At 44.5% G+C, this 144,179-nt stretch overlaps 3 protein-coding genes across 6 annotated transcripts in view; 1 reads left to right on the top strand and 2 right to left on the bottom strand.

Annotated features, from left to right (window-relative positions):
* Positions 1–541, bottom strand: part of commd4 (COMM domain containing 4) — a 4,504-nt gene extending 3,963 nt beyond the window's left edge. The window contains exons 1-2 of one of the 4 annotated variants that reach the window (XR_004204861.1): positions 315–395; positions 1–48 (exon numbers count right to left, since the gene is read on the bottom strand). The exon at positions 1–48 is cut by the window's left edge and continues 24 nt beyond it. Coding sequence is in view for 1 of the 4 variants with exons in the window: in XM_020456507.2 (XP_020312096.1) it covers positions 1–48; positions 315–317 (51 nt within the window). In the remaining 3 variants the exon portion in view is untranslated. Of the gene's footprint in view, positions 49–126 lie in introns of all 4 variants that reach the window. The other 3 variants (XR_004204862.1, XM_020456507.2, XM_020456508.2) reach the window with 3 other exon arrangements.
* A 20,405-nt stretch (positions 542–20,946) lies between these two features.
* On the top strand, positions 20,947–25,971 carry LOC109867069 (immunoglobulin superfamily containing leucine-rich repeat protein 2-like). Its single transcript, XM_031801053.1, has 2 exons — positions 20,947–21,186; positions 21,963–25,971. The coding sequence occupies exons 1-2, from the start codon at positions 20,950–20,952 to the stop codon at positions 23,856–23,858; spliced, it is 2,133 nt and encodes a 710-aa protein (XP_031656913.1). The 5' UTR covers positions 20,947–20,949; the 3' UTR covers positions 23,859–25,971.
* Positions 25,972–94,829: 68,858 nt separating this feature from the next.
* LOC109867358 (cholesterol side-chain cleavage enzyme, mitochondrial) lies at positions 94,830–142,931 on the bottom strand. The gene is made up of 9 exons (XM_020456479.2): positions 142,576–142,931; positions 108,258–108,413; positions 104,567–104,766; positions 102,288–102,491; positions 101,314–101,474; positions 100,862–101,028; positions 97,824–97,902; positions 97,517–97,708; positions 94,830–95,351 (listed from the first exon to the last, which is right to left on the bottom strand). Exons 1-9 carry the CDS (start codon positions 142,836–142,838, stop codon positions 95,229–95,231), a joined length of 1,545 nt encoding a protein of 514 aa, XP_020312068.1. The 5' UTR covers positions 142,839–142,931; the 3' UTR covers positions 94,830–95,228.
* Between the last annotated feature and the right edge of the window lie 1,248 nt (positions 142,932–144,179).

Genomic DNA, 144,179 nt, shown 5'->3' with positions numbered 1-144,179 from the left:
GGCAAGAACCCAGTCTGGGCAGTCCAAATCCCCACAAAACCGGAATCTCTAGGAACAGTAAGAAACATATGCACAATATTATGGTTGCTGTATGTGCATGTAATGAACACTGACACATTTATTTACCTGGCAGCTGGATAGCTAATTTAGCTAATAAGCATCCGAGTGATTGTTTTTAGCCAGCTAGCATTTCTTGTCTTGACTCTTCTTGTCCAGACGGATCAACATGCTATCTATCAAATGCTCAGCTAAGTAGTAATGATAGGAAACACAATATTCACACTTTATCGAAATAAACAGCTAGCAGCATTTACCATTTCAGCAGTTGACCAAGTGTCATGTGATAACGCTCAAGTCCCGGGACAAAAGCATTGTTCCCAGAGTTTAGGGGACGGGGCAGGGCAAACCATTTATATATTTTTTCCCACATCCAGTAGAGACTAAACGAACTTTCATTTTTTTTTTCAGCTTTCAAAATGTTGTTTATTTTATTTTCTAAAGCATTTCATGTCTGTATTTCATTGTTGTTGTCCTGTCTCACACCAAGGCTTTGTGGTCCAAACACTTAAAAGACACAGCCCTCAAATGAAGTCGACACTTCTGATGACGTTTCATGAGATCTGATGAGCATACACTATATTTATTTAACCTTTATTTAACCAGGTAGTCTAGTTGAGAACAAGTTCTCATTTACAACTGCGACCTGGCCAAGATAAAGCAAAGCAACAAACATACAGTCAATAATACAATAGAACGTCTATATACAGCGTATGCAAATGGGGTAGGATAAGGGAGGTAAAGCAATAAATAGACCATAGTGGTGAAATAATTACAATATAGCAATTAAACACTGGAGTTATAGATGTGCAGAAGATGAGTGCAAGTATAGATACTGGGGTGCAAATGTAGAAAATAAATCAAATTAATAACAGTATGGGGATGAGGTAGTTGGATGGGCTGTTTACAGATGGGCTATGTACAGGTGCAGTGATCTGTGAGCTGCTCTGACAGCTGGTGCTTAAAGTTAGTGAGGGAGATATGAGTCTCCAGCTTCAGTGATTTTTGCCATTCGTTCCAGTCATTGGCAGCAGAGAACTGGAAGGAAAGGCGGCCAAAAAGGAATTGGCTTTGGGGGTGACCAGTGAGATATACCTGCTGGAGCGCATGCTACGTATGGGTGGGTGTTAATATGGTGACCAGTGAGCTGAGATAAGGCAGGGCTTTACCTAGCAAAGACTTATAGATGACCTAGAGCCAGTGGGTTTGGTGACGAATATGAAGCGAGGGCCAGCCAACGAGAGCATACAGGTCGCAGTGGTGGGTAGTATATGGGGCTTTGGTGACAAAACGGATGGCACTGTGATAGACTACATCCAATTTGCTGAGTAGAGTGTTGGAGGCTATTTTGTAAATGACATCGCCGAAGACAAGGATCGGTAGGATGGTCAGTTTTAACGAGGGTATGTTTGACAGCATGGGTGAAGGATGCTTTGTTGCGAAATAGGAAGCCAATTCTAGATTTAATTTTGGATTGGAAATGCTTAATGTGAGTCTGGAAGGAGAGTTTACAGTCTAACCAGACACCTAGGTATTTGTAGTTGTCCACACATTCTAAGTCAGAACCGTCCAGAGTAGTGATGACGGACAGGCGGGCAGGTGTGGGCAGTGATTGGTTGAAGAGCATGCATTTAGTTTTTCTTGCATTTAAAAGCAGTTGGAGGCCACGGAAGGAGTGTATGGCATTGAAGCTCGTCTGGAGGTTAGTTAACACAGTGTCCAAAGAAGGGCCAGAAGTATACAGAATGGTGTCGTCTGCGTAGAGGTGGATCGGAGAATCACCAGCAGCAAGAGCGACATCATTGATGTATACAGAGAAAAGAGTTGGCCCGAGAACTGAACCCTGTGGCACGCTCATAGAGACTGCTAGAGGTCCGGACAACAGACCCTCTGATTTGACACACTGAACTCTGTTTGAGAAGTAGTTGGTGAACCAGGCGAGGCAGTCATTTGAGAAACCAAGGCTGTTGAGTCTGCCGAGCGAGGGAGGATTTATCATTTTTTTAGTTAGTTTCTTTTAGGAACTTTAACTTTTGAAAGTCAAGCCTTCTGATTTTTTTTTTTTAACTCTTAATGCTATTTATATTTATTCAGAAAAACTACACATGTAGTGATGCCTTATCTTTGTATTCTATTGTCATTTGAAATGTTATATTTCTTAATTTAATAAAAATGGGGCCCGAGGTCCGTGAATAGTTTTGATGCTGGATTGCCAGATCGTGAACAAGGAAACAACTACTTCTCAAACAGAGTTCAGTGTGTCAAATCAGAGGGTCTGTTGTCCGGACCTCTAGCAGTCTCTATGAGCCGCCTTTCCTTCCAGTTAACCCACTGTTCCTAGGCTGTCATTGTAAATAAGAATGTATTCTTAACTGACTTGCCTAGTTAAATAAAGGTAAAAAATATATATATTTTTAAATACACTATATATTAAAAAGTACAGTATGTGAACACCCCTTCAAATGACTGAATTTGTCTATTTCAGCCACACTCATTGCTGAAAGGTGTATACAATCAAGCACACAGCCATGCTATCTCCGTAGACAGACATTGGCAGTAGGATGGCCTTACTGAAGAGCTCAGTGACTTTCAACTGGCACCGTCATAGGATGCCACCTTTCCAACAAGTCAGTTCATAAAATGTCTGCCCTGCTAGAGCTTCCCCAGTCAACTGTAAGTGCTGTTATTATATGGAAAGTGTAAACGTCTAGGAGCAACAACACAAGCTCACAGAACGGGGCCACCACTGAAGCGCGTATCACATACAAATTGTATGTCTTTGGTTGCAACACTCACTACCGTGTTTCAAACCGACTCTGGAAGCAACATCAGCACAATAACTGTTCATTGGGAACTTTGTGAAATGGGATTCCATGGCCAAGCAGCCATACACAAGCATATGATCACCATGAGCAATACCAAGCATCTACTGGAGTAGTGTAAAGCTAGCTGCCACTGGACTCTGGAGCAGTGGAAACACGTTTTCTGAAGTGATGAATCGCGTGACATCATCTGCCCATGATTTTTGGAATGAGATGTTCGGCGAGCGGGAGTCCACATACTTTTGGTCATGTAGTGTATATAAACAAATCAAACACGATCCCATAAGATACCAGGAGTATCCTAAGAACCTAAAACAAAGACACCTCAAGAGAAAAGAAAGTGGTGAACTGAAACCCATCTCACAACTTTCCCAACGAGAAAAAAAGGAGGCCATGGAAAATGAACCAAAGAAACAGCAGATCAACTATCCAGAACAGAGTGGTTATGGAGTCATACCTGTCAAGGAACACACCGCCACTCTCACCTGAAGTCTTACCTGAATCATTACCTACCAGAACAGAGTGGTTATGGAGTCATACCTGTCAAGGAACACACCGCCACTCTCACCTGAAGTCTTACCTGAATCATTACCTACCAGAACAGAGTGGTTATGGAGTCATACCTGTCAAGGAACACACCGCCACTCTCACCTGAAGTCTTACCTGAATCATTACCTACCAGAACAGAGTGGTTATGGAGTCATACCTGTCAAGGAACACACCGCCACTCTCACCTGAAGTCTTACCTGAATCATTACCTACCAGAACAGAGTGGTTATGGAGTCATACCTGTCAAGGAACACACCGCCACTCTCACCTGAAGTCTTACCTGAATCATTACCTACCAGAACAGAGTGGTTATGGAGTCATACCTGTCAAGGAACACACCGCCACTCTCACCTGAAGTCTTACCTGAATCATTACCTACCAGAACAGAGTGGTTATGGAGTCATACCTGTCAAGGAACACACCGCCACTCTCACCTGAAGTCTTACCTGAATCATTACCTACCAGAACAGAGTGGTTATGGAGTCATACCTGTCAAGGAACACACCGCCACTCTCACCTGAAGTCTTACCTGAATCATTACCTACCAGAATAGAGTGGTTATGGAGTCATACCTGTCAAGGAACACACCGCCACTCTCACCTGAAGTCTTACCTGAATCATTACCTACCAGAACAGAGTGGTTATGGAGTCATACCTGTCAAGGAACACACCGCCACTCTCACCTGAAGTCTTACCTGAATCATTACCTACCAGAACAGAGTGGTTATGGAGTCATACCTGTCAAGGAACACACCGCCACTCTCACCTGAAGTCTTACCTGAATGATGCCCTGCTTGCCCCTCAAATGACTCACATCTATGTGATTGTTTTGGGCCACAGACTGTGATAATTCAACAAACAGAGGCAGACAAAGCACAACCTTCCACTTTCACAGCACCACAACCATCTCCTAGCACAATACAGCCCATTGCAGACATGCATGAGGGACTGATTGGAAAGTGGTGTGTTGGGAAATATGATGAAGACCCTTACCCTGGTATTATACAAGATGTTGATGAGTCGTGTGGGAGCCAACCGATTATGTTGGCCAATGAGAGAGGACATTGTATGGTACCAACCAGATAATGTGCTTGGGCTTGTCCCTGAGCCTCATGCAGTGACAAAACAGCATATGATGCTTGATGGCTCAGTCTGAGATGAAATTTGCTCTGTTGTTAAGCAACAGAGAGCATTATGGGCAAACCTTGAGCGAGCACACACCTGTCTCATGAGTCTGAATCAATAGACTGCAGCCAGTGAACAATCATTTGTTTGTCAACCAGTGTTTCTTCCTACTGCATTGAATCCCCAAATGGTTCTAAAAGACGCTGTAAGTTATTGAGGCATTTTTTTGAGAGAGATTTTGAATGGTGTGATATTAACATTTTTAATGGTGTTTTTCATCAATGGTTTTGTATGAAATGTAATTTCCACCAGACGCTAAGTCATTACCATCACGGTACATATTTTTGAGGAAAAGGTGTATTAAAATACAATTGATTTTCTATTCTACTCCACTCTATCTTAGTCTATGCCACTCTGACATTGCTCGTCCAAATATTTATTTATTCTTAATTCCACTCCTTTACTTTAGATTTGTGTGTATTGGGTATATGTTATGACATTGTTAGATATTACTGCACTGTTGGAGTTAGAAACACAAGCATTTCGCTACACCCACAATAACATCTGCTAAACACGTGTATGTGACCAATAAAATTGGATTTGATTTAGGTGATTTTTCCCATATGTGAACCTTATATGCTTGTTCTTAAGATAATTCCTAAAAGAATGATATTTTGATGTGGTAATACATGTTTCTGAGTATCATCAAGGATGATAGAATGGACATTTCGACATTACAATGATAAGTATATATATATACAGTGGGGCAAAAAATGTATACTTATTTTCCACCATAATTTGCAAATAAATTCATAAAAAAATCCTACAATGTGATATTCTGGATTTTCTTTCTCATTTTGTCTGTCATAGTTGAAGTGTACCTATGATGAAAATTACAGGCCTCTCTCATCTTTTTAAGTGGGAGAACTTGCACAATTGGTGGCTGACTAAATACTTTTTTGCCCCACTGTACATAAACATACATATATCATTAATGTGATAACTGCTATTCAGCGAATCATTGCCTACTACGTTTAATTATTACTCAATTAAATTAATCATGTAACAATTAAATCATTAGGAATTTGGGGCACCATGTGAAAAGTTTGTTTAAATAGTTATCATTTCCAGAGTTAACTCAAGAATATATTGATATCATACCAGTCATTAATGAATCATTTCCTCATAACAGCCTCATTCTGAATGTCGTTGACTTCGTAAATCTGCATGAACCCTAACCTAAGTGATGAATCAGCGATACACAAATTGGCTTAATTATTTATTTACTAACTAACTAAATAATCACACAGAAATACATCAACACACACACAGGGTATAGGATATTGATTACTAACATAATGAAAACAGTCCCTAGTGGACTAACCCAACATGGCGGCTTGTTACAAAATTGAAAAGGGGTGGGGAAAGATAAAGAGCGGAAGAGACAAAGAGAGTGGACTTATTGTACATACATTTGGAAACTACACCCACCGTAAATATGAATATTTAACACCCTAACAACCACTCATTCGGATTAGAAATGCAACATATATTTACACGTAGATGTCTTTGTCGTTCGTCTCTCTGTTAAAACCACTCGATCTGTCTATGGCGAGTAGTTCGATGTAAGTCTTTGGTTGTCCACCAGAGGTCACAATGTCCTTCTTAGTTGTAGGCTTCTTTTGTTCTGGAGCGTTCTTAGAATGGATACAGCAGAGTACCACACGTTGGTGAGAGGGGTCTGTTCTTCCTTCTCGTCTTGGGCCAATTGTCCTAGACTACTTTACATGCAGAGCTGCAGACGGTGCATGATTTGGTCTAGTCTTCAACTTCTTCACTCGTCGAAAGTTTCAGAGGGTCTTACCATTTTCTGGTCTAGTAGTTTTAACAATTTCAATGAGTGGACCACGTCCTCACATTCTCTGGTCTCACCATTTTCATCATGTAGCCACGGCTCCACACTGTCTGGTCTGTATTTAAAATCTCACCGAGTCACTTTAAACACTCTGGCCTGAAAAGCAGTTCCATCATGTTGAGCTGACTTGGGCGTGGCTACTGACTGGCTTTGTTTTGCAAGAAAAACAACTCTCATTTAGAAGGCTAAAGTCACGTTGATACCTTTTCACAAATATTTTCATCTTTAATCATATACATTTTACAACATTTAGATGTGAATCTGATATACAGTGTGAAAGCTCTTAAAAATAAGTTTGTTATAACGGCTTTCTGATCATTTTAATGACATCACAAAATAGACAATTTCCCATATTCCATTTCTCATCATTACCAACATTTGGGGGATGAAATATATTGTCCCGGTGTCCATTATTTGATGTTGAAGTTCTTGGGCGGTACACTCTTCATAAGGCACACAGACATTCCGATCACCCAAACTAGGCCACAAAGGGAATCGTCTGCTGCCTATGGTTTATGATGAGTGAGGTGTCATAAAACCCCCACATCCATCCATTCTACAACGTGATTGGAGTCCACCTGTGGTAAATTCAATTGATTGGGCATGATTTTGAAAGGCACACACTATATCAGGTCCGACAGCTGACAGTGCATGTCAGAGCAAAAACCAAGCCATGAGGTCGAAGGAATTGTCAGTAGAGCTCTGAGACAGGATTGTGTCTAGGCACAGATCTGGGGAAGGGTACCAACAAATGTCTGCAGCATTGAAGGTCCCCAAGAACACAGTGGCCTCCCATCATTCTTAAATGGAAGAAGTTTGGAACCACCAAGACTCTTGCTAGAGCTGGCCGCCTGGCCAAACTGAGCAATCGGGGGAGAAGGGCCTTGTTCAGGAATGTGACCAAGAACCCAATGGTCACTCTGACAGAGTTCCAGAGTTCCTCTGTGGAGATGGGAGAAGCTTCCAGAAGGGAAGGGAGATACCTAGTCAGTTGAATGCGTTCCACTGAATTCCACATTAAACCCAGCCCCTCTGAATCAGAGAGGTGTGGGGGGCTGCCTTAATCAACATCCACATCCTTGGCCCCTGCAGACCAGACAACCATCTATTCAGCTCTCCACCAATCAGGCCATTACGGTAGAGTGGCCAGACGTAAGCCACTCCTCAGTGAAAAGGCACATGATAGCCCTCTTGGAGTTTGCCAAAAGGCACCTAAAAGACTCTCAGACCATGATAAAAAAAAAATCTCTGGTTTGATGAAACCAAAATTGAACTCTTTGGCCTGGATGCCAAGTGTAAGGTCTGGAGGAAACCAGGTAACAATCATCACCTGGCCAATACCATCCCTACGGTGAAGCATAATGTTGGCAGCATCATCATGTTGGGAGGTCTTTCAGCAGCAGGGACGGGGAGACCAGTCATGATCGAGGGAAAGATGAACGGAGCAAAGTTCAGATATATCCTTGATGAAAGCATGCTCCAGAGCCCTCAGGACCTTCCAACGGGAAAACAACCCTAAGCACACAGCCAACACAACGCAGGAGTGGCTTCGGGAGAAATCTCTGAATGTCCTTGAGTGGGACATGAACCCGATCTATTTCTGGAGAGACCTGAAATAAGCTGTGCAGCGACACTCCCCATCCAAACTGACTGAGCTTGAGAGGATCTGCAGAGAAGAATGGGAGATACTCCAGAAAACTGGTGTTCCAAGCTTGTAGCGTCATACCCAAGAAGACTCAAGGCTGTAATCACTGTCAAAGGTGCTTCAACAAAGTACTGAGTAAAGGGTCTGAATACTTATGTATAAATGATATATAAATACCACTCCTCAGACTATACAGCTGGTAGGATGTTAATACCACTCCTCAGAGTATACAGCTGGTAGGATGTTAATACCACTCCTCAAAGTATACAGCTGGTAGGATGTTAATACCACTCCTCAGACTATACAGCTGGTAGGTTGTTAATACCACTCCTCAGACTATACAGCTGGTAGGATGTTAATACCACTCCTCAGAGTATACAGCTGGTAGGATGTTAATACCACACCTCAGACTATATAGCTCTTATGTATAACCTTGGTGATGTTGTTGACTGACTGAGGTGGAATAGTGATGTAATGGATGTTAAGCTAAGGAGGACTAAGTCTCTAATGTGCAGGTTTGAATACTGGGTGGGGTGTTTGTTACTTTGGGCTGTGTCAGGTCTTGGACCCCTCTAGGAAGGTGTCAGAGTGGGGTGTTTGTTACTTTGGGCTGTGTCAGGGACCCCTCTAGGAAGGTGTCAGAGTGGGGTGTTTGTTACTTTGGGCTGTGTCAGGGACCCCTCTAGGAAGGTGTCAGAGTGGGGTGTTTGTTACTTTGGGCTGTGTCAGGAACCCCTCTAGGAAGGTGTCAGAGTGGGGTGTTTGTTACTTTGGGCTGTGTCAGGGACCCCTCTAGGAAGGTGTCAGAGTGGGGTGTTTGTTACTTTGGGCTGTGTCAGGGACCCCTCTAGGAAGGTGTCAGAGTGGGGTGTTTGTTACTTTGGGCTGTGTCAGGGACCCCTCTAGGAAGGTGTCAGAGTGGGGTGTTTGTTACTTTGGGCTGTGTCAGGGACCCCTCTTGGAAGGTGTCAGAGTGGGGTGTTTGTTACTTTGAGCTGTGTCAGGTCTTGGACCCCTCTAGGAAGGTGTCAGAGTGGGGTGTTTGTTACTTTGGGCTGTGTCAGGGACCCCTCTAGGAAGGTGTCAGAGTGGGGTGTTTGTTACTTTGGGCTGTGTCAGGGACCCCTCTAGGAAGGTGTCAGTGTGGGGTGTTTGTTACTTTGGGCTGTGTCAGGGACCCCTCTAGGAAGGTGTCAGAGTGGGGTGTTTGTTACTTTGGGCTGTGTCAGGGACCCCTCTAGGAAGGTGTCAGTGTGGGGTGTTTGTTACTTTGGGCTGTGTCCGGGTCCCCTCTAGGAAGGTGTCAGAGTGGGGTGTTTGTTACTTTGGGCTGTGTCAGGTCTTGGACCCCTCTAGGAAGGTGTCAGAGTGGGGTGTTTGTTACTTTGGGCTGTGTCAGGGACCCCTCTAGGAATGTGTCAGAGTGGGGTGTTTGTTACTTTGGGCTGTGTCAGGGACCCCTCTAGGAAGGTGTCAGAGTGGGGTGTTTGTTACTTTGGGCTGTGTCAGGTCTTGGACACCTCTATGATAATCATATGAATTATTTCCACCATTAGGCCTTTGGACTGGTGTAAGACATATGACACATCCACACAGGGAGGACCTCACACACATTCCAATCATTTCTGATCCGGGAAGACAGCAATTCTATCATATCAACTGTATACATGAGTTGCGACAAAGTTAGTTGGGGTTTGTCATGTCTTTGGTAACATTTGCGTGGGTCAAACAAAAACACCCTAATGATTGGTTGACAATAAATCCTCCCACAATGCAAGCGATGGCTGCAGGATGAAATTGGTGAAAAAACAACTGCAGAAACTTGCGGTAGACTGCAGTCAAACTTCATGACCCTTGATCACTTGTAGTCACAAGTCTGACAATTCTTCTCCCCATAATGCAACACACCTTTGAAGGCACACAGTGACCAACAAAAGTGATCCCCTTGGACGCGCACAGTGACACAGCCTGAATACGTGTGCACGGGTGTACAATGGCCGTGTTTGATAGGATCTAAACCGCAATGTATCATGGTTAAATTGTGACTGACTGACAAATAATAATGAGTCGTTATTTATGATGCAATGTGATTTGTATTCAGTCGTTTTGATACTGTCGAACAAGGCCAATGATAGCCTGTACATTGGTGGTCATCTGTTGGCTCAGGTAATAAGCCTTTGTATTGAGTTTGGTATTTATTAGGATCCCCAACAGGATCCCCCCTGTTGCACAAGCAGCAGCTACTCTTCCTGGGGTCCACACAAATCATGAAACATGGCATAATACAGAACATTAATAGACAAGAACAGCTCAAAGACAAAACTACATACATTGTTTTAAAGGAACACGTAGCCTACATATCAATACATACACACAGACTATCTAGGTCCAATAGTGGAGAGGCGCTGTGCCGTGAGGTGTTGCTTTATCTGTTTTTTAAAAACAGGTTTGCTGTTTATTTGAGCAATATGAGATGGAAGGAAGTTCTATGCAACAAGGGCTCTATACAGTGCCTTGCGAAAGTATTCGGCCCCCTTGAACTTTGCGACCTTTTGCCACATTTCAGGCTTCAAACATAATGATATAAAACTGTATTTTTTGTGAAGAATCAACAACAAGTGGGACACAATCATGAAGTGGAATGACATTTATTGGATATTTCAAACTTTTTTAACAAATCAAAAACGGAAAAATTGGGCGTGCAAAATTATTCAGCCCCTTTACTTTCAGTGCAGCAAACTCTCTCCAGAAGTTCAGTGAGGATCTCTGAATGATCCAATGTTGACCTAAATGACTAATGATGATAAATACAATCCACCTGTGTGTAATCAAGTCTCCGTATAAATGCACCTGCACTGTGATAGTCTCAGAGGTCCGTTAAAAGCGCAGAGAGCATCATGAAGAACAAGGAACACACCAGGCAGGTCCGAGATACTGTTGTGAAGAAGTTTAAAGCCGGATTTGGATACAAAAAGATTTCCCAAGCTTTAAACATCCCAAGGAGCACTGTGCAAGCGATAATATTGAAATGGAAGGAGTATCAGACCACTGCAAATCTACCAAGACCTGGCCGTCCCTCTAAACTTTCAGCTCATACAAGGAGAAGACTGATCAGAGATGCAGCCAAGAGGCCCGTGATCACTCTGGATAAACTGCAGAGATCTACAGCTGAGGTGGGAGACTCTGTCCATAGGACAACAATCAGTTGTATATTGCACAAATCTGGCCTTTATGGAAGAGTGGCAAGAAGAAAGCCATTTCTTAAAGATATCCATAAAAAGTGTTGTTTAAAGTTTGCCACAAGCCACCTGGGAGACACACCAAACATGTGGAAGAAGGTGCTCTGGTCAGATGAAACCAAAATTGAACTTTTTGGCAACAATGCAAAACGTTATGTTTGGCGTAAAAGCAACACAGCCTATCACCCTGAACACACCATCCCCACTGTCAAACATGGTGGTGGCAGCATCATGGTTTGGGCCTGCTTTTCTTCAGCAGGGACAGGGAAGATGGTTAAAATTGATGGGAAGATGGATGGAGCCAAATACAGGACCATTCTGGAAGAAAACCTGATGGAGTCTGCAAAAGACCTGAGACTGGGACGGAGATTTGTCTTCCAACAAGACAATGATCCAAAACATAAAGCAAAATCTACAATGGAATGGTTCAAAAATAAACATATCCAGGTGTTAGAATGGCCAAGTCAAAGTCCAGACCTGAATCCAATCGAGAATCTGTGGAAAGAACTGAAAACTGCTGTTCACAAATGCTCTCCATCCAACCTCACTGAGCTCGAGCTGTTTTGCAAGGAGGAATTGGAAAAAATGTCAGTCTCTCGATGTGCAAAACTGATAGAGACATACCCCAAGCGACTTACAGCTGTAATCGCAGCAAAAGGTGGCGCTACAAAGTATTAACTTAAGGGGGCTGAATAATTTTGCACGCCCAATTTTTCAGTTTTTGATTTGTTAAAAAAGTTTGAAATACCCAATAAATGTCGTTCCACTTCATGATTGTGTCCCACTTGTTGTTAATTCTTCACAAAAAAATACAGTTTTATATCTTTATGTTTGAAGCCTGAAATGTGGCAAAAGGTCGCAAAGTTCAAGGGGGCCGAATACTTTCGCAAGGCACTGTATAATACTGTACATCTTCTTGAATTTGATCTGGATTTAGGGACTGTGAAAAGACCCCTGGTGGCATGTCTGGTGGGGTAACTGTGTGTGTCAAAGCTGTGAGTAAGTTGACTATGCAAACCATTTAGAATTTGGAACACATGAATGTTTCTTTAAAAAAAATAAGTGATGCAGTCAGTCTCTCTTCAATTCTTAGCCAAGAGAGACTGGCATGCATAGTATTTAAATTAGCCCTCTGATTACAATGAAGAGCAAGACGTGACGCTCGGGCCAGCTGCAGATTTTTTAGCTTCTTCTTTGCAACACTTGACCATTATAACTGGGCAATAACCGGAGCCATCTGGGAAATTATGACTGGGCAATAACCGGAGCCATCTGGGAAATTATGACTGGGCAATAACCGGAGCCATCTGGGAAATTTTGACTGGGCAATAACCGGAGCCATCTGGGAAATTTTGACTGGGCAATAACCGGAGCCATCTGGGAAATTTTGACTGGGCAATAACCGGAGCAATCTGGGAAATTTTGACTGGGCAATAACCGGAGCCATCTGGGAAATTATGACTGGGCAATAACCGGAGCCATCTGGGAAATTATAACTGGCCAATAACCGGAGCAAACCGGGAAATTATGACTGGGCAATAACCGGAGCCATCTGGGAAATTATAACTGGCCAATAACCGGAGCCATCTGGGAAATTATAACTGGGCAATAACCGGAGCCATCTGGGAAATTATAACTGGGCAATAACCGGAGCCATCTGTGATGGGTTTCTCCAATCTCACAGCAGACATCTGTGATGGGTTTCCCCAATCTCACATCAGACATCTGTGATGGGTTTGCCCAATCTCACATCAGACATCTGTGATGGGTTTGCCCAATCTCACATTAGACCTTTGTGATGGGTTTGCCCAATCTCACATCAGACATCTGTGATGGGTTTGCCCAATCTCACATCAGACATCTGTGATGGGTTTCTCCAATCTCACATCCGACATCTGTGATGGGTTTGCCCAACCTCACATTAGACCTTTGTGATGGGTTTGCCCAATCTCACATCAGACATCTGTGATGGGTTTGCCCAATCTCACATCAGGCATCTGTGATGGGTTTGCCCAATCTCACATCAGACATCTGTGATGGGTTTGCCCAATCTCACATCAGACATCTGTGATGGGTTTGCCCAATCTCACATCAGACATCTGTGATGGGTTTGCCCAATCTCACATCAGACATCTGTGATGGGTTTGCCCAATCTCACATCAGACATCTGTGATGGGTTTGCCCAATCTCACATCAGACCTCTGTGAGAGGAGAAGGAAGATAATGATCTGAAGGGAACATGACAGGTGATCTGAAGGGAACATGACAGGTGATCTGAAGGGAACATGACAGGTGACCTGAAGGGAACATGACAGGTGACCTGAAGGGAACATGACAGGTGATCTGAAGGGAACATGACAGGTGATCTGAAGGGAACATGACAGGTGACCTGAAGGGAACATGACAGGTGACCTGAAGGGAACATGACAGGTGATCTGAAGGGAACATGACAGGTGATCTGAAGGGAACATGACAGGTGATCTGAAGGGAACATGACAGGTGACCTGAAGGGAACATGACAGGTGACCTGAAGGGAACATGACAGGTGATCTGAAGGGAACATGACAGGTGACCTGAAGGGAACATGACAGGTGATCTGAAGGGAACATGACAGGTGACCTGAAGGGAACATGACAGGTGACCTGAAGGGAACATGACAGGTGATCTGAAGGGAACATGACAGGTGACCTGAAGGGAACATGACAGGTGATCTGAAGGGAACATGACAGGTGACCTGAAGGGAACATGACAGGTGACCTGAAGGGAACATGACAGGTGACCGTTACAGTTTTCTGACTTCCCCCCTAAGACACTAAGACATGACCCCACTATCCTGCTGTCTGTGACCCCACTAGCCTGCTGTCTGTGACCCCACTAGCCTGCTGTCTGTGACCCCACTAGCCTGCTGTCTGTGACCCCACTAGCCTGCTGTCTGTGACCCCGCTAGCCTTCTGTCTGTGACCCCACTAGCCTGCTGTCTGTGACCCCACTATCCTGATGTCTGTGATCCCACTAGCCTGCTGACTGTGACCCCACTATCCTGATGTCTGTGACCCCACTAGCCTGCTGTCTGTGACCCCACTAGCCTGCTGTCTGTGACCCCACTAGCCTGCTGTCTGTGACCCCACTAGCCTGCTGTCTGTGACCCCACTAGCCTGATGTATTTGACCCCACTAGCCTGCTGTCTGTGACCCCACTAGCCTGCTGTCTGTGACCCCACTATCCTGATATCTGTGACCCCACTAGCCTGCTGGCAGTGACCCCACTAGCCTGATGTCTGTGACCCCACTAGCCTGCTGTCTGTGACCCCACTAGCCTGATGTCTGTGACCCCACTAGCCTGATGTCTGTGACCCCACTATCCTGATGTATGTGACCCTACTAGCCTGCTGTCTGTGACCCCACTAGCCTGCTGTCTGTGACCCCACTAGCCTGCTGTCTGTGACCCCACTAGCCTGCTGTCTCTGACCCAACTAGCCTGCTGTCTGTGGGGTGAAGAGTGTGGTGCAGTACTCCAAAGAGACATTAGATGGGGTACATGGATAGTAAGTGCAGCTGGGCATTAGATGGGGTACATGGATAGTAAGTGCAGCTGGGCATTAGATGGAGTACATGGATAGTAAGTGCAGCTGGGCATTAGATGGAGTACATGGATAGTAAGTGCAGCTGGCCATTAGATGGGGTACATGGATAGTAATTGCAGCTGGGCATTAGATGGGGTACATGGATAGTAAGTGCAGCTGGGCATTAGATGGGGTACATGGACAGTAAGTGCAGCTGGGCATTAGATGTGGTACATGGATAGTAAGTGCAGCTGGGCATTAGATGGGGTACATGGATAGTAAGTGCAGCTGGGCATTAGATGGGGTACATGGATAGTAAGTGCAGCTGGGCATTAGATGGGGTACATGGATAGTAAGTGCAGCTGGGCATTAGATGTGGTACATGGATAGTAAGTGCAGCTGGGCATTAGATGGAGTACATGGATAGTAAGTGCAGCTGGGCATTAGATGGGGTACATGGATAGTAAGTGCAGCTGGGCATTAGATGGGGTACATGGATAGTACGTGCAGCTGGGCATTAGATGGGGTACATGGATAGTAAGTGCAGCTGGGCATTAGATGGGGTACATGGATAGTAAGTGCAGCTGGGCTTTAGATGGGGTACATGGATAGTAAGTGCAGCTGGGCATTAGATGGGGTACATGGATAGTAAGTGCAGCTGGGCATTAGATGGGGTACATGGATAGTAAGTGCAGCTGGGCATTAGATGGAGTACATGGATAGTAAGTGCAGCTGGGCATTAGATGGAGTACATGGATAGTAAGTGCAGCTGGGCATTAGATGGGGTACATGGATAGTAAGTGCAGCTGGGCATTAGATGGGGTACATGGATAGTACGTGCAGCTGGGCATTAGATGGGGTACATGGATAGTAAGTGCAGCTGGGCATTAGATGGGGTACATGGATAGTAAGTGCAGCTGGGCATTAGATGGGGTACATGGATAGTACGTGCAGCTGGGCATTAGATGGGGTACATGGATAGTACGTGCAGCTGGGCATTAGATGGGGTACATGGATAGTAAGTGCAGCTGGGCATTAGATGGGGTACATGGATAGTAAGTGCAGCTGGGCATTAGATGGGGTACATGGATAGTAAGTGCAGCTGGGCATTAGATGGAGTACATGGACAGATTTCATTTCTTGTGTCAATAGGCCTATATCTTTCTGTCTTCCTTTATTCCATCAAAACAAATACTGTTGTTTTTTCTTCTGATTGCTGATTGCTTCCTTTGTACTGTTGTTTTATTTCTGATTGCTGATTGCTTCCTTTGTACTGTTGTTTTATTTCTGATTGCTGATTGCTTCCTTTGTACTGTTGTTTTATTTCTGATTGCTGATTGCTTCCTTTGTACTGTTGTTTTTCTTCTGATTGCTGATTGCTTCCTTTGTACTGTTGTTTTATTTCTGATTGCTGATTGCTTCCTTTGTACTGTTGTTTTATTTCTGATTGCTGATTGCTTCCTTTGTACATTTAGGATTCATGGGTTTGTTATCTGTTTGAACAAACCTGTATTTACTTATTGTATATAGTTTTGTTGTGGTTGTTCTATCAACCCCTGGGTTAGGGTTAACCCTATAACCCAATCACATGCAGGCTTTTATTATTCATCTGTTTTTATCTGTATGGCTGGTTATCAGTTCTTTTCTTTGGTGCAAATAAATTCACACTGTAGTGCAATATACATATTTTCCAATTAGCCCAATGCCTCATTATTATAATCATAATGATCAAATGTATCGTCACGTAGCCCTATAATTTCGCCAGCAATTGAGGGACCTCACATTTTCCTGTTCTGTCAATGTGATTTTTTTATTTTTTTAGCTTTCATCCATATATGACAACATGTTTCGTTACAACCATCCAGACCTATTTAAGTCCCCAACTCAACAGAGCACAACTCATAATGTTTACAAATAACTCCTCATCTTTTATGTTTAGGTTGGTCAAATCTCTCAAGCCTGTAACTGGAAAAACCAAACTCTGGGGAGAATGGTGTCAAAAATGAGTTTAGGTCGAAATAACAATGAATTAAACATTAGTGTCTAAATTATCAATATTTTTCGTGGACGGAACCCTTGAAGGCCTATCTTTACTCCAGAACTGATGATGGTGAAGGAATGGGAGAGGCTGCCTGCGCGATCACAAACTCTACCATCGCTGTGACTAACGGCAGGAGCGCGCAGTGGACCGTTCGTCCTCTGTCAGTCGCGAGAGGGAACTGGCTCGGATCGCACCGTATCATCCCACCGGAAAAAAATATGTTTCCTCCACGGTCTACGTTATCAGCGTGGAGAAAAGACACGTAAAAGGATCTACTACAGAGGACGTTACTTGTTTTGACCACTAATTTATGTTATAAAGAAGATATAATCCAGATAGTGCCCTGTTAGGAAAACTGCAAGGATTGGGAATTGTAATTTCAGAGAGGTAAGTTGAATGAAATCAGAAAGTAAACTGGAGATAATGATGTATATATATATATATATACACACATGCATTATGACCCAAATATGATGTTTATTCGGTAGTAATGTGGACAAATAGGATTAGATTGATGCGTTATCAGACTTTAACCATAGATCCATTCCATGTTTAATTCATGTTGCATTTCTCAGCATGAAAAAACAACAACCTCAAACTACTGTATTCTTTATTTGAACACTAGTGTTCTTTGTTCAGAAATAAGTGCAGTTTGTGAGGTTATACTTCGGATATCAAAATGACAACGAAAATATTCACAAAATGTACAAAACATTTGGAACACCTTCCTAATATTGAATTGCACGCCCTTTTGCACTCGGAACAGCCTCAATTCTTCGGGCATAGACTCTACAAGGTTTAGAAAGCATTCCACAGGGATGCTGGCCCATGTTGACTCCAATGCTTCACAATGTTGTGTCAAGTTGGCTGGGTGTCCTTTGGGTGGCGGACCATTCCTGCAATTAATACACACGGGAAACAGTTGAGTGTGAAAAACCCATCAGTGTTGCAGTTCTTGACACACCTCTGCACCTGGCACCTACTACCATACCCCGTTCAAAGGCACTTATATATTTGTCTTGCCCAGTTACTTTGGAAGCTTTGTGAAATTGTAGCTGTAAGAATTTGCCTGAACACAGGAAGTTGGTTGCCCTAAACCAATAAGATAACATTACGATAAAACAGATTGAACACGTTGAACCTTTTCAGTACAGGTTAAAACAGATTGAACATGTTAAACCTTTTCTTAAAGTCCTTAGTTGAAGTGTATTTGTATGAGATCTGCACAGCCTAGCCCTGGTCTACTGCAGTAATCCCTATGCCCTCTCTGAGACACAGCCTAGACCTGGTCTACTGCAGTAATCCCTATGCCCTCTCTGAGACACAGCCCTGGTCTACTGCAGTAATCCCTATAACCTCTCCTAGAGACAGCCAAACCCTGGTCTACTGCAGTAATCCCTATAACCTCTCTGAGACACAGCCCTGGTCTACTGCAGTAATCCCTATAACCTCTCCTAGAGACAGCCAAACCCTGGTCTACTGCAGTAATCCCTATAACCTCTCCTAGAGACAGCCAAGCCCTGGTCTACTGCAGTAATCCCTAGGCCCTCTCTGAGACACAGCCTAGACCTGGTCTACTGCAGTAATCCCTATGCCCTCTCTGAGACACAGCCCTGGTCTACTGCAGTAATCCCTATAACCTCTCTGAGACACAGCCCTGGTCTACTGCAGTAATCCCTATAACCTCTCTGAGACACAGCCCTGGTCTACTGCAGTAATCCCTATAACCTCTCTGAGACACAGCCCTGGTCTACTGCAGTAATCCCTATAACCTCTCTGAGACACAGCCCTGGTCTACTGCAGTAATCCCTATAACCTCTCCTAGAGACAGCCAAACCCTGGTCTACTGCAGTAATCCCTATAACCTCTCTGAGACACAGCCTAGCCCTGGTCTACTGCAGTAATCCCTATAACCTCTCTGAGACACAGCCTAGCCCTGGTATAGTGCAGTAATCCCTATAACCTCTCTGAGACACAGCCCTGGTCTACTGCAGTAATCCCTATAACCTCTCTGAGACACAGCCCTGGTCTACTGCAGTAATCCCTATAACCTCTAGGAGACACAGCCCTGGTCTACTGCAGTGTAGTGATGTTTGGCGATGTGGTGTAGTGTTGTAGTGATGTGATGTAGTGTAGTGATGTAATGTAGTGATATAGTGTAGTGATATAGTGTAGTGATGTAATGTAGTGATGTAGTGATATAGTGTAGTGATGTAATGTAGTGATGTAGTGATGTGATGCAGTAATGTAATGTATTGATGTAGTGTAGTGACGTAGTGATGTAATGTTGTGATATTGTGTGGTGATGTAGTGATATAGTGTAGTGATGTAATGTACTGATATAGTGTGGTGATGTAATGTAGTGATATAGTGTGGTGATGTAATTTAGTGATGTAGTGTAGTGATATAGTGTAGTGTGGTGGTGTAGTGTAGTTATGTAATGTAATGATATAGTGTAGTGATGTAATGTAGTGATATAGTGTAGTGATGTAATGTAGTAATATAGTGTGGTGATGTAATTTAGTGATGTAGTGTAGTGATGTAATGTAGTGATATAGTGTAGTGTCGTAGTGCAGTGATGTAGTGATGTAGTGTTGTGATGTAATGATATAGTGCAGGGGTCTAGTGTAGTAATGTAGTGTAGTGATGTAAGGAAGTGATGTTGTGTAGTAATGCTGTGATATAGTATAGTGTTATTGTGATATAGTGTAGGGATGTAGTGTTGTGATGTAGTGTAGTGATGTACTGTAATGATATAGTGCAGGGGTCTAGTGTAGTAATGTAGTGATACAGTGTAGTGTTGTAGTGCAGTGATGTAGTGATGTAATGTTGTGATATAGTGTAGTGTTATCATGATATAGTGTAGGGATGTAGTGTTGTGATGTAATGATATTGTGCAGGGGTCTAGTGTAGTAATGTAGTGTAGTGATGTAAGGAAGTGATGTTGTGTAGTAATGTGGTGATGTTTTGTTATGTAGTGTAGTTATGTAAGGATATACTGTAGTAATGTAGGGATGTAGTGTAGTGATGTACTGTAGGGATGTAGTGTAGTGTAGTGATGTAGTGATGATGCAGTGATGTAGTGTAGTGATGAAGTGATGTAGTGCTGTACTGTAATGATGTACTGTTGTGGTGTAGTGATGTAATGTAGTGATGTAGTAGTGTAGTGTAGTGATGTAATGTGATGATGCAGTGATGTAGTGTAGTGATGAAGCGATATAGTGTAGTGCTGTACTGTAATGATGTACTGTTGTGGTGTAGTGATGTAATGTGATGTAGTGATGTAATGTGATGTACTGATGTGGTGTCGTGATGTAGTGATTTAGTGTAGTGATTTAGTGTTGTGATGTAGTGTAGTGATGTAGTGTAGTGATGTAGTGTAGTGATGTATTGATGTGTCATGATGTAGTGAAGTAGTGATGTAGATTATTGATGTAATGTAGTGATGTCATGATTTAGTGTAGTGATGTAGTGTAGTGATGTATTGATGTGTCATGATGTAGTGAAGTAGGGATGTAGTTTATTGATGTAGTGATGTAATGTAGTGATGTCCTGATTTAGTGTAGTGATTTAGTGTTGTGATGTAGTGTAGTGATGTAGTGTAGTGATGTAGTGTAGTGATGTATTGACGTGTCATGATGTAGTGAAGTAGTGATGTAGATTATTGATGTAATGTAGTGATGTCATGATTTAGTGTAGTGATGTAGTGTAGTGATGTATTGATGTGTCATGATGTAGTGAAGTAGGGATGTAGTTTATTGATGTAGTGATGTAATGTAGTGATGTCCTGATTTAGTGTAGTGATGTAGTGATGTATTGATGTAGTGTCGTGATGTGATGCACAGGATGTCTCAGTGCATTATCATAAGGATTATTTCTGTGTAGAACATCATGATGTATGGATTTTGTATTTTAAAGATCTGTATAGATTAGCAGAAAATAATCTCATGAATTGTTAATTAACATCTTATCTGTGTGTTCTCAGGTGGTGAACATGGCGTCGTGGCGGCTGGTCTGTGTCCTGGCTGTATGGACCTCTGTGTTGGGTCTGGCCCAGTGTTGTCCAGATACCTGTAGCTGTCTGGATAAATACGCCCACCATTTCGCTGACTGTGCCTACAAAGACCTGCTATTAGTTCCCGTAGGCCTCCCCTTCAACGTCACCACTCTCTCTCTCTCTGCCAACAAGATCAAACTCCTGAAGGCCAAGAGCTTTATTAACGTCACCCAGGTGTGTGTGTGAATATGGTCCTAACGTCACCCAGGTGTGTGTGTGAATATGGTCCTAACGTCACCCAGGTGTGTGTGTGAATATGGTCCTAACGTCACCCAGGTGTGTTTGTGAATATGGTCCTAACGTCACCCAGGTGTTTGTGAATATGGTCCTAACGTCACCCAAGTGTGTTTTTTGAATATGGTCCTAACGTCACCCAGGTGTTTGTGAATATGGTCCTAACGTCACCCAAGTGTGTTTGTGAATATGGTCCTAACATCACCCAGGTGTTTGTGAATATGGTCCTAACGTCACCCAGGTGTGTGTGTGAATATGGTCCTAACGTCACCCAGGTGTGTGTGAATATGGTCCCAACGTCACCCAGGTGTGTGTGTGAATATGGTCCTAATGTCACCCAGGTGTGTGTGAATATGGTCCTAATGTCACCCAGGTGTTTGTGAATATGGTCCTAACGTCACCCAGGTGTGTGTGTGAATATGGTCCTAACGTCACCCAGGTGTGTGTGTGAATATGGTCCTAATGTCACCCAGGTGTGTTTGTGAATATGGTCCTAACGTCACCCAGGTGTGTGTGTGAATATGGTCCTGTGGGGTTCAGTTTGCAGATCATGGTTCTTGCAAAACCATGATTGTGGGTTTGATTCATACTGGAGCCAGCCATATGAAAACTGTCTGAAAGCATGACTGCAAGTCACTGGCATATATTATATGATTATATTACATGGGCTGGGCTGGGTACAGGAAAAGAGATATTAATAAAGTATTCTTCTTCAGGTGACCTCCCTATGGCTGGCCCACAATGAGATCGTGACCATAGAGAGGGACACCTTGGCACTGCTGATCCAGCTGAGAAACCTGGACGTCAGCTACAATAAGATCATCAGCTTCCCCTGGGAAGACCTGGCCAACCTCACCTCCCTTCAGCTACTCAAGATGAACAACAACGAGATGATCAACCTCCCTAAATATTCCTTCTCGACTCTCAAAGACCTGAGGTCCCTGAGGATCAACAACAACAGGTTCACTACTATAGTTCAGGGGACCTTCAGCTCTCTGAGCTCCATGTCTCACCTTCAGATCTACAACAACCCCTTCACCTGCTCCTGCAGTCTGGAGTGGCTGAGAGACTGGATTGCGGAGTCTAAGATCTCTGTCCCGGAGCAGGACTCTATCGTCTGCGAGGCCCCAGAGCATCTGCAAGGGGCCCTGGTGACCAAAATGCCCAAGCTGGACTGCAAGGCCCCGTCAGTGTCCATCACCTACCAGCCAAACCTGGACAACACTGAGCTATACGAGGGCTTTATGGTGATTCTCAACTGTGAGACCAAGGGCAACCCCAAACCAGAGGTCAGCTGGGAGGTGGTGAATGCAGGGAACCAGAAGTTCACATTCAGTTTGCCCTCTGTGGTCAGCATGAATAGTGACTCGCCCATCAATGATAAAAGAACCAACGGCCGGTTCTTGGTCTTCCAGAATGGCACTATGATCATCCCCCGTATGAGCAAGAAGGAGGATGGGAACTACAGCTGCTCAGCTGTCAACGACCTCGGTAAAGCAGACAGCACAGTGAAGGTAGTGGTGGCAGGCACCAAGAAACAAGCCATTAACTCCATGCTGGACACCACAGCAGATAAGATCCTCCGTCCGTCTGGTGGAAACAAGCCGGGGCCTAAGATGACCAACAACATCATCAACTGGCCCAAGTCCGACTCTGAGAAGACCAAGAACGATCCAACTGGGTCGTCTGTTAAACACGCTGATGGCTCAGTGCAGGCTGGCGAGGGCTCAGAGGAGCTTCCGTTTACCAGGAAGTGTGGCATCAGCGATGGCACTCAGTACATCTCCAATCACGCATTCAACCTCAGTCTGGACCAGCTGAAACAATATACATTTGATTTAGGTGTCATCGCGTTGGAGGTATCCGAGACGGAGGCCAAAGTGCAGCTCAACCCTCTCCAGCTCCCCAACAGTAAGAACAACCTTCACCTCAGCCACAATGAGAACCTAGAGACCGTCGACAAAGAGCCTTTCAGCCTCTATCAAGGCTCAACCAAAACCCCTCTGGACATGCTCTATCTGTGTTTTAACACTGGTAACGGACACTCTGTGGTGCAGTGGTCCCGGATAGAGGAAGGGATCAACACCTATAAGTTCCAGGGCCTACAACCAGGCACTAACTACACCCTGTGTCTGACCTACGGAGGGCAGGACTGTCAGGTCCAGGTTGTCTTCACAACCAGGATGAGAATTCCTTCTCTGTTGATCATAGTGATGGTTAGTACCTTCCTGTTGGTCCTGGCTACAGTCCCTCTGCTGGGAGCAACCTGCTGTCATCTCTTAAACAAGTACCAGGGAAAGACTTACAAACTGATCATGAAGGCAGCGCAGAAGAACCCAGATCAAATGGACAAACATATGGTTGGAGGTGATTTCGACCCCCAGGTGTCGTTTGTGGAGTCAGAGAAGAATTCTAACCCAAGTGAGATAGGAGAGGGGGAGGACGGACAGGACGGGGAGGAGGTGGAGGGGAGTGTGGTTACCGAGTCTATCCCGGGTTCTACATTAAAATTTGAGGTGGGTTCGGAGTACAGCGATAGATTACCATTGGGCGCCGAGGCGGTGAATATCTCTGAGGATGGAAACGGTAACTACAAAGAGCTGAGTCGCTGAGCAGAGCCGTGTGATGCTATCAGAGGAGAGAGAGATTGTAAAATAGTTACTTTCAACTACATTTTAAAGCAGGTAACTCACAGATCATTATTTCACGTAGAAATGATAGCCCTGATGAAGGTGGATAGTTCATTTTACCTCAGAAAGTAAGTGGTAACCCGTTATACCCCAAAGAAGAGACTTGTCCCAAAGCCACTAATGTGCTGAGGGTCATTGTCCTTTTGGAAGGTGAACCTTCACCCCAGTCTGAGGTCCTGAGCACTCTGGAGCCTCAGTTTTTCATCAGGACTTCTCTTTACTTTGCTCTGTTCATCTTTCCTTCGATCCTGACTAGTCTCCCAGTCCCTGTCGCTGAAAAAAATCCCCATAGCACGATGCTGCCACCACCATGCTTCATTGTAGGTATGGTGCCAGGTATCCTCCGGACGGAACATTGGCATTCAGGCTAAAGAGTTAAATCTGGGTTTCATCAGACCAGAGTATCTTGTTTCTGATGGTCTGACCATTCTTTAGGTGCCTTTTGACAAACTGGATGGTTCTCCCATCTCCACAGAGGACCTCTGGAGCTCTGTCAGAGTGACCATTGGGTTCCTGGTCACCTCCCTGCTCAAGGCCCTTCTCCCCCCGATAGATCAGTAACACTGCATTCTTGGGGACCTTCAATACTGCAGAAATGTTTTGTTACCCTTCCCTAGATATGTGCCTTGACACAATCCTGTCTCTGAGCTCTATGGACAATTCCTTCAACCTCATGGTTTGTTTTTTTCTCTGACATGCGCTGTCAACTGTGGGACCTTATATAGACCTTTCCAAATCATGTTCAATCAATTGCATTTACCACAGATGGACTCCAATCAAGTTGTAGAAACATCTCAAGGATGTACAATGGAAACAGGATGCACCTGAGCTGAATTTCGAGTCTCATAGCAAAGGGTCTGAATACTTATGTTAATATGTGACTGACCGGCTCGATTCGGTTTTATGTAGCAAAATTTGAAATTGTGTTTTTCATATTGGATAAAAGTAGAGACTCGGAGCTAGAAAATGGTATATCGTACACTACAGTTGAGGAACAATGGGAAATCACTTTTGAGAAAATAGCCCTTGAACATTTTGGTACACCTACTGGAGAGCTCTTCTTTGTCTACACCCATTCAACATCGTTCACACCCTCTTAAGCTTTAGCCCCACCCATCTCTTTAAGGATTCACATGTGAGGCAATGTTCTAAACAACCAAAGATTTCAAGACTAAAGGCTGGTAAATACTACGGGTGTGTTCGTAAATTTAATCTGGAGTGCCAGAGTGTTTTCTAGGCATTTGTAATCTCAGCGTTGTCAGATTGTCCGTTCGTAAATTCAGAGTGTTTCACTGTCGGAGCGTTCAGAGCTGGACGCTCTGGCCGAGGAGTAGGGTTGATCTGAGTGTTCTGACGTAACAACAGCAGTCAAGCACTCAAGCTAACGGGCTAATGTTGGCTATCTTGCTAGCTACTTTCAGACACAAATGAGAAAACAGCTCACTCTGACCATTTTACTCACCCTAGGAGAGCTGGGTAGGCTGTTTTATCCAGAGTGTTGGTGACTGCAACTGTGCTGCTGGCAACAATTTAATTAATCTCTTTTGCCAAAGGCCATATTCAATAGGTGTTGAGTGTTCATAAATCTGTCAGTTATCCACACTCAGACGAGAGGCTCTGAAATCGGAGTAGATAGCCAGAGCAAATTACCAGCTACGTCTATCGACAGTTGGCGCAGTGACATCATGAACAGTCTATGAAATGGTTACTTGCATAGAGGAGTCTTTTGTTTGGACATGTAGCTAGCTAGCTAGCTAAACAATGAACCATAATCCCAACTCATAACGTTACTACCCTGCATGAATCTGCGGGTAGCTAACCAACCAGGTTCAATGTTACCTTGCTAACATTAGGCTATAATGGCCCTGAGATACAGGTAATATTATTACACAGATCATACACATAACATTAGCTAGCGACCCAAATCAAATCAGACTTAATTTGTCACATGCACCGAATACAACATGTGTAGACTTTACTGTAAAATGCTTACTTACAAGCCCTTAACCAACAGTGCAGTTCAAGAAGAAGAAAATATTTACCAAGTAGTCTAAAATAAAAAGTAATAATAAAAAGTAACAGAATAACAATAACAATAACGAGGCTATATACAGGGGGCACCGGTACCGAGTCAGTGTGCGGGGGTACAGGCTATTTGCGGTAATCTGTACATGTAGTTGGGGGCGAAGTGATTATGCAATGGCAACAAACAAACAAACAGCAAATAGCAGCAGTGTAGAAAAGGGAGAGGGGGTCAATGTAAATAGTCCGGTGGCAATTTTATGAATTGTTCAGCAGTCTTATGACTTGGGGGTACAAGCTGTTGTGGAGCCTTTTGGTCCTAGACTTGGTGCTCCCGTACCATTTGCCGTGCGATAACAGAGAAAACAGTCTCTGACAATTTTATGGGCTTCCCTCTGACACCGCCTATTATATAGGTCCTAGATTGCAGTTAACTTGGCCCCAGTGATGTACTGGGACATTCGCATTACCCTCTGTAGCGCCTTACGGTCAGATGCCGAGCAGTTACCATACCAGGCGGTGATGCAACCGGTCAGGATGCTCTCAATGGTGCAGCTGTAGAATCTTTTGAGGATCTGGGGACCCATGCCAAATCTTTTCGGTCTCCTGATGGGGAAAGGTTTTGTCGTGCCCTCTTCATGACTGTCTTGGTATGTTAGGACCATGATAGTTCGTTGGTGATGTGGACACCAAGTAACTGGAAACTCTCGACCCGCTCCACTACAGCCCCGTCGATGTTAATGGTGGCCTGTTCGGCCCTCCTTTTCCTGTAGTCCACGATCAGTTCCTTAGTCTTGCTCACATTGAGGGAGAGGTTGTTCTCCTGGCACCACACTGCCAGTTCTCTGACCTCCTCCCTATAGGCTGTCTCATCGTTGTCGGTGATCAGGCCTACCACTGTTGTGTCGTCAGAAAACTTAATGATGGTGTTGGAGTCATGTTTGGCTACGCAGTCGTGGGTGAACAGGGAATATAGGAGTGGACTAAGTACACACCTCTGAGGGGCCCCAATGTTAAGGATCAGCGGACGTGTTGTTGCCTACTCTTACCACCTGGGGGCGGCCCGTCAGGAAGTCCAGGATCCAGTTGCAGAGGGAGGTGTTTAGTCCCACAGTCCTTAGCTTAGTGATGAGCTTTGTGGGCACTATGGTGTTGAACGCTGAGCTGAAGTCAATGAACAGCATTCTCACATAGGTGTTCCTTTTGTCCAGGTGTGAAAGGGCAGTGTGGAGTGTGATTGAGATTGTGTCATCTGTGGATCAGTTGGGGAGGTATGCAAATTGGAGTGGGTCTAGGGTGTCCGGAAGGATGCTGTTGATGTGAGCCATGACCAGCCTTTCAAAGCACTTCATGGCTACCGACGTGAGTGCCACGGGGCGGGAATCATGTAGGCAGGTTACCTTCACTTCCTTGGGCACAGGGACTATGGTGGTCTGCTTGAAACATGTAGGTATTACAGACTCGGTCAGGGAGAGGTTGAAAATATCAGTGAAGACACTTGACAGTTGGTCCGTACATGCTTTGAGTAAACGTCCTGGTAATCAGTCTGGCCCAGCGGCTTTGTGAATATTGACCTGTTTAAAGGTTTTGTTCACATCGGCTACCGAGAGGTTGTCACACAGTCATCCAGAACAGCTGGTGCTCTCGTGCATGCTTCAATGTTGCTTGCCTCGGAGCGAGCATGAAAGGCATTTAGCTCGTCTGGTAGGCTGGGAAGCTCGTGTCTGGGTTTCCCTTTGTAGTCCGTAATAGTTTTCAAGACCTGCCCCATCTGACGAGCATCAGGACCGGTGTAATAGGATTCAATCTTAATCCTGCATTGACACTTTGCTTGTTTGATGGTTTGTCTGAGGGCATAGCGGGATTTCTTATAAGCATCCGGATTACTCTCCCGCTCCTTGAAAGCGGCAGCTTTAGCCTTTATCTCGATGCGGATGTTGCCTGTAATCCATGGCTTCTGGTTGTGATATGTATGTAAGATCAATGTGGTGACAACGTCATCGATGCACTTATTGATGAAACCGGTGACTGATGTGGTATACTCCTCAATGCCATTGGATGAATCCCGGAACATATTCCTGTCTGTGCTAACCAAACAGTCCTCTAGTGTAGCATCAGCGTCATCTGACCACTTCTGCATTGAGTAAGTCACTGGTACTTCCTGCTTTAGTTTTTGCTTGTAAGCAGGAATCAGGAGGATATAATTATGGTCAGATTTGCAAAATGGGGGGCAGGGAGAGCTTTGTATGCATCTCTGTGTGTGGAGCAAAGGTGGTCTAGGATTTATTTTTTCTGGTTGCACATGTGACATGCTGGTAAAAATGTGTTAAAACTGATTTAAGTTTGCCTGCATTAAAGTCCCCGGCCACTAGGAGCGCCGCTATTGTTAGCTAGCTAGCTAACAGTACACTTTAACTTGAAATGAAAATGACTTTCTGACAAAATTAGAAACGTGTAACATCTGAAAATGTAGCTAGCTAGGCTATTTTGCCCGTATACATGGATGGACTCCTCACCCTCTCTGTCACGGATTCCATGGCTGCCCTTAGTTTGAAGAGGTTATCCGGAGACAGGTGTTTTCTCCATCTCTTTAGCTATCATAGTCTAATTCCACTGATTTCAAAACTCGGTCCTCAAGAAAGTGGAGAGCAACAGTTCTATCGACAGTTGGCGCAGTGACATCATGAACCTGATATCTTTCACAAAGCTCCGTTAGAAAGGATTACATACACATACTGACCAGTTCAAATTATAGACAGAAGCGCGCTACATGGTAGACCAATCCGAACTCATCTCGGCATGTCCAGCCACTCATTATCTCAGCCAATCATAGCTACTGGAAAGGTTACTCACTTTTTCATGGCTAAACCAACTAGGCTCATAATTAAACAATGTTATTCAAATTTAAATGCAAGTTTGTTATTAAGGCATATGCAAGTTCACATGTTCCAGAAGGCATTTCTGCCCAAAAACACATTGTGATTAACATTCAAATAGCTCTCCTGTGAAGTAAAAAAATAAATATATATATATATATACAGATATATGTTTTCACTTTGTCATTATGGGGTATTATGTGTAGATGAATGAGGAAAAAGTCGGCAGCGTAGCCTAGTGGTTAGAGCGTTGGACTAGTAACCAGAAGGTTGCAAGTTCAAACCCCCGAGCTGACAAGGTACAAATCTGTCGTTCTGCCCCTGAACAGGCAGTTAACCCACTGTCATTGAAAATAAGAATTTGTTCTTAACTGACTTGCCTAGTTAAATAAAATAAAATATTTTTTTTTTAAAGCATTCAGACCCTTTGCTATGAGACTCTTAATTGAGCTCAGATGCATCCTGTTTCCATTGATCATCCTTGAGATGTTTCTACAACTTGATTGGAGTCCACCTGTGGTAAATGAAATGGATTGGACATGATTTGGAAAGGCACCACCTGTCTATATAAGGTCCCACAGTTCACAGTGCATGTCAGAGCAAAAGCTAAGCCATGAGGTCGAAAGAATTGTCTGTAGAACTCAGAGACAGGATTGTGTTGAGGCAAAAATCTGGGGAAGGGTACCAAAACATTGCTGCAGCATTGAAGGTCCCCAAGAACACAGTGGCCTCCATCATTCTTAAATGGAAGAAGTTTCGAACCACCATGACTCTTCCTAGAGCTGGCCGCCCGGCCAAACTGAGCAATCGGTGGAGAAAGGCCTTGGTGAGGGAGGTGGCCAAGAACCTGATGGTCACTCTGACAGACCTCTAGAGTTCCTCTGTGGAGATAGGAGAACATTCCAGAAAGACAACCACCTCTGCAGTACTCCACCAATCAGGCCTTTATGGCAGAGTGGCCAGACGGAAGCCATTCCTCAATAAAAGGCACCTGACAGCCCTCTAGGAGTTTGCCAAAAGGCACCTAAAGACTCTCAGACCATGAGAAACAAGATTCTGTGGTTTGATGAAAACAAGATTCAACTCTTTGACCTGAATGCCAAGCATCACATCTGGAGGAAATCTGGCACCATCCCTACAGTGAAGCATGGTGGTGGCAGCAGGGACTAGGAGACTAGTCAGGATTGAGGCAAAGATTAATGGAGCAAAGTCAGAGAGACCCTTGCTGAGAACCTGCTCCAGAGCGCTCACAACCTCAAACTGGGGCAAAGATTCACCTTCCAACAGGACGATGACCCTAAGCACAGAGTCAAGACTACTCAGGAGTGGCATCAGGACAAGTCTCTGAAGGTCCTTGATTGGCCCAGTCAGAGCCCAGACTTGAACACGATCGACATCTCTGGAGAGACCTGAAAAAGGCTGTGCAGCAACGCTCCCCATTCAACGTGACAGATTTTGAGAGGATCTGCAGAGAGGAATGACAGAAACTCCCCAAATACAGGTGTGCCAAGCTTGCAGCGTCATACCCAAGAAGAATCGAGGCTGTAATCACTGCCAAAGGGGCTTCAACAAAGTACTGAGTAAAGGGTCTGAATACTTATATAAATGTGATATTTCAGTTTTACATTTTTAATAGATTTTCAAAAATGTAAAAAAACCTGTTTGTGTTTTGTCATTATGGGGTATTGTGTGTAGATTGATTATGGTAAAAAAAAAAAAAAGTTTACTCAATTTTAGAATAATGTTGTAATGTAACAAAATGTGGAAAAATTCAAGGGGTCTGAATACTTTCTGAATGCATTGTATATAAAACGTACAACATTCAAGGGGTCTGAATACTTTCTGAATGCATTGTATATAAAACGTACAACATTCAAGGGGTCTGAATACTTTCTGAATGCATTGTATATAAAACGTACAACATTCAAGGGGTCTGAATACTTTCTGAATGCATTGTATATAAAACGTACAACATTCCTCTTCCAGTAACAATAGACTACTGGAAGCTGTTCGACAGTTCAAATAGACCTCATAACTTGTAACAAGCAGAAGACATTGAATTGTCCCCTTTATGCAACATGTATTCTAGCCTTTAAATGTAAGCTTCACCTCAACAGGACACGGTGCTCGCCAGAACAGTGCTTATCAACTGTTATTTCCATTGTGCTGTGATGACCAAAGAGGGAACATCACGTTATGTAGTCAAGGCATGTTCCCGGTTCACTGTCAACTGATGTTGTTTAATGTAATGTGAGGGCTTTGACATGTGACTTATTTAACATCTAATGAATCTGAACATGTCCATGGCACGTCACACAGATGACTTATTATACTTACTTATTTCCCTCGTGTGGTTTTTTAGCGTAGGCCTATTCTATAGGAATTTAGATATTGTTCTTAATGTCGAAATGTGATGTAAAGACCCAGTGAAATTGAAAGGAATTTTATTTTTGGGGTGAAAGCATAAATGATCAGTTTCTACAGTATCATCAACTGACACTTTAAAGAGCATCAGGTGGATTTGAGTGTCCTGTATTTTTATGCATCGTGAGTTTATTTTATGAGCTACTGTCCCAACGATGTTGTACAAATATCTCCTGACCTTTCAAGATTTTGTATATGATCTTATGTACGTGAAATGAATAAATTATCTAACAACATGTTTGCATCCTCAGATTTCCTGTCATTGGTTCAGCACAATGTTTTTCAACTTTTTGATCCTGGGATCAAATAAGGTCTGTAGTGACGCCTAAAGCACTGCGATGCAGTCCCAGCTCCGCCACACCGGAGGCATTCAACTTGGCGGTTGTATATCTTTAAACTGCTGTGCATTAAATGAGAAAACAGGGTTTTATATAAGGTTAATGATTTTGGGCATTGGCCTGTATGTGATCAAGCGCACCTGAAGCTTGTTTTGTATTCTAGGCAAATAACAAAATGTTTTTCTTTCCTTCACATTTGTAGACATTTTTCTTACTGATATGAAAGAGCTATATCGAGAACAAATGCATTGTGGGATAAGAGTTATTTAGACTGGGTTCTAAATTGTAAATACATGCTATGATATTGCATTTAGCAGACAAAGTGATTTTAACAATTTATTTATAGACATAATAATATACCTTTTGTACATCATCATAATATAGAGCTGCTTTTAACCAAACTCAACACTCACTGCCACAGCCTGGGCTTCAGGAGCACTACATTCCCCTTATCCACTCACTGCTGCAGCCTGGGCTTCAGGAGCCCTACATTCCCCTTATCCACTCACTGCCGCAGCCTGGGCTTCAGGAGCACTACATTCCCCTTATCCACTCACTGCCGCAGCCTGGGAAATGGGCTTCAGGAGCACTACATTCCCCTTATCCACTCACTGCCGCAGCCTGGGAAATGGGCTTCAGGAGCACTACATTCCCCTTATCCACTCACTGCCACAGCCTGGGCTTCAGGAGCACTACATTCCCCTTATCCACTCACTGCCACAGCCTGGGCTTCAGGAGCACTACATTCCCCTTATCCACTCACTGCCACAGCCTGGGCTTCAGGAGCACTACATTCCCCTTATCCACTCACTGCCGCAGCCTGGGCTTCAGGAGCACTACCTTATCCACTCACTGCCGCAGCCTGGGCTTCAGGAGCACTACATTCCCCTTATCCACTCACTGCCGCAGCCTGGGCTTCAGGAGCACTACATTCCCCTTATCCACTCACTGCCGCAGCCTGGGAAATGGGCTTCAGGAGCACTACATTCCCCTTATCCACTCACTGCCGCAGCCTGGGCTTCAGGAGCACTACATTCCCCTTATCCACTCACTGCCGCAGCCTGGGAAATGGGCTTCAGGAGCACTACATTCCCCTTATCCACTCACTGCCACAGCCTGGGCTTCAGGAGCACTACATTCCCCTTATCCATATGGTAGACTATGAAGCGCTGCTGCGACTCAGTCGTTTTCAAATTCACAGAGATCATATTAGTTTTATTCCAACTATTCATTCATGTCTATCAGCAGAGAGATTTATTTTACAACTATATCCATTTATAAATTTTTTGTGAATTATTCGTTAAATAGCCTACATTCCAATGTTATAAGATACCTTGTTCAAATAAGCATCTCCATTTTGGAAAACATATTTGAAACAGTATATGGTGCAAATAAGCATCAGCTGTCAGAGCAGCTTACCGATCACTGTACCTGTACACAGCCAATCTGTAAATAGCCCACCCGACTACCTCATCCCCATATTATTACTTACCCTCTTGCTCTTTTGCACCCCAGTATCTCTACTTGCACATCATCAAGTAGGCCCAGACGGCATCACCAGCCGCATCCTCAGAGCATGCGCAGACCAGCTGGTCGGTGTGTTTACGGACATATTCAATCAATCCTTATCTCTGTCTGCTGTTCCCACATGCTTCAAGAGGTCCACCATTGTTCCTGTTCCCAAGAAAGCTAAGGTAACTGAGCTAAACGACTACCCCTCTGTAGCACTCAATTCCGTCATCATGAAGTGCTTTGAGAGACTAGTCAAATACTATATCAACTCCACCCTACCTGACTCCAATTTGCTTACCGCCCCAATAGGTCCACAGACGACGCAATCGCAACCACACTGCACACTGCCCTATCCCATCTGGACAAGAGGAATACCTATGTGAGAATGCTGTTCATCGACTACAGCTCTACATTTAACACCATTGTACCCTCCAAACTCATCATCAAGCTCGAGAGCCTGGATCTCGAATCTGTCCTGTGCAACTGGGTCCTGGACTTCCTGACGGGCCGCCCCCAGGTGGTGAGGATAGGTAACAACATCTCCACCCCGCTGATCCTCAACACTGGGGCCCTACAAGGGTACGTTCTGAGCCCTCTCCTGTACTCCCTGTTCACCCACGACTGCGTGGCCATGCATGCCACCAACTTAATCAGCAAGTTTGCAGACGACACTACAGTGGTAGGCTTCATTACCAACAACGACGAGACAGCCTACAAGGAGGAGGTGAGGGCCCTCGGAGTGTGGTGTCAGGAAAATAACAAAACAAAGGAGATGATCGTGGACTTCAGGAAACAGCAGAGGGAGCACCCTCCCTATCCACATCGACGGGACAGGAGTGGAGTGGGTAGTAAGTTTTAAGTTCCTCGGCAAACACATCACGGACAAATCTGAATTGGTCCACCCACACAGGCAGTGTGGTGAAGAAGGCGCAGCAGTGCCTCTTCAACCTCAGGAGGCTGAAGAAATTCGGCTTTTCACCAAAAGCACTCACAAACCTCAACAGGTGTACAATCGAGAGCATCCTGTCGGGCTGTATCACCGCCTGGTACGGCAACTGCTCCGCCCATAACCGTAAGGCTCTCCAGAGGGTAGTGAGGTCTGCACAACGCATCATCGGGAGCAAACTACCTGCCCTCCAGGACACCTACACCACCTGAGGTCACAGGAAGGCCATAAAGATCATCAAGGACAACAACCACCCGAGCCACTGCCTGTTCACCCTGCTATCATCCAGAAGGCGAGTTCAGTACAGGTGCATCAAAGCAGGGACCGAGAGACTGAAAAACAGCTTCTATCTCAAGGCCATCAGACTGTTAAACAGCCATCACTAACATTGAGTGGCTGCTGCCAACATGCTGACTCATCTCTAGCCACTTTAATAATGAAAAATTGATGTAATAAATGTATCACTAGGCACTTTAAACAATGCCACTTTATATAATGTTTACATATCCTACATTATTCATTTCATATGTATATACTGTACTCTATACCATCTACTGCATCTTGCCATCTTTATGTAATACAAGTATCACTAGCCACTTTAAACAATGCCACTTTTATATGTTTACATACCCTACATTACTCATCTCATATGTATATACTGTACTCTATACCATCTACTGCATCTTGCCTATGCCTTTCGGCCATCACTCATCCATATATTTTTTTATGTACATATTCTTAATCAGTCCTTTACACTTGTGTGTATAAGGTATTTGTTGTGGAATTGTTAGGTTAGATTACTCGTTGGTTATTACTGCATGGTCGGAACTAAAAGCACAAGCATTTCGCTACACTCGCACTAACATCTGCTAACCGTGTGAATATGACCAATAACATTTGATTTAATTTGATCATCTGCACATCTATCACTCCAGTGTTAATGCTAAATTATAATTATTTTCGCCTCTAGGGCCTATTTATTTCCTTACCTCCCTACTCTTCTACATTTGCACAAATTGTACATAGATCTTTATATGTTTCAAATCAAATCAAATCAAATTTATTTATATAGCCCTTCGTACATCAGCTGATATCTCAAAGTGCTGTACAGAAACACAGCCTAAAACCCCAAACAGCAAGCAATGCAGGTGTAGAAGCACGGTGGCTAGGAAAAACTCCCTAGAAAGGCCAAAACCTAGGAAGAAACCTAGAGAGGAACCAGGCTATGTGGGGTGGCCAGTCCTCTTCTGGCTGTGCCGGGTGGAGATTATAACAGAACATGGCCAAGATGTTCAAATGTTCATAAATGACCAGCATGGTCGAATAATAATAAGGCAGAACAGTTGAAACTGGAGCAGCAGCACAGTCAGGTGGAAGTTGAAACTGGAGCAGCAGCATGGCCAGGTGGACTGGGGACAGCAAGGAGTCATCATGTCAGGTAGTCCTGGGGCATGGTCCTAGGGCTCAGGTCAGTTGAAACTGGAACAGCAGCATGGCCAGGAGGACTGGGGACAGCAAGGAGTCATCATGTCAGGTAGTCCTGGGGCATGGTCCTAGGGCTCAGGTCCTCCGAGAGAGAGAAAGAAAGAGAGAAGGAGAGAATTAGAGAACACACACTTAGATTCACACAGGACACCGAATAGGACAGGAGAAGTACTCCAGATATAACAAACTGACCCCAGCCCCCCGACACATAACCTACTGCAGCATAAATACTGGAGGCTGAGACAGGAGGGGTCAGGAGACACTGTGGCCCCATCCGAGGACACCCCCGGACAGGGCCAAACAGGAAGGATATAACCCCACCCACTTTGCCAAAGCACAGCCCCCACACCACTAGAGGGATATCTTCAACCACCAACTTACCATCCTGAGACAAGGCTGAGTATAGCCCACAAAGATCTCCGCCATGGCACAACCCAACCCCAGACAGGATGACCACATCAGTGAATCAACCCACTCAGGTGACGCACCCCTACCAGGGACGGCATGAGAGAGCCCCAGTAAGCCAGTGACTCAGCCCCTGTAATAGGGTTAGAGGCAGAGAATCCCAGTGGGAAGAGGGGAACCGGCCAGGCAGAGACAGCAAGGGCGGTTCGTTGCTCCAGAGCCTTTCCGTTCACCTTCCCACTCCTGGGCCAGACTACACTCAATCATATGACCCACTGAAGAGATGAGTCTTCAGTAAAGACTTAAAGGTTGAGACCGAGTTTGCGTCTCTGACATGGGTAGGCAGACCGTTCCATAAAAATGGAGCTCTATAGGAGAAAGCCCTGCCTCCAGCTGTTTGCTTAGAAATTCTAGGGACAATTAGGAGGCCTGCGTCTTGTGACCGTAGCGTACGTGTAGGTATGTACGGCAGGACCAAATCAGAGAGATAGGTAGGAGCAAGCCCATGTAATGCTTTGTAGGTTAGCAGTAAAACCTTGAAATCAGCTCTTGCTTTGACAGGAAGCCAGTGTAGAGAGGCTAGCACTGGAGTAATATGATCAAATTTGTTGGTTCTAGTCAGGATTCTAGCAGCCGTATTTAGCACTAACTGAAGTTTATTTAGTGCTTTATCCGGGTAGCCGGAAAATAGAGCATGGCAGTAGTCTAACCTAGAAGTGACAAAAGCATGGATTAATTTTTCTGCATCATTTTTGGACAGAAATTTTCTGATTTTTGCAATGTTACGTGTATTGTGTTATTGACTGTACATTTGTTTATGTGTAACTCTGTGTTGTTGTGTGTGTCAAACTGCTTTGCTTTATCTTGGCCAGGTCACAGTTGTAAATGAGAACTTGTTCTCAACTGGCCTACCTGGTTATATAAAGGTGTTCTCAACTAGCCTACCAGGTTAAATAAAGGTGTTCTCAACTGGCCTACCAGGTTATATAAAGGTGTTCTCAACTAGCCTACCAGGTTAAATAAAGGTGTTCTCAACTAGCCTACCAGGTTAAATAAAGGTGTTCTCAACTGGCCTACCAGGTTATATAAAGGTGTTCTCAACTAGCCTACCAGGTTAAATAAAGGTGTTCTCAACTAGCCTACCAGGTTAAATAAAGGTGTTCTCAACTGGCCTACCTGGTTATATAAAGGTGTTCTCAACTAGCCTACCTGGTTAAATAAAGGTGTTCTCAACTAGCCTACCTGGTTAAATAAAGGTGTTCTCAACTAGCCTACCTGGTTAAATAAAGGTGTTCTCAACTAGCCTACCTGGTTAAATAAAGGTGTTCTCAACTAGCCTACCTGGTTAAATAAAGGTGTTCTCAACTAGCCTACCTGGTTAAATAAAGGTGTTCTCAACTAGCCTACCTGGTTAAATAAAGGTGTTCTCAACTGGCCTACCTGGTTAAATAAAGGTGTTCTCAACTAGCCTACCTGGTTAAATAAAGGTGTTCTCAACTAGCCTACCTGGTTAAATAAAGGTGTTCTCAACTAGCCTACCTGGTTAAATGAAGGTGTTCTCAACTGGCCTACCTGGTTAAATAAAGGTGTTCTCAACTAGCCTACCTGGTTAAATAAAGGTGTTCTCAACTGGCCTACCTGGTTAAATAAAGGTGTTCTCAACTAGCCTACCTGGTTAAATAAAGGTGTTCTCAACTAGCCTACCTGGTTAAATAAAGGTGTTCTCAACTAGCCTACCTGGTTAAATAAAGGTGTTCTCAACTAGCCTACCTGGTTAAATAAAGGTGTTCTCAACTAGCCTACCTGGTTAAATAAAGGTGTTCTCAACTAGCCTACCTGGTTAAATAAAGGTGTTCTCAACTAGCCTACCTGGTTAAATAAAGGTGTTCTCAACTAGCCTACCTGGTTAAATAAAGGTGTTCTCAACTGGCCTACCTGGTTAAATAAAGGTGTTCTCAACTAGCCTACCTGGTTAAATAAAGGTGTTCTCAACTAGCCTACCTGGTTAAATAAAGGTGTTCTCAACTAGCCTACCTGGTTAAATAAAGGTGTTCTCAACTAGCCTACCTGGTTAAATAAAGGTGTTCTCAACTGGCCTACCTGGTTAAATAAAGGTGTTCTCAACTAGCCTACCTGGTTAAATAAAGGTGTTCTCAACTGGCCTACCTGGTTAAATAAAGGTGTTCTCAACTAGCCTACCTGGTTAAATAAAGGTGTTCTCAACTAGCCTACCTGGTTAAATAAAGGTGTTCTCAACTAGGCTACCTGGTTAAATAAAGGTGTTCTCAACTAGCCTACCTGGTTAAATAAAGGTGAAATAAACAATAAATACAATAAATAATAACGTGCAAAAATGTTATTTACTATGAAATGTTATTTACTATGAAATGTTATTTACTATGAAATGTTATTTACTATGAAATGTTATTTACTATGAAATGTTATTTACTATGAAATGTTATTTACTATGAAATGTTATTTACTATGAAATGTTATTTACTATGAAATGTTATTTACTATGAAATGTTATTTACTATGAAATTTATTTACTATGAAATGTTATTTACTATGAAATGTTATTTACTATGAAATGTTATTTACTATGAAATGTTATTTACTATGAAATGTTATTTACTATGAAATGTTATTTACTATGAAATGTTATTTACTATGAAATGTTATTTACTATGAAATGTTATTTACTATGAAATGTTATTTACTATGAAATGTTATTTACTATGAAATGTTATTTACTATGAAATGTATTTACTATGAAATGTTATTTACTATGAAATGTTATTTACTATGAAATGTTATTTACTATGAAATGTTATTTACTATGAAATGAAATGTTATTTACTATGAAATGTTATTTACTATGAAATGTTATTTACTATGAAATGTTATTTACTATGAAATGTTATTTACTATGAAATGTTATTTACTATGAAATGTTATTACTATGAAATGTTATTTACTATGAAATGTTATTTACTATGAAATGTTATTTACTATGAAATGTTATTTACTATGAAATGTTATTTACTATGAAATGTTATTTACTATGAAATGTTATTTACTATGAAATGTTATTTACTATGAAATGTTATTTACTATGAAATGTTATTTACTATGAAATGTTATTTACTATGAAATGTTATTTACTATGAAATGTTATTTACTATGAAATGTTATTTACTATGAAATGTTATTTACTATGAAATGTTATTTACTATGAAATGTTATTTACTATGAAATGTATTACTATGAAATGTTATTTACTATGAAATGTTATTTACTATGAAATGTTATTTACTATGAAATGTTATTTACTATGAATGTTATTTACTATGAAATGTTATTTACTATGAAATGTTATTTACTATGAAATGAATGTTATTACTATGAAATGTTATTTACTATGAAATGTTATTTACTATGAAATGTTATTTACTATGAAATGTTATTTACTATGAAATGTTATTTACTATGAAATGTTATTTACTATGAAATGTTATTTACTATGAAATGTTATTTACTATGAAATGTTATTTACTATGAAATGTTATTTACTATGAAATGTTATTTACTATGAAATGTTATTTACTATGAAATGTTATTTACTATGAAATGTTATTTACTATGAAATGTTATTTACTATGAAATGTTATTTACTATGAAATGTTATTTACTATGAAATGTTATTTACTATGAAATGTTATTTACTATGAAATGTTATTTACTATGAAATGTTATTTACTATGAAATGTTATTTACTATGAAATGTTATTTACTATGAAATGTTATTTACTATGAATGTTATTTACTATGAAATGTTATTTACTATGAAATGTTATTACTATGAAATGTTATTTACTATGAAATGTTATTTACTATGAAATGTTATTTACTATGAAATGTTATTTACTATGAAATGTTATTTACTATGAAATGTTATTTACTATGAAATGTTATTTACTATGAAAATGTTATTTACTATGAAATGTTATTTACTATGAAATGTTATTTACTATGAAATGTTATTTACTATGAAATGTTATTTACTATGAAATGTTATTTACTATGAAATGTTATTTACTATGAAATGTTATTTAACTATGAAATGTTATTTACTATGAAATGTATTACTATGAAATGTTATTTACTATGAAATGTTATTACTATGAAATGTTATTTACTATGAAATGTTATTTACTATGAAATGTTATTTACTATGAAATGTTATTTACTATGAAATGTTATTTACTATGAAATGTTATTTACTATGAAATGTTATTTACTATGAAATGTTATTTACTATGAAATGTTATTTACTATGAAATGTTATTACTATGAAATGTTATTTACTATGAAATGTATTTACTATGAAATGTTATTTACTATGAAATGTTATTTACTATGAAATGTTATTTACTATGAAATGTTATTTACTATGAAATGTTATTTACTATGAAATGTTATTTACTATGAAATGTTATTTACTATGAAATGTTATTTACTATGAAATGTTATTTACTATGAAATGTTATTTACTATGAAATGTTATTTACTATGAAATGTTATTTACTATGAAATGTTATTTACTATGAAATGTTATTTACTATGAAATGTTATTTACTATGAAATGTTATTTAATATGAAATGTTATTTACTATGAAATGTTATTTACTATGAAATGTTATTTACTATGAAATGTTATTTACTATGAAATGTTATTTACTATGAAATGTTATTTACTATGAAATGTTATTTACTATGAAATGTTATTTACTATGAAATGTTATTTACTATGAAATGTTATTTACTATGAAATGTTATTTACTATGAAATGTTATTTACTATGAAATGTTATTTACTATGAAATGTTATTTACTATGAAATGTTATTTACTATCTGATGTTATTTACTATCAAACGTTATTTACTATCAAACATTATCTGATAAGCATCATGACGGAGATGGATTTATTTCCTCAAGGCATGAAACGAAACAGTATATTTTATTTGACTTAACACCTAATTCAACAAGGAAATCTTTCGTTGTAGATTCATGTTAATCATACAAATTGATTTATGTCAGAAGCAGCATGAGGCACTTCTGAAATACAATGCAATATACAATATAACGTGGATATAATGGTGGATATTGAAATTAAGAATCCAAAGCAAAAAAGATCCTGAATATCTTCACAGCAACAAACAGCCAAACTTCCAAAATATCCCGAAACATTTGCAGCAAGATGACGGTATAGAAATGTCTAAGAGGTACCAGGTGATCTACAATAAAGACGAGTCTGGTTCAAGACGTCATCATTTTTCAATACTGAACAAAAATATAAACTCCAACATGCAACAATGTCCTTGACTTTACTGAGTTACAGTTCATATAAGGAAATCAGTGAATTTAAATAAATGAGGTCCTAATCTATGGATTTCACATGACTGGGAATACAGATATGCATCTGTTGGTCACAGATACTGTAAAAAAAAATGGGCCTCAAGAAGGACCTCAGGATCTCTTTACAGTATTTTTGTGCATTCAAATTGGCAATGAAGGTCTATTCTAAAATGTGCAGTTTTGTCACACAACACAATGTCACAGATGTCTCAAGTTTTGAGGGAGCGTGCAATTGGCCTGCTGACTGCAGGAATGTCCAGGCTGAAATTGTAGGATTTTACACAAAAAGGGCTCTTACACAAAAAGGGCCTTATCATATTTCTATTGACCTCATAGTGGGGAAATATCATTTAAAAAACTGACTGTACTGGGTCTTAAAACTCTGTCAGTTCCAATGTAAACTACTTAGCAGATATGAAACAAACCAACAGTCATAATATTAGACACAAATATCAAATTCACAGTTCTACAATACCAACTTCATAAGAGGTTTTAAAAATAGGTTCTATTTGACTCAACGTTCCATGACATACACGAAGGCAATGTTGGCAGAATAGATGGATGCAGTTGAATGCATGATTCATATAATTCACCAATACATTTCTTGGTATTTCTTGGTAGTCCAAAAACTATTGGTTGTAAATGGCCTGGTACGTTGTTTGCTGTCTCCATTCGGGATGCACAAGTTTCAGTTTCAAGGACTCAGGATAAATTACTATTTTGGACAAAAACAGTATTCAGACCTCTTGACCTGTTCCACATGTTGTTATGTTACAACCTTATTCTAAAATTGATTAAATTACATTTATTTTTATTTTTATCTACACACAATACCCTATAATCAGAATGTGGAAACCGATTTTTAGAATTTTTTGCGTGTTTATTAAAAATAAAAAACAGGAATACTTATGTAAATAAGTATTCAGACACTTTGCTATGAAACTCTTAATTGAGCTCAATTAAAAGTTTCTTGTTTCTACAACTTGATTGGAGTCCATCTGTGGTAAATTCAATTGATTGGACATGATTTGGAAAGGCACACACCTGTCTACGTAAGGTCACACAGTTGACAGTGCATGTCAGACCAAAAACCAAGCCATGAGGTGGAAGGAATTGTCCGTAGAGCTCCGAGACAGGATTGTGTTGAGGCACAGATCTGGAGAAGGGTACAAACAAATGTCTGCAGCATTGAAGGTCCCCAAGAACACAGTGTCCTCCATCATTCTTAAATGGAAGAAGTTTGGAACCACCAAGACTCTTCCTAGAGCTGGCCATCCAGCCAAACTGAGCAATCGGTGGAGAAGGGTCTTGGTGAGGGAGGCGACCAAGAACCTGATGGTCACTCTAACAGAGCTCTAGAGTTCCTCTGTGGAGATAGGTGAACCAGAAGGACAACCATCTCTGCAGGACTACACCAATCAGGCTTTTATGGAAGAGTGACCAGACGGAAGCCACTGCTCAGTAAAAGGCACATGACAGGCCACTTGGAGTTTGCCAAAAGGCATCTAAAGGACTGTCAGACCATGATAGTCTGATGAAAACCAAGATTGGGAGTGGGAGACTGGGAGACTAGTCAGGATCTAGGGAAATATGAACGGGGCAAAGCACAGAGAGATACTTGATGAAAACCTGTTCCAGGGGGAAGGTTCACCTTCCAAAAGGACATTGACCCTAAGCACACAGCCAAGACAACGCAGGAGTGGCATCGGGACAAGTCTCTGAAGGTCCTTGAGTGACCCAGCCAGAGCCCGGACTTGAACTCAATCGAACATCTCTGGAGAGACCTGAAAATAGCTGTGCCGTCTAACCTGACAGAGGTTGAGAGGATCTGCAGAGATGGCAGGCCCAACTGCCTGTAAACACACAGTCCAGTTCAAAGTGAATGATGGCAGGCCCTACTGTCTGTAAACACACAGTCCAGTTCAAAGTGAATGATGGCAGGTCCTACTGTCTGGAAACAGTCCAGTTCAAAGTGAATGATGACAGGCCCTACTGCCTGTGAACACACAGTCCAGTTCATAGTGAATGATGACAGGCCCTACTGCCTGTGAACACACAGTCCAGTTCAAAGTGGATGATGACAGGCCCTACTGCCTGTGAACACACAGTCCAGTTCAAAGTGGATGATGACAGGCCCTACTGCCTGTGAACACACAGTCCAGTTCAAAGTGGATGATGACAGGCCCTACTGCCTGTGAACACACAGTCCAGTTCAGAGTGAATGATGGCAGGCCCTACTGCCTGTAAACACACAGTCCAGTTCAAAGTGAATGATGGCAGGCCAATACCTAATTCCCCAACTTTCTAAGAATTTATGAAAATGTGTAAATGAGAATATCTAAGTGATCGCTTATTCGAAAATTTAAAAAACTGTAATATTCTCCCTGGGGGTGTATATGAACAGATTGTCATAATATTTCATGTTGCTAAAATCCTGTAATTTGCATTTGAACATCAATGCCACCAGACTCAGACTTTCAAAAAATCATTAAATCGTTCGAGTTTTCAACAATTCGTAAATGGTTCATTGAGTCAACAGACATGCAGTCAGATCTTTGCATAGACATACAGTATATTACTATAGAGACTATCGGCATATATTCAGTTTCAGTTAGCTGCTGCCTCTGTCTTCTTCCCTGCCTCCTTCTTGCTTCCCTCCTTGGCGGGTCTGTTTAGGCTTCTACTCTGAAGCTGGAAGTGCTTCCTAGAGCCAATCAGTGACCAGGGTATAGAAGAGCAGCCAGTTGTCCCGTGCCCGTTTAGAGATAGATACCTTACGCTGCTGCTTCTCCTCCTGATTGACATGGATGCCTGGGGGAGAGAGACACACACACACACACACACACACACACACACACACACACACACACACACACACACACACACACACACACACACACACACACACACACACACACACACACACACACACACACACACACACACACACACACATATGACTACACTCAATTATATGACCCACTGAAGAGATGAGTCTTCAGTAAAGACTTAAAGGTTGAGACCGAGTTTGCGTCTCTGACATGGGTTGTGTGTGGAAAAACAGTATTTGTATTTTATTCTGTTATATTCAGTTTTATTCTTATCATAGAATATATGTGTGTTGACTGTCATCAGTTAGGTGGGTCTTGTCTGTTTAATAAACAAAATGACCAACTATTGATTTCATTTGGATGGCGTAGCCATGGCTGTACAGATCCGTAGCATCGGCCTAATTAAACTCATAATATGCAATTCTCTTCTTTTGAAAATACATTTAGACTCATAATGTTTCTGAGGACCTGCCTAAACTAATTAATAATGGATTTATTTTTGATGGAGTATATTCTCAATGGGTTTATTTACATAGACCCCACCCACATCTGCACACCACCACTACCACCACTCGTCCCCGTCATGCAGACAGGAGGAATTAAAAGTGTATGCAGGCAGGAATGTTTTAAACGGGCCTGTTTGTAAGGGGGTCATTTAAACATTGACCAGCTTGTTTTACAGAGAAAATAGTGAATATACTTAGTGAAAGCAGCAGATATAAGACCATAGATGATTACTGGTGATGATGCTGCAGGACAACATCTAGCACACAATAGATGATTACTGGTGATGATGCTGCAGGACAACAGCTAGCACACAATAGATGATTACTGGTGATGATGCTGCAGACCAGCATAATACCCAGAGTCCGACTGAATGAAACAGCTCCATGGTGGAGTCCTACTGAATGAAACAGCTCCATGGTGGAGTCCTACTGAATGAAACAGCTCCATGGTGGAGACTACTGAATGAAACAGCTCTATGGTGGAGACTACTGAATGAAACAGCTCCATGGTGGAGTCCTACTGAATGAAACAGCTCCATGGTGGAGACTACAGAATGAAACAGCTCTATGGTGGAGACTACTGAATGAAACAGCTCCATGGTGGAGTCCGACTGAATGAAACAGCTCCATGGTGGAGACTACTGAATGAAACAGCTCTATGGTGGAGACTACTGAATGAAACAGCTCTATGGTCGGGACTACTGAATGAAACAGCTCCATGGTGGAGTCCTACTGAATGATACAGCTCCATGGTGGAGTCCTACTGAATGAAACAGCTCCATGGTGGAGACTACTGAATGAAACAGCTCCATGGTGGAGTCCTACTGAATGAAACAGCTCCATGGTGGAGTCCTACTGAATGAAACAGCTCCATGGTGGAGTCCGACTGAATGAAACAGCTCTGTGGTGGAGACTACTGAATGAAACAGCTCCATGGTGGAGTCCTACTGAATGAAACAGCTCCATGGTGGAGACTCCTGAATGAAACAGCTCTATGGTGGAGACTACTGAATGAAACAGCGCTATGGTGGAGACTACTGAATGAAACAGCTCCATGGAGGAGTCCGACTGAATGAAACAGCTCTATGGTGGAGACTACTGAATGAAACAGCTCTATGGTGGAGACTACTGAATGAAACAGCTCCATGGTGGAGTCCTACTGAATGAAACAGCTCCATGGTGGAGTCCTACTGAATGAAACAGCTCCATGGTGGAGACTACTGAATGAAACAGCTCCATGGTGGAGTCCGACTGAATGAAACAGCTCCATGGTGGAGACTACTGAATGAAACCGCTCTATGGTGGAGACTACTGAATGAAACAGCTCCATGGTGGAGTCCGACTGAATGAAACAGCTCCATGGTGGAGGCCTACTGAATGAAACAGCTCCATGGTGGAGTCCAACTGAATGAAACAGCTCCATGGTGGAAACTACTGAATGAAACAGCTCCATGGTGGAGTCCGACTGAATGAAACAGCTCCGTGGTGGAGACTACTGAATGAAACAGCTCCATGGTGGAGACTACTGAATGAAACAGCGCTATGGTGGAGACTACTGAATGAAACAGCTCAATGGTGGAGACTACTGACTGAAGCAGCTCCATGGTGGAGACTACTGAATGAAACAGCTCCATGGTGGAGACTACTGAATGAAACAGCTCTATGGTGGAGACTACTGAATGAAACAGCTCCATGGTGGAGCCTACTGAATGAAACAGCCCGTGGTGGAGACTACTGAATGAAACAGCTCCATGGTGGAGACTACTGAATGAAACAGCTACATGGTGGAGACTACTGAATGAAACAGCTCCATGGTGGAGACTACTGAATGAAGCAGCTCAATGGTGGAGACTACTGAATGAAGCAGCTCCATGGTGGAGACTACTGAATGAAGCAGCTCAATGGTGGAGACTACTGAATGAAACAGCTCCATGGTAGAGTCCGACTGAATGAAACCGCTCCATGGTGGAGACTACTGAATGAAGCAGCTCCGTGGTGGAGACTACTGAATGAAGCAGCTCCATGGTGGAGACTACTGAATGAAGCAGCTCCATGATGGAGACTACTGAATGAAACAGCTCAATGGTGGAGACCACTGAATGAAACAGCTCCATGGTGGAGTCCTACTGAATGAAGCAGCTCCATGGTGGAGACTACTGAATGAAACAGCTCCATGGTGGAGACTACTGAATGAAACAGCTCCATGGTGGAGTCCTACTGAATGAAACAGCTCCATGTTGGAGACTACTGAATGAAACAGCTGTTGTGAAGTGACTATGCATAGGTAAGAAACAAACAGCAAGAAGCAGCAGTGTACAAGAGGGGGGTTTCAATGTAAATTGACCCGGTGGCGATTGTTATGAATTGTTCAGCAGTCTTATGGCTTGGGGGTAGAAGCTGTTGAGGAACCTTTTGGTCCTAGACTTGTCGCTCCGGTACCACTTGCCGTGCGGTAGCAACTTTTCCTGTAGTCCATGATCAGGTCATTTGTTTTGCCCCTTCGGGCCCCCAGTGTTAAGAATCAGCGTGGCAGACGTGTTGTTGCCTACTCTTACCACCTGGGGGCGGCCCGTCAGGAAGTCCAGGATCCAGATGCAGAGGGAGGGGTTTAGTCCCAGGGTCCTTAGCTTAGTGAAGAATTTGTGGGGACTATTGTGTTGAACGCTGAGCTGTAGTCAATGAATAGCATTCTCACATAGGTTGTTCTTTTGTCTAGGTGGGAAAGGGCAGTGTGGAATGCAATAGAGATTGCATCATCTGTGGATCTGTTTGGACGGTATTCAAATTGGAGTGGATCTAGGATTTTTGGGAAAATGGTGTTAATGTGAGCCATTACCAGCCTGGCTATGTACGTGAGTGCTACGAGTCTGTAGTCATTTAGGCAAGTTGCCTTTGTGATCTTGTGCACAGGGACTATGGTGGTCTGCTTGAAACATGTTAGTAGTACAGACTCAATCAGGGACATGTTGAAAATGTCAGTGAAGACACCTGCCAGTTGGTCAGCACACGTTCTGGTAATCTGCTTGGCCTCGCAGTCTTGTGTATGTTGACCTGTTTAAAGGTCTTACTCCGTCGGCTAAGGAGAGCGTGATCACACAGTCGTCCGGAAAAGCTGATGCTCTCATGCATGCCTCAGTGTTCCTTGCCTCGAAGCGAGCATAGAAGTGATTTAGCTCATCTGGTAGGCTCGTGTCACTGGGCAGCTCGCGACTGTGCTTCCCTTCGTGGTCTCTAACAGTTTGCAGGCCCTGCCAAATAAGACGAGCGACGGAGCCAGTGTAGTACAATTCATACCATTTAATCTTGTCCTGTAAATCAAATCAAATCAAATCAAATTGTATTTGTCACATACACATGGTTAGCAGATGTTAATGCGAGTGTAGCGAAATGCTTGTGCTTCTAGTTCCGACAATGCAGTAATAACCAACAAGTAATCTAACTAACAATTCCAAAACTACTGTCTTATACACAGTGTAAGGGGATAAAGAATATGTACATAAAGATATATGAATGAGTGATGGTACAGAGCGGCATAGGCAAGATACAGTAGATGGTATCGAGTACAGTATATACATATGAGATGAGTATGTAAACAAAGTGGCATAGTTAAAGTGGCTAGTGATACATGTATTACATAAGGATGCAGTCGATGATATAGAGTACAGTATATACGTATGCATATGAGATGAATAATGTAGGGTAAGTAACATTATATAAGGTAGCATTGTTTAAAGTGGCTAGTGATATATTTACATAATTTCCCATCAATTCCCATTATTAAAGTGGCTGGAGTTGAGTCAGTGTCAGTGTCAGTGTGTTGGCAGCAGCCACTCAATGTTAGTGGTGGCTGTTTAACAGTCTGATGGCCTTGAGATAGAAGCTGTTTTTCAGTCTCTCGGTCCCAGCTTTGATGCACCTGTACTGACCTCGCCTTCTGGATGATAGCGGGGTGAACAGGCAGTGGCAGCTCTTCCCTTTAACTCAGGTCGAATGTTGCCTGTAATCCATGGCTTCTGGTTGGGGTTTGTACGTACAGTCACTGTGGGGACGACGTCCTCGATGCACTTATTGATAAAGCCAGTGACCGATGTGGTGTACTCCTCAATGCCATCGGAAGAATCCCAGAACATATTCCAGTCTGTGCTAGCAAAACAGTCTGTAGTTTAGCATCTGCTTCATCTGACCACTTTTTTATAGGCCGAGTCACTGGTGCTTCCTGCTTAAATTTTTGCTTGTAAGCAGTAATCAGGGGGTAGAATTGTGGTCAGAGTTGCCAAATGGAGGGCGAGGGAGAAATTTGTATGCATCTCTGTATGTGGAGTACAGGTGATCTAGACTTTTTTTCCCATCTGGATGCACATTTAACATACTGATAGAAATTAGGTAAAACTGATTTAAGTTTCCCTACATTAAAGTCCCTGGCCACTAGGGGCGCCGCCTCTCGGTGAGCGGTTTCCTGTTTGCTTATTTCCTTAAACAGCTGACTGAGTGCGGTCTTAGTGCCAGCATCTGTCTCTGGTGGTAAATAAACAGCCAAGAAAAATGTAGGTGAAAACTCTTGGCAAATAGTGGGTTTTATCATGAGATTCTCTACTTCAGGCGAGCAAAATCTAGAGACTTCTTTAAATTTCGTGCACCTGTTGTTTTTTACAAATATGCACAGACCCCCCCGAGTGTGTTGTTCTATCTGCTGGTGCAGCGTATATCCCGCAAGCTGAAAATCCATGTCATTCAGCCACCATTTGGTAAAACAGAAGATTCAAATATATATATATATATATATATATTTTACCGCTTTTCTACTGTTCAAAAGTTTGGGGTCACTTAGAAATGTCCTTGTTTTTTAAATAAAAGCCATTTTGTCCATTAAAATAACATCAAATTGATCAGAAATACAGTGTAGACATTGTTAATGTTGTAAATGACTATTGTAGCTGGAAACGGCTGATTTTGAATGGAATATCTACATAGGAGTACAGAGGCCATTTATCAGCAACCATCACTCCTATGTTCCAATGACACGTTGTGTTGGCTAATCCAAGTTTATCATTTTAAAAGGCTAATTGATCATTAGAAAACCCTTTTGCAATTATGATAGCACAGCTGAAAACTGTTGCTCTGATTATTAAGGCTCACAGGTCTGTTCCGTCTACAACTACTGTCCTCTGTAGGTAGGTAGGAACAACACCACTACTATTACAGTCTAGGTATGAGTACCACTACTTCTACTGCTGCTGCTACTATTGCTACAGTCTAGTTATGAGTACTGCTACTACTACTGCTACTATTACTACAGTCTAGGTATGAGTACTACTACTGCTGCTACTACTATTACTACTACAGTCTAGGTATGAGTACTAGTACTACTTCTGCTGATACTAATATTACTACAGTCTGAGTACTGTTGTCTCTCCCTCTCCATCTCTCTCTGAGTGCTCTGTTGTCTCTCCATCTCCCTCTCCATCTCTCTTTGTATGCTCTGCTGTCTCTCCATCTCCCTCTCCATCTCTCTCTCTGAGTGCTCTGCTGTCTCTCCATCTCCATCTCTCTCTCTGAGTGCTCTGTTGTCTCTCCATCTCCCTCTCCATCTCCCTCTCTGAGTGTTCTGCTGTCTCTCCATCTCACTCTCCATCTCTCTCTCTGAGTGCTCTGTTGTCTCTCCATCTCCCTCTCCATCTCCCTCTCTGAGTGTTCTGCTGTCTCTCCATCTCCCTCTCCATCTCCCTCTCCATCTCTCTCTCTGAGTGCTCTGCTGTCTCTCCATCTCCCTCTCCATCTCTCACTCTGAGTGCTCTGTTGTCTCTCCATCTCCCTCTCCATCTCCCTCTCTGAGTGTTCTGCTGTCTCTCCATCTCACTCTCCATCTCTCTCTCTGAGTGCTCTGTTGTCTCTCCCTCTCCATCTCTCTCTCTGTGTACTCTGTTGTCTCTCCCTCTCCATCTCTCTCTCTGAGTACTCTGTCTCTCCCTCTCCATCTCTCTCTCTGAGTGCTCTGTTGTCTCTCCCTCTCCATCTCTCTCTCTGTGTACTCTGTTGTCTCTCCCTCTCCATCTCTCTCTCTGAGTGCTCTGTTGTCTCTCCCTCTCCATCTCTCTCTCTGAGTACTCTGTTGTCTCTCCATCTCCCTCTCCATCTCTCTCTCTGATTGCTCTGCTGTCTCTCCACCTCCCTTTCCATCTCCCTCTCTGAGTGTTCTGCTGTCTCTCCATCTCCCTCTCCATCTCTCTCTCTGAGTGCTCTGTTGTCTCTCCATCTCCCTCTCCATCTCCCTCTCTGAGTGCTCTGCTGTCTCTCCATCTCCCTCTCCATCTCTCTCTCTGAGTGCTCTGTTGTCTCTCCATCTCCCTCTCCATCTCTCTCTCTGAGTGCTCTGTTGTCTCTCCCTCTCTGTCGCTCTCTGAGTGCTCTGCTGTCTCTCCATCTCTATCTCTCTCTCTGAGTGCTCTGTTGTCTCTCCCTCTCCATCTCTCTCTCTGAGTGCTCTGCTGTCTCTCCCTCTCCCTCTCCATCTCTCTCTGAGTGCTCTGCTGTCTCTCCATCTCCCTCTCCATCTCTCTCTCTCTGAGTGCTCTGCTGTCTCTCCATCTCCATCTCTCTCTCTGAGTGCTCTGTTGTCTCCCCCTCTCCATCTCTCTCTGAGTGCTCTGTTGTCTCTCCCTCTCCATCTCTCTCTCTGAGTGCTCTGTTGTCTCTCCCTCTCCATCTCTCTCTCTGTGTACTCTGTTGTCTCTCCCTCTCCATCTCTCTCTCTGAGTACTCTGTCTCTCCCTCTCCATCTCTCTCTCTCTGAGTGCTCTGTTGTCTCTCCCTCTCCATCTCTCTCTCTGAGTACTCTGTTGTCTCTCCATCTCCCTCTCCATCTCTCTCTCTGAGTGCTCTGCTGTCTCTCCACCTCCCTCTCCATCTCTCTGAGTGCTCTGCTGTCTCTCCATCTCCATCTCTCTCTCTCTCTGAGTGCTCTGTTGTCTCTCCCTCTCCATCTCTCTCTCTGAGTACTCTGTTGTCTCTCCATCTCCCTCTCCATCTCTCTCTGAGTGCTCTGTTGTCTCTCCATCTCCCTCTCCATCCCTCTCTCTGAGTGCTCTGTTGTCTCTCCATCTCCCTCTGAGTGCTCTGCTGTCTCTCCATCTCCCTCTCAATCTCTCTCTGAGTGCTCTGTTGTCTCTCCATCTCCCTCTCCATCCCTCTCTCTGAGTGCTCTGTTGTCTCTCCATCTCCCTCTCCACTTCTCTCTCTGAGTGCTCTGTTGTCTCTCCCTCCCCATCTCTCTCTCTGTGTGCTCTGCTGTCTCTCTCCATCGTCTGCAGCATTACACGCACACACAACCACACATTCTCGCATGATCATGCATGCATGCTCCCCCGTATGACTCTAACAGGAAATGTATCATCCTCATCTCTATCTGTCTATTGTATATGTCCTCTGATAGAAATCAAGTTGTTATTTACCATAGTGATGTGTTACTGACATACTCAGAGTATTAATCATGGATATTACTGTGTCATCATTGACACAATGTGTTCTAGGATAGCTACAGAAATCCTCTAGCAACCAGACTTCATCTAGCTACAGACTCGGCAGTATGTGATTGTTCCATCAAGATAGCCGGAACACACCACTATCCACTGATGGATATCTCACATCTCTGTAGCTTAGTAACTCACTCTACCTCCTCTCAGCCGTCTGCATTCTGCTTGCCGTGCAGTTCTGTCCTTGACCCTGCCCATCTCCTCAGATTGCTTTTCCCTATTCAACCCCCACATACATTCAGCCCCCTCACTGCCTTCAACCCCCCACACTCCCACCAAGGCATAATGATCTGGTCCACTGCACTAATTATCCAGCCTGGCTTGCACATCTCCGCATGTCTCTCTGAGCCTCAATCAACACTTTGATATACTTTACTGCCTGGTACTTTCAAGCAAACGTTACAATTTGAACAAACTTTTGAGGACTGGATCTCACTCTACTGAGTTTCACAACGTCCCAATTACAGAATGATAGGATCTCAATTGTCACAATACACTGTTATTGATAAAAATACCATGTTACTGATCACAATACCATGTTTTCAGCAACAGGGTATTATTATCAGTAAAATTGTCTTATTATCAGTAAAATTGTATTATTATCAGTAACAGGGTATTGTTATCAGTAACAGGGTATTGTTATCAGTAACAGGGTATTGTTATCAGTAACAGGGTATTGTTATCAGTAACAGGGTATTGTTATCAGTAACAGGGTATTGTTATCAGTAACAGGGTATTGTTATCAGTAACAGGGTATTGTTATCAGTAACAGGGTATTGTTATCAGTAACAGGGTATTGTTATCAGTAACAGGGTATTGTTATCAGTAACAGGGTATTGTTATCAGTAACAGGGTATTGTTATCAGTAACAGGGTACTGTTATCAGTAACAGGGTATTGTTATCAGTAACAGGGTATTGTTATCAGTAACAGGGTATTGTGGTCAGTAGTTCCAGTGAAACAAAATCTTAACGCTACAGCATCCAATGACATTCTAGATGATTCTGTGCTTCCACTTTGTGGCAACAGTTTGGGAACGCCCCTGTGCACAAAGCGAGGTCTATACAGAAATGGTTTGTCAAGATTGGAACGAAGACTGCGAGCCAGACCTAATTTCCCAACATCAGTGCCAAACCTCACTAATACTCTTGTGGCTGAATGGAAGCAATTCCCCGCAGCAATCTTACCAGTCTTCCCAGAAGACTGGAGGCTGTTTTAGCAGCAAAGGAGGGACCAACTCCATATTAAGGCCGAGGATCCTGGGAATCTATCACCCCTCATGTTATTGTTATATGAGCCCACTCCCTTCTCCCGGCCTGTACTGGCCTGAAGTCACCATAAAAAAATATGCTTGTTCCCTCATTTGAATAGACGTCTCTGCCTTTCTGCCTTTCTACATTTCCCAGCTCAGTAGTAGAAAACACAAAGCCCTGAGGCATCAGAAGGTCTCCAAGCAGAGCGGAGCAGTATAATAAAGGCTGATTGCTATGGAGAGAGTAGAGAATGTAACAAGCTACTGGCCTTGGAGAGGTGAAGCAGGGTTTTCATTGGCTGGTAATAGCAGGCTTTTGTCTGATAAAAAAAATTAAAAAGCCAATAAATAAAATTGGAGCCAGTTGTCCTGGAGAAGAAAAATAAATCCCAAAGCGAAAATAATGCTTGTTCATTGATGGAAATACCAGTCGACGGAAATACGGTCTATGGATTAATTTGCATTATTTAGTGGAATTAAATTGGTACTTGTGTGCAGTATTTTTTCCATTATGTATCTTATCACAAGCACACAGCATTCAGATTCAGAGCATTTTGGTGGAAAATCTGTCAGACAGTAAAGAGCTGCAGCATCTTGTGCTGCTTTCAAGACAACTGGGAAATGGAAACAACATGAGGTCAAATCATGTTGTCTGTGATCTTTAGGTCAGAAAGTCAGACCGTGGGTGGACCGTGGGACATCCTAATCAGGTAACTCTGAGCACCGTGGGTGGACATCCTAAACAGGTTACTCTGAGCACCGTGGGTGGACACCCTAATCAGGTTACTCTGAGCACCGTGGGTGGACATCCTAATCAGGTTACTCTGAGCACCGTAGGTGGATGCCTTAATCAGGTTACTCTGAGCACTGTGGGTGGACACCCTAATCAGGTTACTCTGAGCACCGTGGGTGGACATCCTAATCAGGTTACTCTGAGCACCGTAGGTGGATGCCTTAATCAGGTTACTCTGAGCACCGTAGGTGGATGCCTTAATCAGGTTACTCTGAGCACCGTGGGTGGACATCCTAATCAGGTTACTCTGAGCACCGTGGGTGGACATCCTTAACAGGTTACTCTGAGCACCGTGGGTGGACACCCTAATCAGGTTACTCTGAGCACCGTGGGTGGACATCCTCATCAGGTTACTCTGAGCACCGTAGGTGGATGCCTTAATCAGGTTACTCTGAGCACCTTGGGTGGACATCCTAATCAGGTTACTCTGAGCACTGTGGGTGGACACCCTAATCAGGTTACTCTGAGCACCGTGGGTGGACATCCTAATCAGGTTACTCTGAGCACTGTGGGTGGACATCCTAATCAGGTTACTCACCCAATGCACATGGGTCCAGTAAAGTTCTCAAATGTCCAGCGGCACATATTGCTAATGGAAACCCTGAGACAAAGACAGGAAGAGAGAGAGGTGTGTGTGTTGTGGGTGTGTGTGGACTAGAGGTTTGTGGGTGGGCCACGGACAGGGCAGGCAGTTTACTCTCTACCTCATGCCCAAGCTAAACATAAAAGGTGTTCTTCACCACACATACAGGGGTGTTGCTGTCATGTGGGAGGGCTTCAGGCACGTGTCCACCAGTCTGTCCGGGTTCTGAAGGCTCTGACGGCTGTCATGCGGGAGGGCTTCAGGCACGTGTCCACCAGTCTGTCCGGGTTCTGAAGGCTCTGACGGCTGTCATGCGGGAGGGCTTCAGGCACGTGTCCACCAGTCTGTCCGGGTTCTGAAGGCTCTGACGGCTGTCATGCGGGAGGGCTTCAGGCACGTGTCCACCAGTCTGTCCGGGTTCTGAAGGCTCTGACGGCTGTCATGCGGGAGGGCTTCAGGCACGTGTCCACCAGTCTGTCCGGGTTCTGAAGGCTCTGACGGCTGTCATGCGGGAGGGCTTCAGGCACGTGTCCACCAGTCTGTCCGGGTTCTGAAGGCTCTGACGGCTGTCATGCGGGAGGGCTTCAGGCACGTGTCCACCAGTCTGTCCGGGTTCTGAAGGCTCTGACGGCTGTCATGCGGGAGGGCTTCAGGCACGTGTCCACCAGTCTGTCCGGGTTCTGAAGGCTCTGACGGCTGTCATGTGGGAGGGCTTCAGGCACGTGTTATTGGCACTCACTGAATCCATTTAGAGCTTGTTGTTTCAGTCAATGAGTTAAGTTTCTGCTGTGCATTTTGGCACTACATTCCTAGGCAACATTTTTACAATTTGCATACCGCCCCAACAGATCCACAGAAGACGCAATCTCTATTGCACTCCACACTGCCCTTTCCCACAAGGACAAAAGGAACACCTATGTGAGAATGCTATTCATTGACTACAGCTCAGCATTCAACACCATAGTTCCCTTAAAGCTCATCACTAAGCTAAGGACTCAGAGACTTAACACCTCCCTAAACACCCCCCTCTGCAACTGGATCCTGAACATATAACATTTTTGACATGCGTTTTTCTGGATTTTATTGTTGTTATTCTGTCTCTCACTGTTCAAATAAACCTACCATTAAAATTATAGACTGATCATTTCTTTGTCAGTGGGCAAATGTACAAAATCAGCAGGGGATCAAATACTTTTTTCCCCTCACTGTAAAAGCCAGACTACGGTTGGGAACTGCACATGGAGACAAAGATGGTACTTTTTGGAGAAATGTCCTCTGGTCTGATGAAACAAAAATAGAATTGTTTGGCCATAATGACCCTAGTAAAACCTAGTTTTACCCTAGTAAAACTGACTATCCTACCGATCCTCGACTTCGGCGATGTCATCTACAAAATGGCTTCCAACACTCTACTCAGCAAACTGGATGCAGTCTATCACAGTGCCATCCCTTTTGTCACTAAAGCACCTTATACCACCCACCACTGCGACTTGTATGCTCTAGTCGGCTGGCCCTCGCTACATATTCGTCGCCAGACCCACTGGCTCCAGGTCATCTACAAGTCCATGCTAGGTAAAGCTCCGCCTTATCTCAGCTCACTGGTCACGATGGCAACACCCATCCGTAGCACGCGCTCCAGCAGGTGTATCTCACTGATCATCCCTAAAGCCAACACCTCATTTGGCCGCCTTTCGTTCCAGTACTCTGCTGCCTGTGACTGGAACGAATTGCAAAAATCGCTGAAGTTGGAGACTCTTATCTCCCTCACCAACTTCAAACATCAGCTATCTGAGCAGCTAACCGATCGCTGCAGCTGTACATAGTCTATTGGTAAATAGCCCACCCTTTTTCACCTACCTCATCCCCATACTGTTTTTATTTATTTACTTTTCTGCTCTTTTGCACACCAATATCTCTACCTGTACATGACCATCTGATCATTCATCACTCCAGTGCTAATCTGCAAAATTGTAATTATTTGCCTACCTCCTCATGCCTTTTGCACACATTGTATATAGACTCCCCCTTTGTTTTCTACTGTGTTATTGACTTGTTAATTGTTTACTCCATGTGTAACTCTTTGTTGTCTGCTCACACTGCTATGCTTTATCTTGGCCAGGTCACAGTTGCAAATGAGAACTTGTTCTCAACTAGCCTACCTGGTTAAATAAAGGTGAAAAAAAAAAAATGACCATCATTATGTTTGGAGGAAAAAGGGGGAGGCTTGCAAGCAGAAAAACACCATCCCAACCGTGAAGCATGGGGGTGGCAGCATCATGTTGTGGGGGTGCTTTGCTGCAGGAAGGACTGGTGCACTTCAGAAAAGAGATGGCATCATGAGGGAGGAAAATGATGTGAATGTATTGAAGCAACATCTCAAGACATCAGTCAGGAAGTTAACGCTTGGTTGCAAATGGGTCTTCCAAATGGACAATGACCCCAAGCATAATTCCAAAGTTGTGACAAAATGGGGACAACAAAGTCAAGGTATTGGAGTGGCCATCACAAAGACCTGAACTCAATTCTATAGAACATTTGTGGGCAGAACTGAAAAAGCGTGTGCGAGCAAGGAGGCCTACAAACCTGACTGAGTTACACCAGCTCTGTCAGGAGGAATGGGCCATAATTCACCCAATTTTTTTGTGGGAAGCTTGTGGAAGGCTACCTGAAACGTTTGACCCAAGTTAAACAATTTAAAGGCAATGCTACCAAATACTAATTGAGTGTATGTAAACTTCTAACCCACTGGAAATATGATGAAAGAAATAAAAGCTGAAATAAATCATTCTGTCTACTATTATTCTGACATTTCACATTCTTAAAATAAAGTGATGATCCTAACTGACCTAAAACAGGGAATATTTACTAGGATTAAACGTTTTTAATTGTGAAGAACTGAGTTTAAATGTATTTGGCTAAGGTGTATGTAAACTTCCCACTTCAACTGTAAGTAAGCATTTCACGGTATTCGGAGCATGTTAACAATATCATTTGATTTGATTATTTGATTTGATGTACACAAATCAGCAGCATACTGTGAGCTGGGACGTTCAGCAGCATACTGTGAGCTGGGACGTTCAGCAGCATACTGTGAGCTGGGACGTTCAGCAGCATACTGTGAGCTGGGCTGTTCAGCAGCATACTGTGAGCTGGGACGTTCAGCAGCATACTGTGAGCTGGGACGTTCAGCAGCATACTGTGAGCTGGGACGTTCAGCAGCATACTGTGAGCTGGGCTGTTCAGCAGCATACTGTGAGCTGGGCTGTTCAGCAGCATACTGTGAGCTGGGCTGTTCAGCAGCATACTGTGAGCTGGGCTGTTCAGCAGCATACTGTGAGCTGGGCTGTTCAGCAGCATACTGTGAGCTGGGACATTCAGCAGCATACTGTGAGCTGGGCTGTTCAGCAGCATACTGTGAGCTGGGCTGTTCAGCAGCATACTGTGAGCTGGGACGTTCAGCAGCATACTGTGAGCTGGGCTGTTCAGCAGCATACTGTGAGCTGGGCTGTTCAGCAGCATACTGTGAGCTGGGCTGTTCAGCAGCATACTGTGAGCTGGGACGTTCAGCAGCATACTGTGAGCTGGGCTGTTCAGCAGCATACTGTGAGCTGGGACGTTCAGCAGCATACTGTGAGCTGGGCTGTTCAGCAGCATACTGTGAGCTGGGACGTTCAGCAGCATACTGTGAGCTGGGCTGTTCAGCAGCATACTGTGAGCTGGGCTGTTCAGCAGCATACTGTGAGCTGGGCTGTTCAGCAGCATACTGTGAGCTGGGACGTTCAGCAGCATACTGTGAGCTGGGCTGTTCAGCAGCATACTGTGAGCTGGGCTGTTCAGCAGCATACTGTGAGCTGGGACGTTCAGCAGCATACTGTGAGCTGGGCTGTTCAGCAGCATACTGTGAGCTGGGACGTTCAGCAGCATACTGTGAGCTGGGACGTTCAGCAGCATACTGTGAGCTGGGACGTTCAGCAGCATACTGTGAGCTGGGACGTTCAGCAGCATACTGTGAGCTGGGACGTTCAGCAGCATACTGTGAGCTGGGCCGTTCAGCAGCATACTGTGAGCTGGGACGTTCAGCAGCATACTGTGAGCTGGGCTGTTCAGCAGCATACTGTGAGCTGGGCTGTTCAGCAGCATACTGTGAGCTGGGACGTTCAGCAGCATACTGTGAGCTGGGACGTTCAGCAGCATACTGTGAGCTGGGACGTTCAGCAGCATACTGTGAGCTGGGACGTTCAGCAGCATACTGTGAGCTGGGCTGTTCAGCAGCATACGGTGAGCTGGGCTGTTCAGCAGCATACTGTGAGCTGGGACGTTCAGCAGCATACTGTGAGCTGGGACGTTCAGCAGCATACTGTGAGCTGGGCTGTTCAGCAGCATACTGTGAGCTGGGCTGTTCAGCAGCATACTGTGAGCTGGGCTGTTCAGCAGCATACTGTGAGCTGGGCTGTTCAGCAGCATACTGTGAGCTGGGACGTTCAGCAGCATACTGTGAGCTGGGCTGTTCAGCAGCATACTGTGAGCTGGGACGTTCAGCAGCATACTGTGAGCTGGGCTGTTCAGCAGCATACTGTGAGCTGGGCTGTTCAGCAGCATACTGTGAGCTGGGCTGTTCAGCAGCATACTGTGAGCTGGGCTGTTCAGCAGCATACTGTGAGCTGGGCTGTTCAGCAGCATACTGTGAGCTGGGACGTTCAGCAGCATACTGTGAGCTGGGCTGTTCAGCAGCATACTGTGAGCTGGGACGTTCAGCAGCATACTGTGAGCTGGGCTGTTCAGCAGCATACTGTGAGCTGGGACGTTCAGCAGCATACTGTGAGCTGGGCTGTTCAGCAGCATACTGTGAGCTGGGCTGTTCAGCAGCATACTGTGAGCTGGGACGTTCAGCAGCATACTGTGAGCTGGGCTGTTCAGCAGCATACTGTGAGCTGGGACGTTCAGCAGCATACTGTGAGCTGGGCTGTTCAGCAGCATACTGTGAGCTGGGACGTTCAGCAGCATACTGTGAGCTGGGACGTTCAGCAGCATACTGTGAGCTGGGCTGTTCAGCAGCATACTGTGAGCTGGGACGTTCAGCAGCATACTGTGAGCTGGGCTGTTCAGCAGCATACTGTGAGCTGGGCTGTTCAGCAGCATACTGTGAGCTGGGACGTTCAGCAGCATACTGTGAGCTGGGCTGTTCAGCAGCATACTGTGAGCTGGGCTGTTCAGCAGCATACTGTGAGCTGGGACGTTCAGCAGCATACTGTGAGCTGGGCTGTTCAGCAGCATACTGTGAGCTGGGCTGTTCAGCAGCATACTGTGAGCTGGGCTGTTCAGCAGCATATATTATATTATATTCCACCCATGATTCCTGCTTGGTTTGACTTCCTGTGTCAACAGAAGGGGTCTGTTTGTTATGTTAACTCATGTACTCCAGCTACACTAAATATACAAAGGTATGTGGACACCCCTTCAAATGAGTGGATTCAGCTATTTCAGCCACACCCGTTGCTGACAGGTGTATAAAATCAAGCACACCTCCATGCAATCTCCATACACAAACATTGGTAGTGGAATGGACTTACTGAAGAGCTCAGTGACTTTCAACGTGGCACCGTCACAGGATGCCACCTTTCCAACCCCTGCCCCAGTCAACTGTAAGTGAAGTGGAAAACGTCTACACACACGCATGGAATTTGTTATGGGCTTTCTGTATTGTTTGGAAATGAGATTGGGGAATAGGTCGAGTTTGAGGAGAGTATAGGGGGTTATTGACAGAGCTGTGGTGACACAGCAGAGATAACTATCTGAGGGGTTATTGACAGATCTGTGATGACACAGCAGAGATAACTGTCTGAGGGGTTATTGACAGATCTGTGGTGACACAGCAGAGATAACTGTCTGAGGGGTTATTGACAGATCTGTGGTGACACAGCAGAGATAACTGTCTGAGGGGTTATTGACAGATCTGCGGTGACACAGCAGAGATAACTGTCTGAGGGGTTATTGACAGATCTGTGGTGACACAGCAGAGATAACTGTTATGGCTACTTTGAAGAATCTAAAATCTTAAATATATTTTGATTGGTTTAACACTTTTTTGGTTACTACATCAATTCCGTGTGTTATTTTATAGTTTTGATGTCTTCACTATTATTCTACAATGTAGAAAATATTAAAAATAAAGAAAAACCCATGAATGAGTAGAGGTGTCCAATCTTTTGGCTGCTACTGTATACACCAAACATCAGGAACACCTTCCTAATATTGAGTTGCGACCCCTTTCGCACTCAGAACCAATGTTATAAAAAGTACCCAATTGTCTTACTTGACTAAAACTAAAGATACCTTAATAGTAAGTGACCCAGTAAAGTCACCCAGTAAAATCCTACTTCAGTAAAGTCTAAAAGTATTTATTTTAAAATATATAAATGTAATTGATAAAATATACATAAGTATTAAAAGTTTAAGTTAAGTATAAGTAATTTAAAATTCCATTTGGCAAACCAGACAGAACAATTGTTATTTTGTTTTTTTGACGGATAGCCAGGCCAAACTCCAGCACTCAGACATAATTTACAAACTAAGCATATAGATGAAGTGAGTCCTTCAGATCAGAGGCAGCAGGGATGACCAGGGATGTTCTCTGTTTAGTGAGTCCTCCAGATCAGAGGCAGTAGGGATGACCAGGGATGTTCTCTGTTTAGTGAGTCCTCCAGATCAGAGGCAGTAGGAATGACCAGGGATGTTTTCTGTTTAGTGAGTCCACCAGATCAGAGGCAGTAGGGATGACCAGGGATGTTCTCTGTTTAGTGAGTCCTCCAGATCAGAGGCAGTAGGGATGACCAGGGATGTTCTCTGTTTAGTGAGTCAGTGAGTCCTCTAGATCAGAGGCAGTAGGGATGACCAGGGATGTTCTCTGTTTAGTGAGTCAGTGAGTCCTCCAGATCAGAGGCAGTAGGGATGACCAGGGATGTTCTCTGTTTAGTGAGTCCTCCAGATCAGAGGCAGAAGAGATGACCAGGGATGTTCTCTGTTTAGTGAGTCCTCTAGATCAGAGGCAGTAGGGATGACCAGGGATGTTCTCTGTTTAGTGAGTCCTCCAGATCAGAGGCAGTAGGGATGACCAGGGATGTTCTCTGTTTAGTGAGTCCTCCATATCAGAGGCAGTAGGGATGACCAAGGATGTTCTCTGTTTAGTGAGTCCTCCAGATCAGAGGGAGTAGGGATGACCAGGGATGTTCTCTGTTTAGTGAGTCCTCCAGATCAGAAGCAGTAGTGATGACCAGGGATGTTCTCTGTCTAGTGAGTCCTCCATATCAGAGGCAGTAGGGATTACCAGGGATGTTCTCTGTCTAGTGAGTCCTCCATATCAGAGGCAGTAGGGATTACCAGGGATGTTCTTTTGATAAGTGTGTAAATTGACCATTTTCCCTTCCTGCTGTTAGCAATTTATGTTACTCTTCAATAGCACAAACCCCAAAGCAAATCAGAGGAAGGAAAATAGGTTTATTCAAAGAGGGTAAATCATAAGGGGAGGAAGATGATCATTCTCCCCTGTCCTCAGTGGTTCTCTCCTGTGGTTCTCTCCTGTGGTTCTCTCCAGTGGTTCTCTCCAGTGGTTCTCTCCAGTGGTTCTCTCCTGTGGTTCTCTCCTGTGGTTCTCTCCAGTGGTTCTCTCCTGTGGTTCTCTCCTGTGGTTCTCTCCTGTGGTTCTCTCCAGTGGTTCTCTACTGTGGTTCTCTCCAGTGGTTCTCTCCTGTGGTTCTCTCCTGTGGTTCTCTCCAGTGGTTCTCTCCTGTGGTTCTCTCCTGTGGTTCTCTCCTGTGGTTCTCTCCAGTGGTTCTCTACTGTGGTTCTCTCCTGTGGTTCTCTCCTGTGGTTCTCTCCAGTGATTCTCCAGAACAAAGGAACAGCATGTAGTTTTATAACCCAGCCCTAGCCTGAGGTTGACCAATTAGAATTCCTTGAAATAAAACTAGCCAATAGTCAAATTTCAAGTATCCTATATCAGAAGACATATTCCTCCCATGTCTCTGACACTATTTACATTGATCGTTAGTACTCTATTGAATCTCATTCTTTTGACCTCTCGTACTCTGTCTCTGCGTTGTATGTATCTTAGACATATTCTTACACTGCTATGATTTCAAAGTGCATTTGGGTCTCAGGAAAAATGTATAGAGTAGAAAGTACATTATTTTCTTTAGGAATGTAATGAAGTAAAAGTAGTCAAAAATATAAATAGTATAGTAAAGTACAGCTACCCCAAAAAACAACTTAAGTTGTACTTTAAAGTATTTTTACTTCAGTACTTTACACCACTGCTCAGAACAGCCTCAAATCGTCTGGGGATGGACTCGACAAGGTGTTGACAGCGTTCCAACATCTATTTAGTATTAAGGTGCAGCACAGCACATTTCAGTCAGAGAATTTGGTAAAAAGTCATTCCAGCTGATTATATGTTGTAGCGGGTTATTAAATTTAGATGGAGATCAATCAATTATTGAGTTGACACATCTATGTCACAAATTGAATGAGTCATATTGTTTGTAATGGATTAAGTTGGATGTTTGGTTAAATTAAAATGTGATTCAGAGAAACAAACATATTTTATTTCAGTAATGCAAAGCAACAAACACCAGTTGAAACAGGACCATAAAATAACATTTAATCATACATTTCTCTAGAGAAAAAAATATATAAATATATGTAAACTCTCATCTTGAAAATGGAAACCGAATCAGAATGTCAATACAGGGCCTGATGGCTGAAACCCATTTCCAATGTGGACACATTCAATATTTATATCGGAGCATGTCTGAAGGTTATGCAGTGTTTTGAGTCTCTAGATTACACATTAACATTGATGAGATCGACTTCTGACTTTTCTATGGATAGCAGCTGTCGTCCCTGTCAGTGGACATTTTTCCAGGTAAATCTTGGTGGGTCAAAAAAGATAAGGATGTGGGATGTATGCCAGCAAAGCCACAACACAATGCTAAACAATACATGAATTGCACTATACCACTGCTACACCTGGCTTTCAACAGAGCCTTGTCTGGCAGCGAAACAGTTCATTCAGCTTAATTTACTGTCTTTATAAAAAACATAGCTGATATGGCTGACTTGCTTAAACAATTGTGGTTTCTACTGACAACTGAGATGTACAAACTACGGGATGACAAGCGGATAAGAGGCAATCTGTAACAGATTAAGACATTAATGAGAGAGCTAGGACGGACGTAGTCAATATAACTAATTGTTCAGGACTTTTGAAATGTACAGCGACAGAATTCAGAACATGGGCAGTTCTTACTGTATTCTCCCTGTACACCAATTCAGAACCGTAGGATAAATAAAGGGGGCATATAAACAGACAATGACAGCTCTTACAATATTCAATGATTACATTTATCAAAAACAGGTTATAGGCTATTTGTGCACCACCAAGTCAGAACAGTCGGTGAAATTAAGAGGTGAAAATAGACCAAATTATTAGGGTGAGGCACATGGGCTACTAACAGCTTACTACACAACATACACTTAGTATTACTTTCTTAGCTACAGTATACATATCTACCTGGCATATTATATAATTTATGCAGCAGCATACAAGACAATTTTGCACTCACCACTCATTGTTGAATTTGCGATTACCAACTTGTTGTGTCATGTTTATGTCCAATGACCAATGAGCACTGATACATTTTATCTATAATTTCTCTTCATTATTTCTATTCATATGACAAGAATTAAAAAATATTTTTTCAGTAGATTGTCGACTTGATTCATGATGATGACTGCTAGCTAATATTCTGTAAGTATGATGTTGACATGATCAGTACCATCAAAGCTACTGTATATATAACGTGATTTGACATAATTTTATCTGTTGTAAATTACCTTAAACCTTCTTGGATTGGCTATTCTAATGTAACTCTACGACAGCACCCAAGGGGCTTGAATTTTAGATGCAAAACAGGCAATCATCTCTGTTTCCTCCCTCCTACCCTCCCTTTATCCCCTCTGTTTCCTCCCTCCTATCCTCCCTTTATCCCTCTGTTTCCTCACTCCTACCCTCCCTTTATCCCATCTGTTTCCTCCCTCCTACCCTCCCTTTATCCCCTCTGTTTCCTCCCTCCTACACTCCCTTTATCCCCCTTTATCCCCTCTGTTTCCTCCCACCTATCCTCCCTTTATCCCCTCTGTTTCCTCCCTCCTATCCTCCCTTTATCCCCTCTGTTTCCTCCCTCCTATCATCCCTTTATCCCCACTGTTTCCCCCCTCCTAACCTCCCTTTATCCCCTCTGTGTCCTCCCCCATCTCTGTCTTCATCCCCTGTTCTCCATCTCTCACATCATCCCATGTCTCCTCATCTCTGTCTTCATCTCTCCCATCATCCCCTGTTTCTCCATCTAACCCTCTGCCTCCCACCTCCATCTCTCCCATCATCCCCTGTCTCCTCATCTCTGTCTTAATCCCCTGTCTCTCCATCTGTCTTCATCCCCTGTTCTCCATCTCTCCCATCATCCCCTGTCTATCTCTCCCATCATCCGCTGTTCTCCATCTCTCCCATAATCCCCTGTTTCTCTCTCTCTCTCTCTCTCCTACCTGCATCTCTAATTAGCAGTTTACGCCTGGCTTTGTCAGGAGAGGAGCACAGGTAAGGGGCAGAGAGGAAGAAGTGGGAGGGAGGGAACGGGACAACACTTGAAGAGAGTGGGGGGACTGGGGAAGGAGAATGGAGGGACTGGGGGGGGAGGTAGAGAGAGGGGGGGAGTGGAGGGACTGGGGGTAGAGCTAGAGAGGGGGGGGAGTGGAGGGACTGGGGGTAGAGAGAGGGGGGAGTGGAGGGACTGGGGGTAGAGAGAGGGGGCAGTGGAGTGACTGGGGGTAGAGGTAGAGAGGGGGGGAGTGGGGGAGTGGAGGGACTGGGGGTAGAGAGAGGGGGGAGTGGAGGGACTGGGGGTAGAGGTAGAGAGGGGGGGAGTGGAGGGACTGGGGGTAGAGAGAGGGGGGAGTGGAGGGACTTGGGAGGGAGAGTATGGATGAAGAAGGGGGGATAGAGAGGTAGAAAGAATGATGGTGGGAGGAGGGATGAAGAGAGAATAGATTTTTTAAAAGGATAGAAAGATGTCCTCCTGGGACCAGCATGGTTCTGGCAGGCTAATTGAAGCTGCATGGAGGATAATCAGAGCTGTCACTCTACTGAGCAACAGACACAACACAGTCACACCACGTCCCTGTCCATTCTAATGTGGTGTTACGATCACCAGTTAGCTGTGTTTGTGTAATATGGGAGTTTCTTTCATTGTTGGAAAAAAGGATTATAAACTCTCTTCAAGACTGCAAGTCTCTCTCTCTCTCTCTCTCTCTCTCTCTCTCTCTCTCTCTCTCACTCATCACTCCCTCCTCTTCCCTGTCTCACTCCTCTCTCTCTCACTCCCTCCTCTTCCCTGTCTCACTCCTCTCTCTCTCTCTAATATGACAAAACTGTTTTTTTAGATTTTTTTGTAAATTCAATTGATTGGACATGATTTGGAAAGGCACACACCTGTCTATATAAGGTCCCACAGTTGACAGTGCATGTCAGAGCAAAAACCAAGCCATGAGGTTGAAGGAATTGTCCATACAGTTCAGAGACAGTATTCTATTGAGGCACAGATCTCGGGAAGGGTACCAACAAATGTCTGTAACATTGAAGGTCCCCAAGAACACAGTGGCCGCCATCATTCTTAAATGGAAGAGGTTTGGAACCACCTAGACTCTTCCGAGAGCTGGTGGACTAGAACAATGGTGGACTAGAACTTGATCTATAATGGACTAGAACTATGGTGGGCTAGAACTATGGTGACTGGAACTTGATCTATAATGGACTAGAACTATGGTGGGCTAGAACTATGGTGACTGGAACTTGATCTATAATGGACTAGAACTATGGTGGGCTAGAACTATGGTGACTGGAACTTGATCTATAATGGACTAGAACTATGGTGGGCTAGAACTATGGTGACTGGAACTTGATCTATAATGGACTAGAACTATGGTGGGCTAGAACTATGGTGACTGGAACTTGATCTATAATGGACTAGAACTATGGTGGGCTAGAACTATGGTGACTGGAACTTGATATATAATGGACTAGAACTATGGTGGACTAGAACTATGGTGACTGGAACTTGATCTATAATGGACTAGAACTATGGTGGGCTAGAACTATGGTGACTGGAACTTGATCTATAATGGACTAGAACTATGGTGGGCTAGAACTATGGTGACTGGAACTTGATCTATAATGGACTAGAACTATGGTGGGCTAGAACTATGGTGACTGGAACTTGATCTATAATGGACTAGAACTATGGTGGGCTAGAACTATGGTGACTGGAACTTGATCTATAATGGACTAGAACTATGGTGGGCTAGAACTATGGTGACTGGAACTTGATCTATAATGGACTAGAACTATGGTGGGCTAGAACTATGGTGACTGGAACTTGATCTATAATGGACTAGAACTGTGGTGGGCTAGAACTATGGTGACTGGAACTTGATCTATAATGGACTAGAACTATGGTGGGCTAGAACTATGGTGGGCTAGAACTATGGTGACTGGAACTTGAACTATACTGGACTATAAATATAACTATAGTGAACTAGAACTATAGTGGACAAGAAATATAGTGGACTAGACTGTAACTATAGTGGACCATAACTGTAGTGGGCAATAACTATAGTGGACTAGAACTGTGGTGGACTAGAACTAGAACTGTGGTGGGCTAGAACTAGAACTGTGGTGGACTAGAACTAGAACTGTGGTGGACTAGAACTAGAACTGTGGTGGACTAGAACTAGAACTGTGGTGGACTAGAACTAGAACTGTGGTGGACTAGAACTATGGTGGACTATAACTATAACTATGGTGGATGAGAACTATGGTGGACTAGAACTGTGGTGGACTAGAACTAGAACTGTGGTGGACTAGAACTAGAACTATGGTGGACTAGAACTAGAACTGTGGTGGACTAGAACTATGGTGGACTATAACTATAACTATGGTGGATGAGAACTATGGTGGACTAGAACTGTGGTGGACTAGAACTATGGTGGACTAGAACTAGAACTATGGTGGATGAGAACTATGGTGGACTAGAACTATGGTGGACTAGAACTATGGTGGACTAGAACTATGCTGGACTGGAACTATGATGAACTATAACTGTGGTGGACTGGAACTGTGGTGGACTAGAACTATGATGAACTATAACTGTGGTGGACTGGAACTGTGGTGGACTAGAACTATGGTGGACTAGATCTGTGGTGGACTAGAACTATGCTGGACTAGAACTGTGTTGGACTATAACTATAGTGGACTATAACTGTGATGGACTAGAACTAGAACTATGGTGGACTAGAACTAGAACTATGGTGGACTAGAACTGTGGTGGACTAGAACTATGGTGGACTAGAACTAGAACTATGGTGGACTAGAACTAGAACTATGGTGGGCAAGAACTTGATCTATGGTGGACTAGAACTAGAACTGTGACGGACTAGAACTGTGGTGGACTGGAACTATGGTGGACTAGAACTGTGGTGGACTATAACTATGGTGGACTAGAACTGTGGTGGACTAGAACTGTGGTGGACTAGAACTGTGATGGACTAGAACTAGAACTATGGTGGACTAGAACTGTGGTGGACTATAACTGTGATGGACTATAACTGTGATGGACTATAACTATAACTATGGTATACTAGAACTGTGGTGGACTAGAACTAGAACTATGGTGGACTAGAACTATGGTGGACTAGAACTAGAACTATGGTGGACTAGAACTGTGGTGGACGAGAACTACGGTGGACTAGAACTATGGTGGACTATATCTGTGGTAGACTAGAACTATGGTGGACTTGAACTATGATGAACTATAACTGTGGTGGACTGGAACTGTGGTGGACTAGAACTGTGGTGGACTAGATCTGTGGTGGACTAGAACTGTGGTGGACTAGATCTGTGGTGGACTAGATCTGTGGTGGACTAGAACTGTGGTGGACTAGATCTGTGGTGGACTAGAACTATGGTGGACTAGAACTATGGTCGACTAGAACTGTGGTGGACTGGAACTACGGTGGACTGGAACTATGGTGAACTAGAACTGTGGTTGCCTTACTGATTAATATTCTCACATTCATTGTGTTTCTTACTTGCATGTCCAGTTCAGTTGAAAAAAGCGTGTAAAAAATGTAGGCTATGTACTGTAGGTGCTTCGGTCAGTTGAAACTTCAGGGAGACTCCTCTTAAGGCCCTGGCATAATGTTACAATAGACTGGTGCTCCACACAGCTGTCCTGTTGAAACTTCAGGGAGACACCTCTTAAGGCCCTGGCATAATGTTACAATAGACTGGTGCTCCAGACAGCTGTCCTGTTGAAACTTCAGGGAGACTCCTCTCAAGCCCCTGGCATAACGTAAAATATGCCACTGGGTTTCCTACAGACCCTGTGTTTGCTCTGTAGGGACAGTGAAGAGGTTAACACGACAACACATGGTGAGCCAACTCTCTCTCTGCCTCTGGCTCCGTCTGAGGCTGGTATGAGAAGTCTCTAATGCTCCGTCTGAGAAGTCTCTAATGCTCCGTCTAAGGCTGGTATGAGAGGTCTCTAATGCTCCGTCTGAGGCTGGTATGAGAAGTCTCTAATGCTCCGTCTGAGGTTGGTATGAGAAGTCTCTAATGCTCTGTCTGAGGCTGGTATGAGAAGTCTCTAATGCACCGTCTGAGGCTGGTATGAGAAGTCTCTAATGCTCCGTCTGAGGCTGGTATGAGAAGTCTCTAATGCTCCGTCTGAGGCTAGTATGAGAAGTCTCTAATGCTCCGTCTGAGGCTGGTATGAGAAGTCTCTAATGCTCCGTCTGAGGCTGGTATGAGAAGTCTCTAATGCACCGTCTGAGGCTGGTATGAGAAGTCTCTAATGCTTCGTCTGAGGCTGGTATGAGAAGTCTCTAATGCTCCATCTGAGGCTGGTATGAGAAGTCTCTAATGCTCCGTCTGAGGCTGGTGTGACAGGGAAGACATATTGAGATAGAGGTCTCTTTAACAGGGAAGACATATTGAGACCCAGATCTCTTTAACAGGGAAGACATATTGAGACCCAGGTCTCTTTAACAGGGAAGACATATTGAGATAGAGGTCTCTTTAACAGGGAAGACATATTGAGATAGAGGTCTCTTTAACAGGGAAGACATATTGAGATAGAGGTCTCTTTAACAGGGAAGACATATTGAGATAGAGGTCTCTTTAACAGGGAAGACATATTGAGATAGAGGTCTCTTTAACAGGGAAGACATATTGAGATAGAGGTCTCTTTAACAGGGAAAACATATTGAGATAGAGGTCTCTTTAACAGGGAAGACATATTGAGATACAGGTCTCTTTAACAGGGAAGACATATTGAGACCCAGGTCTCTTTAACAGGGAAGACATATTGAGACACAGGTCTCTTTAACAGGGAAGACATATTGAGATAGAGGTCTCTTTAACAGGGAAGACATATTGAGATAGAGGTCTCTTTAACAGGGAAGACATATTGAGACCCAGATCTCTTTAACAGGGAAGACATATTGAGACCCAGGTCTCTTTAACAGGGAAGACATATTGAGACCCAGATCTCTTTAACAGGGAAGACATATTGAGACCCAGATCTCTTTAACAGGGAAGACATATTGAGACCCAGATTTCTTTAACAGGGAAGACATATTGAGACCCAGATCTCTTTAACAGGGAAGACATATTGAGACCCAGGTCTCTTTAACAGGGAAGACATATTGAGATAGAGGTCTCTTTAACAGGGAAGACATATTGAGACCCAGGTCTCTTTAACAGGGAAGACATATTGAGACCCAGGTCTCTTTAACAGGGAAGACATATTGAGACCCAGATTTCTTTAACAGGGAAGACATATTGAGACACAGGTCTCTTTAACAGGGAAGACATATTGAGACCCAGGTCTCTTTAACAGGGAAGACATATTGAGACCCAGATTTCTTTAACAGGGAAGACATATTGAGATAGAGGTCTCTTTAACAGGGAAGACATATTGAGACCCAGGTCTCTAAAGCCTCTCTGGGATAGGCGGGACACTTGCGTCCCACTTGGCCAATAGCCAGGGGAAATGCAGAGCACCAAAGTCAAATAAAATACTATACAAATCAAACCTTCATTAAATCACGTAATGTAAGGTACCAAATTAAACTACACTCGTTATGAATCCAGCCAACGTGTCCGATTTCAAAAAGGCTTTTCGGCGAAAGCATAAGATGCTATTATCTGATCATAGCACAACAGTAAACAAAGAGGGTAGCATATTTCAACCCTGCAGGCGCAACACAAAACGCAGAAATAAAATATAAAACATGCATTACCTTTGATGAGCTTCTTTTGTTGGCACTTCAATATGTCCCATAAACATCACAAATGGTCCTTTTGTTCGATTAATTCCGTCGATATACAGTGGGGCAAAATAGTATTTAGTCAGCCAGCAATTGTGCAAGTTCTCCCACTTAAAAAGATGAGAGAGGCCTGTAATTTTCATCATAGGTACACTTCAACTATGACAGACAAAATGAGAAAACAAATCCAGAAAATCACATTGTAGGATTTTAAATTAATTGATTTGCAAATGATGGTGGAAAATAAGTAAATGTCCATTTATTAGGGGCGTTTGATCCAGAAAAATACAGCTTCCAATTTGCGCAACGTCACTACAAAATATCTCAAAAGTTACCTGTAAACATTTCAAACTACATTTGTAATACAGCTTACAAAACGATGTATTTTTAAACGTTAATCATTGATCAAATTGAAATTGTGTTCAATACAGGAAGACAACAATCTGACGCTGCTTTTCGATTCAGGCGCCTCTCTCAAAAAGTATACTTCAAATGACACTCATTCAAGATGGCCGTACTTCTTCATTACACAAAGGAATAACATCAACCAATTTCTAAAGACTGGTGACATCCAGTGGAAGCGGTAGGAACTGCAAACAAGTCTCTTAGAAATCTAGTTTCCCAATGACCGCAACAACAACAACAAATCTGAATGGTTTGTCATCTGGGTTTTGCCAACTACATAAGTTCTGTTATACTCACAGACATGATTCAAACAGTTTTAGAAACTTCAGTGTTGTCTATCCAAATCTACTAATAATATGCATATCTTATATTCTGGGGATGAGTAGCAGGAAGTTGAATTTGGGCACGCTATTTATCCAAAAGTGAAAATGCTGCCGCCTATCCCGAATAAGTTTTTAACAGGGAAGACATAGGGAGACACAGGTCTCTTTAACTTCTTAGTAATCCCTTCGCACGCCGTTAACGGGATTGATTTGACAACACCCAATGAAATAGAGGTGCGCCAAATTCAAAAACAGAAATACTCATAATAATAATTCATATACAAGTGTTATACATCAGTTTAATGATTAACTTCTTGTTAATCCAGCCACAGATTCAGATTTCCCAAAGGAAAAACAACAACCAATTTCTAAAGACTGTTGACATCTAGTGGAAGCGATAGGAACTGCAAGCAAGTGCCTTAGAAATCTAGTTCCCCATAGAAAACCCATTGAAATATTTTTTCCTGTTTGGTTTGTCCTTGGGGTTTCGCCTGCCAAATAGGTTCTGTTATACTCACAGACATTTTAACTGTTTTAGAAACTTTAGAGTGTTTTCTATCTAAATCTACCAATTATATGCATATCCTAGCTTCTAGGCCTGAGTAGCAGGCAGTTGACTTTGGGCACACTTTTCATCCAGATGTGAAAATAGTGGCCCCTAGCCTTAAGAAGTTTAAACAGGGAAGACATATTGAGACACAGGTCTCTTTTTAAAATGCGCCCTGTATAATGCAACATAAACATACACATTATACATAATATATATATATATATATATATATATACACACTGAACCAGGTGTGGCAGACTGTAAAGGACAGTGGCGGCTCAGGTGAGACATTATCAAGGGCCGTCCACTTTGAAACGCAAGGAAAGGAGGAACGTGTGCCGGGAGGGAGGGTGGTGGTCAACCGTGTCCGTAATTGATTTAGGCTTATCCAAGTTTATTTGGGGTATCAGGTGGATTGTGGAGGTCTGCACACTGCAAAATGTATAGTAATTTAGACTAAGAATGCATTGAGATACCGATCTGTCATTACCGCAAGTGATGTGAAAAGTTGCTAGAAATGCTAGAAATGATGAGATGATACTGTAAGTCAATGTAAATATACATTCTGCCAGTATCGGCGTGTGCTAAGTTGAGGGTCTTAAATTAAAGTGATAGAACCAATGTGAAGCACTAAGGACTGTCATTCTAAATTCACACTCACTAACACTCTACTCATACCATCACACACACTCACTAACACCCTACTCATACCATCACACACACTCACTAACACCCTACTCATACCATCACACACACTCACTAACACCCTACTCATACCATCACACACACTCACTAACACCCTACTCATACCATCACATACACTCACTAACACCCTACTCATACCATCACACACACTGACTAAAACCCTACTTACACCATCACATACACTCACTAACACCCTACTCATACCATCACACACACTCACTAACACCCTACTTACACCATCACATACATACACACACTCACACCCTACTCATACCATCACACACACTCACTAACACCCTACTTACACCATCACACACACTCACTAACACCCTACTCACACATTTCACACACACGATAACATACGCACTATACACACACATAGTACTGTAGATATGTGGTAGTGGTGGAGTAGGGGCCTGAGGGCACACAGTGTGTTGTAGATATGTGGTAGTGGTGGAGTAGGGGCCTGAGGGCACACAGTGTGTTGTAGATATGTGGTAGTGGTGGAGTAGGGGCCTGAGGGCACACAGTGTGTTGTAGATATGTGGTAGTGGTGGAGTAGGGGCCTGAGGGCACACAGTGTGTTGTAGATATGTGGTAGTGGTGGAGTAGGGGCCTGAGGGCACACAGTGTGTTGTAGGTATGTGGTAGTGGTGGAGTAGGGGCCTGAGGGCACACAGTGTGTTGTAGATATGTGGTAGTGGTGGAGTAGGGGCCTGAGGGCACACAGTGTGTTGTAGATATGTGGTAGTGGTGGAGTAGGGGCCTGAGGGCACACAGTGTGTTGTGAAATCTGTTCATGTATTGTAATGTTTTTAAAATTGTATAAACTGCCTCAATTTTGCTGGACCCCAGGAAGATGGGATCCATAATATATACAGAGACAAATACCCTTCTTACACCCACACACCCTTTCATCATAAAGCCTCCCAAGGCACAGGGTGACAGCCATCTGTTTGTGATGTGATTGTCCTGGAGCTACAGAGAGGTGTGTCGCAAACAGGCCCCATCATGTCTTCAAAGATGGAGGGAGAAGAGAAGATCCCCAATAGGGGGAGGGAGAAGAGAATATCCCCAATAGGGTGAGGGAGAAGAGAAGATCCCCAATAGGGGGAGGGAGAAGAGAAGATCGCCAGTAGGGTGAGGGAGAAGAGAAGATCCCCAATAGGGGGAGGGAGAAGAGAATATCCCCAATAGGGGGAGGGAGAAGAGAAGATCCCCAATAGGGTGAGGGAGAAGAGAAGATCCCCAATAGGGTGAGGGAGAAGAGAAGATCCCCAATAGGGGGAGGGAGAAGAGAAGATCCCCAATAGGGTGAGGGAGAAGAGAAGATCCCCAATAGGGGGAGGGAGAAGAGAAGATCCCCAATAGGGTGAGGGAGAAGAGAAGATCCCCAATAGGGTGAGGGAGAAGAGAACATCCCCAATAGGGGGAGGGAGAAGAGAAGATCCCCAATAGGGTGAGGGAGAAGAGAAGATCCCCAATAGGGTGAGGGAGAAGAGAAGATCCCCAATAGGGGGAGGGAGAAGAGAAGATCCCCAATAGGGGGAGGGAGAAATATAGGGGGTGATGGGAGAGATATGGGGGGAGATGGGAGCGAGAGAAAGGGTCAAAAAGACCCTTCCCCCTGCCTCCCTCCCTCTACACCCCACTCCCTCTACACCCCTCACTATCTCTCTTCCCCCTGCCTCCCTCCCTCTACACCCCCTCCCTATCTCCCTTCCCCTTGCCTCCCTCCCTCTACACCCCCTCCCTATCTCCCTTCCCCCTGCCTCCCTGCCTCTACACCCCCTCACTATCTCCCTTCCCCCTGCCTCCATCCTTCTACACCCCCCTCACTATCTCCCTTCCCCCTGCCTCCCTCCTTCTACACCCCCTCCCTATCTCCCTTCCCCCTGCCTCCCTGCCTCTACACCCCCTCCCTATCTCCCTTCCCCCTACCTCTACACCCCCTCCCTATCTCCCTTCCCATGCCTCCCCACCCCCTCCCTATCTCCCTTCCTCCTGCCTCCCTGCCTCTACACCCCTTCCCAATCTCCCTTCCCCCTGCCTCCCTGCCTCCCCACCCCCTCCCTATCTCCCTTCCCCTGCCTCCCTGCCTCTACACCCCCTCACTATCTCCCTTCCCCCTACCTCCCTGCCTCCTCACCCATCCTCCCATTGTCCCCTGACTCATCTACAATATGATTGTCACCTTGTGCGTCTTCTTTCAATTAGATGCTCAATTTCATCCCCAGGTCCCAGGAGGCCACTACCTCCTCACATCTCCCCTCCCCCATATCCCACCTCCTTCTGCCTTCTCCTCGTTACTCATTGTGTATTTTTTCCTGGTATAATTACACAAGGGATCCTCCCTTTGCTGCTATAAGATTTCCCTTAACTGGAACTAAGGGGCCTAGCCCACACATGAAAAACAGCCCCAGACCATTATTCACCCTCCACCAAACTTTACAGTTGGCACTATCCATTCGGGCAGGTAGCGTTCTACTGGCATCCGCCAAACCCAGATTCGTCAGTCGGACTGACAGATGGTGAAGCGTCATTCATCACTCCAGAGAAGGCATTTCCACTGATCCAGAGTCCAATGGCGGTGAGCTTTACACCACTCCAGCCGATGCTTGCGCATTGTGATCTTAGGGTTGTGTGCGGCTGCTTGGCCATGGAAACCCATTTCATGAAGCTCCTGACGAACACTTATTGTGCTGACGTTGCTTCCAGAGGCAGTTTGGAACTCGGTAGTCAGTCTTGCAACGAGGACAGATGATTTTTACGCGCTGCATGCCTCAGTACTCGGTGGTCCCTCTCTGTGAGCCTCTGTGGCCTACCACTTAGTGGCTGATCCGTTGTTGGTCCTAGACATTTCATTTCATTTTTAAGATGCTGCATTCACACTATCAGAAGAAAGATGCTGCATTCACATTAACAGAGGAAGATGCTGCATTCACACTATCAGAGGAAAGATGCTGCATTCACATTAACAGAGGAAGATGCTGCATTCACACTATCAGAGGAAAGATGCTGCATTCACATTAACAGAGGAAGATGCTGCATTCACACTATCAGAAGAAAGATGCTGCATTCACATTAACAGAGGAAGATGCTGCATTCACACTATCAGAGGAAAGATGCTGCATTCACACTAACAGAGGAAAGATGCCGCATTCACACTAACAGAGAAAAGATGCTGCATTCACACTAACAGAGGAAAGATGCTGCATTCACACTAACAGAGGAAAGATGCTGCATTCACACAAACAGAGGAAGGATGCTGCATTCACACTAACAGAGGAAAGATGCTGCATTCACACTAACAGAAGAAAGACTGAATAATATAATAATATTAGAAACGGTGAAGATAATCTGGTACAGTCAATCTGTTTTTATTGTATTCATACCTAGATTGGAGAAATGTAGCTCTGACAGAAAAGGAAGGAGCCTTACATTTAATGACATCTTCATTTTCTTTTCAGCTCTTTGACATGCTCAGACTAAATGACCTTTACAGTGTTCTGAATGAGGCTCGTTGAGGAAAGACGTGTGTGTGTGACTTTGAACTGAGGTGGAGAAGGGGGATTATTTTGTGTCTGCCATGTGAGCCGTGTCTCTCTCTCTGGTTTTGAGAGGCTCCATGCATGATGCAACATGAGGGTTTATCGCAATGCCCAAAAGGTACAGGATGGGGTTTAACAATCCCCCTACACCAGAGGTGTAACGGGGAGGGTTACGTTGTACCTCAGCCAGCCTGGCATTTAACACAATTCTCCATGTGTAAAGACATCAAGGACCCTGAGAAAACTAATATTAATTATGCAGAATTTAAGCCTTGTGACAAATTGTTTTTCTGTCTGTAGCTGGTCTGGTTGGTTTGTTTGGTGCAGTGAGACCAGAGAACACAGAGAGACTTGCTGTGACTTCATACTGTAGGCTGTTGCAGTCTGACAGCAGAAACCGGTACTCTGGTGACATCTACTTGTGGTGAATGACATTACACATAGCAACATGGTACTCTACTCTAGTGGTGGTGAATGGCATTACACATAGTAACATGGTACTCTACTCTAGTGGTGGTGAATGGCATTACACATAGTAACATGGTACTCTGAAGACATCTAGTGGTGGTGATTTGCATTACACATAGCAACATGGTACTCTACTCTCATTACACATAGCAACATGATACTCTGAATACATCTAGTGGGAATGAATGGCATAACACATTGCAACATGGTACTCTGAAGTCATCTAGGGGTGGTGAATGGGATTACACACAGCAACATGGCATACTCAAATCAAATCAAATTTTATTTGTCACATACACATGGTTAGCAGATGTTAATGCGAGTGTAGCGAAATGCTTGTGCTTCTAGTTCCGACAATGCAGTAATAACCAACAAGTAATCTAACTAACAATTCCAAAACTACTGTCTTATACACAGTGTAAGGGGATAAAGAATATGTACATAAGGATATATGAATGAGTGATGGTACAGAGCAGCATAGGCAAGATACAGTAGATGGTATCGAGTACAGTATAACATATGAGATGAGTATGTAAACAAAGTGGCATAGTTAAAGTGGCTAGTGATACATGTATTACATAAGGATGCAGTCGATGATATAGAGTCCCGTATATACGTATGCATATGAGATGAATAATGTAGGGTAAGTAACATTATATAAGGTAGCATTGTTTAAAGTGGCTAGTGATATATTTACATCATTTCCCATCAATTCCCATTATTAAAGTGGCTGGAGTTGAGTCAGTGTCATTGACAGTGTGTTGGCAGCAGCCACTCAATGTTAGTGGTGGCTGTTTAACAGTCTGATGGCCTTGAGATAGAAGCTGTTTTTCAGTCTCTCGGTCCCAGCTTTGATGCACCTGTACTGACCTCGCCTTCTGGATGACAGCGGGGTGAACAGGCAGTGGCTCGGGTGGTTGATGTCCTTGATGATCTTTATGGCCTTCCTGTAGCATCGGGTGGTGTAGGTGTCCTGGAGGGCAGGTAGTTTGCCCCCGGTCATGCGTTGTGCAGACCTCACTACCCTCTGGAGAGCCTTACGGTTGACGGCGGTGCAGTTGCCATACCAGGCGGTGATACAGCCCGCCAGGATGCTCTCGATTGTGCATCTGTAGAAGTTTGTGAGTGCTTTTGGTGACAAGCCAAATTTCTTCAGCCTCCTGAGGTTGAAGAGGCGCTGCTGCGCCTTCTTCACGATGCTGTCTGTGTGAGTGGACCAATTCAGTTTGTCTGTGATGTGTATGCCAAGGAACTTAAAACTTGCTACCCTCTCCACTACTGTTCCATCGATGTGGATAGGGGGGTGTTCCCTCTGCTGTTTCCTGAAGTCCACAATCATCTCCTTAGTTTTGTTGACGTTGAGTGTGAGGTTATTTTCCTGACACCACACTCCGAGGGCCCTCACCTCCTCCCTGTAGGCCGTCTCGTCGTTGTTGGTAATCAAGCCTACCACTGTTGTGTCGTCCGCAAACTTGATGATTGAGTTGGAGGCGTGCGTGGCCACGCAGTCGTGGGTAAACAGGGAGTACAGGAGAGGGCTCAGAACACACCCTTGTGGGGCCCCAGTGTTGAGGATCAGCGGGGAGGAGATGTTGTTGCCTACCCTCACCACCTGGGGGCGGCCCGTCAGGAAGTCCAGTAACCAGTTGCACAGGGCATACTACTCTAGTGGTGGTGAATGGTATTGCACATAGCAACATGATACTCTGAAGACATCTAGTGGTGGTGAATGGCATTACACATATAAATTATGATGACATTCAGAGCATGTGTAGACAGCTGGCTGAAAACCAGAACATAACAAAATGACCTGAGGAACAGAACAGAACCTGAAACAAAAGTGATCTATGCTATTCCGGGAAAAGAACCATGGGAACTGGTTAATAACATCAGCCAGCAGCATACCACCCTGCATCCCACTGCTGGCTTGCTTCTGAAGCAAAGCAGGGTTGGTCCTGGATGAGGGACCAGATGCTGCTGGAAGTGGTGTTGGAGGGCCAATAGGAGGCACTCTTTCCTCTGGTCTAAAACAATATCCCAATACCCCAGGGAAGTGTTTGGGGACATTGTCCTGTGTAGGGTGCTGTCTTTCAGATGGGACGTTAAACAGGTGTCCTGACTCTCTGTGGTCACTGAAGATCCCATGGCACTTATTGTAAGAGTAGGGGTGTTAAACCCGGTGTCCTGGCTAAATTCCCAAGCTGTCCCTCATACCATCATGGTCACCTATAATCATCCCTGCATTACAACTGGCTCATTCATCCCCTGTAACTATTCCACAAGTGGTTGCTGTAAATGAGAATATGTTCTCAGTCAACGTACTTATATAACCTGTGTTTTCTGTCTCTCTGTGCCAATTCGTCATGTTTCCCAAGTCAACCAGCGGTTTTCCATGCTCCTATTTTTTCCCCAGTCTCTTTTGGTTCTAGTCTTCCTGTTTTCGACCCTTGCCTGTCCTGACTCCGAACCCGCCTGCATGACCACTCTGCCTGTCCTGACCTCGAGCCTGCCTATCGTCTGGTACTGTTTGGACTGTGACCCGATTTATGAACTCTCGCCTGGCCCCGACCTGCATTTTGCCTACCCCTTGGATTAATAAATATCGGAGCTCAACCATCTGCTTCCTGTGTCTGCATTTGGGTCTCACCTTGTGCCCATATACATATTTGCTTTAGGGAGCGCATACTCTTAGGTGCACATGTGCAGTAACTCAATTCACCTCTGCAGTAGCTCACCAAACCATTCTGAAAGGACATGCAAATGTTCCACCTCAAAATCTCTAACAAATCTCACAAGTATCAGAAACCTCAAGCTCCCAGCTACTATCTAAACAACACAACACTGACATTATCCCACACCTGGTTAGACACTTTTGGCTTCAAAAGCCAAACCTAAGACAATATCTGACAATTCATTTCCAGCAATATTGCCCCCCGTCTGTCTGTGTGGTGCATGAGTTTGTCTATCACTCTGTGTGTAGACAGTTGATGTGATAACAGTCTTGTGGGTTGACAGAAATACTTTTCCGAAATACTTCTCAATTAAATGTTAACACCAAAGTATGCTTACTTGGCAGAAGTATATAATGAGGAAGTATAGAATTTGTATTTATTATTTGCAAACTTTGCCATGAAATGAGCATCAGCAGTAGAGAACCATTAACATTAGACAGGACATTAACATTAGACAGGACATTAACATTAGACAGGACATTAACATTAGACAGCACATTAACATTAGACAGGACATTAACATTAGACAGGACATTAACATTAGACAGGACATTAACATTAGACAGCACATTAACATTAGACAGGACATTAACATTAGACAGGACATTAACATTAGACAGCACATTAACATTAGACAGCACATTAACATTAGACAGGACATTAACATTAGACAGGACATTAACATTAGACAGGACATTAATATTAGACAGGACATTAACATTAGAGAGCACATTAACATTAGACAGCACATTAACATTAGACAGGACATTAACATTAGACAGCACATTAACATTAGACCGGACATTAACATTAGACCGGACATTAACATTAGACAGCACATTAACATTAGACAGGACATTAACATTAGACAGCACATTAACATTAGACAGCACATTAACATTAGACAGGACATTAACATTAGACAGGACATTAACATTAGACAGGACATTAATATTAGACAGGACATTAACATTAGAGAGCACATTAACATTAGACAGCACATTAACATTAGACAGGACATTAACATTAGACAGCACATTAACATTAGACCGGACATTAACATTAGACCGGACATTAACATTAGACAGCACATTAACATTAGACAGGACATTAACATTAGACAGCACATTAACATTAGACAGGACATTAACATTAGACAGGACATTAACATTAGACAGGACATTAACATTAGACAGCACATTAACATTAGACAGGACATTAACATTAGACAGGACATTAACATTAGACAGCACATTAACATTAGACAGGACATTAACATTAGACAGCACATTAACATTAGACAGCACATTAACATTAGACAGGACATTAACATTAGACAGGACATTAACATTAGACAGCACATTAACATTAGACAGGACATTAACATTAGACAGGACATTAACATTAGACGGGACATTAACATTAGACAGGACATCAACATTAGACAGGACATTAACATTAGACAGCACATTAACATTAGACAGGACATTAACATTAGACAGGACATTAACATTAGACAGCACATTAACATTAGACAGGACATTAACATTAGACGGGACATTAACATTAGACAGGACATTAACATTAGACAGGACATTAACATTAGACAGGACATTAACATTAGACAGCACATTAACATTAGACAGGACATTAACATTAGACAGGACATTAACATTAGACAGCACATTAACATTAGACGGGACATTAACATTAGACGGGACATTAACATTAGACAGGACATTAACATTAGACAGGACATTAACATTAGACAGCACATTAACATTAGACAGGAACATTAACATTAGACGGGACATTAACATTAGACAGGACATTAACATTAGACAGCACATTAACATTAGACAGGACATTAACATTAGACGGGACATTAACATTAGACAGGACATTAACATTAGACAGGACATTAACATTAGACAGCACATTAACATTAGACAGGACATTAACATTAGACGGGACATTAACATTAGACGGGACATTAACATTAGACAGGACATTAACATTAGACAGGACATTAACATTAGACAGCACATTAACATTAGACAGGACATTAACATTAGACGGGACATTAACATTAGACAGGACATTAACATTAGACAGCACATTAACATTAGACAGGACATTAACATTAGACAGGACATTAACATTAGACAGGACATTAACATTAGACAGGACATTAACATTAGACAGGACATTAACATTAGACAGGACATTAACATTAGACAGCACATTAACATTAGACGGGACATTAACATTAGACAGGACATTAACATTAGACAGCACATTAACATTAGACAGGACATTAACATTAGACGGGACATTAACATTAGACAGGACATTAACATTAGACCGGACATTAACATTAGACAGCACATTAACATTAGACAGGACATTAACATTAGACAGCACATTAACATTAGACAGGACATTAACATTAGACAGGACATTAACATTAGACAGGACATTAACATTAGACAGCACATTAACATTAGACAGGACATTAACATTAGACAGGACATTAACATTAGACAGCACATTAACATTAGACAGGACATTAACATTAGACAGCACATTAACATTAGACAGCACATTAACATTAGACAGGACATTAACATTAGACAGGACATTAACATTAGACAGCACATTAACATTAGACAGGACATTAACATTAGACAGGACATTAACATTAGACGGGACATTAACATTAGACAGGACATTAACATTAGACAGGACATCAACATTAGACAGGACATTAACATTAGACAGCACATTAACATTAGACAGGACATTAACATTAGACAGGACATTAACATTAGACAGCACATTAACATTAGACAGGACATTAACATTAGACGGGACATTAACATTAGACAGGACATTAACATTAGACAGGACATTAACATTAGACAGGACATTAACATTAGACAGCACATTAACATTAGACAGGACATTAACATTAGACAGGACATTAACATTAGACAGCACATTAACATTAGACGGGACATTAACATTAGACGGGACATTAACATTAGACAGGACATTAACATTAGACAGGACATTAACATTAGACAGCACATTAACATTAGACAGGACATTAACATTAGACGGGACATTAACATTAGACAGGACATTAACATTAGACAGCACATTAACATTAGACAGGACATTAACATTAGACGGGACATTAACATTAGACAGGACATTAACATTAGACAGGACATTAACATTAGACAGCACATTAACATTAGACAGGACATTAACATTAGACGGGACATTAACATTAGACGGGACATTAACATTAGACAGGACATTAACATTAGACAGGACATTAACATTAGACAGCACATTAACATTAGACAGGACATTAACATTAGACGGGACATTAACATTAGACAGGACATTAACATTAGACAGCACATTAACATTAGACAGGACATTAACATTAGACAGGACATTAACATTAGACAGGACATTAACATTAGACAGGACATTAACATTAGACAGGACATTAACATTAGACAGGACATTAACATTAGACAGCACATTAACATTAGACGGGACATTAACATTAGACAGGACATTAACATTAGACAGCACATTAACATTAGACAGGACATTAACATTAGACGGGACATTAACATTAGACAGGACATTAACATTAGACAGGACATTAACATTAGACAGCACATTAACATTAGACAGGACATTAACATTAGACAGCACATTAACATTAGACAGGACATTAACATTAGACAGCACATTAACATTAGACAGGACATTAACATTAGACAGGACATTAACATTAGACAGGACATTAACATTAGACAGGACATTAACATTAGACAGGACATTAACATTAGACAGGACATTAACATTAGACAGGACATTAACATTAGACAGGACATTAACATTAGACAGGACATTAACATTAGACAGGACATTAACATTAGACAGGACATTCCTCACTTGCAATTAAAGGGTAGATGCAGAAATTACACTCAAAATATATATTGTTTTATTTGATCAGAAGCATGTAAGAATGTGCACGATCTAGGCATGCGTATGTTCATCTAGTGCTCCTGCTTCAGGTGTTAGGAATCTGAACGTACTACCAGCGCTTTCAACATGTGATGTAATTATACTTCCTGTGGTTAACCGATATCATGTAAGTGGCTCACTTTTTAGCTAGGACATTTCCATGGCAATGAATCCTCCAGAACTAAATTCAAAAATAACTACAACATTACACATTTAGTAAAGGCAGCATTTACTTCCCAAACTGTATATTGTTTTGCATTGGTTGTATTTCGAAATTTGCATAAGGCAAACTGACAGCCGCAACCAACCATAGAAATATAACCCATAGATGGTAGTTCCCATTCAAGTCAGGACTGGCAGCCATAGAAATATAACCCATAGATGGTAGTTCCCATTCAAGTCAGGACTGGCAGCCATAGAAATATAACCCATAGATGGCAGTTCCCATTCAAGTCAAGACTGGCAGCCATAGACATGTAATCCATAGATGGTAGTTCCTATTCAAGTCAGGACTGGCAGCCATAGAAATATAACCCATAGATGGTAGTTCCTATTCAAGTCAGGACTGGCAGCCATAGAAATATAACCCATAGATGGTAGTTCCCATTCAAGTCAGGACTGGCAGCCATAGAAATATAACCCATAGATGGCAGTTCCCATTCAAGTCAAGACTGGCAGCCATAGACATGTAATCCATAGATGGTAGTTCCTATTCAAGTCAGGACTGGCAGCCATAGAAATATAACCCATAGATGGTAGTTCCTATTCAAGTCAGGACTGGCAGCCATAGAAATATAACCCATAGATGGTAGTTCCTATTCAAGTCAGGACTGGCAGCCATAGAAATATAACCCATAGATGGCAGTTCCCATTCAAATTAAGACTGGCAGCCATAGAAATATAACCCATAGATGGTTGTTCCCATTGAAGTCAAGACTGGCAGCAATTGCTAGTGTACCCATGAGTGTAGCCCTTTCCTGCAGTCTATAACCAAAAGCGCCCTCTTTGGCCTCATGGGTGGAATGTTATTAATATTTGTCGTCATCTGAGCGCAACTTATGTTTATTGTTGAATGCTGAGGAACGGAGAACTGCACTTGTTTTGATTGATGTGTAATTTTATCTGTGGCTTTTCAATTTGATTTGTTGAAATGTGTCATTGTATAGTGTTGTATTGAGATTGATTATGTTGATTTATTGTTCCTTGTAAATGAAACCCTGGGTTCAATAAAAGTTTAATAAAAAACACACACCCTAGGCCTTGGACCTGATAAGGGACGGTCAGCCACTGTGCTTATCATCTGAAGGACAGTCTGTAACCCTCACTAGAGGACGACTGACTGGAAGGACACTTCAAACGCCCGTTTGAGGCCATCTAAAAGCAAACACCACATTTGTGTCCTTCTTAATAAGAAGGTCTGAGTCCCAAATGGCACCGTACTGTTGAGGAGCGACAGAAAGTAGATAGATAATTAGATAATACACATGTATTAAGCATTATTGTAAAGTGTTTCTCAGTCTAGAAATGTATTGAAATCTCACTGAGTTTCTGAAGCCTTTACTTTAGATCAAACCGCAGCTTTGTATATGTCATGTGGCTCTGATGTGGCCATGACAGGGACTCAGCAGAAACTTGTTTTTAATGTTAACATGACATAGTTATGGATGTTTTGCTGTAGCGCAGTGTGTGTGTTGACAGTTTGTGTTGTGTATCTCCAGCCCCTGGCCAGTCATTTGCTCCAGGGGCAGCATACTATTATGGCTGACCCTGTGAAACAACACATTTTACTGCACCTATCCGGTGTGGGACAAAACATTATAAAACAGTTTTTGCATGTGTATGCGACTGTGGAACACTAGTCACATTAATAATGTTTACATATCTTGCATTACTCATCTCATATGTATATACTGTATTCTATACTATTCTACGCTATGCCGCTCAGACATTGCTCATCCATATATTTATTTATTCTTAATTCCACACCTTTACTTTAGATTTGTGTGTATTGTGTATGTTGTGTAATTTGTTAGATACTAGTGCACTGTTGGCGCTAGAAACACAAGCATTTAGTTAGATATTACTTCACTGTCGGAGCTAGGAACACAAGCATTTAGTTAGATATTACTGCACTGTTGGAACTAGAAACACAAGCATTTAGTTAGATATTACTGCACTGTCGGAGCTAGGAACACAAGCATTTAGTTAGATACTAGTGCACTGTTGGAGCTAGAAACACAAGCATTTAGTTAGATATTACTGCACTGTTGGAGCTAGAAACACAAGCATTTAGTTAGATACTAGTGCACTGTTGGAGCTAGAAACACAAGCATTTAGTTAGATACTACTACACTGTTGGAGCTAGAAACACAAGCATTTAGTTAGATATTACTGCACTGTTGGAGCTAGAAACACAAGCATTTAGTTAGATACTAGTGCACTGTTGGAGCTAGAAACACAAGCATTTAGTTAGATATTACTGCACTGTTGGAGATAGGAACACAAGCATTTAGTTAGATACTACTGCACTGTTGGAGCTAGAAACACAAGCATTTAGTTAGATACTACTACACTGTTGGAGCTAGGAACACAAGCATTTAGTTAGATACTACTACACTGTTGGAGCTAGAAACACAAGCATTTAGTTAGATATTACTGCACTGTTGGAGCTAGAAACACAAGCATTTAGTTAGATACTAGTGCACTGTTGGAGCTAGAAACACAAGCATTTAGTTAGATACTACTACACTGTTGGAGCTAGGAACACAAGCATTTAGTTAGATATTACTGCACTGTTGGAGATAGAAACACAAGCGTTTCATTTAAATGAAATGTAACCTTTTCTTCAGTGAAGAACAAATTCTTATTTACAATGACGGCCTACCCTGGCCAAACCCGGATGACGCTGGGCCAATTGTGCGCCGCCCAATGGGACTCCCAATCACGGCTGGATGTGATACAGCCTGGATTCAAACCAATGACTGCCTCTTGCACTGAGACACAGTGCCTTAGACCGATGCGCCACTCGTGAGCATCTGCTAAACAGGTGTATGTGACCAATATAATTAGATTTGATGTGAAACATAGGCTAACAGATATTTAGTCATCAGTTGTTGATGTGGAATGTAAGATAACAGACATCCTTCAGAAAGTATTCACACCTCCTGACTTTTGTCACCATTTGTGTTATGGCTGGTTTACAGTTGGCCTATCAACATGTCTGTAGAGTTGTCTCAGTGACATCATGAACATTCTATTGTCGTCCGACCGCAAACTAGTCATTTTCATTATAAAAAAGGTATCATAAAACGTCAACCTCTGCGTGACATTAGCAGCCCGGTGGTCCAAACAGCATTTTCTCAATTTTAACACCAGTAAACCCATCAGTTTAAAATTGTATTTAGTGCATGTTAACCTAGCATGCCAGGCAACTAAAAGCAACTTTTCTAAACAAAGTTTTGGTTTGTTGCTACCTTGCTAGCGAGCCATTTCAAATAATGAGAATAGCTGACAAAGTCTGAACTTGAATGAAGAAAAAGTAGCTAAAAGGGAAATAAGCCCACAACATAATTTGAGGTAATGATGGTGAGCTTACAGAAAATAGCTTACAGTTGTGTAACAAAATAAAAGTCAGTCATTCAGATTTTTTTTATTTTTACTCTTGTCACAGATTTGGTCAAGTTGCTGTAGCATTCCAATAACCATGGAAATGGACATTGCAGATACATTCACTTTTTTCACGAGTTTAAGGACCAGACATGAAATGGATGTGAGGGAGGATTCAGTGGAGAAATGAGATGGAACTGGATGAAGTCATAGGTTGCAGATGAGGGGTTGACTCTGCTTGGTAGTTAGGCTGTTGTAGTTATGCTCCTGTGGTGAAAGCAATCCCCCCCAGAAGACCCTTGAAAAAATCTAAGTAAAAGAAAGGTGGAGGAGGGGAGGAGGAAGGTGCAATGGCTGATAGGATGGAGTGGGAAGGGAAGGCAGGGAGGATGCTGGGAGAGAAGGTGGGACAAGCAGCCTGAGGGATGAAGTTTGTTGAGGCAGGGAGGATGCCTGGGAGAGAAGGTGGGACAAGCAGCCTGAGGGATGAAGTTTGTTGAGGCAGGGAGACCTGAATAGAGACTGTCCAGTATGAGGCAGGGAGGGGGACTCCTGTCTTCTCAGAGGTACGCCAAGGCAGCTGAAGGTATAGAGGCCTCCTGTCTTCTCAGAGGTACGCCAAGGCAGCTGAAGGTATAGAGGACTCCTGTCTTCTCAGAGGTACGCCAAGGCAGCTGAAGGTATAGAGGACTCCTGTCTTCTCAGAGGTACGCCAAGGCAGCTGAAGGTATAGAGGACTCCTGTCTTCTCAGAGGTACGCCAAGGCAGCTGAAGGTATAGAGGACTCCTGTCTTCTCAGAGGTACGCCAAGGCAGCTGAAGATATAGAGGCCTCCTGTCTTCTCAGAGGTACGCCAAGGCAGCTGAAGGTGGAGAGGCCCAGGGCGGGAGGGGATGAAGGGATGCCAATAGTGAGGAAATTGGCAAGGAGATGGACAACATAAAGAAGCCTGTTGACATTCAGCTAGACCCAACAGAAGTGTTGAATATTCCAGGGCTCCTCTTACAGCAGGCAGACAGAGGTAGTACCGTCCCTCCCAGCAGACTCCGAAGAGATGCCAGGTGTCAGGATGGAGGAGCAGCACCTTGAAGGCGAAGATGATGTCGGCTTTGGCAGGCCAAGCTACATGGCCAGCAAGTTTAATGACAGTGATGGCATGGTTGACTGTGGCATATTGCAAGGGGAAGACAAGACTGGGTATGAGGCTGTTGATGCTGGAGACTGAAGATTCGTGGGGGGTGGAGAGATTGATTATACGATTCTTGACATAATACTTTCGGGTAGCAATTCCTAGGGGACTGATGTGGAGAATGGAAGGGAGGAGAAGGGACAAATCAGAAACCCCTGCTTCACCTCTTTGGCCAGGAGGCAGGAGACAACTTCTGGCTCGTCAAGTGCAGAAGTGAGGAGTGCAAGGACTATAGATGAGACGGAGAAAACCCAATTCAGGCCGTCCAGCAAATCGGACAAAGGAGGGGTCAGGATGAAGGTCCAAGTCCACAGCCACAGCGGTGACATTGTTGGGGGGGCAAGGATTGCTAGCAGTCATTGATCAGCAGAAGAAGGGTTTGAGGGCAGGAGATGTGGGCGGCAGGACATAGTGCAATGGAAGGCCCTCTGCAGAGGCGGAGCCATGGCATCCAATATGTTTATGCTACTGGGTGGAAGCTCTGAGGAAGATGGTCCTAACATACCAAGACAGTTGTGAAGAGGGCACAACAAAACCTTTCCCCCCCCCACGAGGCTGACCGGTTGCATCATCGCCTGATATGGCAAATGCTTGGCATCTGGTCATAAGCCACTACAGAGGTAGTGCAAACGGCCCAGTACATCACTGGGGCCAAGCTTCCTGCCATCCAGGAACTTTATAATAGGAGGAAAGCCTTTCCTCTGACATTATGTTACTTTATATTATTACTTTTTGACTTAAGTGGTAAATATTTTCATAACTCTTCTTGAACTGCAATATTGTTTAATGGCTTGTAAGTAAGCATTTCACGGTAAGGTCTACACTTCTTGTATTCGGCACATGTGACAAATACAGTTTGATTTGATTTAGCAGCTGGTGCTTGTTGAATTGCTAGGGAGCTGCGTTCAAGGCAACTAGTTAAGTGTTACATTCAAGTCGGGTCCTGTGCAACAAGGAAACTGACAGTCGCAGCAACAGTCTACAGACATTCCACCAGAGTATAAATTGAATGACGTGGTTTTGACCAGCGACACTTGTTTAAATAAATATTTTTGGGTCATTGGCCTACACACACACTATCCCATAATGTCTACAAATGTTAACAAATGAATAGAAAAATGAAAAACTGAAATGTCTTGAGTAAATAAGTATTCAACCCCTTTGTTATGGCAAGCATAAATAAGTTCAGTAGTAAAAATGTGCTTAGCAAGTCACATAATAAGTTGCATGGACTCACTTTGTGTGCAATAATAGTGTTTAATATGATTTTCTAATGACTACCTCATCTCTGTACCCCACACATACAATTATCTGTAAATTCCCTCAAACGAATTTCATGCACAGATTTAACCCCAAAGACCAGGGAGGTTTTGAAAGGGTTGAAAACAAGGTAGATGGGTAAACAAAAAAAAGCAGACATTAAATATCTTTTTGAGCATAGTGAAGTTAGTAATTACACTGTGGATGGTGTATCAATACACCCAATCACTACAAAGATACAGGCGTCCTTCCTAACTCAGTTACCGGAGAAGAAGGAAACAGCTCAGGGATTTCACCATGAGGCCAATGATGATTTAACTGAGGATGGATCAACAACATTGTAGTTACTCCACAACATAACCTAAATGACAGAGTGAAAAGAAGGAAGACTGTACAGAATAAAAATATTCCAGATTTTTTGGGGGGCAAAGAAATGAACTTTTTGTCCTGAATGTTAAGCATTATGTTTGGGGCAAATCCAATACAACACATGACACATTGACTCTGTACCGGTACCCCCTGTATATAGCCTCCACATTGACTCGGTACCGGTACCCCCTGTATATAGCCTCCACATTGACTCTGTACCGGTACCCCCTGTATATAGCCTCCACATTGACTCTGTACCGGTACCCCCTGTATATAGCCTCCACATTGACTCTGTACCGGTACACCCTGTATATAGCCTCCACATTGACTCTGTACCGGTACCCCCTGTATATAGCCTCCACACTGACTCTGTACTGTAATACCTTGCATATAGCCTCCACATTGACTCGGTACCGGTACCCCCTGTATATAGCCTCCACATTGACACTGTACCGTAATACCCTGTATATAGCCTCCACATTGACACTGTACCATAACACCCTCTAGATAGCCTCCACATTGACTCTGTACCAGTACCCCCTGTATATAGCCTCCACATTAACTCTGTACCGGAACCCCCTGTATATAGCCTCCACATTGACTCTGTACCGTAATACCCTGTATATAGCCTCCACATTGACTCTGTACCGTAACACCCTGTATATAGCCTCCACATTGACTCTGTACCGTAATACCCTGTATATAGCCTCCACATTGACTCTGTACCAGTACCCCCTGTATATAGCCTCTACATTGACTCTGTACCGGTACCCCCTGTATATAGCCTCCACATTGACTCTGTACCGGTACCCCCTGTATATAGCCTCCACATTGACTCTGTACCGGTACCCCCTGTATATAGCCTCCACATTGACTCTGTACCGGTACCCCCTGTATATAGCCTCCACATTGACTCTGTACCGGTACACCCTGTATATAGCCTCCACATTGACTCTGTACCGGTACCCCCTGTATATAGCCTCCACACTGACTCTGTACTGTAATACCTTGCATATAGCCTCCACATTGACTCGGTACCGGTACCCCCTGTATATAGCCTCCACATTGACACTGTACCGTAATACCCTGTATATAGCCTCCACATTGACACTGTACCATAACACCCTCTAGATAGCCTCCACATTGACTCTGTACCAGTACCCCCTGTATATAGCCTCCACATTAACTCTGTACCGGAACCCCCTGTATATAGCCTCCACATTGACTCTGTACCGTAATACCCTGTATATAGCCTCCACATTGACTCTGTACCGTAACACCCTGTATATAGCCTCCACATTGACTCTGTACCGTAATACCCTGTATATAGCCTCCACATTGACTCTGTACCAGTACCCCCTGTATATAGCCTCTACATTGACTCTGTACCGGTACCCCCTGTATATAGCCTCCACATTGACTCTGTACCGGTACCCCCTGTATATAGCCTCCACATTGACACTGTACCGTAACACCCTGTATATAGCCTCCACATTGACTCTGTACCAGTACCCCCTGTATATAGCCTCCACATTGACACTGTACCGTAACACCCTGTATATAGCCTCCACATTGACTCTGTACCAGTACCCCCTGTATATAGCCTCCACATTGACTCTGTACCGGTACCCCCTGTATATAGCCTCCACATTGACTCTGTACCGTAATACCCTGTATATAGCCTCCACATTGACTCTGTACCGTAACACCCTGTATATAGCCTCCACATTGACTCTGTACCGTAACACCCTGTATATAGCCTCCACATTGACTCTGTACCAGTACCCCCTGTATATAGCCTCCACATTGACTCTGTACCGGTACCCCCTGTATATAGCCTCCACATTGACTCTGTACCGGTACCCCCTGTATATAGCCTCCACATTGACTCTGTACCGTAACACCCTGTATATAGCCTCCACATTGACTCTGTACCAGTACCCCCTGTATATAGCCTCTACATTGACTCTGTACCGGTACCCCCTGTATATAGCCTCCACATTGACTCTGTACCGGTACCCCCTGTATATAGCCTCCACATTGACACTGTACCGTAACACCCTGTATATAGCCGCCATATTGACTCTGTACCAGTACCCCCTGTATATAGCCTCCACATTGACTCTGTACCGGTACCCCCTGTATATAGCCTCCACACTGACTCAGTACCAGTGCCCCCTGTATATAGCCTCGACGTTGACTCTGTACCGGTAACCCCTGTATATAGCCTCCACATTGACTCTGTACCGGTACCCCCTGTATATAGCCTCCACATTGACTCTGTACCGGTACCCCCTGTATATAGCCTCCACATTGACTCTGTACCGGTACCCCCTGTATATATCCTCCACATTGACTCTGTACCGGTACCCCCTGTATATAGCCTCCACATTGACTCTGTACCAGTACCCCCTGTATATAGCCTCCACATTGACTCTGTACCGGTACCCCCTGTATATAGCCTCCACATTGACTCTGTACCGGTACCCCCTGTATATAGCCTTCACATTGACTCTGTACCGGTACCCCCTGTATATAGCCTCCACATTGACTCTGTACCGTACACCCTGTATATAGCCTCCACATTGACTCTGTACCGGTACCCCCTGTATATAGCCTTCACATTGACTCTGTACCGGTACCCCCTGTATATAGCCTCCACATTGACTCTGTACCGTACACCCTGTATATAGCCTCCACATTGACTCTGTACCGGTACCCCCTGTATATAGCCTCCACATTGACTCTGTACCAGTACCCCCTGTATATAGCCTCCACATTGACTCTGTACCGGTACCCCCTGTATATAGCCTCCACATTGACTCTGTACTGGTACACCCTGTATATAGCCTCCACATTGACTCTGTACCGGTACAAATGTGACAAATAACATTTGATTTGATACTGAGTACCACGCTCCATTTTTTCAAGCATGGTGGTGGTTGCATCATGTTATGGGCATGCTTGTCATTGGCAAGGACTAGGGAGTTTTGTAAGGATAAAAAACTAATGGAATGGAGCTAAGCATGAACAAAATCCTAGAGGAAAACCTGGTTCAGTCTGCTTTCCAACAGACACTGGGAGACAAATTCACCTTTCAGCAGGACAATTACCTAAAACACAAGGCCAAATAGACACCGGAGTTGCTTACCGAGATGACATTGAATGTTCCTGAGTGGCCTAGTTACAGTTTTGACTTAAATTGGCTTGAAAGTCTGTGGCAAGACTTGAAAATGGCTGTCTAGCAATGATCAACAACCAAGATGACAGAGCTTGAAAAAATATTTAATGACAAATGGGAAAATAATGTACAGTCCATGTGTAGAAAGTAGGGTTGAATGGAGGGAACCCAGTTACAGAGATTTCCAGCCCAAAACCACTCCCTATTCCCGGTATAATGAACAGCATTAGAATGATTAGAATTATGAAGATAAGGACACTGGATAAGGAGGAGGAGAACAGAGACTTGGAGGGGGGTTGCAGTGAGATTAGCAGGAGAACAGAGACCTGGAGGGGGTTGAGGTGAGATTAGGAGGAGAACAGAGACCTGGAGGGGGTTTGCAGTGAGATTAGCAGGAGAACAGCCTCCAGTAAAGACGAGGTAAAGCATATTGCCTGCCTTGTGAGTGGGATTGGACTGAGAAAGGGCGAGGAGGGAAAAGAGAGAGTTGGAAAGAATTAATCAAAGGCAGACATCGGGAGGTTGAAGTCACCAAGTACGAAGAGCCGTGAGCCATTGCTCATTGAGGAACTCTCTAAGGACACCTGGTGGGCGATAGATGACAAAAATGTTAAGCTTGAGTGGTCAAGTGACAGTGACAGCATGGAATTCAAATGAGAAGATGGACAGGTGAGAGAGAGAGAGAGAGAGAGACGGATAAAATACAAAATCTCCACTTAGGAGAATTGAGTAGACCTGTGCCACCACCGCAATGACCAGATTCTCTCAGACTGAGAGAAAACGCAGTTTGATGAAAATAATATTACATTTGCTAAGAGACTGCCACTGACACAGCTGCCCCTGAGAAAACAGGGGAGACTGAATTGTTAATACCAATTGCCTTGCAAAGGTGAAGAGCACACCTTCCGGTACTAATTGATGATTGCCTAGGAGAGGAGAAACCACTCCCCCTCCAAGACAGCCACTGATTACGAAAACAACAACAGTCAAATTTCCCTTCCCCTTAATCCTGGTTGATCATCTGCAAATGATGAGCAGTCAGAAGTTCACATACCAATTAGGCTACTGGGAAGACAGGCAGCACTTAAAGTAGATGGCCCTAGCTAGTTAGAAAGTACCAGACAACCACAAAATAAAGAAACTAATCCAGTTATATTATTGTTTTATTATGCTTTGACCTTACAGAGTAGAGGCTTCATGATGTCACCGTCTGCTGTGTAGAGGCTTCATGATGTCACCGTCTGCTGTGTAGAGGCTTCATGATGTCACCGTCTGCTGTGTAGAGGCTTCATGATGTCACCGTCTGCTGTGTAGAGGCTCCATGATGTCACCGTCTGCTGTGTAGAGGCTTCATGATGTCACCATCTGCTGTGTAGAGGCTTCATGATGTCACCATCTGCTGTGTAGAGGCTTCATGATGTCACCGTCTGCTGTGTAGAGGCTTCATGATGTCACCGTCTGCTGTGTAGAGGCTTCATGATGTCACCGTCTGCTGTGTAGAGGCTTCATGATGTCACCAGCTACTGTGTAGAGGCTTCATGATATCACTGGCCGCTCTTTAGAGGCTTTAGGGTCAGAAGAATGGGCTTCTCTGGCAACAAGATCAACTCGAAGGTACTGTGTACCTCCACCTGACGCTGTTTATCTACTCTGAAGTTCTCCAGCATCTGCAGTGACAGAGAAAAAGGCACAGTGTTACAACCATATGACTGTTCTGTCTTCCTGTGACATTGTACTATTGAAAGGAAAAATTATAGCTGAATAAAAAAAGTAGGTTAAACTAAATGAAAGTTAAATCAAAACTAAATATTTTAAATATTTTGCATTGTTTTAAGATGATCAGGATCATTTAGCTATTTGATTTTGAATTTTAGGACCCATTTAAGTATAAAAAATTGAAACAATTATTTGTTAAATATAGAATTTGTCTTTTACTACTATAGCCCATAGAAACGCATTGAATAACACATAAATGGCAAAAAAGACAGTAAAAATATACGTGATAAGGAATAAGATTTTTTAAGTGTCTGTCCTACCTATGTGACTCGTTTTAGGAAACTAGGACTTTGTCGCACATCACTTCACAGGAGAGGCATTTGAATGTAAACATACATTTTTTTATCAAAATGCATTTTTTGACAGAAATTACTTCTGGAACATGTCAACTTTCATCTGCCTTAACCTCTTAATATGATTTGGGGACCCTTTTAGATTTGCATTTATTTAATTAAGTCTTGTATGAGAACGGTAGCCCCTATCTGCAAAAGCAGGGTGTCTGCAGAAAGCTGAGTATCTTGGCTATTGATCTGTGCCTTCAACTCTTTGGTGTGACTAACTACCATATATGGGCATACAAATTTATAAGGGCAGGGCGTGTTGATGACTTCATTTCAAGATGGCTGCTACCTACATTCTGGTTAGCGTTGTGAAGCATAAACAATGTAAACATGGAATACGTTGATACACACCGAAAGCTGGGACTCCACAGATCATGAGGATATCTTATTTGTCTGCCTGTGACCTACCGTTATTGATCACCAGCCCAGAGAGTCAAAATGTTTACTTTACACACTGTTTTAACCAAACAGCAAACTTCAAAACTTCAGTAAGCTTCAGTTTGGTCTGTTTGAGATATAGCTAAATGTAGGGGTATCAGATTAATCTATAGCTACATGTGGGGGTATCAGATTAATCTATAGCTACATGTAGGGGTATCAGATTAATCTTTAGGTTGGTAGGAACACATCTAGTCAATGCTATCTGATGACGTATGACGTATGGGAACATCGAATGTCCACCGAGTGCCCATCAAAAATATGATGTTGTCTGCTTACGCGCTGTAGGCATCCATTACACAGAGGACTGGCTACTATGGCACCTTGTAGCCAATGAGATACGCTTTCCAGGGATATGCAGTTGACCCGGGTGGGACAAAGCAAGGACTAGAACCATTTTATGCTTAATGTGAACTATTGCTACCTGGCGCAGAGACGAGACACACATGCTACATTACATTGTAAACAGATTTCATCGCTTTAGCATAAAATATGGCATAAAAAAGCATAAAACATGTAAAAATGAAGTGTATCAAACAGGAACCTAAAAAGAAAGCAGCAGAATAATATGATCGATATGGACAATGAGAATTTTGACTAGGCTGACAAAGATTGCTTTCTAGAAGGACTGGATCTACTTTAAGGGTTAAGGTTTAAGAGGGTGTGAATGATGCTGAAGGGGTGTAGACAAAGAAGAGCTCTCCAGTAAGGGCCATTTTCTCAAAAGTGGGGTTACAAGTTTATCAACTTTCAAAGCAGATTTAATTTCCCATTGTTCTTCAACTGCAGTGTGTGATATACCATTTTCTAGCTCTAGATTGCTACTTTTATCCAATGAAAAAAACACTATTTCAAATGTTGCTACATAAGATCAAATCCAGGTGGCCAGTCACATATTTAACCCCTAACTTCTGTTGTTTCAAACGACCTCCATATTTCCATGTGTTTGTATGACCTTCAGACGAGTCCCCTGACACTTCTGGGGGTCGTAGAGAGCACAACTGTGTTTGTGAGAGTCTCCCCTTTCCATAGATGGGTCATATTAGTATTCGGACGCTACAAAAATTTTCGGGATGTCTCATGGTCTGACTAACATCGCTGTAGCTCGGCCACCTTCCACCGCAGATGCGGAAGGCCGACATGGATTAAGCCCATGCAACAAAACTGATATCTCTAGCTTAAACGGACAGATTTTGATCTAATTATTTTTAATATGTTACTTAGATTGACTCTTAAGGATTTTAATCAGTCATTAAAACCTCACATGTGAACCTCACATGTATAAGGAAGAGCTGCATCTCCGTCTCAGCTATGCGCCGTCCAAGACACTGTCTGGGTCCAAACCCGAAGCCCAAGCTCCTGAAGTACTGGTTCTCTGTCCGCAGCCAGCGGGACGGGAGGTACTTCTCAGGTCTGGGGAACACATCTGGGTCTCTACCCATCGCATAGAGACCCAACTGGACCAGAGTCTAGAGAGTATGAGAACACACCACATAACATACTGCCCTCCCAAACCATCAACCAAAGTCTCTGATCAAATGTAAATACAGTAGCAACCATATGTCATTGGTTGTCTCCTCTTACCCCACAAGGTATGTTATAGTTCTGAATGACGATTTCCTCTGTAATGTATCTCTGTAAACTGACTGCAACTGGATGAAGCCTGACGGACAGAAGAAGATGGTGACTTGACTTAATGCTTAACCAGTAGGTGGCCCAGGCATCTCAACAGATGAAGAGTATAGATGTTTAAGCGATATCTGAAATTCATCTCTAAAAGTGATCATTGTGACTTCACTTCTAATGTCTAACCAGTAGTTTGCACCATTGCAATGACGTAAAAACATGTTCATGATCAGTAATGACATGATATATACTGTGATTAATGTCAATATGCCTTGTCCATTGCTGTTCTGGTTAGTGATTCTTGCCTTTTTTCACTGTAGAACCCCTGCTCAACACGCATTAGCTAACCCTTTAGTTCCACCTCCCACACATGCAGTGATCTCACCTGGTTTAACCTCTTGGGTAGGGGGCAGTATTTTCACGTCCGGATGAAAAGCGTTCCCAAAGTAAACTACCTGTTACTCAGGCCCAGAAGCTAGGATATGCACATAATTGGTAGATTTGGAAAGAAAAAACTAAAGTTTCTAAAACGGTTAAAATAACGTCTGTGAGTATAACGGAACTGATATGGCAGGCGAAACCCCGAGGACAAACCATCCCCCAAAAACAAAATTCAGCCTACCACTATTTTCAATGGCTGTCACTTTTATTATAAGGCGAAGTCCTCCCAGATTGCAGTTCCTAGAACTTCCACTAGATGTCAACAGTCTTTAGAAAGAGTTTCAGGCCGGCCAGTTCTTATAGCCTTTAGCTGTACCCTTATCCTACTCCTCCTCTGTTCCTCTGGTGATGTAGAGGTTAATCCAGGCCCTGCAGTGCCTAGCTCCACTCCCATTCCCCAGGCACTCTCATTCGTTGACTTCTGTAACTATAAAAGCCTTGGTTTCATGCAAGCAAGTTAACATTAGAAGCCTCCTCACTAAGTTTGTTTTATTCACTACTTTAGCACACTCTGCCAACCCGGATGTCCTAGCGACGTCTGAATCCTGGCTTAGGAAGACCAGCAAAAACCCGGAAATTTCCATCCCTAACTATAACATTTCCCGACAAGATAGAACTGCCAGAGGGGGCGGAGTTAGCCTGCAGAGTTCTGTCATACTATCCAGGTCTGTGCCCAAACAATTTGAGCTTCTACTTTTAAAAATCCACCTTTCCAGAAACAAGTCTCTCACCGTTGCCGCTTGCTAAAGACCACCCTCTGCCCCCAGCTGTGCTCTGGAATCCATATGTGAACTGATTTCTCCCCAACTATCTTCAGAGCACGTGCTGCTAGGTGACCTAAACTGTAACATGCTTAACACCCCGGCCATCCTACAATCTAAGCTTGATGCCCTCAATCTCACACAAATTATCAATGAACCTACCAGGTACAACCCCAAATTCGTAAACACAGGCACCCTCACAGATATCATCCTAACCAACCTGCCCTCCAAATACACCTCTGGTGTTTCAACCAGGATGTCAGCGATCACTGCCTCTCTTTCTAAAATTATCCACCGAAATTGTTGCAACCCCTATTACTAGCCTGTTCAACCTCTCTTTCGTATCGTCTGAGATCCCCAAAGACTGGAAAGCTGCTGCGGTCATCCCAATCTTCAAAAGGGGAGAAACTCTAGACCCAATCTGCTACAGACCTATATCTATCCGACCCTGCCTTTCTAAGGTCTTCGAAAGCCAAGATAACAAACAGATCACCGACCATTTCAAATCCCACCGTACCATCTTCACAATGCAATCTTGTTTCCGAGCTGGTCATGGGTGCACCTCAGCCACGCTCAAGGTCCTAAACGATATCATAATCACCATCGATACAAGACAATACTGTGCAACTGAATTCATTGACCTGGCCAAGGCTTTCAACTCTGTCAATCACCACATTCTTGTCGCCAGACAACAGCTTTTTGGCTTCTCAAATGACTGCCTCGCGTGGTTCACCCACTACTTCTCTGATAGAGTTCAGTGTGTCAAATCGGAGGGCCTGTTGTGTGGACCTCTGGCAGTCTCTATGAGGGTGCCACAGGGTTAAATTCTCGGGCCGACTCTTTTCTCTGTATACATCAATGATATCGCTCTTGCTGCTGGTGATTCTCCGATCCACCTCTACGCAGACCACATCATTTTGTATACTTCTGGCCCTTCTTTGGACACTGTGTTAACAACAATCCAGATAAGCTTCAATGCCATACAACTCTCCTACCGTGGACTTCAACTGCTCTTAAATGCAATTAAAACAAAATGCATGCTCTTCAACCGATCACTGCCCACACCTGCCCGCCTGTCCAGCATCACTACTCTGGACGGTTCTGACATAGAATATGTGGACAACTGCAAATACCTAGATGTCTGGTTAGACTGTAAACTCTCCTTCCAGACTCACATTAAACATCTCCAATCCAAAATTAAATCTAGAATCGACTTCCTATTTCGCAATAAAGCATCCTTCGCTCACGCTGCCAAACGTACCCTCGTAAAACTGACTATCCTACCGATCCTTGACTTCGACAATGTAATTTACAAAATAGCCTCCAACACTCTACTCAGCAAACTGGATGCAGTCTATCACAGTGCCATCCGTTTTGTCACCAAGGCCCCTTGTACTATCCACCACTGCGATCTGTATGCTCTCTTTAGCTGGCCCTCGCTTCATACTTGTCGCCAAACCCACTGGCTCCAGGTCATCTATAAGTCTTTGCTAGGTAAAGACCTGCCTAATCTCAGCTCACTGGTCACCATAGCAGCACCCACCCATATTCCATGTGTAACTCTGTGATGTTGTTTGTTATGCACTGCTTTACTTTATCTTGGCCAGGTCGCAGTTGTAAAAGAGAACTTGTTCTCAACTAGCCTACCTGGTTAAATAAAAGTAAAATAAAATTTATAAAACTGTATACTGGTTTTGTGGGTTTATAATAATTGGTATTGTAGTTATTGTCTTGTTTAGGTAGTCATTGTCGTTAACATCAGCTATCGTTTGTCAATCATCTTGTCTGTCCGACCTCAGCGTTTCCTTCAGCGCTCCTTTGACCAGCGGTATCATCTTCAGCATCTGTAGCATGTCTCCCTGGGTAGACTGTCTGGCTACAGCCACCTCAGCCCTCAACTCTTCCTGGAGGTCGGGGTGTCTGGCAAGCTCATATAGAGTCCACAGCAGGGTGATAGATGTCTGAAATACATTACAGAGCAGAATGATAACTACTAGAGGCAACTGTTCATGAACTGATCCCAGAGGGTTGAAATACGGCTGGTTGTCTACCCTTTCTGGTAGTTAACTAATCAGTTGACTTGGATATCTCTCATACAGCCTCACAGAACCAGGCCTAAACAACAGGATAAGGTGATTACTGTTGGAAGTCATTATCAGCCATCAGTTCAGTGACGCTGGCCTTGATGTCCTCTAAAGACAACTTGTAATAGATGTTTTATAGAGAGGTTATATACAGGTTACTACCGTGTCTACCCCTCCAGCCATCAGTTCAGTGACGCTGGCCTTAATGTCCTCTATAGACAGCTTGTCTAACATCAGAAGGCTGGCCAGGACTCCTGGATACTTCCCGTGGGTGTTAGTGTCTTGACGCATCGTCCTGTAGATGTTCTGGATGCAGCGGTCAGCTGGGGGCCGTAATGTAATCAGGACAGTATAACAGTGAACCAACAGAGGTACTGATACAGACACAGCACGAACACAGTGTTATCTGGGATCTTAAATGCATCATACGGATCACAGACAACTGTCTTCTTCCTGGCTTTACTTTTTTGGTTTCCCTAAATAGATGACAGCCCTAACACCTCTCACTGGACCTAACACTTCCCCCTGGCCCTAACACTTCCCCCTGGCCCTAACACTTCCCACTGGCCCTAACACTTCCCACTGGCCCTAACACCTCCCCCTGGCCCTAACACTTCCCCCTGGCCCTAACACTTCCCCCTGGCCCTAACACTTCCCACTGGCCCTAACACTTCCCCCTGGCCCTAACACTTCCCCCTGGCCCTAACACTTCCCCCTGGCCCTAACCCTTCCCCCTGGCCCAGATCCTTCCCCCTGGCCCAGATCCTTCCCCCTGGCCCAGATCCTTCCCCCTGGCCCAGATCCTTCCCACTGGCCCAGATCCTTCCCACTGGCCCAGATCCTTCACCCTGGCCCAAACCCTTCCCCCTGGCCCAAACCCTTGACCTTAAGTCTTTCCCTTGACCCTATCCCATCCCCTGGCCCTGACCCTTCCCCTTGGCCCTGACCCATCCCCTTGGCCCTGACCCTTCCCCTTGGCCCTGACCCATCCCCTTGGCCCTGACCCTTCCCCTTGGCCCTGACCCTGACCCTTCCCCTTGGCCCTGACCCTTCCCCTTGGCCCTGACCCTTCCCCTTGGCCCTGACCCTTCAATGTTTTCAGATATCACAGGGATATGCTATGAGTATTGTCTTACCCTGGTTGAAGATGCCATCCCAGGCCTCTACATGATCTCTCCAGATCTTGGCTCCTACCCTCCTCAGCATGGCTGGGGGGATGTACAGCATGGGAGAGGTAGTCTTGAACATCAGAGAGATGCAGTCAATGAAGTGTTGGGCCTCAGGGTTGATGTAGTCCAACATCAGGCCCAGACGTTCCCCATACAGAACTGAACCCACCGCTGTAGAGGAGAGTACACAGGTTAGACACAGACTCACATACAGCATCGAACCCACCACTGTAGATAAGAGAACACAGGTTAGACATTCCATACAGAACAGAACCTACCGTGTTACAGCACAGCAAATGTGAGACATTGTACAATACTGAGTGTACATGCAATAATATCAGGTAAATATAGTATAATATACAGTAGAGGAGGGTACATTACGACAGCCTAAGACACCAGTTGTCGATGTCCTATGACCCCTAAGGAGTAATGGGCCTAATTAAGTAAGTAAGATATTAGTTGTCATCATCGATGTCCTATGACCCCTAAGGAGCGATGGACCTAATTAAGGAAGTAAGATATTCCCAGAAATATAAGATGTTATTACATTATTTGAGACAATATGGTACGATGTCTTGCGAAAGTATTCACCCCCTTGACATTTTTCCTATTTTATTGCCTTACAACCTGGAACTAACATTGATTTTTGTGGGGGGTTTGTATCATTTGATTTACACAACATGCCTATCACTTTGAAAATGCTAAATATTTTATATTGTGAAACAAACAAGAAATAAGACAAAAGAACAGAAAACTTGAGCGTGGATAACTATTCACCCCCCCCAAAGGCAATACTTTGTAGAACCACCTTTTACTGTAATTACAGCTGCAAGTCTCTTGGGGTATGTCTCTATAAGCTTGACACATCTAGCCACTGGGATTTTTGCCCATTCTTCAAGGCATAACTGCTCCAGCTCCTTCAAGTTGGATGGGTTCCGTTGGTGTACAGCAATCTTTAAGTTGCACCACAGATTCTCAATTGGATTGAGGTCTGGGCTTTGACTAGGCCATTCTAAGACATTTAAACCACTCGAGTGTTGCTTTAGCGGTATGCTTAGGGTCATTGTCCTGCTGGAAGGTGAACATCCGTCCCAGTCTCAAATGTCTGGAAGACTGAAACAGGTTTCCCTCAAGAATTTCCCTATATTTAGTGACATCCATCATTACTTCAATTTCCTTAAATTTCTCAGTCCCTGCCGATGGAAAAGCATCCCCATAGCATGATGCTGCCACCACCATGCTTCACTGTGGGGATGATGTTCATGGGAAGATGAGAGGTGTTGGGTTTGCTCCAGACATAGCATTTTCCTTGATGGCCAAAATACTCTTGTCATCTGACAAGAGTACCGTTTTCCATATGTTTGGGGAGTCTCCCACATACCTTTTGGCGAACACCAAATGTGTTTTCTTATTTTTTTCTTTAAGCAATGGCTCTTTCTGGCCACTCTTCTGTAAAGCCCAGCTCTGTGGAGTGTACTGCTTAAAGTGGTCCTATGGACAGATACTCCAATCTGTGGAGCTTTGCAGCTCCTTCAGGGTTGTCTTTGGTCTCTTTGTTGCCTCTCTGATTATTAATGCCCTCCTTGCCTGGTCCGTGAGTTTTGGTGGGCGCCCTCTCTTGGGAGGGTTTGTTGTGGTGCCATATTCTTTACATTTTTTAATAATGGTGCTCTGTGGGATGTTCAAAGTTTTGGATATTTTTTTATAACCCAACCCTGATCTGTACTTCTCTACAACTTTCTGTTTGGAGAGCTCCTTGTTCTTCATGGTGCTGCTTGCTTGGTGGTGCCCCTTGCTTAGTGGTGTTGCAGACTCTGGGGCATTTCAGAACAGGTGTATACAGTATATACCGAGATCATATGACAGATCATGTGACACTTAGATTGCACACAGGTGGACCTTATTTAACTAATTGTGTGACTTCTGAAGGTAATTGGTTGCCCCAGATCTTATTTAGGGGCTTCATAGCAAATGGGGTGAATACATATGCACGCACCACTTTTCCGTTGTAAATATTTTTGAATCAAGTCATTTTTTTCACTTCACCAATTTGGACTATTTTGTGTATGTCCATTACATGAAATCCAAGTAAGAAATCTATTTAAATTACAGGTTGCAATGCAACAAAATAGGAGAAACACGGGATGAAGACTTTTGCAAGGCCCAGTGCTGGTATGAGTCAGTGTATAAAACATGGTCATCACAGATTTCAAGACAGAAGTAAATATTAGGTGAAACGGACTTACATTCCAGAGCGTATTTGAAGAGTTCTTGAGAAAGATCGGTGGTCCATTTGTCCTGTCCACTCCTTTCTATCTTCTTATGTACTCGGGCCACAAAGTCCTGTCCAACCTCATCCAACAGAGGAACAAAGTTCCCCAACACCTTGGGAGAGATCACCTCTCTATTCAGAATCACCCTGTTGGACCGCCAGTCCTCCCCATTCCTACAGGGAGAAAAAGACCAAACCTTGTTGTGAATTGTTTTGTTTTGGAATGTCACAGAACCAGCCAAACTAAATCTCAATAACTAAGTGTCAATAACTAAATCTCAATAACTAAGTGTCAATAACTAAATCTCAATAACTAAGTGTCTATAACTAAATCTCAATAACTAAGTGTCAATAACTAAATCTCAATAACTAAGTGTCAATAACTAAATCTCAATAACTAAGTGTCAATAACTAAATCTCAATAACAAAATCTGTCAATAATGCCTGATTCACACTATGGGGCCACACCTGGCCTGGTTACCATCTACCACGCTATAGGGCCACACCTGGCCTGGTTACCATCTACCACACTATAGGGCCACACCTGGCCTGGTTACCATCTACCACGCTATAGGGCCACACCTGGCCTGGTTACCATCTACCACACTATAGGGCCACACCTGGCCTGGTTACCATCTACCACGCTATAGGGCCACACCTGGCCTGGTTACCATCTACCACACTATAGGGCCACACCTGGCCTGGTTACCATCTACCACGCTATAGGGCCACACCTGGCCTGGTTACCATCTACCACATTATAGGGCCACACCTGGTCTGGTTACCATCTACCACGCTATAGGGCCACACCTGGTCTGGTTACATCTACCACGCTATAGGGCCACACCTGGCCTGGTTACCATCTACCACATTATAGGGCCACACCTGGTCTGGTTACCATCTACCACATTATAGGGCCACATCTGGTCTGGTTACATCTACCACACTATAGGGCCACACCTGGCTTGGTTACCATCTACCACATTATAGGGCCACACCTGGTCTGGTTACCATCTACCACGCTATAGGGCCACACCTGGCCTGGTTACCATCTACCAGGCTATAGGGCCACACCTGGCCTGGTTACCATCTACCATGCTATAGGGCCACACCTGGCCTGGTTACCATCTACCACACTATAGGGCCACACCTGGCCTGGTTACCATCTACCACGCTATAGGGCCACACCTGGCCTGGTTACCATCTACCACGCTATAGGGCCACACCTGGCCTGGTTACCATCTACCACATTATAGGGCCACATCTGGCCTGGTTACCATCTACCACGCTATAGGGCCACACCTGGCCTGGTTACCATCTACCACGCTATAGGGCCACACCTGGCCTGGTTACCATCTACCACATTATAGGGCCACATCTGGTCTGGTTACCATCTACCACGCTATAGGGCCACGCCTGGCCTGGTTACCATCTACCACGCTATAGGGCCACACCTGGCCTGGTTACCATCTACCACATTATAGGGCCACACCTGGTCTGGTTACCATCTACCACACTATAGGGCCACACCTGGTCTGGTTACCATCTACCACATTATAGGGCCACACCTGGCCTGGTTACCATCTACCACATTATAGGGCCACATCTGGCCTGGTTACCATCTACCACGCTATAGGGCCACACCTGGCCTGGTTACCATCTACCACGCTATAGGGCCACACCTGGCCTGGTTACCATCTACCACATTATAGGGCCACATCTGGTCTGGTTACCATCTACCACGCTATAGGGCCACGCCTGGCCTGGTTACCATCTACCACGCTATAGGGCCACACCTGGCCTGGTTACCATCTACCACATTATAGGGCCACACCTGGTCTGGTTACCATCTACCACACTATAGGGCCACACCTGGTCTGGTTACCATCTACCACATTATAGGGCCACACCTGGTCTGGTTACCATCTACCACACTATAGGGCCACACCTGGTCTGGTTACCATCTACCACATTATAGGGCCACACCTGGCCTGGTTACCATCTACCACATTATAGGGCCACATCTGGCCTGGTTACCATCTACCACGCTATAGGGCCACACCTGGCCTGGTTACCATCTACCACGCTATAGGGCCACACCTGGCTTGGTTACCATCTACCACATTATAGGGCCACACCTGGTCTGGTTACCATCTACCACGCTATAGGGCCACACCTGGCCTGGTTACCATCTACCAGGCTATAGGGCCACACCTGGCCTGGTTACCATCTACCATGCTATAGGGCCACACCTGGCCTGGTTACCATCTACCACACTATAGGGCCACACCTGGCCTGGTTACCATCTACCACGCTATAGGGCCACACCTGGCCTGGTTACCATCTACCACGCTATAGGGCCACACCTGGCCTGGTTACCATCTACCACATTATAGGGCCACATCTGGCCTGGTTACCATCTACCACGCTATAGGGCCACACCTGGCCTGGTTACCATCTACCACGCTATAGGGCCACACCTGGCCTGGTTACCATCTACCACATTATAGGGCCACATCTGGTCTGGTTACCATCTACCACGCTATAGGGCCACGCCTGGCCTGGTTACCATCTACCACGCTATAGGGCCACACCTGGCCTGGTTACCATCTACCACATTATAGGGCCACACCTGGTCTGGTTACCATCTACCACACTATAGGGCCACACCTGGTCTGGTTACCATCTACCACATTATAGGGCCACACCTGGCCTGGTTACCATCTACCACATTATAGGGCCACATCTGGCCTGGTTACCATCTACCACGCTATAGGGCCACACCTGGCCTGGTTACCATCTACCACGCTATAGGGCCACACCTGGCCTGGTTACCATCTACCACATTATAGGGCCACATCTGGTCTGGTTACCATCTACCACGCTATAGGGCCACGCCTGGCCTGGTTACCATCTACCACGCTATAGGGCCACACCTGGCCTGGTTACCATCTACCACATTATAGGGCCACACCTGGTCTGGTTACCATCTACCACACTATAGGGCCACACCTGGTCTGGTTACCATCTACCACATTATAGGGCCACACCTGGTCTGGTTACCATCTACCATGCTATAGGGCCACACCTGGCCTGGTTACCATCTACCAGGCTATAGGGCCACACCTGGCCTGGTTACCATCTACCATGCTATAGGGCTACACCTGGCCTGGTTGCCATCTACCACGCTATAGGGCCACACCTGGCCTGGTTACCATCTACCACGCTATAGGGCCACACCTGGCCTGGTTACCATCTACCACATTATAGGGCCACATCTGGTCTGGTTACCATCTACCACATTATAGGGCCACATCTGGTCTGGTTACCATCTACCATGCTATAGGGCCATACCAAGCCAAGCTGTACTGGGCTGGCCTGTAGATATGGCCATGTGAAAAGATATCTGAGATAACAGAGTAGAGTTTGGGTAAACCCTAAACTGTTAGCCAGGGTACCGGTCTCTTTAGCCAACATTCCACTTAGTTGTTATTGCCAAATGCATGGCAAGGAGTGGAATGTTGTGTCAAGAGACTGTTGCCCAGGCTACAATACCGTAGTGTGAATAGTCAAAACATCACAAAAAGGAAAGCTTATGATGACAATGATTTGAAAGTCCTTATTTAAACAACTGTTTGACAGATATAACAGAACAGTGTACGTACTTGAGCAGGACTCCATATTTCCTGTTCCTGTAGTCTCTGTATGAGGTCCATGCCTCCACCGTTAACCTCTTGGGGTAGTGTCCTTCTGCCTTGAACAGGATGGCTGCATCCTCCGGCTTTATAATGTTTACACTATCATAGTAGCCTATCTTCTCCCTGTCAGGAACAATGACAGAGAACAGCAGATCGTCTAATTTATGTTCAAAGATTTTGGTTTTGTTCACACTCATAGTAGTCCATCTTCTCCCTGCAGGACAATGAAGCATGTTTGAACCGCAGTAAATATAGCAGACTGTACCTTTGTTACAATCAAACATATTTTGCTCCTAGAAATCCCATTCTAAATGTTAATGATTCTATATGGCTAGTTTCATATTGTATTTGTCTGATGGAAAAGATTGCTCACCTGAACAAAGCTCATTCCAAAATGTAGTGTTTTGTCTGCAGCAACAACACAAACCGTATTGAAGCGTTATGTTGAAGTGGGTTCTAGCTATAACTATGGTTCACTGCAGAGCTGAAACGTTTAGTTGTGAATAATAACAATACAGTATTCACTGATTCACCAGTTTGGTGTTTTATTAGGATCCCTGTTACCTGTTGCAAAAGCAGTAGCTACTCTTCCTGGGGTAGACACAGGTTAATAATATTATAACGTTGTCCCCGTTGACATCATAACGGAATGACATTTGATTCTTAACGTAGGCCTGTTCAATTTTATGCAATTTGGCAGATGCTTTTAGCCAAAGCCTCTTAGTAATTAGTGACATTTTGACATATTTGGTCCTGAGTATTGAACCCATCATCCTAGCGTTTCAAGGCCCATGTTCTGCTAACTGTTCTACAGAGGACCATGTTCTGCTGACTGTTCTACAGAGGACCATGTTCTACAGAGGACCATGTTCTACTAACTGTTCTACAGAGGACCATGTTCTGCTGACTGTTCTACAGAGGACCATGTTCTGCTGACTGTTCTACAGAGGACCATGTTCTACAGAGGACCATGTTCTGCTGACTGTTCTACAGAGGACCATGTTCTGCTGACTGTTCTACAGAGGACCATGTTCTGCTGACTGTTCTACAGAGGACCATGTTCTGCTGACTGTTCTACAGAGGACCATGTTCTGCTGACTGTTCTACAGAGGACCATGTTCTGCTAACTGTTCTACAGAGGACCATGTTCTGCTGACTGTTCTACAGAGGACCATGTTCTGCTAACTGTTCTACAGAGGACCATGTTCTGCTGACTGTTCTACAGAGGACCATGTTCTGCTGACTGTTCTACAGAGGACCATGTTCTGCTGACTGTTCTACAGAGGACCATGTTCTGCTGACTGTTCTACAGAGGACCATGTTCTGCTGACTGTTCTACAGAGGACCATGTTCTGCTAACTGTTCTACAGAGGACCATGTCCTGCTGACTGTTCTACAGAGGACCATGTTCTGCTGACTGTTCTACAGAGGACCATGTTCTGCTGACTGTTCTACAGAGGACCATGTTCTGCTGACTGTTCTACAGAGGACCATGTTCTGCTGCCTGTTCTACAGAGGACCATGTTCTGCTGACTGTTCTACAGAGGACCATGTTCTGCTGACTGTTCTACAGAGGACCATGTTCTACTAACTGTTCTACAGAGGACCATGTTCTGCTGACTGTTCTACATAGGACCATGTTCTGCTGACTGTTCTACAGAGGACCATGTTCTGCTGACTGTTCTACAGAGGACCATGTTCTACAGAGGACCATGTTCTGCTGACTGTTCTACAGAGGACCATGTTCTGCTGACTGTTCTACAGAGGACCATGTTCTGCTGACTGTTCTACAGAGGACCATGTTCTGCTAACTGTTCTACAGAGGACCATGTCCTGCTGACTGTTCTACAGAGGACCATGTCCTGCTGACTGTTCTACAGAGGACCATGTTCTGCTGACTGTTCTACAGAGGACCATGTTCTGCTGACTGTTCTACAGAGGACCATGTTCTGCTGACTGTTCTACAGAGGACCATGTTCTGCTGACTGTTCTACAGAGGACCATGTTCTGCTGCCTGTTCTACAGAGGACCATGTTCTGCTGACTGTTCTACAGAGGACCATGTTCTGCTGACTGTTCTACAGAGGACCATGTTCTACTAACTGTTCTACAGAGGACCATGTTCTGCTAACTGTTCTACATAGGACCATGTTCTGCTGACTGTTCTACAGAGGACCATGTTCTGCTGACTGTTCTACAGAGGACCATGTTCTGCTAACTGTTCTACAGAGGACCATGTTCTGCTGACTGTTCTACAGAGGACCATGTTCTACAGAGGACCATGTTCTGCTGACTGTTCTACAGAGGACCATGTTCTGCTGACTGTTCTACAGAGGACCATGTTCTGCTGACTGTTCTACAGAGGACCATGTTCTGCTGACTGTTCTACAGAGGACCATGTTCTATTAACTGTTCTACAGAGGACCATGTTCTGCTGACTGTTCTACAGAGGACCATGTTCTGCTGACTGTTCTACAGAGGACCATGTTCTACTAACTGTTCTACAGAGGACCATGTTCTGCTAACTGTTCTACATAGGACCATGTTCTGCTGACTGTTCTACAGAGGACCATGTTCTGCTGACTGTTCTACAGAGGACCATGTTCTGCTAACTGTTCTACAGAGGACCATGTTCTGCTGACTGTTTTACAGAGGACCATGTTCTACAGAGGACCATGTTCTACTAACTGTTCTACAGAGGACCATGTTCTGCTGACTGTTGTACAGAGGACCATGTTCTGCTGACTGTTCTACAGAGGACCATGTTCTGCTGACTGTTCTACAGAGGACCATGTTCTGCTGACTGTTCTACAGAGGACCATGTTCTGCTGACTGTTCTACAGAGGACCATGTTCTGCTGACTGTTCTACAGAGGACCATGTTCTTCTAACTGTTCTACAGAGGACCATGTTCTGCTAACTGTTCTACAGAGGACCATGTTCTGCTAACTGTTCTACAGAGGACCATGTTTCTGCTAACTGTTCTACAGAGGACCATGTTCTGCTGACTGTTCTACAGAGGACCATGTTCTGCTAACTGTTCTACAGAGGACCATGTTCTGCTAACTGTTCTACAGAGGACCATGTTCTGCTAACTGTTCTACAGAGGACCATGTTCTACTGACTGTTCTACAGAGGACCATGTTCTACTGACTGTTCTACAGAGGACCATGTCCTGCTGACTGTTCTACAGAGGACCATGTTCTGCTGACTGTTCTACAGAGGACCATGTTCTGCTGACTGTTCTACAGAGGACCATGTTCTGCTAACTGTTCTACAGAGGACCATGTTCTGCTGACTGTTCTACAGAGGACCATGTTCTGCTGACTGTTCTACAGAGGACCATGATCTGCTGACTGTTCTACAGAGGACCATGTTCTGCTGACTGTTCTACAGAGGACCATGTTCTGCTGACTGTTCTACAGAGACCATGTTCTGCTGACTGTTCTACAGAGGACCATGTTCTGCTGACTGTTCTACAGAGGACCATGTTCTGCTGACTGTTCTACAGAGGACCGTGTTCTGCTGACTGTTCTACAGAGGACCATGTTCTGCTGACTGTTCTACAGAGGACCATGTTCTGCTGACTGTTCTACAGAGGACCATGTTCTGCTAACTGTTCTACAGAGGACCATGTTCTGCTGACTGTTCTACAGAGGACCATGTTCTGCTGACTGTTCTACAGAGGACCATGTTCTGCTAACTGTTCTACAGAGGACCATGTTCTGTAACTGTTCTACAGACCATGTTGTTACTGTTACAGAGGACCATGTTCTGCTGACTGATCTACAGAGGACCATGTTCTGCTGACTGTTCTACAGAGGACCATGTTCTGCTGACTGTTCTACAGAGGACCATGTTCTACTAACTGTTCTACAGAGGACCATGTTCTGCTGACTGTTCTACAGAGGACCATGTTCTGCTGACTGTTCTACAGAGGACCATGTTCTGCTGACTGTTCTACAGAGGACCATGTTCTGCTGCCTGTTCTACAGAGGACCATGTTCTGCTGACTGTTCTACAGAGGACCATGTTCTGCTGACTGTTCTACAGAGGACCATGTTTCTACTAAACTGTTCTACAGAGGACCATGTTTCTGCCTAACTGTTCTACATAGGACCATGTTCTGCTGACTGTTCTACAGAGGACCATGTTCTGCTGACTGTTCTACAGAGGACCATGTTCTGCTAACTGTTCTACAGAGGACCATGTTCTGCTGACTGTTCTACAGAGGACCATGTTCTACAGAGGACCATGTTCTGCTGACTGTTCTACAGAGGACCATGTTCTGCTGACTGTTCTACAGAGGACCATGTTCTGCTGCCTGTTCTACAGAGGACCATGTTCTGCCTGACTGTTCTACAGAGGACCATGTTCTGCTGACTGTTCTACAGAGGACCATGTTCTACTAACTGTTCTACAGAGGACCATGTTCTGCTGACTGTTCTACATAGGGACCATGTTCTGCTGACTGTTCTACAGAGGACCATGTTCATGCTGACTGTTCTACAGAGGACCATGTTCTACAGAGGACCATGTTCTGCTGACTGTTCTACAGAGGACCATGTTCTGCTGACTGTTCTACAGAGGACCATGTTCTGCTGACTGTTTCTACAGAGGACCATGTTCTGCTAACTGTTCTACAGAGGACCATGTCCTGCTGACTGTTCTACAGAGGACCATGTCTGCTGACTGTTCTACAGAGGACCATGTTCTGCTGACTGTTCTACAGAGGACCATGTTCTGCTGACTTGTTCTACAGAGGACCATGTTCTGCTGACTGTTCTACAGAGGACCATGTTCTGCTGACTGTTCTACAGAGGACCATGTTCTGCTGCCTGTTCTACAGAGGACCATGTTCTGCTGACTGTTCTACAGAGGACCATGTTCTGCTGACTGTTCTACAGAGGACCATGTTCTGCTACTGTTCTACAGAGGACCATGTTCTGCTACTGTTCTACAGAGGACCATGTTCTGCTGACTGTTCTACAGAGGACCATGTTCTGCTGACTGTTCTACAGAGGACCATGTTCTGCTAACTGTTCTACAGAGGACCATGTTCTGCTGACTGTTCTACAGAGGACCATGTTCTACAGAGGACCATGTTCTGCTGACTGTTCTACAGAGGACCATGTTCTGCTGACTGTTCTACAGAGGACCATGTTCTGCTGACTGTTCTACAGAGGACCATGTTCTGCTGACTGTTCTACAGAGGACCATGTTCTGCTAACTGTTCTACAGAGGACCATGTTCTGCTGACTGTTCTACAGAGGACCATGTTCTGCTGACTGTTCTACAGAGGACCATGTTCTGCTAACTGTTCTACAGAGGACCATGTTCTGCTAACTGTTCTACAGAGGACCATGTTCTGCTGACTGTTCTACAGAGGACCATGTTCTGCTGACTGTTCTACAGAGGACCATGTTCTGCTAACTGTTCTACAGAGGACCATGTTCTGCTGACTGTTCTACAGAGGACCATGTTCTACAGAGGACCATGTTCTACTAACTGTTCTACAGAGGACCATGTTCTGCTGACTGTTCTACAGAGGACCATGTTCTGCTGACTGTTCTACAGAGGACCATGTTCTGCTGACTGTTCTACAGAGGACCATGTTCTGCTGACTGTTCTACAGAGGACCATGTTCTGCTGACTGTTCTACAGAGGACCATGTTCTGCTGACTGTTCTACAGAGGACCATGTTCTGCTGACTGTTCTACAGAGGACCATGTTCTGCTGACTGTTCTACAGAGGACCATGTTCTGCTGACTGTTCTACAGAGGACCATGTTCTGCTGACTGTTCTACAGAGGACCATGTTCTGCTGACTGTTCTACAGAGGACCATGTTCTGCTGACTGTTCTACAGAGGACCATGTTCTGCTGACTGTTCTACAGAGGACCATGTTCTGCTGACTGTTCTACAGAGGACCATGTTCTGCTGACTGTTCTACAGAGGACCATGTTCTGCTGACTGTTCTACAGAGGACCATGTTCTGCTGACTGTTCTACAGAGGACCATGTTCTGCTGACTGTTCTACAGAGGACCATGTTCTGCTGACTGTTCTACAGAGGACCATGTTCTGCTGACTGTTCTACAGAGGACCATGTTCTGCTGACTGTTCTACAGAGGACCATGTTCTGCTGACTGTTCTACAGAGGACCATGTTCTGCTGACTGTTCTACAGAGGACCATGTTCTGCTGACTGTTCTACAGAGGACCATGTTCTGCTGACTGTTCTACAGAGGACCATGTTCTGCTGACTGTTCTACAGAGGACCATGTTCTGCTGACTGTTCTACAGAGGACCATGTTCTGCTGACTGTTCTACAGAGGACCATGTTCTGCTGACTGTTCTACAGAGGACCATGTTCTGCTGACTGTTCTACAGAGGACCATGTTCTGCTGACTGTTCTACAGAGGACCATGTTCTGCTGACTGTTCTACAGAGGACCATGTTCTGCTGACTGTTCTACAGAGGACCATGTTCTGCTGACTGTTCTACAGAGGACCATGTTCTGCTGACTGTTCTACAGAGGACCATGTTCTGCTGACTGTTCTACAGAGGACCATGTTCTGCTGACTGTTCTACAGAGGACCATGTTCTGCTGACTGTTCTACAGAGGACCATGTTCTGCTGACTGTTCTACAGAGGACCATGTTCTGCTGACTGTTCTACAGAGGACCATGTTCTGCTGACTGTTCTACAGAGGACCATGTTCTGCTGACTGTTCTACAGAGGACCATGTTCTGCTGACTGTTCTACAGAGGACCATGTTCTGCTGACTGTTCTACAGAGGACCATGTTCTGCTGACTGTTCTACAGAGGACCATGTTCTGCTGACTGTTCTACAGAGGACCATGTTCTGCTGACTGTTCTACAGAGGACCATGTTCTGCTGACTGTTCTACAGAGGACCATGTTCTGCTGACTGTTCTACAGAGGACCATGTTCTGCTGACTGTTCTACAGAGGACCATGTTCTGCTGACTGTTCTACAGAGGACCATGTTCTGCTGACTGTTCTACAGAGGACCATGTTCTACAGAGGACCATGTTCTGCTGACTGTTCTACAGAGGACCATGTTCTGCTGACTGTTCTACAGAGGACCATGTTCTGCTGACTGTTCTACAGAGGACCATGTTCTGCTGACTGTTCTACAGAGGACCATGTTCTGCTGACTGTTCTACAGAGGACCATGTTCTGCTGACTGTTCTACAGAGGACCATGTTCTGCTGACTGTTCTACAGAGGACCATGTTCTGCTGACTGTTCTACAGAGGACCATGTTCTGCTGACTGTTCTACAGAGGACCATGTTCTGCTGACTGTTCTACAGAGGACCATGTTCTGCTGACTGTTCTACAGAGGACCATGTTCTGCTGACTGTTCTACAGAGGACCATGTTCTGCTGACTGTTCTACAGAGGACCATGTTCTGCTGACTGTTCTACAGAGGACCATGTTCTGCTGACTGTTCTACAGAGGACCATGTTCTGCTGACTGTTCTACAGAGGACCATGTTCTGCTGACTGTTCTACAGAGGACCATGTTCTGCTGACTGTTCTACAGAGGACCATGTTCTGCTGACTGTTCTACAGAGGACCATGTTCTGCTGACTGTTCTACAGAGGACCATGTTCTGCTGACTGTTCTACAGAGGACCATGTTCTGCTGACTGTTCTACAGAGGACCATGTTCTGCTGACTGTTCTACAGAGGACCATGTTCTGCTGACTGTTCTACAGAGGACCATGTTCTGCTGACTGTTCTACAGAGGACCATGTTCTGCTGACTGTTCTACAGAGGACCATGTTCTGCTGACTGTTCTACAGAGGACCATGTTCTGCTGACTGTTCTACAGAGGACCATGTTCTGCTGACTGTTCTACAGAGGACCATGTTCTGCTGACTGTTCTACAGAGGACCATGTTCTGCTGACTGTTCTACAGAGGACCATGTTCTGCTGACTGTTCTACAGAGGACCATGTTCTGCTGACTGTTCTACAGAGGACCATGTTCTGCTGACTGTTCTACAGAGGACCATGTTCTGCTGACTGTTCTACAGAGGACCATGTTCTGCTGACTGTTCTACAGAGGACCATGTTCTGCTGACTGTTCTACAGAGGACCATGTTCTGCTGACTGTTCTACAGAGGACCATGTTCTGCTGACTGTTCTACAGAGGACCATGTTCTGCTGACTGTTCTACAGAGGACCATGTTCTGCTGACTGTTCTACAGAGGACCATGTTCTGCTGACTGTTCTACAGAGGACCATGTTCTGCTGACTGTTCTACAGAGGACCATGTTCTGCTGACTGTTCTACAGAGGACCATGTTCTGCTGACTGTTCTACAGAGGACCATGTTCTGCTGACTGTTCTACAGAGGACCATGTTCTGCTGACTGTTCTACAGAGGACCATGTTCTGCTGACTGTTCTACAGAGGACCATGTTCTGCTGACTGTTCTACAGAGGACCATGTTCTGCTGACTGTTCTACAGAGGACCATGTTCTGCTGACTGTTCTACAGAGGACCATGTTCTGCTGACTGTTCTACAGAGGACCATGTTCTGCTGACTGTTCTACAGAGGACCATGTTCTGCTGACTGTTCTACAGAGGACCATGTTCTGCTGACTGTTCTACAGAGGACCATGTTCTGCTGACTGTTCTACAGAGGACCATGTTCTGCTGACTGTTCTACAGAGGACCATGTTCTGCTGACTGTTCTACAGAGGACCATGTTCTGCTGACTGTTCTACAGAGGACCATGTTCTGCTGACTGTTCTACAGAGGACCATGTTCTGCTGACTGTTCTACAGAGGACCATGTTCTGCTGACTGTTCTACAGAGGACCATGTTCTGCTGACTGTTCTACAGAGGACCATGTTCTACAGAGGACCATGTTCTGCTGACTGTTCTACAGAGGACCATGTTCTGCTGACTGTTCTACAGAGGACCATGTTCTGCTGACTGTTCTACAGAGGACCATGTTCTGCTGACTGTTCTACAGAGGACCATGTTCTGCTGACTGTTCTACAGAGGACCATGTTCTGCTGACTGTTCTACAGAGGACCATGTTCTGCTGACTGTTCTACAGAGGACCATGTTCTGCTGACTGTTCTACAGAGGACCATGTTCTGCTGACTGTTCTACAGAGGACCATGTTCTGCTGACTGTTCTACAGAGGACCATGTTCTGCTGACTGTTCTACAGAGGACCATGTTCTGCTGACTGTTCTACAGAGGACCATGTTCTGCTGACTGTTCTACAGAGGACCATGTTCTACACAGAGGACCATGTTCTGCTAACTGTTCTACAGAGGACCATGTTCTGCTGACTGTTCTACAGAGGACCATGTTCTGCTGACTGTTCTACAGAGGACCATGTTCTGCTGACTGTTCTACAGAGGACCATGTTCTGCTGACTGTTCTACAGAGGACCATGTTCTGCTGACTGTTCTACAGAGGACCATGTTCTGCTGACTGTTCTACAGAGGACCATGTTCTGCTGACTGTTCTACAGAGGACCATGTTCTGCTGACTGTTCTACAGAGGACCATGTTCTGCTGACTGTTCTACAGAGGACCATGTTCTGCTGACTGTTCTACAGAGGACCATGTTCTGCTGACTGTTCTACAGAGGACCATGTTCTGCTGACTGTTCTACAGAGGACCATGTTCTGCTGACTGTTCTACAGAGGACCATGTTCTGCTGACTGTTCTACAGAGGACCATGTTCTGCTGACTGTTCTACAGAGGACCATGTTCTGCTGACTGTTCTACAGAGGACCATGTTCTGCTGACTGTTCTACAGAGGACCATGTTCTGCTGACTGTTCTACAGAGGACCATGTTCTGCTGACTGTTCTACAGAGGACCATGTTCTGCTGACTGTTCTACAGAGGACCATGTTCTGCTGACTGTTCTACAGAGGACCATGTTCTGCTGACTGTTCTACAGAGGACCATGTTCTGCTGACTGTTCTACAGAGGACCATGTTCTGCTGACTGTTCTACAGAGGACCATGTTCTGCTGACTGTTCTACAGAGGACCATGTTCTGCTGACTGTTCTACAGAGGACCATGTTCTGCTGACTGTTCTACAGAGGACCATGTTCTGCTGACTGTTCTACAGAGGACCATGTTCTGCTGACTGTTCTACAGAGGACCATGTTCTGCTGACTGTTCTACAGAGGACCATGTTCTGCTGACTGTTCTACAGAGGACCATGTTCTGCTGACTGTTCTACAGAGGACCATGTTCTGCTGACTGTTCTACAGAGGACCATGTTCTGCTGACTGTTCTACAGAGGACCATGTTCTGCTGACTGTTCTACAGAGGACCATGTTCTGCTGACTGTTCTACAGAGGACCATGTTCTGCTGACTGTTCTACAGAGGACCATGTTCTGCTGACTGTTCTACAGAGGACCATGTTCTGCTGACTGTTCTACAGAGGACCATGTTCTGCTGACTGTTCTACAGAGGACCATGTTCTGCTGACTGTTCTACAGAGGACCATGTTCTGCTGACTGTTCTACAGAGGACCATGTTCTGCTGACTGTTCTACAGAGGACCATGTTCTGCTGACTGTTCTACAGAGGACCATGTTCTGCTGACTGTTCTACAGAGGACCATGTTCTGCTGACTGTTCTACAGAGGACCATGTTCTGCTGACTGTTCTACAGAGGACCATGTTCTGCTGACTGTTCTACAGAGGACCATGTTCTGCTGACTGTTCTACAGAGGACCATGTTCTGCTGACTGTTCTACAGAGGACCATGTTCTGCTGACTGTTCTACAGAGGACCATGTTCTGCTGACTGTTCTACAGAGGACCATGTTCTGCTGACTGTTCTACAGAGGACCATGTTCTGCTGACTGTTCTACAGAGGACCATGTTCTGCTGACTGTTCTACAGAGGACCATGTTCTGCTGACTGTTCTACAGAGGACCATGTTCTGCTGACTGTTCTACAGAGGACCATGTTCTGCTGACTGTTCTACAGAGGACCATGTTCTGCTGACTGTTCTACAGAGGACCATGTTCTGCTGACTGTTCTACAGAGGACCATGTTCTGCTGACTGTTCTACAGAGGACCATGTTCTGCTGACTGTTCTACAGAGGACCATGTTCTGCTGACTGTTCTACAGAGGACCATGTTCTGCTGACTGTTCTACAGAGGACCATGTTCTGCTGACTGTTCTACAGAGGACCATGTTCTACACAGAGGACCATGTTCTGCTGACTGTTCTACAGAGGACCATGTTCTGCTGACTGTTCTACAGAGGACCATGTTCTGCTGACTGTTCTACAGAGGACCATGTTCTGCTGACTGTTCTACAGAGGACCATGTTCTGCTGACTGTTCTACAGAGGACCATGTTCTGCTGACTGTTCTACAGAGGACCATGTTCTGCTGACTGTTCTACAGAGGACCATGTTCTGCTGACTGTTCTACAGAGGACCATGTTCTGCTGACTGTTCTACAGAGGACCATGTTCTGCTGACTGTTCTACAGAGGACCATGTTCTGCTGACTGTTCTACAGAGGACCATGTTCTGCTGACTGTTCTACAGAGGACCATGTTCTGCTGACTGTTCTACAGAGGACCATGTTCTGCTGACTGTTCTACAGAGGACCATGTTCTGCTGACTGTTCTACAGAGGACCATGTTCTGCTGACTGTTCTACAGAGGACCATGTTCTGCTGACTGTTCTACAGAGGACCATGTTCTGCTGACTGTTCTACAGAGGACCATGTTCTGCTGACTGTTCTACAGAGGACCATGTTCTGCTGACTGTTCTACAGAGGACCATGTTCTGCTGACTGTTCTACAGAGGACCATGTTCTGCTGACTGTTCTACAGAGGACCATGTTCTGCTGACTGTTCTACAGAGGACCATGTTCTGCTGACTGTTCTACAGAGGACCATGTTCTGCTGACTGTTCTACAGAGGACCATGTTCTGCTGACTGTTCTACAGAGGACCATGTTCTGCTGACTGTTCTACAGAGGACCATGTTCTGCTGACTGTTCTACAGAGGACCATGTTCTGCTGACTGTTCTACAGAGGACCATGTTCTGCTGACTGTTCTACAGAGGACCATGTTCTGCTGACTGTTCTACAGAGGACCATGTTCTGCTGACTGTTCTACAGAGGACCATGTTCTGCTGACTGTTCTACAGAGGACCATGTTCTGCTGACTGTTCTACAGAGGACCATGTTCTGCTGACTGTTCTACAGAGGACCATGTTCTGCTGACTGTTCTACAGAGGACCATGTTCTGCTGACTGTTCTACAGAGGACCATGTTCTGCTGACTGTTCTACAGAGGACCATGTTCTGCTGACTGTTCTACAGAGGACCATGTTCTGCTGACTGTTCTACAGAGGACCATGTTCTGCTGACTGTTCTACAGAGGACCATGTTCTGCTGACTGTTCTACAGAGGACCATGTTCTGCTGACTGTTCTACAGAGGACCATGTTCTGCTGACTGTTCTACAGAGGACCATGTTCTGCTGACTGTTCTACAGAGGACCATGTTCTGCTGACTGTTCTACAGAGGACCATGTTCTGCTGACTGTTCTACAGAGGACCATGTTCTGCTGACTGTTCTACAGAGGACCATGTTCTGCTGACTGTTCTACAGAGGACCATGTTCTGCTGACTGTTCTACAGAGGACCATGTTCTGCTGACTGTTCTACAGAGGACCATGTTCTGCTGACTGTTCTACAGAGGACCATGTTCTGCTGACTGTTCTACAGAGGACCATGTTCTGCTGACTGTTCTACAGAGGACCATGTTCTGCTGACTGTTCTACAGAGGACCATGTTCTGCTGACTGTTCTACAGAGGACCATGTTCTGCTGACTGTTCTACAGAGGACCATGTTCTGCTGACTGTTCTACAGAGGACCATGTTCTGCTGACTGTTCTACAGAGGACCATGTTCTGCTGACTGTTCTACAGAGGACCATGTTCTGCTGACTGTTCTACAGAGGACCATGTTCTGCTGACTGTTCTACAGAGGACCATGTTCTACTGTTCTACAGAGGACCATGTTCTGCTGACTGTTCTACAGAGGACCATGTTCTGCTGACTGTTCTACAGAGGACCATGTTCTGCTGACTGTTCTACAGAGGACCATGTTCTGCTGACTGTTCTACAGAGGACCATGTTCTGCTGACTGTTCTACAGAGGACCATGTTCTGCTGACTGTTCTACAGAGGACCATGTTCTGCTGACTGTTCTACAGAGGACCATGTTCTGCTGACTGTTCTACAGAGGACCATGTTCTGCTGACTGTTCTACAGAGGACCATGTTCTGCTGACTGTTCTACAGAGGACCATGTTCTGCTGACTGTTCTACAGAGGACCATGTTCTGCTGACTGTTCTACAGAGGACCATGTTCTGCTGACTGTTCTACAGAGGACCATGTTCTGCTGACTGTTCTACAGAGGACCATGTTCTGCTGACTGTTCTACAGAGGACCATGTTCTGCTGACTGTTCTACAGAGGACCATGTTCTGCTGACTGTTCTACAGAGGACCATGTTCTGCTGACTGTTCTACAGAGGACCATGTTCTGCTGACTGTTCTACAGAGGACCATGTTCTGCTGACTGTTCTACAGAGGACCATGTTCTGCTGACTGTTCTACAGAGGACCATGTTCTGCTGACTGTTCTACAGAGGACCATGTTCTGCTGACTGTTCTACAGAGGACCATGTTCTGCTGACTGTTCTACAGAGGACCATGTTCTGCTGACTGTTCTACAGAGGACCATGTTCTGCTGACTGTTCTACAGAGGACCATGTTCTGCTGACTGTTCTACAGAGGACCATGTTCTGCTGACTGTTCTACAGAGGACCATGTTCTGCTGACTGTTCTACAGAGGACCATGTTCTGCTGACTGTTCTACAGAGGACCATGTTCTGCTGACTGTTCTACAGAGGACCATGTTCTGCTGACTGTTCTACAGAGGACCATGTTCTGCTGACTGTTCTACAGAGGACCATGTTCTGCTGACTGTTCTACAGAGGACCATGTTCTGCTGACTGTTCTACAGAGGACCATGTTCTGCTGACTGTTCTACAGAGGACCATGTTCTGCTGACTGTTCTACAGAGGACCATGTTCTGCTGACTGTTCTACAGAGGACCATGTTCTGCTGACTGTTCTACAGAGGACCATGTTCTGCTGACTGTTCTACAGAGGACCATGTTCTGCTGACTGTTCTACAGAGGACCATGTTCTGCTGACTGTTCTACAGAGGACCATGTTCTGCTGACTGTTCTACAGAGGACCATGTTCTGCTGACTGTTCTACAGAGGACCATGTTCTGCTGACTGTTCTACAGAGGACCATGTTCTGCTGACTGTTCTACAGAGGACCATGTTCTGCTGACTGTTCTACAGAGGACCATGTTCTGCTGACTGTTCTACAGAGGACCATGTTCTGCTGACTGTTCTACAGAGGACCATGTTCTGCTGACTGTTCTACAGAGGACCATGTTCTGCTGACTGTTCTACAGAGGACCATGTTCTGCTGACTGTTCTACAGAGGACCATGTTCTGCTGACTGTTCTACAGAGGACCATGTTCTGCTGACTGTTCTACAGAGGACCATGTTCTGCTGACTGTTCTACAGAGGACCATGTTCTGCTGACTGTTCTACAGAGGACCATGTTCTGCTGACTGTTCTACAGAGGACCATGTTCTGCTGACTGTTCTACAGAGGACCATGTTCTGCTGACTGTTCTACAGAGGACCATGTTCTGCTGACTGTTCTACAGAGGACCATGTTCTGCTGACTGTTCTACAGAGGACCATGTTCTGCTGACTGTTCTACAGAGGACCATGTTCTGCTGACTGTTCTACAGAGGACCATGTTCTGCTGACTGTTCTACAGAGGACCATGTTCTGCTGACTGTTCTACAGAGGACCATGTTCTGCTGACTGTTCTACAGAGGACCATGTTCTGCTGACTGTTCTACAGAGGACCATGTTCTGCTGACTGTTCTACAGAGGACCATGTTCTGCTGACTGTTCTACAGAGGACCATGTTCTGCTGACTGTTCTACAGAGGACCATGTTCTGCTGACTGTTCTACAGAGGACCATGTTCTGCTGACTGTTCTACAGAGGACCATGTTCTGCTGACTGTTCTACAGAGGACCATGTTCTGCTGACTGTTCTACAGAGGACCATGTTCTGCTGACTGTTCTACAGAGGACCATGTTCTGCTGACTGTTCTACAGAGGACCATGTTCTGCTGACTGTTCTACAGAGGACCATGTTCTGCTGACTGTTCTACAGAGGACCATGTTCTGCTGACTGTTCTACAGAGGACCATGTTCTGCTGACTGTTCTACAGAGGACCATGTTCTGCTGACTGTTCTACAGAGGACCATGTTCTGCTGACTGTTCTACAGAGGACCATGTTCTGCTGACTGTTCTACAGAGGACCATGTTCTGCTGACTGTTCTACAGAGGACCATGTTCTGCTGACTGTTCTACAGAGGACCATGTTCTGCTGACTGTTCTACAGAGGACCATGTTCTGCTGACTGTTCTACAGAGGACCATGTTCTGCTGACTGTTCTACAGAGGACCATGTTCTGCTGACTGTTCTACAGAGGACCATGTTCTGCTGACTGTTCTACAGAGGACCATGTTCTGCTGACTGTTCTACAGAGGACCATGTTCTGCTGACTGTTCTACAGAGGACCATGTTCTGCTGACTGTTCTACAGAGGACCATGTTCTGCTGACTGTTCTACAGAGGACCATGTTCTGCTGACTGTTCTACAGAGGACCATGTTCTGCTGACTGTTCTACAGAGGACCATGTTCTGCTGACTGTTCTACAGAGGACCATGTTCTGCTGACTGTTCTACAGAGGACCATGTTCTGCTGACTGTTCTACAGAGGACCATGTTCTGCTGACTGTTCTACAGAGGACCATGTTCTGCTGACTGTTCTACAGAGGACCATGTTCTGCTGACTGTTCTACAGAGGACCATGTTCTGCTGACTGTTCTACAGAGGACCATGTTCTGCTGACTGTTCTACAGAGGACCATGTTCTGCTGACTGTTCTACAGAGGACCATGTTCTGCTGACTGTTCTACAGAGGACCATGTTCTGCTGACTGTTCTACAGAGGACCATGTTCTGCTGACTGTTCTACAGAGGACCATGTTCTGCTGACTGTTCTACAGAGGACCATGTTCTGCTGACTGTTCTACAGAGGACCATGTTCTGCTGACTGTTCTACAGAGGACCATGTTCTGCTGACTGTTCTACAGAGGACCATGTTCTGCTGACTGTTCTACAGAGGACCATGTTCTGCTGACTGTTCTACAGAGGACCATGTTCTGCTGACTGTTCTACAGAGGACCATGTTCTGCTGACTGTTCTACAGAGGACCATGTTCTGCTGACTGTTCTACAGAGGACCATGTTCTGCTGACTGTTCTACAGAGGACCATGTTCTGCTGACTGTTCTACAGAGGACCATGTTCTGCTGACTGTTCTACAGAGGACCATGTTCTGCTGACTGTTCTACAGAGGACCATGTTCTGCTGACTGTTCTACAGAGGACCATGTTCTGCTGACTGTTCTACAGAGGACCATGTTCTGCTGACTGTTCTACAGAGGACCATGTTCTGCTGACTGTTCTACAGAGGACCATGTTCTGCTGACTGTTCTACAGAGGACCATGTTCTGCTGACTGTTCTACAGAGGACCATGTTCTGCTGACTGTTCTACAGAGGACCATGTTCTGCTGACTGTTCTACAGAGGACCATGTTCTGCTGACTGTTCTACAGAGGACCATGTTCTGCTGACTGTTCTACAGAGGACCATGTTCTGCTGACTGTTCTACAGAGGACCATGTTCTGCTGACTGTTCTACAGAGGACCATGTTCTGCTGACTGTTCTACAGAGGACCATGTTCTGCTGACTGTTCTACAGAGGACCATGTTCTGCTGACTGTTCTACAGAGGACCATGTTCTGCTGACTGTTCTACAGAGGACCATGTTCTGCTGACTGTTCTACAGAGGACCATGTTCTGCTGACTGTTCTACAGAGGACCATGTTCTGCTGACTGTTCTACAGAGGACCATGTTCTGCTGACTGTTCTACAGAGGACCATGTTCTGCTGACTGTTCTACAGAGGACCATGTTCTGCTGACTGTTCTACAGAGGACCATGTTCTGCTGACTGTTCTACAGAGGACCATGTTCTGCTGACTGTTCTACAGAGGACCATGTTCTGCTGACTGTTCTACAGAGGACCATGTTCTGCTGACTGTTCTACAGAGGACCATGTTCTGCTGACTGTTCTACAGAGGACCATGTTCTGCTGACTGTTCTACAGAGGACCATGTTCTGCTGACTGTTCTACAGAGGACCATGTTCTGCTGACTGTTCTACAGAGGACCATGTTCTGCTGACTGTTCTACAGAGGACCATGTTCTGCTGACTGTTCTACAGAGGACCATGTTCTGCTGACTGTTCTACAGAGGACCATGTTCTGCTGACTGTTCTACAGAGGACCATGTTCTGCTGACTGTTCTACAGAGGACCATGTTCTGCTGACTGTTCTACAGAGGACCATGTTCTGCTGACTGTTCTACAGAGGACCATGTTCTGCTGACTGTTCTACAGAGGACCATGTTCTGCTGACTGTTCTACAGAGGACCATGTTCTGCTGACTGTTCTACAGAGGACCATGTTCTGCTGACTGTTCTACAGAGGACCATGTTCTGCTGACTGTTCTACAGAGGACCATGTTCTGCTGACTGTTCTACAGAGGACCATGTTCTGCTAACTGTTCTACAGAGGACCATGTTCTGCTAACTGTTCTACAGAGGACCATGTTCTGCTGACTGTTCTACAGAGGACCATGTTCTGCTGACTGTTCTACAGAGGACCATGTTCTGCTAACTGTTCTACAGAGGACCATGTTCTGCTGACTGTTCTACAGAGGACCATGTTCTACAGAGGACCATGTTCTACTAACTGTTCTACAGAGGACCATGTTCTGCTAACTGTTCTACAGAGGACCATGTTCTGCTGACTGTTCTACAGAGGACCATGTTCTGCTGACTGTTCTACAGAGGACCATGTTCTGCTGACTGTTCTACAGAGGACCATGTTCTGCTGACTGTTCTACAGAGGACCATGTTCTGCTGACTGTTCTACAGAGGACCATGTTCTGCTGACTGTTCTACAGAGGACCATGTTCTGCTGACTGTTCTACAGAGGACCATGTTCTGCTGACTGTTCTACAGAGGACCATGTTCTGCTGACTGTTCTACAGAGGACCATGTTCTGCTGACTGTTCTACAGAGGACCATGTTCTGCTGACTGTTCTACAGAGGACCATGTTCTGCTGACTGTTCTACAGAGGACCATGTTCTGCTGACTGTTCTACAGAGGACCATGTTCTGCTGACTGTTCTACAGAGGACCATGTTCTGCTGACTGTTCTACAGAGGACCATGTTCTGCTGACTGTTCTACAGAGGACCATGTTCTGCTGACTGTTCTACAGAGGACCATGTTCTGCTGACTGTTCTACAGAGGACCATGTTCTGCTGACTGTTCTACAGAGGACCATGTTCTGCTGACTGTTCTACAGAGGACCATGTTCTGCTGACTGTTCTACAGAGGACCATGTTCTGCTGACTGTTCTACAGAGGACCATGTTCTGCTGACTGTTCTACAGAGGACCATGTTCTGCTGACTGTTCTACAGAGGACCATGTTCTGCTGACTGTTCTACAGAGGACCATGTTCTGCTGACTGTTCTACAGAGGACCATGTTCTGCTGACTGTTCTACAGAGGACCATGTTCTGCTGACTGTTCTACAGAGGACCATGTTCTGCTGACTGTTCTACAGAGGACCATGTTCTGCTGACTGTTCTACAGAGGACCATGTTCTGCTGACTGTTCTACAGAGGACCATGTTCTGCTGACTGTTCTACAGAGGACCATGTTCTGCTGACTGTTCTACAGAGGACCATGTTCTGCTGACTGTTCTACAGAGGACCATGTTCTGCTGACTGTTCTACAGAGGACCATGTTCTGCTGACTGTTCTACAGAGGACCATGTTCTGCTGACTGTTCTACAGAGGACCATGTTCTGCTGACTGTTCTACAGAGGACCATGTTCTGCTGACTGTTCTACAGAGGACCATGTTCTGCTGACTGTTCTACAGAGGACCATGTTCTGCTGACTGTTCTACAGAGGACCATGTTCTGCTGACTGTTCTACAGAGGACCATGTTCTGCTGACTGTTCTACAGAGGACCATGTTCTGCTGACTGTTCTACAGAGGACCATGTTCTGCTAACTGTTCTACAGAGGACCATGTTCTGCTGACTGTTCTACAGAGGACCATGTTCTGCTGACTGTTCTACAGAGGACCATGTTCTGCTAACTGTTCTACAGAGGACCATGTTCTGCTAACTGTTCTACAGAGGACCATGTTCTGCTGACTGTTCTACAGAGGACCATGTTCTGCTGACTGTTCTACAGAGGACCATGTTCTGCTGACTGTTCTACAGAGGACCATGTTCTGCTGACTGTTCTACAGAGGACCATGTTCTGAGGACCATGACTGTTCTACAGAGGACCATGTTCTGCTGACTGTTCTACAGAGGACCATGTTCTGCTAACTGTTCTACAGAGGACCATGTTCTGCTAACTGTTCTACAGAGGACCATGTTCTGCTGACTGTTCTACAGAGGACCATGTTCTGCTGACTGTTCTACAGAGGACCATGTTCTGCTAACTGTTCTACAGAGGACCATGTTCTGCTGACTGTTCTACAGAGGACCATGTTCTACAGAGGACCATGTTCTACTAACTGTTCTACAGAGGACCATGTTCTGCTGACTGTTCTACAGAGGACCATGTTCTGCTGACTGTTCTACAGAGGACCATGTTCTGCTGACTGTTCTACAGAGGACCATGTTCTGCTGACTGTTCTACAGAGGACCATGTTCTGCTGACTGTTCTACAGAGGACCATGTTCTGCTGACTGTTCTACAGAGGACCATGTTCTGCTGACTGTTCTACAGAGGACCATGTTCTGCTGACTGTTCTACAGAGGACCATGTTCTGCTGACTGTTCTACAGAGGACCATGTTCTGCTGACTGTTCTACAGAGGACCATGTTCTACAGAGGACCATGTTCTGCTAACTGTTCTACAGAGGACCATGTTCTGCTGACTGTTCTACAGAGGACCATGTTCTGCTGACTGTTCTACAGAGGACCATGTTCTGCTGACTGTTCTACAGAGGACCATGTTCTGCTGACTGTTCTACAGAGGACCATGTTCTGCTGACTGTTCTACAGAGGACCATGTTCTGCTAACTGTTCTACAGAGGACCATGTTCTGCTGACTGTTCTACAGAGGACCATGTTCTGCTGACTGTTCTACAGAGGACCATGTTCTGCTGACTGTTCTACAGAGGACCATGTTCTGCTGACTGTTCTACAGAGGACCATGTTCTGCTGACTGTTCTACAGAGGACCATGTTCTGCTGACTGTTCTACAGAGGACCATGTTCTGCTGACTGTTCTACAGAGGACCATGTTCTGCTGACTGTTCTACAGAGGACCATGTTCTGCTGACTGTTCTACAGAGGACCATGTTCTGCTGACTGTTCTACAGAGGACCATGTTCTGCTGACTGTTCTACAGAGGACCATGTTCTGCTGACTGTTCTACAGAGGACCATGTTCTGCTGACTGTTCTACAGAGGACCATGTTCTGCTGACTGTTCTACAGAGGACCATGTTCTGCTGACTGTTCTACAGAGGACCATGTTCTGCTGACTGTTCTACAGAGGACCATGTTCTGCTGACTGTTCTACAGAGGACCATGTTCTGCTGACTGTTCTACAGAGGACCATGTTCTGCTGACTGTTCTACAGAGGACCATGTTCTGCTGACTGTTCTACAGAGGACCATGTTCTGCTGACTGTTCTACAGAGGACCATGTTCTGCTGACTGTTCTACAGAGGACCATGTTCTGCTGACTGTTCTACAGAGGACCATGTTCTGCTGACTGTTCTACAGAGGACCATGTTCTGCTGACTGTTCTACAGAGGACCATGTTCTGCTGACTGTTCTACAGAGGACCATGTTCTGCTGACTGTTCTACAGAGGACCATGTTCTGCTAACTGTTCTACAGAGGACCATGTTCTGCTGACTGTTCTACAGAGGACCATGTTCTGCTGACTGTTCTACAGAGGACCATGTTCTGCTGACTGTTCTACAGAGGACCATGTTCTGCTGACTGTTCTACAGAGGACCATGTTCTGCTGACTGTTCTACAGAGGACCATGTTCTGCTGACTGTTCTACAGAGGACCATGTTCTGCTGACTGTTCTACAGAGGACCATGTTCTGCTGACTGTTCTACAGAGGACCATGTTCTGCTGACTGTTCTACAGAGGACCATGTTCTGCTGACTGTTCTACAGAGGACCATGTTCTGCTGACTGTTCTACAGAGGACCATGTTCTGCTAACTGTTCTACAGAGGACCATGTTCTGCTAACTGTTCTACAGAGGACCATGTTCTGCTGACTGTTCTACAGAGGACCATGTTCTGCTGACTGTTCTACAGAGGACCATGTTCTGCTGACTGTTCTACAGAGGACCATGTTCTGCTGACTGTTCTACAGAGGACCATGTTCTGCTGACTGTTCTACAGAGGACCATGTTCTGCTGACTGTTCTACAGAGGACCATGTTCTGCTGACTGTTCTACAGAGGACCATGTTCTGCTGACTGTTCTACAGAGGACCATGTTCTGCTGACTGTTCTACAGAGGACCATGTTCTGCTGACTGTTCTACAGAGGACCATGTTCTGCTGACTGTTCTACAGAGGACCATGTTCTGCTAACTGTTCTACAGAGGACCATGTTCTGCTGACTGTTCTACAGAGGACCATGTTCTGCTGACTGTTCTACAGAGGACCATGTTCTGCTAACTGTTCTACAGAGGACCATGTTCTGCTAACTGTTCTACAGAGGACCATGTTCTGCTGACTGTTCTACAGAGGACCATGTTCTGCTGACTGTTCTACAGAGGACCATGTTCTGCTGACTGTTCTACAGAGGACCATGTTCTGCTAACTGTTCTACAGAGGACCATGTTCTGCTGACTGTTCTACAGAGGACCATGTTCTGCTGACTGTTCTACAGAGGACCATGTTCTGCTAACTGTTCTACAGAGGACCATGTTCTGCTAACTGTTCTACAGAGGACCATGTTCTGCTGACTGTTCTACAGAGGACCATGTTCTGCTGACTGTTCTACAGAGGACCATGTTCTGCTAACTGTTCTACAGAGGACCATGTTCTGCTGACTGTTCTACAGAGGACCATGTTCTACAGAGGACCATGTTCTACTAACTGTTCTACAGAGGACCATGTTCTGCTGACTGTTCTACAGAGGACCATGTTCTGCTGACTGTTCTACAGAGGACCATGTTCTGCTGACTGTTCTACAGAGGACCATGTTCTGCTAACTGTTCTACAGAGGACCATGTTCTGCTGACTGTTCTACAGAGGACCATGTTCTGCTGACTGTTCTACAGAGGACCATGTTCTGCTGACTGTTCTACAGAGGACCATGTTCTGCTGACTGTTCTACAGAGGACCATGTTCTGCTAACTGTTCTACAGAGGACCATGTTCTGCTGACTGTTCTACAGAGGACCATGTTCTACAGAGGACCATGTTCTGCTAACTGTTCTACAGAGGACCATGTTCTGCTAACTGTTCTACAGAGGACCATGTTCTGCTGACTGTTCTACAGAGGACCATGTTCTGCTGACTGTTCTACAGAGGACCATGTTCTGCTGACTGTTCTACAGAGGACCATGTTCTGCTGACTGTTCTACAGAGGACCATGTTCTGCTAACTGTTCTACAGAGGACCATGTTCTGCTGACTGTTCTACAGAGGACCATGTTCTGCTGACTGTTCTACAGAGGACCATGTTCTGCTGACTGTTCTACAGAGGACCATGTTCTGCTGACTGTTCTACAGAGGACCATGTTCTGCTGACTGTTCTACAGAGGACCATGTTCTGCTGACTGTTCTACAGAGGACCATGTTCTGCTGACTGTTCTACAGAGGACCATGTTCTGCTGACTGTTCTACAGAGGACCATGTTCTGCTGACTGTTCTACAGAGGACCATGTTCTGCTGACTGTTCTACAGAGGACCATGTTCTGCTGACTGTTCTACAGAGGACCATGTTCTGCTGACTGTTCTACAGAGGACCATGTTCTGCTGACTGTTCTACAGAGGACCATGTTCTGCTGACTGTTCTACAGAGGACCATGTTCTGCTGACTGTTCTACAGAGGACCATGTTCTGCTGACTGTTCTACAGAGGACCATGTTCTGCTGACTGTTCTACAGAGGACCATGTTCTGCTGACTGTTCTACAGAGGACCATGTTCTGCTGACTGTTCTACAGAGGACCATGTTCTGCTGACTGTTCTACAGAGGACCATGTTCTGCTGACTGTTCTACAGAGGACCATGTTCTGCTGACTGTTCTACAGAGGACCATGTTCTGCTGACTGTTCTACAGAGGACCATGTTCTGCTGACTGTTCTACAGAGGACCATGTTCTGCTGACTGTTCTACAGAGGACCATGTTCTGCTGACTGTTCTACAGAGGACCATGTTCTGCTGACTGTTCTACAGAGGACCATGTTCTGCTGACTGTTCTACAGAGGACCATGTTCTGCTGACTGTTCTACAGAGGACCATGTTCTGCTGACTGTTCTACAGAGGACCATGTTCTGCTGACTGTTCTACAGAGGACCATGTTCTGCTGACTGTTCTACAGAGGACCATGTTCTGCTGACTGTTCTACAGAGGACCATGTTCTGCTGACTGTTCTACAGAGGACCATGTTCTGCTGACTGTTCTACAGAGGACCATGTTCTGCTAACTGTTCTACAGAGGACCATGTTCTGCTGACTGTTCTACAGAGGACCATGTTCTGCTGACTGTTCTACAGAGGACCATGTTCTGCTGACTGTTCTACAGAGGACCATGTTCTGCTGACTGTTCTACAGAGGACCATGTTCTGCTGACTGTTCTACAGAGGACCATGTTCTGCTGACTGTTCTACAGAGGACCATGTTCTGCTGACTGTTCTACAGAGGACCATGTTCTGCTGACTGTTCTACAGAGGACCATGTTCTGCTGACTGTTCTACAGAGGACCATGTTCTGCTGACTGTTCTACAGAGGACCATGTTCTGCTGACTGTTCTACAGAGGACCATGTTCTGCTGACTGTTCTACAGAGGACCATGTTCTGCTGACTGTTCTACAGAGGACCATGTTCTGCTGACTGTTCTACAGAGGACCATGTTCTGCTGACTGTTCTACAGAGGACCATGTTCTGCTGACTGTTCTACAGAGGACCATGTTCTGCTGACTGTTCTACAGAGGACCATGTTCTGCTGACTGTTCTACAGAGGACCATGTTCTGCTGACTGTTCTACAGAGGACCATGTTCTGCTGACTGTTCTACAGAGGACCATGTTCTGCTGACTGTTCTACAGAGGACCATGTTCTGCTGACTGTTCTACAGAGGACCATGTTCTGCTGACTGTTCTACAGAGGACCATGTTCTGCTGACTGTTCTACAGAGGACCATGTTCTGCTGACTGTTCTACAGAGGACCATGTTCTGCTGACTGTTCTACAGAGGACCATGTTCTGCTGACTGTTCTACAGAGGACCATGTTCTGCTAACTGTTCTACAGAGGACCATGTTCTGCTGACTGTTCTACAGAGGACCATGTTCTGCTGACTGTTCTACAGAGGACCATGTTCTGCTGACTGTTCTACAGAGGACCATGTTCTGCTGACTGTTCTACAGAGGACCATGTTCTGCTGACTGTTCTACAGAGGACCATGTTCTGCTGACTGTTCTACAGAGGACCATGTTCTGCTGACTGTTCTACAGAGGACCATGTTCTGCTGACTGTTCTACAGAGGACCATGTTCTGCTGACTGTTCTACAGAGGACCATGTTCTGACTGACTGTTCTACAGAGGACCATGTTCTGCTGACTGTTCTACAGAGGACCATGTTCTGCTGACTGTTCTACAGAGGACCATGTTCTGCTGACTGTTCTACAGAGACCATGTTCTGCTGACTGTTCTACAGAGACATGTTCTGCTGACTGTTCTACAGAGGACCATGTCTGCTGACTGTTCTACAGAGGACATGTCTGCTGACTGTTCTACAGAGGGCCATTTCTGCTGACTGTTCTACAGAGACCGTGTCTGCTGATTGTTCTACAGAGGACCTGTTCTGCTGACTGTTCTACAGAGGGACCATGTTCTGCTGACTGTTTCTACAGAGGACCATGTTCTGCTGACTGTTCTACAGAGGACCATGTTCTGCTGACTGTCTTACAGAGGACCATGTTCTTGCTGACTGTTCTACAGAGGACCATGTTCTGCTGACTGTTCTACAGAGGACCATGTTCTGCTAACTGTTCTACAGAGGACCATGTTCTGTAACTGTTCTACAGAGGACCATGTTCTGCTGACTGTTCTACAGAGGACCATGTTCTTCTAACCTGTTCTACAGAGGACCATGTTCTGCTGACTGTTCTACAGAGGACCATGTTCTGCTGACTGTTCTACAGAGGACCATGTTCTGCTGACTGTTCTACAGAGGACCATGTTCTGCTGACTGTTCTACAGAGGACCATGTTCTGCTGACTGTTCTACAGAGGACCATGTTCTGCTGACTGTTCTACAGAGGACCATGTTCTGCTGACTGTTCTACAGAGGACCATGTTCTGCTGACTGTTCTACAGAGGACCATGTTCTGCTGACTGTTCTACAGAGGACCATGTTCTGCTGACTGTTCTACAGAGGACCATGTTCTGCTGACTGTTCTACAGAGGACCATGTTCTGCTGACTGTTCTACAGAGGACCATGTTCTATTAACTGTTCTACAGAGGACCATGTTCTGCTGACTGTTCTACAGAGGACCATGTTCTGCTGACTGTTCTACAGAGGACCATGTTCTACTAACTGTTCTACAGAGGACCATGTTCTGCTAACTGTTCTACAGAGGACCATGTTCTGCTGACTGTTCTACAGAGGACCATGTTCTGCTGACTGTTCTACAGAGGACCATGTTCTGCTAACTGTTCTACAGAGGACCATGTTCTGCTGACTGTTCTACAGAGGACCATGTTCTACAGAGGACCATGTTCTACTAACAGTTCTACAGAGGACCATGTTCTGCTGACTGTTCTACAGAGGACCATGTTCTACTAACTGTTCTACAGAGGACCCATGTCTGCTAACTGTTCTACAGAGGACCATGTTCTGCTGACTGTTCTACAGAGGACCATGTTCTGCTGACTGTTCTACAGAGGACCATGTTCTGCTAACTGTTCTACAGAGGACCATGTTCTGCTGACTGTTCTACAGAGACCATGTTCTACAGAGGACCATGTTCTACTAACAGTTCTACAGAGGACCATGTTCTGCTGACTGTTGTACAGAGGACCATGTTCTGCTGACTGTTCTACAGAGGACCATGTTCTGCTGACTGTTCTCAGAGGACCATGTTCTGCTAACTGTTCTACAGAGGACCATGTTCTGCTGACTTGTTCTACAGAGGACCATGTTCTGCTGACTGTTCTACAGAGGACCATGTTCTGCTGACTGTTCTACAGAGTAACCATGTTCTGCTGACTGTTCTACAGAGGACCATGTTCTGCTAACTGTTTCTACAGAGGACCATGTTCTGCTGACTGTTCTACAGAGGACCATGTTCTACAGAGGACCATGTTCTACTAACTGTTCTACAGAGGACCATGTTCTATTAACTGTTCTACAGAGGACCATGTTCTGCTGACTGTTCTACAGAGGACCATGTTTCTGCTGACTGATCTACAGAGGACCATGTTCTGCTGACTGTTCTACAGAGGACCATGTTCTACTAACTGTTCTATAGAGGACCATGTTCTGCTAACTGTTCTACAGAGGACCATGTTCTGCTGACTGTTCTACAGAGGACCATGTTCTGCTGACTGTTCTACAGAGGACCATGGTTCTGCTAAACTGTTCTACAGAGGACCATGTTCTGCTGACGTTCTACAGAGGACCATGTTTCTGCTGACTGTTCTACAGAGGACCATGTTCTGCTGAACTGTTCTACAGAGGACCATGTTCTGCTGACTGTTCTACAGAGGACATGTTTCTGCCTGACTGTTCTACAGAGGAACCATGTTCTGCTGACTGTTCTACAGAGGACCATGTTCTGCTGACTGTTCTACAGAGGACCATGTCTGCTAAGCTGTTCTACAGAGGACCATGTTCTGTTAACTGTTCTACAGAGGACCATGTTCTGCTGACTGTTCTACAGAGGACCATGTTCTTCTAACTGTTCTACAGAGGACCATGTTCTGCTAAAGTGTTCTACAGAGGACCATGTTCTGCTAACAGTTCTACAGAGGACCATGTTCTACTGACTGTTCTACAGAGGACCATGTTCTGCTGACTGTTCTACAGAGGACCATGTTTCTGCTGACTGTTCTACAGAGGACCATGTTCTGCTGACTGTTCTACAGAGGACCATGTTCTACTAACTGTTCTACAGAGGACCATGTTCTGCTGACTGTTCTACAGAGGACCATGTTCTGCTGACTGTTCTACAGAGGACCATGTTCTGCTGACTGTTCTACAGAGGACCATGTTCTGCTGACTGTTCTACAGAGGACCATGTTCTGCTGACTGTTCTACAGAGGACCATGTTCTGCTGACTGTTCTACAGAGGACCATGTTCTATTAACTGTTCTACAGAGGACCATGTTCTGCTGACTGTTCTACAGAGGACCATGTTCTGCTGACTGTTCTACAGAGGACCATGTTCTACTAACTGTTCTACAGAGGACCATGTTCTGCTAACTGTTCTACAGAGGACCATGTTCTGCTGACTGTTCTACAGAGGACCATGTTCTGCTGACTGTTCTAAAGAGGACCATGTTCTGCTGACTGTTCTACAGAGGACCATGTTCTGCTGACTGTTCTACAGAGGACCATGTTCTGCTGACTGTTCTACAGAGGACCATGTTCTGCTAACTGTTCTACAGAGGACCATGTTCTGCTGACTGTTCTACAGAGGACCATGTTCTTCTAACTGTTCTACAGAGGACCATGTTCTGCTAAGTGTTCTACAGAGGACCATGTTCTGCTAACAGTTCTACAGAGGACCATGTTCTACTGACTGTTCTACAGAGGACCATGTTCTGCTGACTGTTCTACAGAGGACCATGTTCTGCTGACTGTTCTACAGAGGACCATGTTCTACTAACTGTTCTACAGAGGACCATGTTCTGCTGACTGTTCTACAGAGGACCATGTTCTGCTGACTGTTCTACAGAGGACCATGTTCTGCTGACTGTTCTACAGAGGACCATGTTCTGCTGACTGTTCTACAGAGGACCATGTTCTGCTGACTGTTCTACAGAGGACCATGTTCTGCTGACTGTTCTACAGAGGACCATGTTCTATTAACTGTTCTACAGAGGACCATGTTCTGCTGACTGTTCTACAGAGGACCATGTTCTGCTGACTGTTCTACAGAGGACCATGTTCTACTAACTGTTCTACAGAGGACCATGTTCTGCTAACTGTTCTACAGAGGACCATGTTCTGCTGACTGTTCTACAGAGGACCATGTTCTGCTGACTGTTCTACAGAGGACCATGTTCTGCTGACTGTTCTACAGAGGACCATGTTCTATTAACTGTTCTACAGAGGACCATGTTCTGCTGACTGTTCTACAGAGGACCATGTTCTGCTGACTGTTCTACAGAGGACCATGTTCTACTAACTGTTCTACAGAGGACCATGTTCTGCTAACTGTTCTACAGAGGACCATGTTCTGCTGACTGTTCTACAGAGGACCATGTTCTGCTGACTGTTCTACAGAGGACCATGTTCTGCTAACTGTTCTACAGAGGACCATGTTCTGCTGACTGTTCTACAGAGGACCATGTTCTACAGAGGACCATGTTCTACTAACTGTTCTACAGAGGACCATGTTCTGCTGACTGTTGTACAGAGGACCATGTTCTGCTGACTGTTCTACAGAGGACCATGTTCTGCTGACTGTTCTACAGAGGACCATGTTCTGCTAACTGTTCTACAGAGGACCATGTTCTGCTGACTGTTCTACAGAGGACCATGTTCTGCTGACTGTTCTACAGAGGACCATGTTCTGCTGACTGTTCTACAGAGTAACCATGTTCTGCTGACTGTTCTACAGAGGACCATGTTCTGCTAACTGTTCTACAGAGGACCATGTTCTGCTGACTGTTCTACAGAGGACCATGTTCTACAGAGGACCATGTTCTACTAACTGTTCTACAGAGGACCATGTTCTATTAACTGTTCTACAGAGGACCATGTTCTGCTGACTGTTCTACAGAGGACCATGTTCTGCTGACTGATCTACAGAGGACCATGTTCTGCTGACTGTTCTACAGAGGACCATGTTCTACTAACTGTTCTATAGAGGACCATGTTCTGCTAACTGTTCTACAGAGGACCATGTTCTGCTGACTGTTCTACAGAGGACCATGTTCTGCTGACTGTTCTACAGAGGACCATGTTCTGCTAACTGTTCTACAGAGGACCATGTTCTGCTGACTGTTCTACAGAGGACCATGTTCTGCTGACTGTTCTACAGAGGACCATGTTCTGCTGACTGTTCTACAGAGGACCATGTTCTGCTGACTGTTCTACAGAGGACCATGTTCTGCTGACTGTTCTACAGAGGACCATGTTCTGCTGACTGTTCTACAGAGGACCATGTTCTGCTGACTGTTCTACAGAGGACCATGTTCTACTAACTGTTCTACAGAGGACCATGTTCTGCTGACTGTTCTACAGAGGACCATGTTCTGCTGACTGTTCTACAGAGGACCATGTTCTACTGACTGTTCTACAGAGGACCATGTTCTGCTGACTGTTCTACAGAGGACCATGTTCTGCTGACTGTTCTACAGAGGACCATGTTCTACTGACTGTTCTACAGAGGACCATGTTCTGCTGACTGTTCTACAGAGGACCATGTTCTGCTGACTGTTCTACAGAGGACCATGTTCTGCTGACTGTTCTACAGAGGACCATGTTCTGCTGACTGTTCTACAGAGGACCATGTTCTGCTGACTGTTCTACAGAGGACCATGTTCTGCTGACTGTTCTACAGAGGACCATGTTCTGCTGACTGTTCTACAGAGGACCATGTTCTGCTGACTGTTCTACAGAGGACCATGTTCTGCTGACTGTTCTACAGAGGACCATGTTCTGCTGACTGTTCTACAGAGGACCATGTTCTGCTGACTGTTCTACAGAGGACCATGTTCTGCTGACTGTTCTACAGAGGACCATGTTCTGCTGACTGTTCTACAGAGGACCATGTTCTGCTGACTGTTCTACAGAGGACCATGTTCTGCTAACTGTTCTACAGAGGACCATGTTCTGTTAACTGTTCTACAGAGGACCATGTTCTGCTGACTGTTCTACAGAGGACCATGTTCTTCTAACTCTTCTACAGAGGACCATGTTCTGCTAAGTGTTCTACAGAGGACCATGTTCTGCTAACTGTTCTACAGAGGACCATGTTCTACTGACTGTTCTACAGAGGACCATGTTCTGCTGACTGTTCTACAGAGGACCATGTTCTGCTGACTGTTCTACAGAGGACCAATTTCTGCTGACTGTTCTACAGAGGACCATGTTCTGCTGACTGTTCTACAGAGGACCATGTTCTGCTGACTGTTCTACAGAGGACCATGTTCTGCTGACTGTTCTACAGAGGACCATGTTCTGCTAACTGTTCTACAGAGGACCATGTTCTGTTAACTGTTCTACAGAGGACCATGTTCTACTGACAGTTCTACAGAGGACCATGTTCTACTGACTGTTCTACAGAGGACCATGTTCTGCTGACTGTTATACAGAGGACCATGTTCTGCTGACTGTTCTACAGAGGACCATGTTCTGCTGACTGTTCTACAGAGGACCATGTTCTGCTGACTGTTCTACAGAGGACCATGTTCTTCTAACTGTTCTACAGAGGACCATGTTCTGCTGACTGTTCTACAGAGGACCATGTTCTGCTGACTGTTCTACAGAGGACCATGTTCTGCTGACTGTTCTACAGAGGACCATGTTCTGCTGACTGTTCTACAGAGGACCATGTTCTGCTGACTGTTCTACAGAGGACCATGTTCTTCTAACTGTTCTACAGAGGACCATGTTCTGCTAACTGTTCTACAGAGGACCATGTTCTGCTAACTGTTCTACAGAGGACCATGTTCTGCTAACTGTTCTACAGAGGACCATGTTCTGCTGACTATTCTACAGAGGACCATGTTCTGCTAACTGTTCTACAGAGGACCATGTTCTGCTAACTGTTCTACAGAGGACCATGTTCTGCTAACTGTTCTACAGAGGACCATGTTCTACTGACTGTTCTACAGAGGACCATGTTCTACTGACTGTTCTACAGAGGACCATGTCCTGCTGACTGTTCTACAGAGGACCATGTTCTGCTGACTGTTCTACAGAGGACCATGTTCTGCTGACTGTTCTACAGAGGACCATGTTCTGCTGACTGTTCTACAGAGGACCATGTTCTGCTAACTGTTCTACAGAGGACCATGTTCGTGTTCGACCATGTTCGTGCTTCTACACCTGCATTGCTTGCTGTTTGGGGTTTTGGGCTGGGTTTCTGTACAGCACTTTGGGATATCAGCTGATGTACGAAGGGCTATGTAAATAAATTTGATTTGATTTGATTTGACTGTTCTACAGAGGACCGTGTTCTGCTGACTGTTCTACAGAGGACCGTGTTCTGCTGACTGTTCTATAGAGGACCGTGTTCTGCTAACTGTTCTACAGAGGACCGTGTTCTACTGACTATTCTACAGAGGACCGTGTTCTGCTGACTGTTCTACAGAGGACCGTGTTCTGCTGACTGTTCTACAGAGGACCGTGTTCTGCTGACTGTTCTACAGAGGACCGTGTTCTGCTGACTGTTCTACAGAGGACCGTGTTCTGCTGACTGTTCTACAGAGGACCGTGTTCTGCTGACTGTTCTACAGAGGACCGTGTTCTGCTGACTGTTCTACAGAGGACCGTGTTCTGCTGACTGTTCTACAGAGGACCATGTTCTGCTGACTGTTCTACAGAGGACCATGTTCTGCTGACTGTTCTACAGAGGACCATGTTCTGCTGACTGTTCTATAGAGGACCATGTTCTTCTAACCGTTCTACAGAGGACCATGTTCTGCTGACTGTTCTACAGAGGACCATGTTCTGCTGACTGTTCTACAGAGGACCATGTTCTGCTGACTGTTCTACAGAGGACCATGTTCTGCTGACTGTTCTACAGAGGACCATGTTCTACTAACTGTTCTACAGAGGAGCATGTTCTGCTGACTGTTCTACAGAGGACCATGTTCTGCTGACTGTTCTACAGAGGACCATGTTCTGCTGACTGTTCTACAGAGGACCATGTTCTGCTGACTGTTCTACAGAGGACCATGTTCTATTAACTGTTCTACAGAGGACCATGTTCTGCTGACTGTTCTACAGAGGACCATGTTCTGCTGACTGTTCTACAGAGGACCATGTTCTATTAACTGTTCTACAGAGGACCATGTTCTGCTGACTGTTCTACAGAGGACCATGTTCTTCTAACTGTTCTACAGAGGACCATGTTCTGCTAACTGTTCTACAGAGGACCATGTTCTACTGACTGTTCTACAGAGGACCATGTTCTGCTGACTGTTCTACAGAGGACCATGTTCTTCTAACTGTTCTACAGAGGACCATGTTCTGCTAACTGTTCTACAGAGGACCATGTTCTACTGACTGTTCTACAGAGGACCATGTTCTGCTGACTGTTCTACAGAGGACCATGTTCTTCTAACTGTTCTACAGAGGACCATGTTCTGCTGACTGTTCTACAGAGGACCATGTTCTTCTAACTGTTCTACAGAGGACCATGTTCTGCTGACTGTTCTACAGAGGACCATGTTCTGCTGACTGTTCTACAGAGGACCATGTTCTGCTAACTGTTCTACAGAGGACCATGTTCTGCTGACTGTTCTACAGAGGACCATGTTCTGCTAACTGTTCTACAGAGGACCATGTTCTGCTAACTGTTCTACAGAGGACCATGTTCTGCTAACTGTTCTACAGAGGACCATGTTCTACTGACTGTTCTACAGAGGACCATGTTCTACTGATTGTTCTACAGAGGACCATGTTCTTCTAACTGTTCTACAGAGGACCATGTTCTGCTGACTGTTCTACAGAGGACCATGTTCTGCTAACTGTTCTACAGAGGACCATGTTCTACTGACTGTTCTACAGAGGACCATGTTCTACTGACTGTTCTACAGAGGACCATGTTCTACTGACTGTTCTACAGAGGACCATGTTCTACTAACTGAACTACAGAGGACCATGTTCTACTGACTGTTCTACAGAGGACCATGTTCTACTAACTGAACTACAGAGGACCATGTTCTACTAACTGATCTACAGAGGACCATGTTCTACAGAGGACCATGCTCTACTAACTGAACTACAGAGGACCATGTTCTACTAACTGAACTACAGAGGACCATGTTCTACTAACTGAACTACAGAGGACCATGTTCTAATAACTGAACTACAGAGGACCATGTTCTACTAACTGAACTACAGAGGACCATGTTCTACAGAGGACCATGTTCTACTAATTGAACTACAGAGGACCATGTTCTACTAACTGAACTACAGAGGACCATGTTCTACAGAGGACCATGTTCTAATAACTGAACTACAGAGGACCATGTTCTACTAACTGAACTACAGAGGACCATGTTCTACTAACTGACCAACAGAGGACCATGCACTGATTGGCCACCTATAATAATGTGGAGGCAGGTAGCTTTGTGGTTAGAGCGGTGTTCCAGTAATCGACAGGTCCCCGAGCTGACAAGGTAAAAATCTGTCGTTCTTCCTCTTAACATGGCAGTTTACACGCTGTTCCCTCGTAGGCTGTCATTGTAAATACAAATTTGTTCTTAACTGACTTGCCTAGTTAAATACAAAATGCAAATACAGTTGTAGGGAATATCATTACTAACCTCCAAATCTGTCTATGGGTCTGACTGTGACTGACCGTGTTGAAGTTGTACCTGTTTATAGATCTGACTGTATCATACCTGTATATTGGACCGAAGGTCTTGAAGTTGTGCACCATGACTCTGTGGATGTTCCTGAATCCATCTAGTTTCCAGAAACTGTAGAGGTTGGCAAGTCCGTTTCTCCAGAGACCTGGGATCTCACTGAAGTTCTGGACCGTACTGCTGTTGTCTGGGGACAGAGCCTGGCGCACCACCGGCATACTGGAGTTGTGGCGGGCACTGGGTAGTCCACATGCTGGCAGAGCCAGGGAACTGCGACACACACTCCACCTCACCATCATAGCAGCGTCTCTATCCTACCTCTCTTCTTCTAACTCTTCTTCTGTCTGTTTCTTTTTCTCATCCGGCTCTATGCTCTCTCTGTCTCCCTCTCCACTGTGTCTCTCCTCCCCTGTATCCTTGAATGTTTTTTTTCGGGGACGGCTTGTGTGTTGTGATGGTGTCAGCCTATGGCAGGTCAAGGCTCCCTTCATCCAGACACACACTTTGGGTTAGTCTTCTGTTTACTGTGGGACTTTCTTAGAATGCTGAAATACCCAACTTCCTAACATAAGATGTTATAGCTGGGGATTTAATTGTTGGGACTGTGTGTTAGTTGAATAGTCTTGTTTAATCTTGTTTTCTAAGAAAATACCCACAAAGTACTAAGTTGGTTGTTCTTCAATTACGGTGGCATTTGGGCATAGCATTTTGGAAAAAATTTCAATCATTTTTCTAGATTTGTATTGATTGAAATGGATGTGGGTATATCTTCCCATTGTAAATAATGTGGTAGCTTAATGACTTTAAATCATTTTTACCATTATGATAATAGCGAGCCATCAGTAGAAGTAGTGATGCTGACACCAATGACACATTTTAAGTAAATGAGGAGTTTTTGAAATGGAGACCACAGATTCTCAAATCTAAGTTCATCAATCATTGAAAAAGTGTTTAGAATGTTATTTCCTGTCAATTAAATTGACTAACACCAAGTGACATTTTGAATTTAGACACACCAAATTAACAATAAATCCTTGAATGTATGATCTACTAAAAGGTTGTTATTAGCTAATATTGTTATTTAATATAGACCTCTCCCCAGATAAAAGTTAGCCACAGGAGAGAATGCTCAAGGTCCTTGAATATCTTTGTAATCAGTGATTTTTCAAGGCGGTAACACCAATGACAAACTGAAGGACACACATTATACTATTAAAACAAAATTGTATTTTAAAAACCTTCCTTGTTTTTATTGACCGGTGCAATATATGAAATACTTGTTCTCAATCTAGCATTCAAAATAATAAATATATACTTCTAAAATAGATGTTTCTAAACCCCCTCAGTTCACCTCTACACATCTCCAGTGGGACAAGCCAATTTGCCCCAGTAGTTTCTACATATAGATGCATTGCAGTATAAAGAACTCTCGTATGTTTTCTTATAAAATAATAGTTCAATCAAATATTTTTTTAAATTATTTATGTCCTTTTTACGTATTTTTATATGGTGCCAATGTCAAGAGACAACGTTTACAAACGCAATTGAAGAATAACCCAAATGACAAGTCAAAAATGTTTGAATTCTCACATTGCTCTACATCTCATCTGAGTGTAATGTTTAAGATCATTCCATTGTTA

Source organism: Oncorhynchus kisutch, linkage group LG22 (genome assembly GCF_002021735.2).
Source record: "Oncorhynchus kisutch isolate 150728-3 linkage group LG22, Okis_V2, whole genome shotgun sequence".
Classification (NCBI taxonomy): Eukaryota; Metazoa; Chordata; class Actinopteri; order Salmoniformes; family Salmonidae; genus Oncorhynchus; species Oncorhynchus kisutch.
The sequence above is the reverse complement of the archived record's forward strand: the minus strand, read 5'-3'. Positions and strand labels throughout refer to the sequence as shown.

What these genes read in the sequence shown, in the direction of transcription:
- LOC109867069 (XM_031801053.1), top strand. Translation starts at nt 20,950, where the DNA reads ATGGCGTCGTGGCGGCTGGTCTGTGTCCTGGCTGTATGGACCTCTGTG. An exon ending in GCTTTATTAACGTCACCCAG is followed by an intron (nt 21,187 to 21,962) that starts GTGTGTGTGTGA and finishes ATTCTTCTTCAG; the next exon opens with GTGACCTCCCTATGGCTGGC.
- LOC109867358 (XM_020456479.2), bottom strand. Translation starts at nt 142,838, where the DNA reads ATGATGGTGAGGTGGAGTGTGTGTCGCAGTTCCCTGGCTCTGCCAGCA. An exon ending in GGATGGCATCTTCAACCAGG is followed by an intron (nt 101,475 to 102,287) that starts GTAAGACAATAC and finishes TACGGCCCCCAG; the next exon opens with CTGACCGCTGCATCCAGAAC. An exon ending in TGGCTGGAGGGGTAGACACG is followed by an intron (nt 101,029 to 101,313) that starts GTAGTAACCTGT and finishes AATGTATTTCAG; the next exon opens with ACATCTATCACCCTGCTGTG.